The sequence below is a fragment of the Gambusia affinis genome, linkage group LG18 (genome assembly GCF_019740435.1).
Source record: "Gambusia affinis linkage group LG18, SWU_Gaff_1.0, whole genome shotgun sequence".
Taxonomy (NCBI): Eukaryota; Metazoa; Chordata; class Actinopteri; order Cyprinodontiformes; family Poeciliidae; genus Gambusia; species Gambusia affinis.
In genome coordinates this window covers 22,184,411-22,327,396 of record NC_057885.1, presented here as the reverse complement: position 1 = coordinate 22,327,396, position 142,986 = coordinate 22,184,411, and the positions used below count along the sequence as shown (strand labels likewise).

Sequence of the window (142,986 nt, the reverse complement as noted above, 5' to 3'; positions counted from 1 at the left end):
AACTTCTTCCACAGTGTCCACATGAGAAAGGCTTCTCACCTGTATGAATCATGATGTGATCAACTAAGTGAGATTTAGACGCAAAACCTTTTCCACAGGTTGTGCACCTGTGAGGCTTCTCACCTGAGTGAGTTCTTATGTGTCTGTTTAAAGTGCCAATGTGATGGAAACCTTTTCCACAAGCTTCACAAATGAAAGGTTTTTCACCTGTATGAATTCTCATGTGTTCAATTAAGCGACTCTTATGAGCACAACGTTTTCCACAGGTCCCACATGAGAATGGCTTCTCACCTGTGTGAATTCTGATATGACTATTCAAGTTACCTTTCCTCCGGAAACTTTTTCCACAGTTTCCACATGAGAAAGGCTTCTCACCTGTATGAATCGACATGTGATCAACTAACTGAGAATTAGACACAAAACTTTTTTCGCAGGTTGTGCACTTGTAAGGCTTCTCACCTGAGTGAGTTCTTATGTGTCTTTTTAAAATGCCACTGTGATGGAAACTTTTTCCACAACCTGCACATGTGAAAGGTTTTTCACCTGTATGAGTTCTCATATGATCAATTAAACGACTCTTGTGAGGGTAATCTTTTCCACAGGTTGAACATGTGAAAGGTTTCTTGGCCGTGTGAGTTCTCATGTGTATCATGACAGAACTATTTCGAGAAAAGGTTTTAGCACAAATTTTACAACAATATCGATTTTGGTTTGGTTGAGCTTTCTTTTGTGTTTCTTGTTCTGAAGTCTCAGTTGTGCCTTTCTGCTGTTTGTTCACCAACATGTCATCAGTCTCTTGTGTCAGCACAACATGCTCTTCATCCTGACTGATGCAGAGTTGCTTCTCTCCCTCTTTGAACTCTTGATGTTCTGGTTCCTCTTGTTCCTGTTTTTTCTGCAGAGGTTCTGGTTCCTCTTGATCCAAAGTGGATTTTTCCTCCGGGTTGCTGAGCTCATTCAGAACCTCCTCCTCTTCACAGCATTGTGGGAGATATGAAAAAAAAGATAAAACAAAATTTTGAAAATGTGAGTCAAACAATGAGCTCTACACTCTCATTAACAAAAACTAAAATAAAAATATTCTTCAGTGAACATGTGCTCGTTCATTAAAAAAATAAAACCTCTGCCGCAGTTCATCTTTTGAAGCAATATTTTCTTTCCATTTGTGATATCAATTGAAAACGTGTTTTATGGATTCTCCTTAGAGATATTTAGTAAAAAGATGCGCTGTGAACATCTGGGGCTGTCCTTTTCACATTCTGACAGTGAAAAGCTTTTTCACAGCTTGAGCACCTGGTAACCGTGTAGCGTAATCCACCGGATGGTTTGACTTCTTTCCTAATAGGCGATCATTTTTTTGGTAACAAATTCCTCCATTTCTGGACTTTTGTGTACACTTATATGTGCTGTTATTCAATGATACAAAGATTTTTTGAGGGAAAAAAATATCAGAACTTAATAATACATACAAGAACACAGTCTAAGAAAAACATAATCAGATGAATATTTTAAACATTTACTCATTAAACTCTTACCAGTAGTTTCTTGAAGTGGTAGATTAGAGATTAGGGTGTCATGGATCTTAAACTTTGATTTTTATTGGGGTTTTTTTAAAGGTTTTGTTGGCTCTATATTTCTTGACTTTGCGTTGAGAATTTAGATTCTAAACAACCAAAAAATATTTCCCTTGTAACTAAATTGGCCCAGAGTAACTACTCTGGTTCTACATTTCTTAGCCTAGCTAACTTCCATACTGTGTTGTTTTTCTAATGAGAGAGAGCTGATGAGAAGCTGCTGTTAGAAAGAAAATGCATTTCAGACCAGAGGATTTTAGCAGGTCAGTCAGGATCAGAGCTGGATCTGTTTTTCTCCAGTCTTCTGCTTCACAGCTCAGCTTCAAAATGTCTGTGTTTAGCTGTATTGTACAGATGCTACAAGTTAACGACCCAATATGTTCAAAATGTGTTTATTTCAGAATTATTGAGGAATCAGGATTTGGTTTTCTATTACATTGTTGGATAATTTGTCTTTTTCTTTGGCTTTAGCCTGTGTCAACCAGTAGGTCTCAGGAGTCACTGGACTGCTCCCAGTTTGACCAGCAGACTGAACCCTGTCTGTGTCACGTGTTAGCAGTATAAATAAATCTGTATTTTAATATATTTTAATGTAATAAACATGTATTTTTTTATGCATTTTTATGTTGATGAATACACTCCTGTGTGTGTCTTCATCAATGTCAATATAAAAATATTGATCAGAATCAGCTGTATCACATAAAAACATTGTGCTCTTTAAACAATTTAATAATCACATCAAAAAGTTGGACATGTTGTTCTTAGTGCTTTCTTTAATTTAACTCGACCTTTCTTTAATTCCCAAATCTAATTGGAGAGTGTGACAGAATATGTCAATGACTGGCATTAACTTAAAATACCTTGTCCAACGACACTTTAAAAAGTTCGGTCCATTTAATTATATTAGCATCCTGGCGCATTCAGTTTGGCGTATCAAAGCAACGTAGACGCTCAACAAGGCGTCTACTATTCATGTCTATGGTCTCATCTGTATCGGTAAAACGTGAAGGTGTTTCGTACCTATTCGGTGTAAGTTGGTCTTCGGTATCCTGCTGAAGTCCATCAGTCCGCGCTGATCCTCCATCTCTTCCTCCATCTTGACATTGATTTCTTTCAACTCTGTGAATGTTTCTTCAGTTACCAGCTCTTTCATAAACTCTCTCCGAGGCTGAAATTAAGACATTTTTATTTAAAAACAGTCAAACCTTTAGCTAAAACTCAAACCCGTCATCAGACAACCGTCTAACAAAAGAAAAGCTAAGGCTATCTATCGCCTGTGCTCTTTTGTGTGTTTCATTGAAGAAACCGGAAATAATTTTTAGTTCCGCTTTGAATTTTATGCTGTGCTTCTCCTCTTTTAATATGCTGTTTTGTTAAAAAGAAATGACAAATTTTATTGATGTTTATTGTTGGTGGAAATTTAGAAAAATTCTTTTTTTTTTATTATATGTGTAATCTTGGGTTGTGACTTTATTGTATGGTGGTAAAACATAACTCTTGCATACTGCTTGCTTGAAAACTCAGGACCAAGTATATGAAGGGAGGGAGTGTTTAGTTGGAATAGATCAGTTTGGGAAAACACTGATGATGTTCTTGCAATAACTGGATTTTTGGTAATTTAACTTTCCAATTCTCCATTGCCATGTCTTTCCCTATTAGTATTCCTAACACCTTTATTGTATCTTTTTCTATCAAGCCCCAATTTTCTCTTATTTCCCTCCAATTGATATATAATATCTCACTCTTTTGCTTATTAACTTTAATTCCTGAAGCCATTGTAAATTTCTCGCTTATCTTTAAACTCTCATATATAGAAGCTTTATCTGTTAGCAAAAGTGCTTTTTCTAAGTCAATTCCTAAAATAGCCATCAAAAGTTGCCTTTCCTGACTATATAGGTAACTGTCTCTAACCAAGGCCAGACTGTCTGTTATTCTCCATCCTTTCACTCTGCAAGTTTATTCCTTCCCTATTATAGTATTAATCACCGTCTGTAGTTGAAAAAATAAAACTTTAGCTATTATTTTTACATCTACACCTAGTAATGTCAACGGCCTCCAATTTTTCAGATCCGTTTTTTCCCCATTTTTATATAACAATGAGATCATACCTTGAGTCATTGAGTTTGGCCATTTTTCTTCACTTAGTGCTTCTTTGTAGACTTGTAGTAAGGGGGCTTTTAAGGATTTCAACAATGTTGATTAAAATTCTTTTGGTAGCCCATCTAGTCCTGGGGTTTTATTATTTTTCATAGCTTATCAAGGCTTCTGTAATGTCATTAATTGTTATTTCTTGATCTAGTCTACTTCTGTAAAATGCAGCAAGGCATGACTTCCCCTACCTGGAACAATGAATATGATATTTAGCTAGTGACAATAAGGGATTTATGAGAAACTTTGAATTGTTAAGCAAGACTTTAGTGAGACATCTTCCCATAACAACATCTATTGAGGTTCTTTGTTGTTGTGGATAAAGTCACACCGATTCTACCAAAAAGCATCAATAAAGGGACAGCGCCAAAACAAGTGGACAACAGTTTGAGGATATGAATCACAAAACGTACAATTTACATCAAATTCTTTCTTGAATGTGGAGTTCTCATTAAAAGATTAGTGCAAACATCTGCGATAGCTTTTCATTTTAAACGGGTTTGATATTCTGATGAAGTGATATTTTTGTGTTTTTGTCGTGTAAATTGTTCCAATGCTATGCTGAGCACAACTTCTCAACTTCCACTTCAGTCTCATCACATAAAGAAATGAGTGATAAGAAATGATAATATTTCACATTAACACAGCCTGCTCTAGTTCTCGGTTTGTAAACATCACTGTAGAAGTTTTAGACACGTAGCGCCGACAGCTACCGACTTAACTATTTATCCGTTGTACAGTAGGAAATGACGCGGCAGCACAGGTGGTCAGAACAACGGATCATGTTCGATCCTTTCACCTGCACACGGTGTGAACAATGATTGATTCTTGTTGAACTTCTGTCTTTTTTTCTGGGTTCTTCTTTCCTCTCAAAATAGCCGAGGATTCTTCTGCAAAGCTGCTGGACGACTTGTTTGGCAACACTAAAGCAAGTTTGAAAATAATACTTTAAAAAGACTTTGGTGAAGAAAAATAAAACTCTTTTCCGGAACATCTGAACCCAACATGTTTAACTTTTACAGAGACAAAAACATCTGGCTCGTGTCTCGCCTAAGTTCAGACAAAAGCCTTCAGTAGCAGCTCTGCAAAAGCCCAACAGTTTTTCACGTGGCTCTCGTCCACCTCATGCTGCAGACTGCAGTCTTACAGGTGGTGGCTGGTGGCCATCTTGGTGTGCGCCAGCACAGTGTTGGATCGTGAGGTTCTGCTGAGGATTCCTTCAAGCCCGATCTGAAAAATTCAAACCGACAACAAAAATCAACTCTGGTTGTAACAACCTGGGTTGTTATTCTGCTGTGAACTCAATTAATTTGTTTGTTATTGACTTTTGCTCAATTAAATTTCTTACGTACACATTGCAAATTGTATTTTTACACATCAAAGTACAGGAGGTTGTTTGAAATGATTAGTTGTAGGCCTACTTATGTTTTGAGTCTTAAATTTATGATTATGTTTGTTCTTTGTTAAATTATGGCTCATATTGTGTTTTCTCTTATTTGTATAAATATAGAACTCAGTCTGTTAAATGTTGATTGAAAAATGAATATTGACTTTATTAAAATTCATGCAATGTTAAGGAGGAAGCGACGGCCTCTGTGGACTAAGGCTGTTTATATATATGAAGGTTTTCTGATTTACTATTTGTTTCAAACAAATAGTTTTCATTTGGTTTTATTCCAGTTTTCTATTAAACAGAAAAAAGAGAAAAAGACCATCTTTATGATACTTTATTATCTAAAAAGATTCAATCATTTTTTTATCTGAAATTCAATTCATATAATCAATACATTTTTTAAGCAGAAAAATCATTAAAACCATGTCAAAGAAATTCCTCCACTTCTCCAAATCATTAAAACAAAAGTACAAAGGATAAATACATTATAAAGGTTTAAAACTTTAGAAGCCTAAATCTTAAAACATTCAAAGTCATTGTTTCTCTAAGAGAAAAAACTCCCTTAGTCTCATTAAATAAAATGGAAATAAAAAAGTGCCAGAATAAAATGTGTCGGTTCCAATTACACCACTTCCAAACATTAAGTTACATTGTGCCACCAAACCCGTGTCAGTTCTCATGTGAACATTTCCAATGAGTGAAACTTTTTTTACAGCACCTATAAAAGAAAGGCTTCTAACCCATGTGAATCTTCATGTGATGACTAAAACTGGATCTACACACAAAACAATTTCCTCGCTTTTCACTAAGGGTGCACCGATTGCAAATGTGCAGACATGACGTGGTGGGCCGGTCTAATAGTCAAACCTCTCAACGGAGGAGAACAGGAAAAAAGCTCAGGTCAATAAAATTGGAGGATCAGATCGGCTTCACATGCTTGTATCTGCTGATCACCAACGTCCCAAAATTAAGGATATCAACACAAATTAATTGGCTGGCTGATAAATCAATGCCCAGCTACTTCTCACATGTGTGAATTGTGATGAAAAGTTAAAAGGTATTTTTGAGTGAAACATTTCCCACAGGTCCCACATGAGAAAGACTTCTCTCTTGTGTGAAATCTCATGTGAGCATTTAAACTTTTTTTATGTGTGAAACTTTTCCCACAGGTTCCACATGAGAATGGCTTCTCACCTGTGTGAGTTCTCATGTGAGCAGTTAAACTTTTTTTAAGAGTGAAACTTTTTCCACAGGTCCCACATGAGAATGGCTTCTCACCTGTGTGAATTCTGATGTGACGAACCAAGTCAGGTTTCCACCGGAACCTTTTTCCACAGATCTTGCATGAGAAAGGCTTCTCAGCAGTGTGAGTTCTCATGTGAATATTTACATTTTTTTTATAAGTGAAATTTTTTCCACAGGTTCCACATGAGAAAGGTTTTTCACCTGTGTGAGTTCTCATGTGAGCAGTTAAACTTTTTTTAAGAGTGAAACTTTTTCCACAGGTCCCACATGAGAATGGCTTCTCACCTGTGTGAATTCTGATGTGATTTAACCAAGTCAGGTTTCCACCGAACCTTTTTCCACAGATCTTGCATGAGAAAGGCTTCTCAGCAGTGTGAGTTCTCATGTGAATATTTACATTTTTTTATAAGTGAAATTTTTTCCACAGGTTCCACATGAGAAAGGTTTTTCACCTGTGTGAGTTCTCATGTGAGCAGTTAAACTTTTTTTAAGAGTGAAACTTTTTCCACAGGTCCCACATGAGAATGGCTTCTCACCTGTGTGAATTCTGATGTGACGAACCAAGTCAGGTTTCCACCGGAACCTTTTTCCACAGATCTTGCATGAGAAAGGCTTCTCAGCAGTGTGAGTTCTCATGTGAATATTTACATTTTTTTTATAAGTGAAATTTTTTCCACAGGTTCCACATGAGAAAGGTTTTTCACCTGTGTGAGTTCTCATGTGAGCAGGTAAACTTTTTTTAAGAGTGAAACTTTTTCCACAGGTCCCACATGAGAATGGCTTCTCACCTGTGTGAATTCTGATGTGACGAACCAAGTCAGGTTTCCTCCGGAAACTTTTTCCACAGTTTCCACATGAGAAAGGCTTCTCACCTGTATGAATCGTCATGTGATCAACTAACTCAGATTTAGACACAAAACTTTTTCCACAGGTTGTGCACTTGTAAGGCTTCTCACCTGAGTGAGTTCTCATGTGTCTGTTCAAATTGCCACTGTGATGGAAACTTTTTCCACAAGCTGCACATGCGAAAGCTTTTTCACTTGTATGAATTCTCATGTGTTCAATTAAACGACTCTTGTGAGCACAACGTTTTCCACAGGTCCCACATGAGAATGGCTTCTCACCTGTGTGAATTCTGATGTGACGAACCAAGTCAGGTTTCCTCCGGAAACTTTTTCCACAGTTTCCACATGAGAATGGCTTCTCACCTGTGTGAACTCTGATGTGACTAACCAAGTCAGATTTCCTCCGGAAACTTTTTCCACAGTTTCCACATGAGAATGGCTTCTCACCTGTGTGAACTCTGATGTGACTAACCAAGTCAGGTTTCCTCCGGAAACGTTTTCCACAAGTTGTACATGTGAAAGGTTTTTCACCTGTATGAGTTCTCATATGATCAATTAAACGACTCTTGTGAGGGTAATCTTTTCCACAGGTTGAACATGTGAAAGGTTTCTTGGCCGTGTGAGCTCTCACGTGTATCATGAAAGAATTTTTTCGGGAAAAGGCTTTATCACAAATTTTACAAGAATATAGATTTTGGTTCGGTTGAGCTTTCTTTTGTGTTTCTTGTTCTGAAGTCTCAGTTGTGCCTTTCTGCTGTTTGTTCACCAAAATGTCATCAGTCTCCTGTTTCAGCACAACATGCTCTTCATCCTGACTGATGCAGAGTTGCTTCTCTTCCTCTTTGAACTCTTGATGTTCCTGTTCCTCTTGTTCCTGTTTTATCTGCAGAGGTTCTGGTTCCTGTTGTATCTGCAGAGGTTCTGGTTCCTCTTGTTCCCGTTTTATCTGCAGAGGTTCTGGTTCCTGTTGTTCCTGTTTTATCTGCAGAGGTTCTGGTTCCTGTTGTTCCTGTTGTATCTGCAGAGGTTCTGGTTCCTCTTGTTCCCGTTCTATCTGCAGAGGTTCTGGTTCCTGTTGTATCTGCAGAGGTTCTGGTTCCTCTTGTTCCCGTTTTATCTGCAGAGGTTCTGGTTCCTGTTGTTCCTGTTTTATCTGCAGAGGTTCTGGTACCTGTTGTTCCTGTTGTATCTGCAGAGGTTCTGGTTCCTCTTGTTCCCGTTCTATCTGCAGAGGTTCTGGTTCCTCTTGTTCCTGTTTTATCTGCAGAGGTTTTGGTTCCTCTTGTCCCTGTTTTATCTGCAGAGGTTCTGGTTCCTCTTGTCCCTGTTTTATCTGCAGAGATTCTGGTTCCTGTTGATCCTGTTTTATCTGCAGAGGTTCTGGTTCCTCTTGATCCCGTTTTATCTGCAGAGGTTCTGGTTCCTCTTGTCCCTGTTTCATTTTCAGAGGTTCTGGTTCCTGTTGTTCCTGTTTTATCTGCAGAGGTTCTGGTTCCTGTTCTTCCTGTTTTATCTGCAGAGGTTCTGGTTCCTCTTGTTCCTGTTTTATCTGCAGAGGTTCCGGTTCCTCTTGATCCAAAGTGGATTCTTCCTGCGGGTTGCTGAGCTCATTCAGAACCTCCTCCTCTTCACAGCATTGTGGGAGATCTGAACTAAAAGACAAAACAAAATTTTGAAAATGTGAGTCAAACAATGAGCTCTACACTCTGATTAACAAAAACTAAAATAAAAATATTCTTCAGTGAACATGTGCGCGTTCATTAAAATGTGCTGTTATTCAATGATACAAAGATTTTTTGAGGGAAAAAAATTACAGAACTTAATAATACATACAAGAACACAGTCTAATAAAAACATAATCAGATGAATATTTTAAACATTTACTCATTAAACTCGTACCAGTAGTTTCTTGAACTGGTAGATTAGAGATTATGCTGTCATGGATCTTAAACTTTGATTTTTATTGTTTTTTTTTAAAGGTTTTGTTGGCTCTATATTTCTTGACTTTGCGTTGAGAATTTAGCTTCCAAACAACCAAAAAACACTGTTGGATAATTTGTCTTTTATCTTTGGCTTTAGCCTGTGTCAACCAGTAGGTCTCAGGAGTCACTGGACTGCTCCCAGTTTGACCAGCAGACTGAACCCTGTCTGTGTCACGTGTTAGCAGTATAATTAAATCTGTATTTTAATGTAAACTTTTGTTTCCATTAACTTTTTATGCATTTTTATGTTGATGAATACACTCCTGTGTGTGTCTTCATCAATGTCAATATAAAAATATTGATCAGAATCAGCTGTATCACATAAAAACATTGTGCTCTTTAAACAATTTAACAATCACATCAAAAAGTTGGACATGTTGTCCTTAGTGCTTTCTTTAATTTAACTCGACCTTTCTTTAATTCCCAAATCTAATTGGAGAGTGTGACAGAATATGTCAATGACTGGCATTAACTTAAAATGCCTTGTCCAACGACGCTTTAAAAAGTTCGCTCCATTTAATTATATTAGCATCGTGGCGCATTCAGTTTGGCGTATCAAAGCAACGTAGACGCTCAACAAGGCGTCTACTATTCATGTCTATGGTCTCATCTGTATCGGTAAAACGTGAAGGTGTTTCGTACCTATTCGGTGTAAGTTGATCTTCGGTATCCGGCTGAAGTCCATCAGTCCGCGCTGATCCTCCATCTCTTCCTCCATCTTGACATTGATTTCTTTCAACTCTGTGAATGTTTCTTCAGTTACCAGCTCTTTCATAAACTCTCTCCGAGGCTAAAATGAAGACATTTTTATTTAAAACCCGTCATCAGACAACCGTCTAACAAAAGAAAAGCTAAGGCTATCTATCGCCTGTGCTCTTTTGTGTGTTTCATTGAAGAAACCGGAAATGATTTTTAGTTCCGCTTTGAATTTTATGCTGTGCTTCTCCTCTTTTAATATGCTATTTTGTTAAAAAGAAATAACAAATTTTATTGATGTTTATTGTTGGTGGAAATTTTGAAAATTGTTTTTTTTTTTTTTTAGTTATATGTGTAATCTTGGGTTGTGACTCTTATTGTATGGTGGTAAAACATAACTCTTGCATACTGTTTGCTTAAAAACTGAGGACCAAGTATATGTAGGGAGGGATTGTTTAGTTAGAATAGATCAGTTTGGAAAAACACTGATGATGTTCTTGCAATAATTAATAAAGTGGTGCCTGAGTGAAAATCACTTATGTCTACTTGGTAAATAAGAGTGACAGCTCATTAGAGTAAACTCTTTCTTATTCATTTCATTTTTTCCATTATTATTCATTTATTTCAGTTCCTCAGTTCATCCGAGTGAAACGCAGTATATAAAATAATTACATACAGACTAATGTTTTCAATCTTTTTTCAGTTAATCATGAAGTTTAATGCTTTTTATTACATTCACTAAAGGTTTTTATAAAATGTTTACATTAAACTTCTAGTGTTTTATAAAAATATTTTATATCAGAAATGTGGCCTGACACAGAAGCACCTTCATGCTGCCTCCTACTGTCAAGAACCTGATACTACACATTGTTTCAACTAAAACAGGTGTAGAAATTTGTGACTGCTATTTTTTCTACAATCTGTGCTTCTGAATTATTTTCAATGGATTTCAAACATATGCTTGAGTATGTTTAAACAGTCATCTTCAATAAGATGGATTATTGAGTTTATTTCAGTAGCTCAGTCGGTTCAGTGAGTGAAACGTGATTAGAATATTATACCAACAAATAAAAACATTATATTTCAGAAATGTGGGTTTGAAGTCAGTTATCCAAAAGGCTCTTATAATCTTACAAAATAAACTCATAGGAAAGTATAATTCATTTAATGTCAGTCTTCTTAGACAGTGTTTAAAGTTATTATATTGGCACATTGGGTTGGAGTTTATAGGTTCTGATTTAGTTTTAAAACTAAATGGTATACGACCTCAGGTATTTTAGAGGAACATACAGTTCTGTTACAAGACATCCTTTTTAGTAAATTATATTCAAAATGTTCAAGTTAAATACATTACTCTAACCAGTGGTTCCCAATTCCAGTCCTCGGGGCCCCCCTGCCTGCATGTTTTAGGTGTTTCCCTTCTGCCACACACCTGGATTGAATCTTTGGGTGATTAACAGGCTCCTGCAGTACTTGGTGGCTGCAGAAGATGTCATGCAATCATTTGAATCAGCTGTTCTGGTATAGAGGCACATCTAAAACATGCAGTGGAATTGGGAACCACTGCTCTAAACCAGGGGTGGGCAATCCTGGTCCTCGAGGGCCGGTGTCCTGCAACTCTTAGATGTCTCCCTGGTCCAACACACCTGATTCCAATAGCTGAATCACCTCCCAAGTTCTCCAGAGTCCTGCTAATGACCTCATTATTTGACTCAGGTGTGTTGAAGTAGAGATACATCTAAAAGTTGCAGGACACCGGCCCTTGAGGACCAGGAGTGGCCTCATACTGTTTAACTTTAAAAATGAATCAGAACATACAAACTACAACATAATAGCCGACAAAATAACTGTATGTGTTTTGTTCTAATTAAACAAAATATATTCATACTCAATAAACTAAAATATGAAAGAAAATGTGGTACTGACATTAAAATTAAGAGTATCTTTGGTTACTGACTTCAAGTAGGCATTAAGCATTGTTCTCTTTAAGCCTACATTTATAAAGTAATTTTTTAAAATTAATTTATCTATCTAATCTTAAAGGTCACGTTTTCATAAGATGTAACCAGAAATTAATCAAAATAAACAGCAATACAAGGTTTTAAAACATCAGTCTATGAGTCATTATTCAAAGTACTGTGTTGTAATACGGTGAATTGAGAAAATAAAATAAATGAACATTTCAATAATATTTTACTTTACTAAGTAATACTGCAAATTAAAAGAGTTGGTTTAAAGCGGAACGTATGAATCGTTCATAGTTTCTTCAGTACAGCCACACTGACACACGCGGAAGATAACAATAGAGCACACGGGCTAGCTTAGCTTTCCTTTTGTTACACGGCTGTTTGAAGACGAGTTTGAGGTTTAGCTAAATATCTGAGTGTTCACAGTGAAAATGTCTTCAGTTCAGCCTCAGAGAGAGTTTATCAACGAGCAGGTAACTCCTGCTGAAGAAACATTCACAGAGTTGAAAGAAATCAACGTGAAGATCGAGGAAGAGATGGAGGATCAGCGCAGACTGATGGATTTTACTCGGACACCGAAGATCATCTTACACCGAATAGGTACGAAACACCTTCACGTTTTACTGATGATATTTCGAAACAGGTTAAAGACAACAAGAGACAAGATAGGATTTTTTGGATGGCGACGTTGTACTCAAAATGAAACAGGAATAACAAATCTGTTTCAGCTGGAAATATTTTTAGATAGATTTTTATTACAGACTCAGAGTCCAGATTACATACAAAGAGAAAACAAAGACAATAAAAGAATAAAAAGTACAAAAAATAAACAATACAAACACATGACTTCTAGCCTTACAAAAGGCAATCATACCAATGTCTCCAGAGTACAGATGAGTACTTTATTGCACTATATTTAACATTTGCCAACAGTAGTATAATTTTATTATTAGACTCATTTAAGCGACAAATAAATCTATACATAAGTTTTCTCAAGACAGCCATCAAAGTGCTGACTCGGGCAGATACAAACAGTTCACTGGCACTGGACCATCTGGGTTTATTTAACAAAGTCTAAGTGCATCATTGTAAGCCACCTTCAATTTTTGAAGACTGGCTTTTTTTTAAATTGCACCACAAATGTGCAGTATACAGTGATGTACAATATGATCTAAACAAGTTCAGCTTCACTTCATCCGAACAGAATCCAAATTTACGGACAAGAATATTTGCCTGAGCGTATAACATTCGAACCTGACGGTAAATGTCCTCATCATCAGACAGACAATCTGTCAACATATGACCAAGATATTTCACTTCAGTTGAGACTTTCAATAAAGACCCAGACAGTTTGAAATTTGGAAATAGTCTATTTTTGTCCTCCTTAGTGCGACAGATCAAGATGGTGCTTTTTGAAGGATTGAACTTAACATCATGTAACTCACCATATGCTGAGCAGACATTAAGCAGCTCCTGAAGACCAGCTGAACTTGGGCTAAAAACCACTAGGTCATCAGCATACATTAAATGATTAATAATAGTATCACCAACCATGCAGCTGGTTCTACACAGGTTTAGCTGCTTGGAAAGATCATTCATATAAAAGTTAAACAAAATAGGAGATAAAATGCTTCCTTGTCTGACTCCATTGCTGACATGAAAGGATGCAGAGATACAGTTGTCCCATTTCACTTGCATAGTTTGATTAGCATACCAGTAGGACAGACATCTTACTATATACTTAGGTACACCAACTTGGCACAATTTTAAAAATAGTTTTCTATGATTAACACGATCAAAAGCCTTAGTGGCGTCTAAAAAACACAGAAAAACTGTAGAATTTTGCTGTTATAATTTTTCAGTAATTCTTTTAGTATATATATACACATATCAGTGCCATGTTTGGGCTTGAACCCAAATTGATTTTCAGTAGACATTACTATCTTTGCAAATTTTGGCAGAAGAATAAGTTAAAAGACTTTAGACAGTGTATTAGCTAGGGCTATAGGTCTGTAATTATCAGAGCTGCCAATTTTACCAGCTTTGTTTTTAATCATATGAAGTAAAAGAACCTTCATCAAGGATTCAGGAATAAAACCATGCATAATAAAACCAGTGAAACACAAGGCAAGCAGAGGGACAACCCTTGAACTGGCAAATTTGAGATGTTCAGCTGATATAAGATCCATTCCTATAGATTTATTTACAGACAGTTCTTTAATTGCTTGATAGACCTTGTGCGCTAACTTTGTCAACCTGGAAGGGTTCACTCTGTACACAGGTGAATAACTTGCTGTAGTGGTGTTGCCAAAAATCTACAATCATATTCACCCCAGAAACACCATCAATAGTGTAAGGGTTTATCATTCTAATATATTGAATAATTAGAATGATAAACCCTGACCTTTACTATTTGCAATTCATTATATAAAATCAAAATGCAGTTTATGTTTCGTGACTCTCTCATCTCTTCCTCACCAGCTTAAGAAAGTACTGAAGGTTGTGTTTAAAACGATTAATTGTATTTATGTTTTGAGTTTAATATTAAATTCATGATTATAGAACATTCTGTTACGCAATAAATAGAGGAACTCAAGTGACTCAAGTGAACTCATTTTTGTGTCTCAGAGCAACACATCTTCTTCGTGTGGAGTTGATCAGATTGTCTATGGTCCTGGACACGCCCATCCAGAACAACCCAAAGATGCTCTATTGGGCACATGTTTCCATTTGGTCTGATAATGGACATTGAGCCATGTAGCTACCGCTCTGGTGGACATCCCTGCATCCAACATGCCAATGGCGGGCTCTAGCATAACTTGCGACATCTGAGGAATTATGATTTGTGATAAAGTTTGACATTTTTGGGTGGCCTTTTATTGTCCCGAGTCCAAGGATTGTCCAGTTGTTGCTCATTTTGTCTGAACACCCTCTGGACATGAACTGGGTAATAAACAACTCACTGAATAATGTTCACTGACAGCAAGTTAGATTTAATATTATACACAAATCAAGACAAATATAACAATATGTACAATAAAATGGCAGCAAATGCTGATTTACAGTTGTTAACACCACATGGCAACAATATTTGACATGAGGTGTTAATATTTTTGTTCAGATTTAAAATAGATAACGGAAATAAATAAACAACAGACTTTTTTTATACTGATAACTGATAGATTTCTCATTCCAAGTCCCAGTAATAACTGATAACACATCTGATAATAAGAACGGCTTGTGTAACATTAGCACTTGAAATTGATGTAATCCGACTGGCAAAAATACAAAGCTACATGCAAATTTTAAGTACTATAATTAACTTATCCAAGTTTTTGTTCTGTTGTAGTTTATGGCTTTACATTTCATTCTGTTGTCTAAACATCTAGGTTGTACTTGTGTCGTTTAAAAGCTTTTGTTTTTCTTTTATTTTGTTCAGATCTGTGTAAAAAGGAGGAGGTTCTCACTGAGCCGAGCAACCAGGAGGAAAACTCCAATTTAGATCAAGAGGAACCAGAACTTCTGCAGATAAAACAGGAACAAGAGGAACCAGAACCTCTGCAGATAAAACAGGAACAAGAGGAACCAGAACCTCTGCAGATAAAACAGGAACAAGAGGAACCAGAACCTCTGCAGATAAAACAGGAACAAGAGGAACCAGAACATCAAGAGTTCAAAGAGGAAGAGAAGCAACTCTGCATCAGTCAGGATGAATACATAAACAAAACAGGAGACTGATGACATTTTGGTGAATCCTCTTAATGTGGAAAGAATCCACAATGAAACAGAACCACAGAGGAACCAACTCATCTCTCATGACACTGCTGAGAATGAGAACCAGGATGAGGAAGGAAACATTTCTGAAGACCCAGGAAAAAAGAGAAACGAAGAACAGAAACACAACAAAAGACACCAGAAAGGTAAAACTGATTATTCAAACCCAAAAATTATATTCTTGTAAAGTTTGTGATAAAACCTTCTCTCTAAACGGTGGCTTGACCTCACACAAGAAGTCTTTCACATTTTCAACCTGTGGAAAAAGTTTCAGTCAAAAGAATAGTTTAATTTATGACATAAAGATTCACACAGGTGAAAAGGCTTTCTCTTGTGAAACCCTGCTTTCCTTAAATCAGCTACATAACATCATGACATAGAAGTGGTTAACCAGTCAGACCATCATCAATGAACAGGAGGCGTGTTTCATAGTAGACTGCAGTCACTACACTGTGGAACCATGACAATGCATTTATATCCATCCAGTTATCACTAAAAATTATTTATTGAATTATCTCTTGTATCTTGCCACATGTGCTGAACTGTCAGCTCCTCTTATTGTGCATCTGTACTCAATGCATATCAATCAATCAAAGCAATTAAATTTATATTTAATAATTGTCTTGACTGGCTGCTAAGTTTCCATTTTAATAATGTAATGACATATTTAATAAATTGTGTATTAAATAAACTGTTTAAATAATTATATCATTGTCCCTTTTCACCTTTCATATTTAATTTTCCAAATTGTCCAAAATTCATGGCAAATATTTTCAATAGGATTATTTTGCCATTATTTTCTGCATGTTAACAACAATCACTCCACTGTTACCAATTCTGCTGCGAATCGCAGGAAAGTAAAGTCTGAGATTTATTCATGCTTTTGAAAGTTTGTGTTGAGTGTGTGAGTGGAGCAATGTCTGACAATATCAATGGTTGAGATTAAAAATTACTTTGCATTTTTACTTTAGGGATTTTATGTCACTCTTTGATGTGATTATATATCCTGTAGCTACATAGAGGAAGAAAACTTTGTTTGTCAGGAAGCCACTAAGTTAAGCTATCACCATCTTGTTTTCTCACCTTGAGGTCAATAATATCATATTTTGACTCACATCTAGTTCCATTCTGGTCAGAAGAACCTCATTGGTTGAGTTAATGTTCATTCTTGTAAGATTGTAATTTTAGAATAACCCAAGAAAATCTTGATTTGATGCATCAAGGGATTAAACTGAAGGATTTCTTATTTATTGACATTTATAGGCATTTGTTTTGTCTATTTCCCAGATCTCGCACAATGTTCTGTGTTTAAAGAGGAGGAGGTTCTCAATGACACAGAACCACAGAAGAACCAACTCATCTCTCGTGACTCTCCAGAAACTGAGAACCAGGATCAGGAAGGAAGCAATTCTGAAAACCCAGGAAAAAAGAGAAAGGAAAAACAGAAACAAAAAGAGAGATATGAGAAAACCAAAGAGCAGAAAGGAAGAACCGACACTGAAAAACAAAAAACACACAAGAGAGCTCACGCAGGGCAAAAATTATATTCTTATAAACATTGTGATGAAACCTTTCCTCAAAACAGTGACTTGATGACACGCATAATAACTCACACAGGAGTAAAGCCTTTCACTTGTTCAACCTGTGGGAAAAGTTACAGACAAAAGGCTGGTTTAATTTATCACATGAGAAATCACACAGGTGAGAAGCCTTTCTCTTGTGGAAATTGTGGAAAAAGTTTCTCTCAAAAAGGCAATTTAAATGTTCATATGCGAGTTCACACAGGTGAGAAGCCTTTCTCCTGTGGGACCTGTGGAAAGAGTTACAGTGAAAGAGGGACTTTAACTAAGCACATGAGAATTCACACAGGTGAGAAGCCTTTCTCCTGTGGGACCTGTGGAAAAGGTTTCTCTAAAAAAGATCATTTAAATGTTCACACGACAATTCACACAGGTCAGAAGCCTTTCTCCTGTGGGACCTGTGGAAAAAGTTTCTCTCAAAAAGTTCATTTAAATGTTCACGTGAGAATTCACACAGGTGAGAAGCCTTTCTCCTGTGGGACCTGTGGAAAGAGTTACAGTGAAAGAGGGATTTTAACTAAGCACATGAGAATTCACACAGGTGAGAAACCTTTCTCTTGTGAAACCTGTGGAAAAGGTTTTTCTAAAAAAAGTCATTTACTTGATCACATGAGAATTCACACAGGTGAGAAGCCTTTCTTCTGTGGAACCTGTGGAAAGAGTTACAGTGAAAGAGGGACTTTAACTAAGCACATGAGAATTCACACAGGTGAGAAACCTTTCCTATGTGGGACCTGTGGAAAGAGTTACAGTAATAGAATTATTTTAACTCGTCACATGAAGACTCACTCTGACTAGAAGCCCTAGGAACAAAACACCTCAGATCCGTTTTGGCATCAGATCCAGTTGAAAATCTTTACAAATGGAAGCAGTGAAATGTTCTTTTTTTCCATAAATAAAATCTCAAATATAATTTTGATCTGGTCAGATTTTGATTTAGAGCTAACCATAGAGAGGTTTTTATTTTTCCAAATTTTTGTCATTTTTATATTTTATAAGAAGCAAAGTATATTATTAAAAATGTATGTTAAAATATATAGTTGTATGTTGAGCAGAATATGCTTTTCAATAACTGTTGATTTGAATAAATATTGATGGTTTATTCAGTGATTGTCATCGTCATGAACTGTTGCCAAATTTTTAAATGTCAGCTTTAAGTAAAGCATCTAAAGATCCTTGCAATAACAGTAAAACCTGAGTTTTTACACAAATTGAATTTGTTCATTTCTTCAATATCAAAATTTAAGACAATTTTTAAAAAAGGTCACATTCAGTAAATCTTTACAACATGTAGTGGCACTCTGCGTCCCAAAAGTTCGTTGTACCACCTTTGCAGTTTGTCTAACAACCAATATTTGAATCACTCGACTGAAACCAAGTCTTCTTTTATGATGTTTACTTAAAGAACTCAAAAAAGTACACTTACAGAAAAAAATGAAAGGCTTGGTACAGATCGGTCAAAAAATTGTGTTGCTTCCACCGTATCCAACAGCAATCTGAACTCAAACGTGCATACGGGCAATATTAATGTTACGCATTACGTAGTGGAAACCAAAATTACTTTTCACAATAAAAGCATCCTTTTATATTAACTAAGTTATACATTCTAGAAAATATACTCATCACGAATTTCTTAAAAGTAAATTAAGCATATTTATACAATTTTAATCTAAATTATTATTCTATATGAATTCCCCATTAACTGGCTCTTACACAACATTAAAAGTATTTTTTATTAATTAGTCAAACTCCTGTTTGTGTGGAAACAGGAGTAATTATTCACAGTGAGTGATTACCTCACTGAAATAAATGAACCCTTTCTTCATGTTCTAAAATATTTATTATAAAACTGTATGCTGAGAGGAGGCTCAAAGTGGAGGATTTTGCTTTAAAGATTGTCTGGGGATGTAGTTTTTAATAGTGTTTTTAGTTTTCTAAGGGGAACTGGTATTATGGGAAGATTATAGTGGATTAATGTCTGATCCATACTCCAGTCTGGAAGGTGGCGGTAATGCGCCTACAGGTTGTTTGCCAACAGCCATAAGAAAACAAGAAAAAGATGGCTCAAAGCGGAACATTCAAAGGGGAACTAAAAATCGTTTACAGTTTCTTCAGTGCATCCAAAGTGAAACACGCCGAAAGCTACGGAGTGCACGAGGTAGCGTTAGCTCCTCTTAGAAGGTCGTTTGAAAACAGGTTTAGTGTTTTCGATAAATATTTGAGTGTTTTCAGTGAAAATGTCTTCAGTTCAGCCTTAGAGAGAGTTTATCAACGAGCAGGTAACTCCTGCTGAAGAAACATTCACAAAGCCGAAAGAAATCAACGTTAAGATCGAGGAAGAGATGGAGGATCAGCGCAGACTGATGGATTTTACTCGGATACCGAAGATCATTTTACACCGGATAGGTACGAAACACCTTCACGTTTTACTGATTAGTTGGGTTTCAAACAGTTTTTAGACAGATAAATAATCGCTGTGTCCGGAAACCTATTTGAAGGATCCACTCAAATTGTAAATATTAAGTAAAACTATAAAATTCGTGAAGAAATTTAACCGGGCCTGCCAAAGTGTGCCCGTCAGTTTGGACCCAGCGTTCTGATGCTAACGATTAGCATCAATGCTAAGCTAAGCTAAATTGTAGCCAGTAGCCTATGGAGAGTCAGAAGCATGTTGACTAACATGGAATTGCACCATCCAGTTTGTTAAAATTAGTGTATAATCTAAAATGAGCCAAAATACTAATGTAAACCTAAATGCTGTCAGTAGCATGTGGGGTATCATTAGAATGTTGTCTTACATTGACTTCCTACATTCAGAGTCCTAAACAAGGCTAATAAGTAAGAAAAATAGCAAAACGTTTATTTTAGGGAAAAGGCTAATGCTTGTGCAGCAAGGCAGCGCCCTGACCTCAGAGGAAAAGATAATGCAGGCTAATATTATTGCACTATCTCTGTGTCGCCCTGCGACAGAAACATCCACAGAGTTGAAAGAAATCAACGTTAAGATCGAGGAAGAGATGGAGGATCAGCGCAGACTGCTGGATTTTACTCGGATACCGAAGATCATTTTACACCGGATAGGTACGAAACACCTTCATGTTTTACTGATTAGTTGGGTTACAAAGAGTTTTTAGACAGATAAATAATCGTTGTGTTCGGAAACCTATTTAAGGAATCCACTCAAATTGTAAATATTAAGTAGAACTATAAAATTCATGAAGAAATTTAACCGGGCCTGTCAAAGTGTGCCCGTCAGTTTGGACCCAGCGTTCTGATGCTAACGATTAGCATCAATGCTAAGCTTAGCTAAATTGTAGCCAGTAACCTGTGGAGAGTCACAAGCATGTTGACTAACATGGAGTTGCACCATTCAGTTTGTTGAAATTAGTGTATAATCTAAAATGAGCCAAAATGCTAATGTAAACCTAAATGCTGTCAGTAGCATGTGGGGTATCATTAGAATGTTGTCTTACATTGACTTCCTACATTCAGAGTCCTAAACAAGGCTAATAAGTGAGAAAAATAGCCAAACGCTTATTTTAGGGAAAAGGCTCATGCTTGTGCAGCAAGGCAGCGCCCTGACCTCAGAGGAAAAGATGATGCAGGCTAATTTCATCACACTATCTCTGTGTTGCCCTGCGACAGACTGGCGACCTGTCCAGGGTGACCCCGTGCACCAGCACCTCCCAACCGCACTAGGGACAAGGTGTCCCGCTTCACGGCAGATGCTGCGCCGATCCGCCTGTCGATCTCCTGCTCCCTTCTTCCCTCACTTGTGAACAAGATCTTGAGATACTTGAACTCCTCCACTTGGGGCAGGACGGGTCTGCGGTTCTTCTCCTGATCCATTCTGTCTGATATCAAACCCGCTGGCTGTCACTGAATAACACAGACACATTTATTTTAATGCCCCTATTAAACTTCACTGTGATTGTTCAGTCTGTATCTTCCCACTACCGTCTGTGTTTTTGCCAGAGGTTTTATTTCTAGTATCGGGTAGACATTTTAAAAAGACGCTGGTTGATTGCAGCTCACTGCGGCTGCGCAGTGTCCTTCTCTAGGTAACCATGACAACAGCATCAGCTCGTTGGGTCCTATTTAGGTCCCGCAAGGACAATTTAGCTGACCCTAACATTTCCCGTGTTTTGTTTTGGTCATTATTATTACACTTATTGTTGAGATGTGTGTGATCGGTGTGTCTGTCAGACATTTATAGCAATACGGAATAAATCGCGTCCCGTATTGGACAACAACAACCAGCTGTCATTGTAGCCTAGCTTAAGCTAACATGAATATTTACAACTCTCTTGTTGATACATTGACATTACTTACCTTCTGTCTTTCAACCACTTTGAAAAGCTTTTCTTCGTCTCTCCAACATCTTTATCCCTCCCCCTCTTCCATTTTCTGTTTTGTGCCCTGGAGTTTTTTTCCGCGCCCCATCTTTAGCTTTCTGTTGTCGAGGCGTTACTACAAATTTAAAAGAAAAAGACGCACCATAGCGCGTTCCCGAAGGGATGCTGCCCAAGCTTCCTGTATGGGAGGGGAGAGCGGCTGAGAGGAGTGGAGGGGCATCTAATCAGTGCTGTTCCTCTGTTATCATTTCATACACAAACAGTTGTTAAGTACATAAAATGCTGACAAGGAAAGAATTCCCCGCATTGTTTTGGCGCCCCCTCTAGTGCAGCGCCCCTTATATGTTGCGGACAGTGCATACCCACTTTTTGCGCCACTGATTCTTTGTTGCTGTTTAAATAAAATCATATGGTAATGACAGTATACACTTGTCTGATACATATAGCCGTCAGTTCGTGCCAAGCGTATGATGATCTTACAGAATATCAGCAGAGAGGACCAATCACACAGCTGTCGCCTCTGCATTGCCTCCAGCGCTGCTGCTGTTTTATCTCTGAAGTTTATCTCGGCACAAATTGCGCGCTCCTCCTTTCACTCAAACTGGACACAAGCTAACCTGTTTTTATATTTACATCAACCCCCTATGAGGAATTAAGATTCTTTAGAACTCTAAATTAGGGCTGAAATGATTCCTCTAATGGTTCCAGTATCTCGATTATTAAAATTCCTTGAGGAAGATTTACCTGCCTAAAAGCTTCATTAGTTTATGTTTTATTATTTAGCGCACCGTGTTTCGGCCGGGACATTATGTGCTTTGCGCGGAGCTCTGACTTTCACCTCTGAGTTGTTGACGAAAGCTAAGTGTTAGCGGCACAACGTCCAATTTTCAAGTTCAACCTGTGGGTATTTTATTGATTGATGATAACACTCGGGTTTTCATCGTTTTTGGAGGACCAATAAGCATCCTTAAAATGACTGGCGATTCCTGGTGTACAGCAGCCTTTCTCCTCCTGTAGCTTCTGGTTCACAGCGAACGGCGGGAAGAGGCTGCAGGAGTATTTATACAGGTGAGCAGATTGACTGAACACGGCGGGCGGCTGATGGTTACAGTGTAAATGTAGCTTTACGGACGAACTGCACAATAAATTTCTGGGGCAAGGTGAGAATTCATCTATTAAACTCACTGAAGATGAATACATAAACCAAAAGCTGGAGCATAGACATTTGTCTATAGGTGTATTTGTGAGCCTGAATCGTTATTATTAAACTGAATATAATTTCAGATCTTTGTATAACTTTTCTTCAGGTTAACTTAGAAAGTGAGATATTATTGTTACATGTTAGTTTTCTAAACTACAAAGAAGAAACTGTTAGGGACGCTCAAATATGAAAAATTGGATTGATGTTGATATCTGATAGTAACAGTGATGTTATGCCAGATTTACCAATATTTCATTTTATAATTTTTTTTATCCGATTACTCGATTAATCATAAGAATAATCAATACATTACTCAATTACTAAAATATTTGTTTACAACAAACCTACTATCCATCCAGTTATTACTAAAAACAATTTATTGACTTATCTCTTGCATCTATATGCTGAACTGACGACTCATCTTATTGTGCATCTGTACTCAATGCATGTAAGCTATTCTAACAGAATAATGGCCCAAATTAAGTTAAAGAAGGTCAGTGTTAGCCCTGCCCAAAGCCCCTCCCTCCACTTTGATTGGGGAATTATTTTATGGTGACACTGCAGGAACATGAACCAGGCGATAATAATAATGATCACAACAATTAAGTGGATATTTAATAATTGTCTTGACTGGCTGCTAAGTTTCCATTTTAATAATGTAATGACATATTTAATAAATAGTATATTAAATAAACTCTTTAAATAATTATATCAAATGTCCCTTTACCTCTTTCACATTTAATCTTCCAAATTGTCCAACATTCATGTCAAATATTTTCAATAGGATCATTTTTCCATTATTTTCTGCATGTTAACAACAATCACTCCACTGTTACCAATTCTGCTGCGAATCGCAGGAAAGTAAAGGCTGAGATTTATTCATGCTTTTGAAAGTTTGTGTTGAGTGTGTGAGTGGAGCAATGTCTGACAATATCAATGGTTGAGATTAAAAATTACTTTGCATTTTTACTTTAGGGATTTTATGTCACTCTAACATATATCCTGTTAAAGAGTGTTAAAGAGTATATATGACATATATCCTGTAGCTACATAGAGGAAGAAAACTGTTTGTCAGGAAGCCACTAAGTGAAGCTATAGCCATCTTGTTTTCTCAGCTGGAAGTCAATAATATCATATTTTGACTCGCATCTAGTTCCATTCTGGTCAGAAGAACCTTATTGATTGAGTTAATGTTCATTCTTGTAAGATTGTAATTTTATAATAATCCAAGAAAATCTTGTTTTGATGCATCAAGGGATTAAACTGATTTGTTATTTATTGACATTTAAATGCATTTGTTTTGTCTATTTCCCAGATCTCGCACAATGTTCTGTGTTTGAAGAGGAGGAGGTTCTCAATGAAACAGAACCACAGAAGAACCAACTCATTTCTCGTGGCTCTGCAGAAACTGAGAACCAGGATCAGGAAGGAAGCAATTCTGAAGACCCAGGAAAAAAGAGAGATGAGGAACAGAAACAAATAGAGAGATATGAGAAAACCAAAGAGCAGAATGGAAGAACTGACACTGAAAAACAAAAAAAGCACAAGAAAGTTCACCGAGGAAAAAAATTACATTCTTGTAAAATTTGTGATAAAACATTTTCTCAAAACAGTAACTTGATGAAACACATGATAACTCACACAGGAGTAAAACCTTTCACTTGTTCAACCTGTGGGAAAAGTTACAGACAAAAACATGTTTTAATTTATCACATGAGAATTCACACAAGTGAAAAACTGGCCATGTGTGTGAACTGTGGAAAAGGTTTTTATAACACCAAGAATTTAAAGAGACACATGAGAATTCACACAGGTGAGAAGCCTTTCTCTTGTGTGACCTGTGGAAAAAGTTTCACTCGAAAAGGCGCTTTAAATGTTCATATAAAAATTCACACAGTTGAGAAGCCTTTCTCCTGTGGGGCCTGTGGAAAAAGTTTCACTCGAAAAGACACTTTAAATGTTCATATGAAAAATCACACAGGTGAGAAGCCTTTCTCTTGTGTGACCTGTGGAAAAAGTTTCACTCGAAAAGACACTTTAAATGTTCATATAAAAATTCACACTGGTGAGAGGCCTTTCTCTTGTGTAACCTGTGGGAAAAGTTACAGAACACAATATACTTTAATTTGTCACATGAGACTTCACACAGGTGAGAAGCCTTTCTCTTGTGGGACCTGTGGAAAGAGTTATAGTGAAAGACAGACTTTAACTCAGCACGTGAGAATTCACACAGGTGAGAAGCCTTTTTCTTGTGGGACCTGTGGGAAAAGTTACAGACGACGACATGTTTTAATTTGTCACATGAGAATTCACACAGGTGAGAAGCCTTTCTCTTGTGGGACCTGTGGAAAGAGTTATAGTGAAAGACGGACTTTAACTCAGCACGTGAGAATTCACACAGGTGAGAAACCTTTCTCTTGTGGGACCTGTGGGAAAAGTTACAGACAACGACATGTTTTAATTTGTCACATGAGAATTCACACGGGTGAGAAGCCTTTCTCTTGTGGAACCTGTGGAAAGAGTTACAGTGAAAGAGGGACTTTAACTAAGCACATGAGAATTCACACAGGTGAGAAACCTTTCCTATGTGGGACCTGTGGAAAGAGTTACAGTAATAGAATTATTTTAACTCGTCACATGAAGACTCACTCTGACTAGAAGCCCTAGGAACAAAACACCTCAGATCCGTTTTGGCATCAGATCCAGTTGAAAATCTTTACAAATGGAAGCAGTGAAATGTTCTTTTTTTCCATAAATAAAATCTCAAATATAATTTTGATCTGGTCAGATTTTGATTTAGAGCTAACCATAGAGAGGTTTTTATTTTTCCAAATTTTTGTCATTTTTATATTTTATAAGAAGCAAAGTATATTATTAAAAATGTATGTTAAAATATATAGTTGTATGTTGAGCAGAATATGCTTTTCAATAACTGTTGATTTGAATAAATATTGATGGTTTATTCAGTGATTGTCATCGTCATGAACTGTTGCCAAATTTTTAAATGTCAGCTTTAAGTAAAGCATCTAAAGATCCTTGCAATAACAGTAAAACCTGAGTTTTTACACAAATTGAATTTGTTCATTTCTTCAATATCAAAATTTAAGACAATTTTTAAAAAAGGTCACATTCAGTAAATCTTTACAACATGTAGTGGCACTCTGCGTCCCAAAAGTTCGTTGTACCACCTTTGCAGTTTGTCTAACAACCAATATTTGAATCACTCGACTGAAACCAAGTCTTCTTTTATGATGTTTACTTAAAGAACTCAAAAAAGTACACTTACAGAAAAAAATGAAAGGCTTGGTACAGCTCGGTCAAAAAATTGTGTTGCTTCCACCGTATCCAACAGCAATCTGAACTCAAATGTGCATACGGGCAATATTAATGTTACGCATTACGTAGTGGAAGCCAAAATTACTTTTCACAATAAAAGCATCCTTTTATATTAACTAAGTTATACATTCTAGAAAATATACTCATCACGAATTTCTTAAAAGTAAATTAAGCATATTTATACAATTTTAATCTAAATTATTATTCTATATGAATTCCCCATTAACTGGCTCTTACACAACATTAAAAGTATTTTTTATTAATTAGTCAAACTCCTGTTTGTGTGGAAACAGGAGTAATTATTCACAGTGAGTGATTACCTCACTGAAATAAATGAACCCTTTCTTCATGTTCTAAAATATTTATTATAAAACTGTATGCTGAGAGAAGGCTCAAAGTGGAGGATTTTGCTTTAAAGATTGTCTGGGGATGTAGTTTTTAATAGTGTTTTTAGTTTTCTAAGGAGAACTGGTATTATGGGAAGATTATAGTGGATTAATGTCTGATCCATACTCCAGTCTGGAAGGTGGCGGTAATGCGCCTACAGGTTGTTTGCCAACAGCCATAAAAAACAAGAAGAAGATGGCTCAAAGCGGAACATTCAATGGGGAACTAAAAATCGTTTACAGTTTCTTCAGTGCATCCAAAGTGAAACACGCCTAAAGCTACGGAGTGCACGAGGTAGCGTTAGCTCCTCTTAGAAGGTCGTTTGAAAACAGGTTTAGTGTTTTCAATAAATATTTGAGTGTTTTCAGTGAAAATGTCTTCAGTTCAGCCTTAGAGAGAGTTTATCAACGAGCAGGTAACTCCTGCTGAAGAAACATTCACAGAGTTGAAAGAAATCAACGTTAAGATCGAGGAAGAGATGGAGGATCAGCGCAGACTGATGGATTTTACTCGGATACCGAAGATCATTTTACACCGGATAGGTACGAAACACCTTCACGTTTTACTGATTAGTTGGGTTACAAAAAGTTTTTAGACAGATAAATAATCGCTGTGTCCGGAAACCTATTTGAAGGATCCACTCAAATTGTAAATATTAAGTAAAACTATAAAATTCGTGAAGAAATTTAACCGGGCCTGCCAAAGTGTGCCCGTCAGTTTGGACCCAGCGTTCTGATGCTAACGATTAGCATCAATGCTAAGCTAAGCTAAATTGTAGCCAGTAGCCTATGCAGAGTCAGAAGCATGTTGACCAACATGGAGTTGCACCTTCCAGTTTGTTAAAATTAGTGTATAATCTAAAATGAGCCAAAATGCTAATGTAAACCTAAATGCTGTCAGTAGCATGTGGGGTATCATTAGAATGTTGTCTTACATTGACTTCCTACATTCAGAGTCCTAAACAAGGCTAATAAGTAAGAAAAATAGCAAAACGTTTATTTTAGGGAAAAGGCTAATGCTTGTGCAGCAAGGCAGCGCCCTGACCTCAGAGGAAAAGATAATGCAGGCTAATATTATTGCACTATCTCTGTGTCGCCCTGCGACAGAAACATCCACAGAGTTGAAAGAAATCAACGTTAAGATCGAGGAAGAGATGGAGGATCAGCGCAGACTGCTGGATTTTACTCGGATACCGAAGATCATTTTACACCGGATAGGTACGAAACACCTTCATGTTTTACTGATTAGTTGGGTTACAAAGAGTTTTTAGACAGATAAATAATCGTTGTGTTCGGAAACCTATTTAAGGAATCCACTCAAATTGTAAATATTAAGTAGAACTATAAAATTCATGAAGAAATTTAACCGGGCCTGTCAAAGTGTGCCCGTCAGTTTGGACCCAGCGTTCTGATGCTAACGATTAGCATCAATGCTAAGCTTAGCTAAATTGTAGCCAGTAACCTGTGGAGAGTCACAAGCATGTTGACTAACATGGAGTTGCACCATTCAGTTTGTTGAAATTAGTGTATAATCTAAAATGAGCCAAAATGCTAATGTAAACCTAAATGCTGTCAGTAGCATGTGGGGTATCATTAGAATGTTGTCTTACATTGACTTCCTACATTCAGAGTCCTAAACAAGGCTAATAAGTGAGAAAAATAGCCAAACGTTTATTTTAGGGAAAAGGCTCCTGCTTGTGCAGCAAGGCAGCGCCCTGACCTCAGAGGAAAAGATGATGCAGGCTAATATCATCACACTATCTCTGCCCTCGACAGACTGGCGACCTGTCCAGGGTGACCCCGTGCACCAGCACCTCCCAACCGCACTAGGGACAAGGTGTCCCGCTTCACGGCAGATGCTGCGCCGATCCGCCTGTCGATTTCCTGCTCCCTTCTTCCCTCACTTGTGAACAAGATCTTGAGATACTTGAACTCCTCCACTTGGGGCAGGACGGGTCTGCGGTTCTTCTCCTGATCCATTCTGTCTGATATCAAACCCGCTGGCTGTCACTGAATAACACAGACACATTTATTTTAATGCCCCTATTAAACTTCACTGTGATTGTTCTGTCTGTATCTTCCCACTACCGTCTGTGTTTTTGCCAGAGGTTTTATTTCTAGTATCGGGTAGACATTTTAAAAAGACACTGGTTGATTGCAGCTCACTGCGGCTGCGCAGTGTCCTTCTCTAGGTAACCATGACAACAGCATCAGCTCGTTGGGTCCTATTTAGGTCCCGCAAGGACAATTTAGCTGACCCTAACATTTCCCGTGTTTTGTTTTGGTCATTATTATTACACTTATTGTTGAGATGTGTGTGTGATCGGTGTGTCTATCAGACATTTATAGCAATACGGAATAAATCGCGTCCCGTATTGGACAACAACAACCAGCTGTCATTGTAGCCTAGCTTAAGCTAACATGAATATTTACAACTCTCTTGTTGATACATTGACATTACTTACCTTCTGTCTTTCAACCACTTTGAAAAGATTTTCTTCGTCTCTCCAACATCTTTATTCTTCCCCCTCTTCCATTTTCTGTTTTGTGCCCTGGAGTTTTTTTCCGCGCCCCATCTTTAGCTTTCTGTTGTCGAGGCGTTACTACAAATTTAAAAGAAAAAGACGCACCATAGCGCGTTCTCGAAGGGATGCTGCCCAAGCTACCTGTATGGGAGGGGAGAGCGGCTGAGAGGAGTGGAGGGGCGTCTAATCAGTGCTGTTCCTCTGTTATCATTTCATACACAAAATGCTGACAAGGAAAGAATTCCCCGCATTGTTTTGGCGCCCCCTCTAGTGCAGCGCCCCTATACGTTGCAGACAGTGCATACCCACTTTTTGCGCCACTGATTCTTTGTTGCTGTTTAAATAAAATCATATGGTAATGACAGTATACACTTGTCTGATACATATAGCCGTCAGTTCGTGCCAAGCGTATGATGATCTTACAGAATATCAGCAGAGAGGACCAATCACACAGCTGTCGCCTCCGCATTGCCTCCAGCGCTGCTGCTGTTTTATCTCTGAAGTTTATCTCAGCACAAATTGTGCGCTCCTCCTTTCACTCAAACTGGACACAAGCTAACCTGTTTTTATATTTACATCAACCCCCTGTGAGGAATTAAGATTCTTTGGAGAACTCTAAATTAGGGCTGAAATGATTCCTCTAATGCAGGGGTGTCAAAGTCAAATGGACGGAGGGCCAAATAAAAAATTTAGCTACAAGCCGAGGGCCGGACTGATCGAATGTTCATTGAAATTTTTTTAAATGACGCATATAGTCTAGTGCAGCGGACCGGCCCAAGCCTTCGTAAATTTCCTGCGGACGAGGCGTCGCGTTGTGAGGATCGGCGGGGGGCATCTCGCATTTTGTCAGACGGGGTGCCGGCTTGCTGCGGGCCGGTTCTAATAATAAATCAAGATCATCCCAGGGGCCGTAGAAAATCTTCTCGCGGGCCGGATGTGGCCCGCGGGCCTTGACTCTGACATATGTGCTCTAATGGTTCCAGTATCTCGATTATTAAAATTCCTTGAGGAAGATTTACCTGCCTAAAAGCTTCATTAGTTTATGTTTTATTATTTAGCGCACCGTGTTTCGGCCGGGACATTATGTGCTTTGCGCGGAGCTCTGACTTTCACCTCTGAGTTGTTGACGAAAGCTAAGTGTTAGCGGCTGGCGTCCAATTTTCAAGTTCAACCTGTGGGTATTTTATTGATTGATGATAACACTCGGGTTTTCATCGTTTTTGGAGGACCAATAAGCATCCTTAAAATGACTGGCGATTCCTGGTGTACAGCAGCCTTTCTCCTCCTGTAGCTTCTGGTTCACAGCGAACGGCGGGAAGAGGCTGCAGGAGTATTTATACAGGTGAGCAGATTGACTGAACACGGCGGGCGGCTGATGGTTACAGTGTAAATGTAGCTTTATGGACGAACTGCACAACAAATTTCTGGGGCAAGGTGAGAATTCATCTATTAAACTCACTGAAGATGAATACATAAACCAAAAGCTGGAGCATAGACATTTGTCTATAGGTGTATTTGTGAGCCTGAATCGTTATTATTAAACTGAATATAATTTCAGATCTTTGTATAACTTTTCTTCAGGTTAACTTAGAAAGTGAGATATTATTGTTACATGTTAGTTTTCTAAACTACAAAGAAGAAACTGTTAGGGACGCTCAAATATGAAAAATTGGATTGATGTTGATATCTGATAGTAACAGTGATGTTATGCCAGATTTACCAATATTTCATTTTATAATTTTTTTTATCCGATTACTCGATTAATCATAAGAATAATCAATACATTACTCAATTACTAAAATATTTGTTTACAACAAACCTACTATCCATCCAGTTATTACTAAAAACAATTTATTGACTTATCTCTTGCATCTATATGCTGAACTGACGACTCATCTTATTGTGCATCTGTACTCAATGCATGTAAGCTATTCTAACAGAATAATGGCCCAAATTAAGTTAAAGAAGGTCAGTGTTAGCCCTGCCCAAAGCCCCTCCCTCCACTTTGATTGGGGAATTATTTTATGGTGACACTGCAGGAACATGAACCAGGCGATAATAATAATGATCACAACAATTAAGTGGATATTTAATAATTGTCTTGACTGGCTGCTAAGTTTCCATTTTAATAATGTAATGACATATTTAATAAATAGTATATTAAATAAACTCTTTAAATAATTATATCAAATGTCCCTTTACCTCTTTCACATTTAATCTTCCAAATTGTCCAACATTCATGTCAAATATTTTCAATAGGATCATTTTTCCATTATTTTCTGCATGTTAACAACAATCACTCCACTGTTACCAATTCTGCTGCGAATCGCAGGAAAGTAAAGGCTGAGATTTATTCATGCTTTTGAAAGTTTGTGTTGAGTGTGTGAGTGGAGCAATGTCTGACAATATCAATGGTTGAGATTAAAAATTACTTTGCATTTTTACTTTAGGGATTTTATGTCACTCTAACATATATCCTGTTAAAGAGTGTTAAAGAGTATATATGACATATATCCTGTAGCTACATAGAGGAAGAAAACTGTTTGTCAGGAAGCCACTAAGTGAAGCTATAGCCATCTTGTTTTCTCAGCTGGAAGTCAATAATATCATATTTTGACTCGCATCTAGTTCCATTCTGGTCAGAAGAACCTTATTGATTGAGTTAATGTTCATTCTTGTAAGATTGTAATTTTATAATAATCCAAGAAAATCTTGTTTTGATGCATCAAGGGATTAAACTGATTTGTTATTTATTGACATTTAAATGCATTTGTTTTGTCTATTTCCCAGATCTCGCACAATGTTCTGTGTTTGAAGAGGAGGAGGTTCTCAATGAAACAGAACCACAGAAGAACCAACTCATTTCTCGTGGCTCTGCAGAAACTGAGAACCAGGATCAGGAAGGAAGCAATTCTGAAGACCCAGGAAAAAAGAGAGATGAGGAACAGAAACAAATAGAGAGATATGAGAAAACCAAAGAGCAGAATGGAAGAACTGACACTGAAAAACAAAAAAAGCACAAGAAAGTTCACCGAGGAAAAAAATTACATTCTTGTAAAATTTGTGATAAAACATTTTCTCAAAACAGTAACTTGATGAAACACATGATAACTCACACAGGAGTAAAACCTTTCACTTGTTCAACCTGTGGGAAAAGTTACAGACAAAAACATGTTTTAATTTATCACATGAGAATTCACACAAGTGAAAAACTGGCCATGTGTGTGAACTGTGGAAAAGGTTTTTATAACACCAAGAATTTAAAGAGACACATGAGAATTCACACAGGTGAGAAGCCTTTCTCGTGTGGGACCTGTGGAAAAAGTTTCTCTAACAAGCATAATTTAAATGTTCATATGAAAAATCACACAGGTGAGAAGCCTTTCTCTTGTGTGACCTGTGGAAAAAGTTTCACTCGAAAAGACACTTTAAATGTTCATATAAAAATTCACACTGGTGAGAGGCCTTTCTCTTGTGGGTCCTGTGGAAAAGTTTCACTCAGAACACAAGACACTTTAAATGTTCATATGAAAAATCACACAGGTGAGAAGCCTTTCTCTTGTGGGACCTGTGGAAAGAGTTATAGTGAAAGACAGATATACTTTAATTTGTCACATGAGAATTCACACAGGTGAGAAGCCTTTTTCTTGTGGGACCTGTGGGAAAAGTTACAGACGACGACATGTTTTAATTTGTCACATGAGAATTCACACAGGTGAGAAGCCTTTCTCTTGTGGGACCTGTGGGAAAAGTTACAGACAACGACATGTTTTAATTTGTCACATGAGAATTCACACGGGTGAGAAGCCTTTCTCTTGTGGAACCTGTGGAAAGAGTTACAGTGAAAGAGGGACTTTAACTAAGCACATGAGAATTCACACAGGTGAGAAACCTTTCCTATGTGGGACCTGTGGAAAGAGTTACAGTAATAGAATTATTTTAACTCGTCACATGAAGACTCACTCTGACTAGAAGCCCTAGGAACAAAACACCTCAGATCCGTTTTGGCATCAGATCCAGTTGAAAATCTTTACAAATGGAAGCAGTGAAATGTTCTTTTTTTCCATAAATAAAATCTCAAATATAATTTTGATCTGGTCAGATTTTGATTTAGAGCTAACCATAGAGAGGTTTTTATTTTTCCAAATTTTTGTCATTTTTATATTTTATAAGAAGCAAAGTATATTATTAAAAATGTATGTTAAAATATATAGTTGTATGTTGAGCAGAATATGCTTTTCAATAACTGTTGATTTGAATAAATATTGATGGTTTATTCAGTGATTGTCATCGTCATGAACTGTTGCCAAATTTTTAAATGTCAGCTTTAAGTAAAGCATCTAAAGATCCTTGCAATAACAGTAAAACCTGAGTTTTTACACAAATTGAATTTGTTCATTTCTTCAATATCAAAATTTAAGACAATTTTTAAAAAAGGTCACATTCAGTAAATCTTTACAACATGTAGTGGCACTCTGCGTCCCAAAAGTTCGTTGTACCACCTTTGCAGTTTGTCTAACAACCAATATTTGAATCACTCGACTGAAACCAAGTCTTCTTTTATGATGTTTACTTAAAGAACTCAAAAAAGTACACTTACAGAAAAAAATGAAAGGCTTGGTACAGCTCGGTCAAAAAATTGTGTTGCTTCCACCGTATCCAACAGCAATCTGAACTCAAATGTGCATACGGGCAATATTAATGTTACGCATTACGTAGTGGAAGCCAAAATTACTTTTCACAATAAAAGCATCCTTTTATATTAACTAAGTTATACATTCTAGAAAATATACTCATCACGAATTTCTTAAAAGTAAATTAAGCATATTTATACAATTTTAATCTAAATTATTATTCTATATGAATTCCCCATTAACTGGCTCTTACACAACATTAAAAGTATTTTTTATTAATTAGTCAAACTCCTGTTTGTGTGGAAACAGGAGTAATTATTCACAGTGAGTGATTACCTCACTGAAATAAATGAACCCTTTCTTCATGTTCTAAAATATTTATTATAAAACTGTATGCTGAGAGAAGGCTCAAAGTGGAGGATTTTGCTTTAAAGATTGTCTGGGGATGTAGTTTTTAATAGTGTTTTTAGTTTTCTAAGGAGAACTGGTATTATGGGAAGATTATAGTGGATTAATGTCTGATCCATACTCCAGTCTGGAAGGTGGCGGTAATGCGCCTACAGGTTGTTTGCCAACAGCCATAAAAAACAAGAAGAAGATGGCTCAAAGCGGAACATTCAATGGGGAACTAAAAATCGTTTACAGTTTCTTCAGTGCATCCAAAGTGAAACACGCCTAAAGCTACGGAGTGCACGAGGTAGCGTTAGCTCCTCTTAGAAGGTCGTTTGAAAACAGGTTTAGTGTTTTCAATAAATATTTGAGTGTTTTCAGTGAAAATGTCTTCAGTTCAGCCTTAGAGAGAGTTTATCAACGAGCAGGTAACTCCTGCTGAAGAAACATTCACAGAGTTGAAAGAAATCAACGTTAAGATCGAGGAAGAGATGGAGGATCAGCGCAGACTGATGGATTTTACTCGGATACCGAAGATCATTTTACACCGGATAGGTACGAAACACCTTCACGTTTTACTGATTAGTTGGGTTACAAAAAGTTTTTAGACAGATAAATAATCGCTGTGTCCGGAAACCTATTTGAAGGATCCACTCAAATTGTAAATATTAAGTAAAACTATAAAATTCGTGAAGAAATTTAACCGGGCCTGCCAAAGTGTGCCCGTCAGTTTGGACCCAGCGTTCTGATGCTAACGATTAGCATCAATGCTAAGCTAAGCTAAATTGTAGCCAGTAGCCTATGCAGAGTCAGAAGCATGTTGACCAACATGGAGTTGCACCTTCCAGTTTGTTAAAATTAGTGTATAATCTAAAATGAGCCAAAATGCTAATGTAAACCTAAATGCTGTCAGTAGCATGTGGGGTATCATTAGAATGTTGTCTTACATTGACTTCCTACATTCAGAGTCCTAAACAAGGCTAATAAGTAAGAAAAATAGCAAAACGTTTATTTTAGGGAAAAGGCTAATGCTTGTGCAGCAAGGCAGCGCCCTGACCTCAGAGGAAAAGATAATGCAGGCTAATATTATTGCACTATCTCTGTGTCGCCCTGCGACAGAAACATCCACAGAGTTGAAAGAAATCAACGTTAAGATCGAGGAAGAGATGGAGGATCAGCGCAGACTGCTGGATTTTACTCGGATACCGAAGATCATTTTACACCGGATAGGTACGAAACACCTTCATGTTTTACTGATTAGTTGGGTTACAAAGAGTTTTTAGACAGATAAATAATCGTTGTGTTCGGAAACCTATTTAAGGAATCCACTCAAATTGTAAATATTAAGTAGAACTATAAAATTCATGAAGAAATTTAACCGGGCCTGTCAAAGTGTGCCCGTCAGTTTGGACCCAGCGTTCTGATGCTAACGATTAGCATCAATGCTAAGCTTAGCTAAATTGTAGCCAGTAACCTGTGGAGAGTCACAAGCATGTTGACTAACATGGAGTTGCACCATTCAGTTTGTTGAAATTAGTGTATAATCTAAAATGAGCCAAAATGCTAATGTAAACCTAAATGCTGTCAGTAGCATGTGGGGTATCATTAGAATGTTGTCTTACATTGACTTCCTACATTCAGAGTCCTAAACAAGGCTAATAAGTGAGAAAAATAGCCAAACGTTTATTTTAGGGAAAAGGTTCATGCTTGTGCAGCAAGGCAGCGCCCTGACCTCAGAGGAAAAGATGATGCAGGCTAATATCATCACACTATCTCTGCGTCGCCCTGCGACAGACTGGCGACCTGTCCAGGGTGACCCCGTGCACCAGCACCTCCCAACCGCACTAGGGACAAGGTGTCCCGCTTCACGGCAGATGCTGCGCCGATCCGCCTGTCGATTTCCTGCTCCCTTCTTCCCTCACTTGTGAACAAGATCTTGAGATACTTGAACTCCTCCACTTGGGGCAGGACGGGTCTGCGGTTCTTCTCCTGATCCATTCTGTCTGATATCAAACCCGCTGGCTGTCACTGAATAACACAGACACATTTATTTTAATGCCCCTATTAAACTTCACTGTGATTGTTCTGTCTGTATCTTCCCACTACCGTCTGTGTTTTTGCCAGAGGTTTTATTTCTAGTATCGGGTAGACATTTTAAAAAGACACTGGTTGATTGCAGCTCACTGCGGCTGCGCAGTGTCCTTCTCTAGGTAACCATGACAACAGCATCAGCTCGTTGGGTCCTATTTAGGTCCCGCAAGGACAATTTAGCTGACCCTAACATTTCCCGTGTTTTGTTTTGGTCATTATTATTACACTTATTGTTGAGATGTGTGTGTGATCGGTGTGTCTATCAGACATTTATAGCAATACGGAATAAATCGCGTCCCGTATTGGACAACAACAACCAGCTGTCATTGTAGCCTAGCTTAAGCTAACATGAATATTTACAACTCTCTTGTTGATACATTGACATTACTTACCTTCTGTCTTTCAACCACTTTGAAAAGATTTTCTTCGTCTCTCCAACATCTTTATTCTTCCCCCTCTTCCATTTTCTGTTTTGTGCCCTGGAGTTTTTTTCCGCGCCCCATCTTTAGCTTTCTGTTGTCGAGGCGTTACTACAAATTTAAAAGAAAAAGACGCACCATAGCGCGTTCTCGAAGGGATGCTGCCCAAGCTACCTGTATGGGAGGGGAGAGCGGCTGAGAGGAGTGGAGGGGCGTCTAATCAGTGCTGTTCCTCTGTTATCATTTCATACACAAAATGCTGACAAGGAAAGAATTCCCCGCATTGTTTTGGCGCCCCCTCTAGTGCAGCGCCCCTATACGTTGCAGACAGTGCATACCCACTTTTTGCGCCACTGATTCTTTGTTGCTGTTTAAATAAAATCATATGGTAATGACAGTATACACTTGTCTGATACATATAGCCGTCAGTTCGTGCCAAGCGTATGATGATCTTACAGAATATCAGCAGAGAGGACCAATCACACAGCTGTCGCCTCCGCATTGCCTCCAGCGCTGCTGCTGTTTTATCTCTGAAGTTTATCTCAGCACAAATTGTGCGCTCCTCCTTTCACTCAAACTGGACACAAGCTAACCTGTTTTTATATTTACATCAACCCCCTGTGAGGAATTAAGATTCTTTGGAGAACTCTAAATTAGGGCTGAAATGATTCCTCTAATGCCCCCTGCATTAGAGGAATCATTTCAGCTACAGATCTTTATTTTTTATGCCATGAGACAGATATGGTCTAAATCAGGGGTGTCAAAGTCAAATGGACGGAGGGCCAAATAAAAAATTTAGCTACAAGCCGAGGGCCGGACTGATCGAATGTTCATTGAAATTTTTTTAAATGACGCATATAGTCTAGTGCAGCGGACCGGCCCAAGCCTTCGTAAATTTCCTGCGGACCGGGGGGGCGTGCGCGTTGTGAGGATCGAGCGGGGAGGGGGGGGGGGGGGGGCATCTCGCATTTTGTCAGACGGGGTGCCGGCTTGCTGCGGGCCGGTTCTAATAATAAATCAAGATCATCCCAGGGGCCGTAGAAAATCTTCTCGCGGGCCGGATGTGGCCCGCGGGCCTTGACTCTGACATATGTGCTCTAATGGTTCCAGTATCTCGATTATTAAAATTCCTTGAGGAAGATTTACCTGCCTAAAAGCTTCATTAGTTTATGTTTTATTATTTAGCGCACCGTGTTTCGGCCGGGACATTATGTGCTTTGCGCGGAGCTCTGACTTTCACCTCTGAGTTGTTGACGAAAGCTAAGTGTTAGCGGCACAACGTCCAATTTTCAAGTTCAACCTGTGGGTATTTTATTGATTGATGATAACACTCGGGTTTTCATCGTTTTTGGAGGACCAATAAGCATCCTTAAAATGACTGGCGATTCCTGGTGTACAGCAGCCTTTCTCCTCCTGTAGCTTCTGGTTCACAGCGAACGGCGGGAAGAGGCTGCAGGAGTATTTATACAGGTGAGCAGATTGACTGAACACGGCGGTCGGCTGATGGTTACAGTGTAAATGTAGCTTTACGGACGAACTGCACAACAAATTTCTGGGGCAAGGTGAGAATTCATCTATTAAACTCACTGAAGATGAATACATAAACCAAAAGCTGGAGCATAGACATTTGTCTATAGGTGTATTTGTGAGCCTGAATCGTTATTATTAAACTGAATATAATTTCAGATCTTTGTATAACTTTTCTTCAGGTTAACTTAGAAAGTGAGATATTATTGTTACATGTTAGTTTTCTAAACTACAAAGAAGAAACTGTTAGGGACGCTCAAATATGAAAAATTGGATTGATGTTGATATCTGATAGTAACAGTGATGTTATGCCAGATTTACCAATATTTCATTTTATAATTTTTTTTATCCGATTACTTGATTAATCATAAGAATAATCAATACATTACTCAATTACTAAAATATTTGTTTACAACAAACCTACTATCCATCCAGTTATTACTAAAAACAATTTATTGATATGCTGAACTGACGACTCATCTTATTGTGCATCTGTACTCAATGCATGTAAGCTATTCTAACAGAATAATGGCCCAAATTAAGTTAAAGAAGGTCAGTGTTAGCCCTGCCCAAAGCCCCTCCCTCCACTTTGATTGGGGAATTATTTTATGGTGACACTGCAGGAACATGAACCAGGCGATAATAATAATGATCACAACAATTAAGTGGATATTTAATAATTGTCTTGACTGGCTGCTAAGTTTCCATTTTAATAATGTAATGACATATTTAATAAATAGTATATTAAATAAACTCTTTAAATAATTATATCAAATGTCCCTTTACCTCTTTCACATTTAATCTTCCAAATTGTCCAACATTCATGTCAAATATTTTCAATAGGATCATTTTTCCATTATTTTCTGCATGTTAACAACAATCACTCCACTGTTACCAATTCTGCTGCGAATCGCAGGAAAGTAAAGGCTGAGATTTATTCATGCTTTTGAAAGTTTGTGTTGAGTGTGTGAGTGGAGCAATGTCTGACAATATCAATGGTTGAGATTAAAAATTACTTTGCATTTTTACTTTAGGGATTTTATGTCACTCTAACATATATCCTGTTAAAGAGTGTTAAAGAGTATATATGACATATATCCTGTAGCTACATAGAGGAAGAAAACTTTGTTTGTCAGGAAGCCACTAAGTGAAGCTATAGCCATCTTGTTTTCTCACCTGGAAGTCAATAATATCATATTTTGACTCGCATCTAGTTCCATTCTGGTCAGAAGAACCTTATTGATTGAGTTAATGTTCATTCTTGTAAGATAGTAATTTTATAATAATCCAAGAAAATCTTGTTTTGATGCATCAAGGGATTAAACTGAAGGATTTGTTATTTATTGACATTTAAAGGCATTTGTTTTGTCTATTTCCCAGATCTCGCACAATGTTCTGTGTTTGAAGAGGAGGAGGTTCTCAATGAAACAGAACCACAGAAGAACCAACTCATCTCTCGTGGCTCTGCAGAAACTGAGAACCAGGATAAGGAAGGAAGCAATTCTGAAGACCCAGGAAAAAAGAGAGATGAGGAACAGAAACAAATAGAGAGATATGTGAAAACCAAAGAGCAGAAAGGAAGAACTGACACTGAAAAACAAAAAAAACACAAGAAAGTTCACAGAGGAAAAAAATTACATTCTTGTAAAATTTGTGATAAAGGCTTTTCTCAAAACAGTAACATGATGAGACACATGATAACTCACACAGGAGTAAAACCTTTCACTTGTTCAACCTGTGGGAAAAGTTACAGACAAAAACATGTTTTAATTTATCACATGAGAATTCACACAAGTGAAAAACTGGCCATGTGTGTGAACTGTGGAAAAGGTTTTTATAACACCAAGAATTTAAAGAGACACATGAGAATTCACACAGGTGAGAAGCCTTTCTCTTGTGGGACCTGTGGAAAAAGTTTCTCTAACAAGCATAATTTAAATGTTCACATGACAATTCACACAGGTGAGAAGCCTTTCTCCTGTGGGACTTGTGGAAAAAGTTTCACTCGAAAATACACTTTAAATGTTCACATGACAATTCACACAGGTGAGAAGCCTTTCTCCTGTGGGTCCTGTGGAAAGAGTTTCACTCGAAAAGACACTTTAAATGTTCATATGAAAAATCACACAGGTGAGAGGCCTTTCTCTTGTGTGACCTGTGGGAAAAGTTATAGAACACAATATACTTTAATTTGTCACATGAGAATTCACACAGGTGAGAAGCCTTTCTCTTGTGTAACCTGTGGGAAAAGTTACAGAGAAAAAATTGCTTTAATTTGTCACATGAGAATTCACACAGGTGAGAAGCCTTTCTCTTGTGTAACCTGTGGGAAAAGTTACAGAGAAAAAATTGCTTTAATTTGTCACATGAGAATTCACACAGGTGAGAAGCCTTTCTCTTGTGTAACCTGTGGGAAAAGTTACAGAGAAAAAATTGTTTTAATTCGTCACATGAGAATTCACACAGGTGAGAAGCCTTTCTCTTGTGGGACCTGTGGCAAGAGTTATAGTGAAAGACGGACTTTAACTCAGCACGTGAGAATTCACACAGGTGAGAAGCCTTTCTCTTGTGGAACCTGTGGAAAGAGTTACAGTAAAAGATGGACTTTAACTCGGCACGTGAGAATTCACACAGGTGAGAAACCTTTCTCTTGTGGAACCTGTGGAAAGAGTTACATTGAAAGAGGGACTTTAACTAAGCACATGAGAATTCACACAGGTGAAAGGCCTTTCTCTTGTGGGACTTGTGGAGAAAGTTTCAGGATGAAAAGACAATTATTTAAACACATAAAGATTCATATGGGTACGAAACAGTGATGCGCGGTGAGGTTCATAGCTGGTGAGGCACTGCCTTACGATGTTTAAAAATAGACACCATGCATGTTGCAAAAATCTTGCACATGCATACAACGCTGTAGAGCAAAAAGACAATTCTTTTACCTGTCATCCATAGCTGCGTTAACCAGATGAAACTTAGAAATGTAGTATTATGGGTTGTTATGTTGCTGTATGGTGTTTTAAGATCTTGTTCAATGTGTCCCTTTTTACTTTGAGCCCCTGTCCCTCCAAAGGTCTCTGCACGACCCTGTTCATATGTAAGGTGTTTATATGCAGTCAGCATCTATGCACCACAAATTTGGAACAAACTTCCAGAAAACTGTAAAACAGCTGAAACACTGACTTCCTTTAAATCTCGACTAAAAACCCACCTGTTTAGAGTTGTATTTGAAATGTAACCAATTGCAAATTTATTGATGGAAATTGACTTAATGTTGTGTTTTGATTGTTGATTCTATGTTGCATGACTTTGTGCTTTTGTGTTTATGATGTAAAGAACTTTGAAATGCCTTACTGCTGAAATGTGCTATACAAATAAAATTTGATCGATCAGATGTATTATTTTTACACCCTAGCTTGGTTGTCCCCAGAGTGCTAAAGTTGTTAGCAGGGATGCATCTGAGGACTCTTGAGGACTGGACTTAAGCAGCCCTGCTCTACATTATCAAAAATATATATTTTTTTGTTCCTTTGGGAGGCTTCACAGTGTTTTCTTCTGTTATTTTATATTTCTAACATTTTCTTTGTATGTTTTTAAATGAGTGATTAACAACATCTCTTTGCCCCTTTTCATGTATGATGATACAAGCAAGATACTCACTTTAATTGTCTTTGTGTCTTTAATTAAAGTTATCAGTTTTCTTACATCTTGTCTCTTCAGTGACCTTTCATGTTTTCACTTCTTTCTATTGAAACTAGAAATCTTTGTGTTCTTCTAAAATATATGTATTCATTCAGTGTTTAACTTTAAAACTGAATCACAGCCTACAAAACTACAACCTGATATAACATTAGACTGTTTTACAAACTAAAAAGATCATACTCAAAAAATGTCATTAGATGTTCCAAAATGGTTCTTTTGTAAGATTAAATACCTTTTGATAACTGACTCCAAGCTCACATTTCTTGAGTAATTTTTTCCATTAGAATGATGTAATATTCTAAAAATAAATGCTCTTCTTCAATTAGCTGCAGAAAATCCTCAGAATTAACAGAAATAAAAGGCTTGGAAACATCCGTGTGTTTGTGTAATTACTTTAATACTGTGTTTCACTCACTGAAACATTAACCTTATATTAATATTGTAAAATATTTAAAATAATTGTACGTTGAGAAGAGGCTCAAAGCGGAAAATTCAAAACGGAACTAAAAATCGTTTACAGTTTAAGTCCAGTTTCAGGTAGTTTGAAGACAGGTTTGGTGTTTTCGGTAAATATTTCCCTGTTTTCAGTAAAAATGTCTTCAGAGAGAGTTCATCAACGAGCAGGTAACTCCTGCTGAAGAAACATTCACAGAGTTGAAAGAAATCAACATTAAGATCGAGGAAGAGATGGAGGATCAGCGCAGACTGATGGATTTTACTCGGACACCGAAGATCATCTTACACCGGATAGGTACGAGGCAGAAATATAAAGTTAACTGTAAATTTCATATTCTAAAATAAACACAAAATAAAACAACAAATTTGATAAGAAACATTTCTCCAAATATTTTTTTTCTAAATAAAACTATCGAAATCGATACTTAGTAATGTTTACGGGGTGAAGCCAAATATTGAAATGCACTGAGTAAAAAGACAAAGTCTTGTAGCCTAGATAGATTTCTGAAAATTATTTATATTTGCTAAATGCTAGAAAACTTAGTCTGCGACAGACTGCCGACTAGTCCAGTGTGACCCCGCGCATCAGCACCTCCACCCCCACTAGGGACAAGATGTATGGATCGAAAACTAGGCGAGAACGTTTCAATAAAATTCAGTCATGTTTATTTGCATAGCATATTTCAGCAACAAGAAAGTTCAAAGTGCTTTATATCAGCTCTGCTGTCGTAGGGACAGATACAGGAAATCCTTCCTGCCACATGCCATCTCACTGTACAATAAAAGATAAATCATTGTTCTGCACTAATCAGCCCAATTTTGCACAACTGCACTGTGGCACACTTACTGTACATATACTACATATACATATCTGCATTTTTTAATCTCTGTAAGGACTGCTCTTAAGTTGCATTTTATATTTTACAGCACTTTACAATTTTACAATTTGTAGCATTTTATATTTTATATTTATTTTATTTTATCTACAACTAGTTGTTACTGTCTTGTCTTTATGCTGCAACTGCGAAGTAATTTCCCTCCTGGGATGAATAAAGTACTTCTATTCTCTGACTGACATATAAAAGCTTTTGTTTTTATCTTTTTGTCCAGTTCTGTTTAAAGAGGAGGAAGTTCTCAATGAGCCCAGCAACCAGGTGGAAAACTCCACTTTATATCCAGAGGAACCAGAACTTCTGCAGATGAAACAGCAGTAAAAGGAACCAGAACATCAAGAGTTCAAAGAGGAAGAGAAGCAACTCTGCATCAGTCAGGATGAAGAGCAGCTTGTGCTGAAACAGGAGACTGATGACATTTTGGAGAATCCTCTTAATGTGGAAAGAATCCACAATGAAACAGAACCACAGAGGAACCAACTCATCTCTCATGGCTCTGCTGAGGATGAGAACCAGGATCAGGAAGGAAGCAATTCTGAAGACCCAGGAAAAAAGAGAGATGAAAAACAGAAACAAAAGAAGAAATGTCAGAAAACCAAACAGCAGAAAAGCAAAACTGACAGTTCAAAACAAAATAAGTACAAGAAAGTTCACCACATCAAAAGTTATATTGTTGTAAAATTTGCGCTAAAACATTTTCTCGAAAGAATTCTTTGCCTAGACACATGAAAATTCACATGGGAGAGAAATGTTTCCAATGTCCAGTCTGTGGAAAACGTTTCCGTTACATGACTAGTTTCATTTATCACTTGAGAATTCACACAGGTGAAAAAACGTTCACATGTTCAATCTGTGGAAAACATTACAGTTTAAAGGGAGCTTTAAAGAATCACATGAGGATTCATGTGGGTGAGAAGCCTTTTTCATGTACGGCCTGTAAAACAAATTTTACCAGTAACAGCTGTTTAGCTATTCACATGAGGTTTCACACGGATGAGAAGCGTTATTCATGTGAGACTTGTGGAAAACATTTTGGTTACAAATGTGATTTAAATCTTCACATGAGGATTCACAAAAATGAGAAGTCTTTTTCTTGTGTGACTTGGGGAAAAACTTTCCCTCAGAGAAGCAGTTTCACTGTTCATATGAGAAATCACATGATGGCATAATTTAAGTAACTTGCTGTTTGGAAGTGGAGTAATTATAGCTTGATGACGTTTTAAAAATGTAGCAGCTTTGTTAAAAAAAGCATTCCAAATAAGAAGTCATCTTATTCTGGTAGTTTTACCTTTCCATTTTAATGTTTATTTTTAAGTGAGATTGTCTCCGTATTAATTATTTCTTAATTGAAAAGTGAATTTAAATGCTTTTAGAGTTATTGTATGTTTGTTGTACTCAAAGTTTGTTTTAGTTAAAAGACTTTAATTTGTGAAACATGTCTTTGTTTTTGTTTGAGATGTTTGACTTTGTAGAGTATTAGAAAATTTCATGATGATGTAGATTAAATTTCAGATAAAAAGTGACAAAAACCTGTCTCACTTGTCTTATTTTGGGCGAGCACACGTTCAGGAACGGCAAAAAACCATTCCTAAACACAGAAATAACTCAAAGCTTAGCACAAGGTTCATGACCAATATTTATATTAAAATCATGGACTTAATGTCTATAAATATATTTCTGACTTGTCAGTGCCCAGTTGATTGGAAGTGCAAGGATTTGACTGCTACAACTACGACTAAACAGGTGAAATTAGTCAGTCATAGCTAGCAAGCCTCTATCTCTTAAACATTTAAATCAAGTGACTGGCTTTATTTAACTTAAAGAAAAAATAATTCCATTCATCCATCTCTCCAGGACAAGTTTACTAATCATCATCGTGGCAAACATAATTAAATCAAATTACAGACTGTCATGATTACGTCACAGTGCTGCCACCTTGTGACAGAAACATGTTCATGCAGCTCAGCAGATATAAACAAGCTACAGGTTTTTGTTTCTGTCACCATCTCAGTGATTTAATTTCATGATTCGCTAGAAAATGTTTTGTTCAGATTATTAAATAGGATCAAACGTTTAAATGACTGAAGGAAGTCAGTCAGTCAGATGTGACAAATTCATCTTAATTAACAGAAATAAAAGGTTTTAAATAATCAGTCTTTGAGTTATTATTATATGTACTGTGTTTTGCTCGGGTGAGTTGAGTAACTAAAATAAATATATTTCAACAATATTTTAATGTACTGAATATTAATGTATGTTAAAAGAGGTGAGTCAAAGCGGAACTTATAAATCGTTCACAATTTCTTCAGTACAACCACAGCGAAACACGGGGAAGATAAAAACAGAGCACACGGGATACCCTTAATTACAAAAAATTATTAACTTAAATTACAGATTTTCATGATTACGTCACAGTGCTGCCATCTTGTGACAGAAACATGTTCCTGCAGCTCAGCGGAGATAAATAAGCTGCAGGTTGTGTTTCCGTTTCCATCTCACTGATTTTAGTTCAAGATGTTCAGTCAGGAAATGTTTTGTTTCAGATTATTAAATAGGATCAAATGTTTCAATGACTGAATGAAGTCAGACAGTAGAGGTTGGTTGTAGTGTGTGCGAAATTCACCATAATTAACAGAAATAAAAGGTTTGGAACCTCAGTCTATGAGTAATTATTGTACGTACCTTGTCTTAAAAGAACAATTCAACAATATTTAATTTACTGAATATAACTATGTTAAAAGTGGTTACTCAAAGCGGAACTTATAAATCATTCACAGTTTCTTCAGTACAGCCACAGTGAAACACGGGGAAGATAAAAACAGAGCACACGGGCTAGCCTTAGCGTTTGTTTTGTTTTCTGAGGACGGGTTTGAGGTTTAGCTAAATATTTGAGTGTTTGCGGTAAAAATGTCTTCCGTTCAGCTTCAGAGAGCGTTTATCAACGAGCAGGTAACTCCTGCTGAAGAAACATTCACAGAGTTGAAAGAAATCAACGTTAAGATCGAGGAAGAGATGGAGGATCAGCGCAGACTGATGGATTTCAGCCGGATACCGAAGATCATCTTACACCGGATAGGTACGAGGCAGAAATATAAAGTTATGTGTAAATTTCAAATACTAGAATGCACACAAAATTTAACTACTAATATAATTGCAAAACAACAAATTTGACTATCGAAGCTGAAGTTGGTTTCCGATTCCAGCTTCCCATTCGGAAAATGTCTACAGGGCGATTCCACCTAATCTTTCACTACCTTTCTAATCTTTAATCTATTCTATAAAAAAAAAAACAACTACAACACCTAGACACTTCAACATGGACTGGATTATTCTGCTCTAACAGTATAATATTTACAACCATCTTTGTGACTTAGGAAAACTTTTTCTCATTTGTGAAACCTTTATGTGATTTGTGAGTCTTCACTGAAGTCCAGATTACTATGCACACTTGTTCCATGCAGTTTTTATTTCAAATTCAATTGTAATTCAAAAACCCTTTATTAATACCAATGGGAAATTAAGTGTTGGTGTAACTCATTAATTCTTCAAAGAGTTATTGTAGATGGTGTTGGAAGGAAAGATCTTCTGCAGCAGTCTGTTAAGTGAAGTTTCACAAATCCCAAACATAGTTTTAAATATTTTGCTATTAGAGCAAAATAATCCAGTCCAAATTTGAAGTGTCTATGTGTTCTTTTTCTAGAATAGATTAAAGATGAGGAAGGTAGTGAAAAATTGGGTGAAATTGCCCTTTAGCTATTTCCAGAACCGGAAATCAATTTCAGCTTCATATTTGACTAGAAGAAACATTTCTCAAATAATTTTTTTCCCCAAAAATTATTTTTGTTTGCTAAATACTAGAAAGCTTCTTATTGCCAGACAGTTACTTAATCATTTGTTAATCTGCAAGTTTCAATAGTTGAGATCACAAAGCACTTTTCAGAATTATAAGTTTTTAATTTTATGTTAATCCAAGAAAATCTTGTTTAAATGCATCAATGGATTAAATTGAAGGGTTTGACCTCTAACTGACATTTTCAAAGCTTTTGTTTTTTTCTTTTTGTCCAGGTCTGTGTAGAGAAGAGGAGGTTCTCAATGAGCCCAGCAACCAGGTGGAAAACTCCACGTTAGCTCAAGAGAAACCAGAACCTCTGCAGATAAAACCAGAACCTCTGCAGATAAAACAAGAACAAGAAGAACCAGAACCTCTGCAGATAAAACCAGAACCTCTGCAGATAAAACAAGAACAACAAGAACCAGAACCTCTGCAGATAAAACAAGAACAAGAAGAACCAGAACCTCTGCAGATAAAACAAGAACAAGAAGAACCAGAACCTCTGCAGATAAAACAAGAACCAGAAGAACCAGAACCTCTGCAGATAGAACAAGAAGAACCGGAACCTCAGCAGATAAAACAAGAACAAGAAGAACCAGAACATCAAGAGTTCAAAGAGGAAGAGAAGCAACTCTGCATCAGTCAGGATGAAGAGCATCTTGTGCTGAAACAGGAGACAGATCATGTTTTCATGAGTCCTTATGATATGAAAAGAATTCACAATGAAACAGAACCACAGATGAACCAACTCATCTCTCATGGCTCTGCTGAGGATGAGAACCAGGATCAGGAAAGAAGCAATTTTGAAGATCCAGGAAAAAAGAGAAAGGAAGAACAGAAACAAAATGAGAGATGCCAGAAAACCAAACAGCAGAAAAGTACAACCGGCAGTCCAAACCAAAAATTATATTCTTGTAAAATTTGCCATAAAATCTTTCCTCGAAAGAATTCCTTGCCTAGACACATGAGAATTCACACGGGAGAGAAACCTTTCACATGTCCAACCTGTGGAAAAAGTTACAGATACAAGAAAAATTTAATTTACCACTTAAAAATTTACAGAGGTGAAAAACCATTCACATGTTCAATCTGTGGAAAGCAATACCATTTAAAGGACAGTTTAAAGAACCACATGAGGTTTCACACGGGTGAGAAGCTTTTGTGTGTGATCTGTGGAAAGACTTTCCCTCTAAAAGGTAATCTTTCTGCACACTTTAAAGTTCACAAAGGTCAGAAGTCTTTTTCTTGTGTGACTTGTGGAAAAACTTTTCGGTTTCAATCTCATTTACTTCGTCATATCAGAAGTCACACAGGTGAGAAGCCTTTCTCTTGTGTGACTTGTGGAAAAAGTTTCACTCGGAGAAACAATTTAACTATTCATGTCAGAGAGCACATGATGGCATAATTTGAGCCTTAAGTATAAATTTTCTCAGTAACTTGCTGTTTGGAAGTGGAGTATTTATACCTGGATGACATTTAGAAAATGTATCAGCTTTGTTAAAAAAGCATTTCAAATAAGAAATCATCTTATTCTGGTTGTTTTACCTTTCCATTAACATGTTTCTTTTTAAGTGAGATTGTTTCCAAATTAATTTTTTCTTAATTGAAAAATGAGTTTGAATGCTTTAAGAGTTATTGTACATTGTATTTTGTTTTACTTCGATGATTTTGGTTAGTGGATACATGTTAGCTCTTACTGAATGAAATGTATGCGCTAGTAGGCCACAAAGAAATTGTCCGTTGGGAAAAAATATGTTTGTCTAAATTTTAATCCGAATAACATATATATATATTTTTAATTTTCTGTTTGAGATTCAGGACAAAAATAAATATTTCTGTTGATTTGAAGGCACTGATGCAGACATGAGGTTTATTCAACCATAGTCAACTCTGAGAATTGTCTTGTTGTGTAAACGTGCATTATCTCTGTCCTTGTGAAAAGTTACTCTGCATAGTAAAGTTTTGTTTAAGTATTTTTATTTTCATTCAGTAGCAGATTTCAGACTGGGTTTTGTTGGTTCACAATTCTATTTGTCTATTTCATTTTTCCTTGATGAGCTAAACATTGTGTAATTATATATATATTTATATATAAAAAATTTTTAATGTAGTGAGTTTATAAAAATATTTGGTGAAATAGCTCCTCAAACAGTGAGCATTGAAGTAGTTACAATGATGTAAGGTATTGAGAGATGCTTTGTTCATCTCAGCTCTGGTTGTTTTGTCAAATGTATTGCAGTTTTGAGCCAAAAGGATCTCCAGGTTCAAAGCTTTCAAACTCAGTGTAGGTCAAACACTTTGGTCCACTGGAGTCTGCAGGAATCAGTGGAAACTCGTCATCACTCCAACCTCTGGTGCAGTTTGCAGCTACAGGTTATATCAGATGAGCAGCAGATCTGAAATTAAAGGTGCATTCCCAAACCTCATCAGTCCAAGGCCAAACAGACGGCATGAAGAGATGACAGCTGCAAACATTGGCAGCCATTCACCATTTATATGAAATAAGTGTTTTATTTATTCCTCCAGTTTCTATGGTGACCATTAAATACTTTCCTCTGGTTCAGATTTCACTCCAGTAAAAGTCCAATCATATCCAAAATGGCGTCTCACAACTTTATCTGGTGCTCCATCAGATAAAGATACTTGAAGATTAACATTGACACTGAAACGGATGGACTTTGTCCTCAACACTGCTGAGCTTCATTGGCATTCCTGCGCCCTCTGGTGGTGAAAAGTCACCATAAAAATATTAGTCTCCAAATAGCAACAGATTAGCTAACTGTTTTAGTGGAATAAGAGAAAAGAAGTCTTTAATATTGAGAATTAAAGAAAAGAGAAAAGAATTTTACTGTGTTTTTATATTTTGTAGTTTCTGATTTTATTGCTGCATTGAAATATTTTAATCTTAAAATAATACATTAGTAAAAGAAAATTGTATTTCTTTACTTCTGGATTGATTAAAGACAAGCTTTATTTAACTTTAAGTGACAAAAAAACCATTCCATTCATCCATTTATCTAGGACAGGTTTTATAGTCATCATTAAGAAATAATAAAAAAAATATTAACTTAAATTACAGATTTTTATGATTACGTCACAGTGCTGCCATCTTGTGACAGAAACATGTTCCTGCAGCTCAAACATTCAAGATGTTTAGTCATAAAATGTTTTGTTTCAGATTATTAAATAGGATCAAATGTTTCAGTGACTGAATGAAGTCAGACAGTAGAGGTTGGTTGTAGTGTGTGCGAAATTCACCATAATTAACAGAAATAAAAGGTTTGGAACCTCAGTCTATGAGTAATTATTGTACGTACCTTGTCTTAAAAGAACATTTCAACAATATTTTAATTTGCTGAATATAACTCTATGTTAAAAGAGGTGAGTCAAAACGGAACTTATAAATCATTCACAGTTTCTTCAGTACAGCCACAGTGAAACACGGGGAAGATAAAAACAGAGCACACGGGCTAGCCTTAGTGTTTGTTTTGTTTTGTTTTCTGAGGACGGGTTTGAGGTGTAGCTAAACATTTGAGTGTTTGCGGTAAATATTTCTTCAGTTCAGCCTCAGAGAGAGTTTATCAACGAGCAGGTAACTCCTGCTGAAGAAACATTCACAGCGTTGAAAGAAATCAACGTTAATAAGATCGAGGAAGAGATGGAGGATCAGCGCAGACTGATGGATTTCAGGCGGACACCCCGGATGGTCTCGGACGGAATAGGTACAAAACACCGTCATGTTTTACTGATTAGAGCTAGAAACAGGTTAAAAATAGCCAGGGAGAAGATAGGAAAAGAGATTATTTTCTTATTTTGTTATTTTTTTGTTGCTTACATAAATAATTGTAATTTTCTTCCTTAAAAAAAACCAACAAAATTTTCATTTAACTTTATATTTTGGTCCGTCTGATTATGTACTTTTTAAACATCAAATGATTGTTAATTTGAGCAGTTATTCTGTACCTGAGTAAACCTTTCATCAAATACCTTTTTACTCTTATTTAAGTAGAAATATGTCGAAGTAGTGCTGCTATTACCTGAGTACAATTTTTGTGTATTCTTTTCACCTTCGATAATAAATTTTAAATCTGTAGCTTCTTTAGCTGGTTAAAGTTTTGTTGAAAATGATTAGTTTTATGTTTAATCTTATATTTATCATTGTTTAGGTTTTTCCCGTATTTTCCTGTATATTTTATGTTCTCTGTATAAATATATAACAAATTTAAGTGTTTACTCATACATTAATGTTGAGTATGTTAAAACTCATGCAATTTTAACCAGACGATGGACCTCTGTGAACTAAAAAGAGGAGAAAAAAAACAGCTTCCAACACCAAGTTGCTGATCTGTAAACCTCCAGAATCAATAAAAACTCCTGCATGGGAGTCGAATATGGAGTCATTTTGGTGAAAGCTATTTGTGCCCTGTCACTGAGAAGTTGAAGTTTAGGAGTTTTGTAATTGTAGATTTTCTTTCAGTTATCCATAAATGTGAAACAGCAGTTACACACTTCTTCAAATTCTTAAGACACAAATTGTAGTCTTTGAATCAAACTTTTGAAAAAAATTATAGTTTTGTCCCAAATAATCCAAAACAAATGGTGCAAAACATATTTGCATATTTAAATAACTTGTGAATATGTCTTTAAAACTCACTATATAGAAATATTTAGTCTGCTGTAGTACAAAAACTAGACATGTAAAAGCTTTTGTTTTTTGTCCAGATCTGTGTAAAAAGGAGGAAGTTCTCAAAGAGCCCAGCATCCAGGAGGAAAACTCCACTTTAAATCAAGAGGAACCAGAACCTCTGAAAATAAAACATGAACAAAAGGAACCTGAACCTCTGCAGATTAAAGAGGAGCAAGAGGAACCAGAACATCAACAGTTCAAAAAGGAAGAGAAGCAACTCTGCATCAGTCAGGATGAAGAGCATCTTGTGCTGAAACAGGAGACTGATGACATTTTGGTGAATCCTCTTAATGTACAAAGAATCCACAATGAAACAGAACCACAGAGGAACCAACTCATCTCTCATGACTCTGCTGAGCATGAGAACCAGAATCAGAAAGGAAGCAATTCTGAAGACCCAGGAAAAAAGAGAGATCAAAAACAGAAACAAAAGGAGAGATGTCAGAAAACCAAAACTTGCAGTTCAAAACAAAAAACACACAAGAAACCTCACCCAGAACAAAAATTATATTCTTGTAAAATTTGCGATAAAACCTTTTCTCTAAAAAATTCTGTGACTCAACACATGAAAATTCACACTGGTGAGAAACCTTTCACATGTCCAACCTGTGGAAAAAGTTACAGTTACAAGAGTGGTTTACTGTATCACTTGAGGACTCACACAGGTGAAAAACCGTTCACATGTTCAATCTGTGGAAAACATTACCATTTAAAGGAGATTTTGAAGAATCACATGAGGATTCACACGGATGAGAAGCCTTTTTCATGTCCGAGTTGTAGAAAAGAATTCAGTCAAAAAAGCACTTTAACTCGTCACATGAGGTCTCACACAGGTGAGAAGCGTTATTCATGTGAGACTTGTGGAAAACATTTTGGTTACAAATGTTATTTAAATATTCACATGAGGATTCACACGTTGAGAAACCTTTTTCATGTCCAAGTTGTAGAAAAAAATACAGGCAAAAAGCCACTTTAACTCGTCACATGAGAACTCACAGGTGAGAAGCGTTATTCACGTGAGACTTGTGGAAAACATTTTACTTGCAAAAGTTATTTAAATATTCATATGAGGATTCATACGGGTAAGAAGCCTTTTTCATGTGTAATCTGTGGAAAAGGTTTCTGTCAAAAATCTAATCTTTCTGCCTTCTTCTCCAGGTCTTTTCATAAAGAGCCTCTGGAGTTTTCAGTCCTGAATCTGGACTGATGGTTCTGAGTCCTGAGCCGTCCTTCCGTCAGACTGTCTCTGACGTACCGAACCCGTCCTAGAACCGGTCCGTCCTGAGGTTCTGGAAGAACAACAACAACAAGACAGAAAAAAAATCACTGGACTTCTCAAAAGTATAGTTTCTCCAGCAGTTATGCTTCAAAATGATCTGTCTGTCTGTCCGTCACCAAATGCTCTCTTATTGGCTAAAGTAGGAATTTTATGTTATTTTTCTATTTTTGTGTTTGTAAATTAACTAAGTGAAGAAAAAATAAATGTTTCTTGTTTTATTTTTATTACTTTATTGCTGCTTGTTGTAGTTCCTGTTACCATGGTGATGGTCGCTTTTATTTTTAACCTGGCCAAGTTAAAATTAAAAAAAGTTGACAAAATCATGTAAACGCATCGGCGTAGTTTGTTACTAGAAAGAAGAGAAAATTACTTCATATAAATAGTTTTCAACCCCTCAGCTGTAACTGTTTCTTATGTTTATGATGCATTCAGGCTCTGTTGTTCTAAATGGTTAATGTCAGTAATTTTCCAAAAAATGGATCAGTTTACACCATTTAACTCAGATCGACAGAGTGATTGAGGAACTTTTTAACTGGTTCACCTGTGATTCGGTGAGTTTTTCCTTCCTGTGTGACGGTGTAGGACACAACGCTGTCCACTGACTCTGCAGAAATAAACAATTCATTGTTACACAGCCGCTGGATTTGAAATGGATTAAACAATAAATGTGGGTCGAAGCTCAGATTCCATTTGCTGAGCCAAATCTAAATTAAGTCATTAAGTTGGCAAAAAGAAAGTCATTGAAGTTCATCTTTTATTATTAAACTCTTAGTCTAATCGACTGAAGATGCATAAGAAATGTTTCATTATAATTAAGAGCAAATCTTTCAGATTTAAGTTTGCAGCTCAGTTTATAATTAGTTATTGTTGATATTTTCAGCAGTTCCTCATGCAGAATTTAACACCTTGTTACCAGTTATCTGTTTTAAAAATGAGTCTTTATATATTTCAGGAAATAAAATCCAACCTTCAACAGGAAACAATCATCTCTGTGAAACCATCTTCTAATAACTTTAATAATTATTATAGCTTATGGAGCTTTTTATTCTCGTTTCATGCACGTTCAATCAAAAAGCAGCAGGATGTGAAATTTCTGTTTATTAGAAAAGACACTGACCGTTGTGGTTCCTCCAGACGCAGAGCAACAACATCATAATCAACGGAAAACAGCCGACCACAGCAGGAAGCAGCATGTGGGCGAGGGCAGCAGTAAACGTCTGAGGTCTGCGTCCTTTAAGACAAAAACGTGAAATTCTTGTTTATTAGAAAGACACTGATCTTTGTGGTTTCTCCAGATTCAGAGCAACAACATCATAATCAACGGAAAACAGCCGACCACAGCAGGAAGCAGCATGTGGGCGAGGGCAGCAGTAAACGTCTGAGGTCTGAAAGCATAGCAGGTTAACTGGCCTAAATATGAACAACATGGACAGAGTTGGGAAGCAACTAGTTACAGTTAGTCAGTTACATTTGCCTGAATAACTTTGTTTTTGAAAAAACGTAGTTTTAGGAGTATTTTAACTGTAGCAGTTCGATATAAACTGGTAGCAGGTTGTAAGCTCAATAAAAACCATAACTGCTCTGAACTTCAGAAACGATCGCAACTCCTGAAGAAAGATGTTCAAATTTAACCAGAATTAAATAAATTTTATGGTTCTCATTAAACTGGGGATTAATAATTAGGTAATTCAGTTTCTAATCAGTTCATTTAAACACAGACTCTGAAGAGTCGTCAAAACAACTCAAATACAGAAATGAATTTGTTCCGTGTTTATTTCAGATGGTTTGGATTCACATCATTCTAATCCAATAAATGTAAGTAAGAAATATTACAAAACAAGGTAATGTTGGGTTTATTCTTTTTAAAATGAACGGGCAGCTCTATGAAAATGTAAAAGTGTAATAATTAATATTTTTGTCTCTTGCATAAATATGATGAATAAAACATGAAGTGGAGCTTTAAGCTGCAGTCAGACTCATAAGTAATGCCTGTTCCTGTTTTTTGGTTTGTTTTCAAAGCACTTTGAAATGTCATGTTGATGAAATATGCTGTACAAATAAACTTGTTTATTGATTTATTGATAGATTGATAACAGAGACGTCGTGTTGAGATTTCCTCACCTCTCACTGCCACCCAGGTTTCTGCTGATTCTCCGACTTCAGAGGCGTTACATTTGTAAAATCCTTCATCAGATTTAGAAACGCTCCGGATGGTGAACCGTCCCGTAGAGCTGCTCCCGACCAGAACCCCGTTTCTATAGAAACCAGTTAGACTGGAGGATAATGGTGGCCTGAATCTGCAGTGAAGAGTCAGATTTTCTCCTTCACTAACTGGATGTTCAGGACTGTCCAGGATCAGAGGTCCATCTGAGAAACAAAACGTTGAATATTTAACGAGAAAACAAACCTTTTATGAACATGTTTTACTCATTTTACATGTGAGCCTGTGATGTTTGAGCTGACTCTATCAGATTTAATCTCAGTGTCAATAAACAATAAACCAATCAATAAATACTTTTTAAAAATTAATTAATTGCAAATAATAGCTGAGTTATATTTTCACTTTACATGAAACATGCAGGAGAACAGCTACATAGTTAATCTGTGTATTATAGATTTGATAATCTCTAGTATGACAGAGTTTCAGAAAAGAAATACAATAAAATTTATTCTGCTAATTTTATGACTTTATTCTCAAAATAGGAATTCATTCTCATATTATTAGAATTTTATTCTCGTGTTATTTTGACTTTTTTCTCGTAATCTTCACTTTGTTCTCTTATTAATTCAACTTTATAATTTATTCTAATATGACTTCATTCTGGTAATATTCTGACTTTATTTTTCATAATATGTTATAACTTTATTCTCCTAATTTTATTTTTTATTATTTTCTTAGTATGGTCCTAAAACTCCATCATCCTGTAGACCTGCGTTGCCTTCATGTAACATTTCTAGATATTTGTTGCTCTGATTCATGAGGAGAAACAGAAACAGTCGTCAAGCTGAGAAGATCAAACCTCTGATGTCTGATTTTAATATTTCTGTAATCTGAGACTAAAGAGAAGTTTGAGAGACTAAACCTCAAATGTTTGACTTCATCAGGTTTTAATCTACATCCTGTTTGGTGTTTGTAAGACTTTTCTGTCTGCCAGACCACAAACAGGTCGTCTCTCCTCACACTGAGTCAGTCTGAGTTTCATCTCACCTGTTACTCTGATGTAAACGGCGTCGCTGCGTTCTCCTGCTGCAGATTCACACCAGTAAACTCCTGAGTCAGTTTCATACAGCTCAGATGAAATGCATTCAGTTTTATCAATTTGAGTTAAATACTGAGGACAGAATTCATTTATTTGTTTTGATGTATTTCTTCGGACTCTGAACTCAGACGAGTTTCCCTCACAGCTCAGAGTCAAAGATTCATACAGGAAGAACTGGGATCTGCTGGGAAAGAGTCTCAGACAAACTGCAAAGAGGAGAAAATGTTCTTAAGAATCTGTTCATGATTGATTTAAATCAGAAAACAAAACATTAATCTCATTTAAATTATAATTATTATTTAAAACAGAATCACATTTACTTGAATTTTCTCAGCAGTGTTTCTGTTGAACAACTAAAGACGAGTTGATGCAGCTGGGATCCGTTTCTGTTGCTCATCATAAATAATTGATCCGACCTGATAAATCTATAGCGATCAATGCTAACACCAAAGCAGGAAATGATCTGATCTGGAGGAGCAGTAAAACTTTTCCCCACAATATGGTAATTATTGGTTTTCATGAAAAACATTCTTGTTTCTGTTGTATTTTAGTTACGGTTAGGTTAGACCTTGACTTGAGAGAAATGTTTTACTAAAGTTTCTTCTAGATGAGAAAGAAAAATAAATAAATCTAAACCTGAAAAGTGAGTAAGAATCAATAAAACACAAGATGGTTCAGAAATAAACCATCTTATTATTTTAAAGAGTCTTAAAATAAATTGTAGCTGATTTTTGCTCACCAACGACGGCACAAAGAGCTGTTACCTCCATCCTGAGCTGCTGTACTGACAGAAAGGTGGTTTGTTCATCTCAGCTCTGGTTTTGTGTCAAACGTACCGCAGCTTCCTGCCAGAATGATCTCCAGGTTCAAAGTCATAAAACTCAAAGGAGGTCAAACAGTTTGGTCCACTGGAGTCTGCAGGAATCAGTGGAAACTCGTCATCACTCCAACCTCTGGTGCAGTTTTGCAGCTACAGGTTAAATCAGATGAGCAGCAGATCTGAAATTAAAGGTGCATTCCCAAAACTTCATCAGTCCAAGGCCAACCAGACGGCATGAAGAGATGACAGCTGCAAACAAATTCACCATTTATATCAATTAAGTGTTTTATTTCTTCCTCCAGTTTCCATGGTGACCATTAAATACTTTCCTCTGGTTCAGATTTCACTGCAGTAAAAGTCCATAAAGATCCAAAATGGCATCTCTCAACTTTATCTGATGCTCCATGATGAGGGTTAGTTCATTCGTTCATTCACATCGATACAGAAACTGATGGACTTTGTCCTCAACACGCTGAGCTCCATTGAACCGGCATTATATGGGTTACTGGCGTTACTGCGCCCTCTGGTGGAGAATAGTAAACACAGCAACATAATCAGAATTTGTTTCTAAATAATAGAGACTTATCAGCGAATTGTGTTTTGATGAAAAATAAAAAAAAAGACAGTTTTGATTTTGAAATTGAGAAATTCTGATATTTTTAATTTATAAATGACTTGGTTTCTTCTTTTTGTTGCTGGATATTAATGTTTTTGTTTTTTAAGATGTTGAAGCTTCGTTGGATCAGAACCAACACTTTTCCTACCCTGAATGTCTCCTGATGATCGCTGGAGGCAGAGAGGGAAGAGACCAGAGCACAGAAACATTTTTGCTTTCAGTTTTGTGGTTTTTCATGTTTTAGTTTGTGGCAAGCTGTGGTTTTGCATAATGCAACAGAAGACAAAGGGCGAGTCTAAGCACATATTTCTTCAGGCACAGTTCCCAGGTGTGAGAGTGAATGTGTTGTGACTGATCTTGTATCATATTAACATTCAGAAAAAAAATCCCAAAGTTTTTCAGGAGGAAGTTTTCGACTCACTCAAAATAAAAAGCACTCTTGGAGAGTTTTCTAGTTTCAAAATGTAACATTTTCTTTACTTATAAAAATAACAGAAATATTCTCTGAATTGACTTCATACAAAATTTAAAATATAAACATTAATTTTGTTTTGAAAACTGTTTCACTCCTTCATCAAACAATCAGATCAACCGCAGCAGCTTGTTAATCCCAGCAGAAGGCTGACAGACAAGGAGGAGGGTCTAGTCAAAGTAAATAAATAATAGATCAACCGACAGCATAACTTTGGATCAAAACAAGAAACGACAGAAACAAGCTGACAGGTCTGAGTGATGAAACAACAGAAAGTCAGGATTCATCAGAGCTTCTTTATTTTGGTAAAGAACAAAAACATGCAGCTGATATGAAGTATTATTTATTGTCCAGAGAAAAACTCTGGTCCAGATCAGAAATGGCAGATATTGGTCCAGCCAACAGAAATGTTTTATTTTAAAGGATTTAACTCTGATTTTAAATCTTCTGATGGCTCCAGTTTATAATCTGAAGCTTTTATTTAGGAGTTTTCATCAAAATGAAGATCAAATGGTTTCAGTTGAGGTTCTATAAATAGAAATGATTTATATAAACCCAAGACTATACTGGTTAAAATGACAAAGCAGAACCAGGACAAATGTCAGAACTAACATTGAAATGTGTCACCATGTCATAATATGTTTTAGGAATCAGTTTCCCTCATATAGATCAGAGATAAAACTGTTTGTTTGTGGTTTCTCATGGTTTTTAACTGAACATTGTTCCATGTTTTTCCCTTATTAAAATATCATATAAAAGCTTTTTATGATTATTTTGGAAAACTTCTTCAATCAGAGACCATTTATTCCCATAATCATCACAAACTCTGAACTCCGCAGACTCTTTACTGAATGAAACATTTTGAAAATTGATGAAAAGTTTTTATTATTTTAATACCACGTTGTAAAAATAATTTTAACAAATATTATAAAAATCACTTATTTGTTGGAGAAATCTGATATCAGAGAACATGGATGTCAGTACTATAAATGTTCTGCTGATTTTCCTGCTGTGACATCATCAAATATGAACAAATGAAAAGTCGACCATCAGGTGAATTTGAACAGCAGGAGGAGAAAACGTCTCTAACAAGAGAGAAACCACTGAGGATTTCAGTTGAACCAAATAATGTTACTGCTGGTAAACACCTAAAGCCTGCAGGCAGAAACATTTGAGTCAAACATTGAAAGGGTGAAACAGTTAAACTGAATCGTAGTTTCAGAACCAGGAGCAGAAGTTGCACAGAAGGAAATATATACAATTATTTCATGTCATAACAAACCTTTAATAGAGTCTGTAATGTTCAAACATGTTATTTTCCTAAAGCTTGTTTATAAAAAGAAACTGAAGGTTGAAATAAGATCAGTGTTTTTCACCAGCAGAGAGAAAGAATAGAACTGGTTTCTCTGATGGGTGAAGATCATGGTGGAAATTATGATGAGAAAGTTTATAGTATCTTAATTTATTTTATCTATTTAATTACCCTTTGGGACCAATAAAGTATTTTTGAATTTATATTTGAATCTTTTTTTAATCTGAATCTCATTGAGGTGATTTTGTCGACTGCAAAGATAATTCAGTTCAAAACTTTAATAAAACATAAAAAACAACAACAGGCCTTTTAACCAGTTAGCTATAAAAACACAAACTCTTGGTTTTTCCAAGAGGATCTCAGGCTGAAATGTTGGTGACAATCAGTTTATGATTTTTATCAACAGGTTCTCCTTCCTGCTCATGTGGATCAAAAATGTTTCAGAAAAGAGCAGATTGAGTTATTATGAGATAAACTGAAAGAACAATTTTCACTGATCCTAAAATCACTTCTAGATTAATGAACCACAACAACATGCAGGTTCTGACAGACAGCAGTAAAAAAAGCTTGTTCTGTCCTGTCAAGAAAACCTGAGATCATCCCTCTTTCCCATGCTGGAGATTTAAGTTTAACAGTAAAAATAAATAAAGTTACCTTTAAAATGAATCACTCTAGTGACATCTAGACATCATGTTTTTGTGGAGTTTTTGAAAAACAGGTTCCAGCTACACAGAGATTATTATTTTTGGTGAATTGTTATTACATGGGACTCAAAGTTGATCTATTCCACTAACTCTAAAGGAGCAGAAGAGTTATAATAATATATAATAATTATTATTATAATATTATTATTATAACTATAATAATAACTATTATTATTATTGGATTAAATCATCTAGACTCCAGTCCAGATTCAGTTCAGGTTCTTATTGTCAGAGTTCAGTCTGGTTGTCACCTTACAGACCTTAATATCTGATTGATTTAAGGTCAGTTCTGTTTATATTAAAGCTCTCGTCAAGTTTCATCTTGACAGCATAAAAAAGTTACAATTATAGTTGAAGCTTTTTAGAAACCATTTTCTTTTCCTCTCCATCTCGACTGTTTTTAGGTTTAAAGATAAACAAAAGATAACAAAAAAAAAAGCTAATTTAATTATTTTTAGCTTTAAACAGATCAAATAAAATAAAAGCTACAATCTTTGTTTTCTATTCAGTTCAGTATGTTGATGGATCTGTTCTGAATTTTAAATGCAAACATTAAACAAACTGATTATTTTGAAATCTTTATAAAAGGATTTCTAATTTCATACATGAAGCATTGAATAAAATCTGAATGTTTAAATGAAACATTTGGCTTTAGACAATCAAAGTATCAAAGAGAAACATTACGGTAGTCTGGAATAAACACAATAACATCTTTATTTTAGTTTGTAGTTTCTGTTATTTATCTGAACATTCAGAACAGAACAAGAGATCTGAACTGCTACGCTGGTATCACTAGTAAGGAAGACAAACAGCAAAGACAACTTTGAAAGGACCCAACAGGAAACAAGAGACACAGGTGGAGTTAAATGTACAGGGAAGGTAATCAGAGGAAACAGGACACAGCTGGGATCAATCAAGGGTAGACTGGACAACACAGGAACTAAAACAAAAAACACAAAATTTCATATTCTCATATCCTCCTGTTTTGGTAGATAAACCACAAAACCTCGACTGAGAGGAAAAACCCTCAGTTTTATGATGCCTCTGAATCATCAGAGGCATCATAAAAGATCCTGTTTGACTTTAGCTCCAGTTTTCATTTACAGCAGATTTACAACAATTTCCAGTTTCTGCAGCAGGAATGAAAATGCAGAACAAACATGGAGAGTTTCTAAAAGAAGCTTAGTAAGTTAATACTAAATTAATATCTGACAATATCATTCACCAGCAGCAGCAGCTTGTTACACAACCAACATTTATTCCTAAACATTTATTTCTCTATTATCAGAAGGTTCAGTTAAACAAGTAATAACAATTCACCAAAATTAATCATTTGATCCAGCCGGCTAAAAACCAGCTCTTAGTTTAGTTTGGTCCAATTCTTCTGCTTGACTTGGATTGGACAGTTAGTTTAACCTTTCTTGACATTCTTGTCCTCAGAACTGATAACATTTTGGTTTTGAAAATACGACTAACTCCATTGTGGAGGGAGTGTGGGAAGCAGTATGGATGAATGAAAAAAAAAACAGAGATAGTTACACTAAAGTGTTTCACTGTAAAGATGGTTTATAGTTTGTTTTATTGCAACCTGAAGTCTGAAATAAACTTCAGTGGAGTTTGAAAACAAAATATATGTTCAGGTTTATGTCTGGTTGAACGATGTGAGTCCACTTGATTTCATTTTCTCTTTTGGGGGCATTTTATTGTAATCCATAGAGGAGCCAAGAAAATCTTTGGGAACAACTGCTGTAACCTGAGTAGCTCAACCTGGAGGAAAAATAACAGGAGGCAGAAGGTTTGTTTTTTTTCCTCTGAGCAATAAAGAAGTTTTAGGTTTAGACAAGACTCTGTTCACAGCCAACATGAACAGTCTTGTCTCACCTTGGGGCACAAACTTTCCAGTTAACTTCACTTCTGATGGGGGAGGTTTTTGTTTTTGTTTCGGCTTTAAACAAAAAACTGTTGTTGCTACTGATCTGATCCAAATAATGAACTCATTACTCTCATCAGGCGTTTTCCCCCAGGCTTTGAAAACAGCAGTAATCAAACCACAGATAAAAAAGAACAATCTAGACAAATCACTACTGCAGAATTAATTTGCTGACTCATCAGCAAAGTTATTGAAAAAGTTTTGTGTAAACAGTTAAATAGCTTCCTAACGATAACCAACCGCTTTGACTCCTTCCAATCTGGTTTCCGGTCTCACCACAGCACAGAAACTGGCCTAGTCAAAGTGTTCAATGACATCCATATCAATACGGACTGTGGAAGAACCACAGTGCTGGTTCTGTTGGACCTCGGTGCAGCTTTTGACACTGTTGACCATGAAATATTACTGAATCAACTGGAGAGTTGGGTCGGACTCTCCGGTCCAGTGCTTAACTGGTTTGAATCTTACATAAAGAACAGGGATTTGTTTGTTTCAACTGGAAACTTCTCATCAAAGAGGTCAAAGGTCACATGTGGGGTACCCCAAGGTTCAATCCTAGGACCCCTCTTATTCAATATCTATATGCTCCCACTAACTCAGGTTATAACAGGAAATAATATTAGCTACCATAACTATGCAGATGACACACAGCTCTACATTATAATGTCACCAGGTGACCTTTGACCCCATCCAATCACTGAACAGATGCTTAGGACAGATAAAGGTGTGGATGTGCCAAAACTTCCTCCAGCTGAACAGAAACAGAACTGAAGTTATTATTTTTGGACCTAAAGAGGAACGATGTAGAGTTATAGATCTAGAGTTATAAATCAAGAGTTATCGATCTAGAGTTATAGATCTAGAGTCAGTGAACAGCTTCAGTTATTACAACTACAAACCAGCGATCAGGCCTGACACCTGGGAGTAGTGATTGACTCTGACCTGAACCTTCAGAGCCACATAAAGACAGTCACAAAGACAGCCTTCTATCACTTGAAGAACATTTCCAGGATTAAAGGACTAATGTCTCAGCCAGATCTAGAGAAACTCATCCATGCGTTTATCTTCAGTCGTATTGATTATTGTAACGGCGTCTTCACAGGCCTCTCCAACAAATCAATCAAACAGCTGCAGCTGATCCAGAATGCTGCTGCTCGTGTTCTCACTAAAACCAGGAAGATAGAGCACATAACACCAGTTTTAAAGTCCCTCCACTGGCTCCCTGTAGCTCAAAAAATAGACTTTAAAATACTGTTGTTAGTTTATAAATCACTGAATGGTTTAGCACCACAATACATTAAAGATTTGCTGCTGTTGTATCAACCTTCCAGAACTCTCAGGTTCTGGTTCTGGTTCTGCTCTGCATCCCCAGAACCAGAACCAAACGAGGAGAGGCGGCATTCAGCATCTATGCACCACAAATCTGGAACAAACTTCCAGAAAACTGTAAAACAGCTGAAACACTGACTTCCTTTAAATCTCAACTAAAAACCCACTTGTTTAGAGTTGTATTTGAAACGTAATCAATTATAAATTTATTGACGGAATCTGACTTGATATTGTGTTTTTATTGTTGATTCTATGTTACATTGTGTTTCTGTGTTTGATTTGATGTAAAGCACTTTGAAATGCCTTGCTGCTGAAATGTGCTATACAAATAAAGTTTGATTGATTGATAGAATTAAGTCACATTGTCAGTGTGAAAGAGTAACAGAACATTTCTCTATTTAAAAATAAAATAGAGGATCAGATGAATGTGTTATTGATTGATGTATCAGGATTTACATGGACGTCTGTAATTCTCTTTAATATGTGTTCATTTTACTCAGTTTTATTTCATCTTATTAAATATTATCTATAATTGGCTACATCATCATTAAAATTTTATGTTTTATTTCCATCAGTTAAATTGACTAATGGAAGATTTTTCATTTTTATTTCAGTCTTTTGTGTTTCACTGCATGAAGTTTTCATGCATTAATAATCCATCAGCTTTTATTCTCCCTTATTTCAATTATTTCTGTTTGTTATTAATTTGAATCTTCTAAACCTGTTGGCACCATTAACTGGTTATTTTTCACATTATTAGACTGAAGAGTTATTTCTGTTTATTTTCTGACATCTGAGCTTTAATCATGTTCACCTTCAGTGGTTCATATTAAAGTTCAGAGATTAATTAATGTGGAAAATTTAGTGGCTGAAAATGTGTTTAGAAATGTGTAAAAATAATGAATTGTGGAAAAACATCGATAAAGATAAAAAATTGTTCCAGGAATTGGATTTAATATGAAAAGCTGGAACGTTGTGTGTGAAAGACGAGGCTGTTTATAAACCAGAGAGACAAGAAGAAACAAGTACAGGAATGTAGCCTGAAGGGTTTGAGCAGAAAATGAAAATATCTTATTAGATCTCTGAATTTATTCTGCCTTTACTGTGACACCACTGACTGGGTGGAACATATAAAACCCACTGGGTTTTATATGTTCCACCCAGAAACTCCCCAGTGAAAAGCAAAGAGCACAACTGGAAATATCTTCACACTCCACAGGTTTCATCCAGCAGGTTACAGGTCAGTTTGTCTCTTCTAGTTTATTGTTGGTCAGTTTTTATTCTGACTCTTTTAAGATGAACTCTGTTAAAATATTTAAGACTTGATAATCATTAGTGTTGTTGACAAACTAGATATTACTAGATACTAGAGATGTAATAAAATAATAAATTGACTTTCTGGTTTCTGACAGACGTTTAGAGAATCTGTTTCAAAACCACAGACAATAATAGAAACAAAGATTTTATATCATTTATTGAGACGATCTGCTGAAGAATATGGTGGAGATTTTAAATGAAAAACTGAACTTTGACCCAAAAACATGATAGTTAAAGAAGGAATCAGGTTAAATAAGTTCCTCATGCAGTGAGAAATTATTTATTGTTGAGCTGGAAAAAAGGTTTTAGGTTCATAGAATGACTGCAGATTTAAAACATGTAGATGAAAATGAAATCTCTGAATCATAATGTCATTTATTTTGAACAAGACTAATTTAATGGACTTAATCCTTTCCATTTTGTTAATGTTCTGTTTTTGAACGTGTTGAACTGGTTTCCACCTCAGGGCCACCGTAGTAATGGTTCGAATTATAAAATAAATTATTTGGTTTAGGAAGAAAAGAAACCAAACTTTATGACGAAGAACAGATTTGTTTGAACTTGTTCTGTTTGACATATTAGATTGTAATAATAATAATAATAACTTTGAGCCGTTTATTGATTTGCTTCAAATTCATGTTTTAAATAATTTCTGGACTAAAACCAGAAACAATGATCTGTTATTCTGTTACTCAGATTAATTTATTCTATTTAAAATATTGTTTTGGAGGGACCAAATGTGACAACAGTGGTAGGAGTTTGTTATTACAGAACATATTTTTATATTAATAACAACGCTATAAACTCTGTAGAGGTTTTGACTAAACAGATTAAATAAAGCAAAATTTCTCGCCATGTGTTGATTTTCGTAATAAAGGACCTATTTTACGTGACTATGTTCCTTTGTTTTTTTATAAAATTTTGATGCAAAGGTCATTTCAGCTTTTTATTATTAAATATTTGCTATAAATGCGTATTTTCTTCTCTATGAATCATGTTTGCGGAAAAACGTCCGTTTCCGTGTAACAGAGATCATTACAGAAAAAATCAGTTAACAAATATGTTTAGTTTCAGTTTTATAATAATTAACAACTTCCTGTCAGTTTTTAAACTAAAACTAAACTTTAAGCTAAACTAATTAAGCATCTGCAGATCTGATCAGTCTAAGTGAAACATTTTATAATCCTCCATTTTGTGTTTCATCTGGACGGCATAAACTTTTACCTGAAGCTTCATTGGAAAATCGTCCATCAGCGTCTGAAACTCTTTTATACATGAAGCCCCTGGAGAGGAGACAGAAAGGGAGATCCCGTCTCTCACGTCATCAATGAAGAGAGTTAGTAAATGAACTTCATGTAAACCGTTAATCAGTTACTCTGCTAACCCTACTGGCTCTCAGAGGAGGAATACATCAACAAGACAAAAAGAATGACCAGCAAATGTTTTAGAGGAGAGAGATGATTTGTGCTGTGATTGACAAAATCCTGTAATAGATTGATTTTTATATTTTTATGCCATGAGACAGGTATGGTCTAAATGAAGTCAGACTGAGTTGTTATGAATCCAGTTGTTCCTTGTATTGTTAGTGATGATGTTCCTGATGTTCTGCTGCCTCTCCTCCTCTTCCTCTCTCAGGATGAAGATGATCTCCAGCATCCTGCTGCTCCTCATCCTCAGCTCATGTCTCTGTGGTCAGTCTCCATCTTGTCTTTGTGACAGAAAGCTCTCTAGATGGAGCTGAAAGACTCCCATGTTCCAGTTCTCAGTGTGTCTGCTCCTCTCTTTCCCTCTCTGTCTCCTCAGCAGCAACATTTGTAGTGAATGTGACACAGAGCAGCTATCAGGCAGAGGAGAACCACAGCATCACTCTGGAGTGGACCTTCACCACCAAGACTCAGGGATCCTACAGGGAACTGTTCATTTATTGCAGCGTGGTGGCTCATAAAGAATTGATCTTCTATCAGGTCCATAATGGTGTTGAGATTCCAGATTCTCAGGATAAACAGTTTTCAGGACGAGTCCAGAGTGACAAAGACGTCCTCAGAGAAGGACGAATCAGACTCCATGTGTCCAGACTGAGGACTGAAGACTCTGGTCAGTATCTGTGTGTAGTGAAAACTGAAGACGGTTCCGACAAGGAAAAATGTCAACTCAACGGTGAGTTATTTGGTCAGTTTTTTCTTTTTACTTTTAACTTTTTATGTCTTTGTTGAGCATAAATATAAACTGTTTATTAGTGAAATGGTTTAGCCTCTTTATTAAAGCTCATGTTTGATCACATCTCTAAGCACTAGAGTTCAGTAGGTCGACCTCAACATAGAGTGGTGATTCTAGACCAAATTCACCTGGGAAATCAGCTGATCTAATAGATGAAAACTGTGATTCTATCACAAAACTGCTGAAGCCAAAAGTGCAACATCTTCATTTTATTTCATTATTATAGTGAAACTGTGAAGGTAAAAACTTAAATTGGTTGAAGGGATAAATTAGTTACAGTTTCTGTGGCAGCATATTTCATCATAAGAACCATATTTAGTATCTCTTCAATACTTGGTCCAGTTCCAGGTCTATAGGGCCACTGGCCCCTTTAGATTCATCCCTGAGTTCGGCCATGTAAAGGACTGGACTGATGTAAGAATACATTTCCATTGGCTGATGAAAGTAAAGGGTTAAGTGGATTTTCTGCTGAGAGCAAAACATGCAGCACTTCTATGTGCATCTGTAAGCAAATAAAACTCTCAGCCAAACAACCAACCAGAGTCAGGAGAAGGCTCTTAGTGCTGACAATCACCACCTTGTATGTGCTGCTCACACCTTTTTCCTTGCTCTTGGCTGCAGCTCCTCCTCCACAGTGAAGCGCTGTGAGTGCATAAATGTTATAAATGTAAATGAAGGACGACTCCCACAGCTTCTCAGGGCCGTGATCACCACGGTCCGAGTCTCTGGACTCTCACTGGGTTTGGTTCTGGCAGCAATGGTCCACTTTAGTTTATGTGGGTGTTTTTCCTAAAGCAGTGATCAAGAAAGCAGTCATTCATACACAGAGGTGTGTTTTGTTCAGGGCTGGTTCAAGGTGAAACGGGGCCCTGAGCTCAATATGAATTATGGGCCCCTCTGTGGTTAAGAACGTCACCATCACTGTCTGGGAGAGGAAGCCGAGTTTAATTGGCTTAAAGAAATCATTGATAATTGGTGACTATTTGGTGAGATGCACAAAAAAAGCTCAAACACAAAGACTATAGCATAAAACTCAGAATCAAATGTAGCTGTGATTAAACAAAGAGTATTTATGCACATTTACAAAGTAAATTGAAATTTTAAACAGTGTAAAATATTTTTTTTTTTCATTGTAAATAGTTAAACCAAATTTAATAGTATTCCCATTCAAACTCCCAAAACAAACAAACACATTTTAATATTCCCAAACAAATGCTAAAATTGTAAATTTGTGGTTTTTACTAAAATTGAAGCATTTAGAGGGTTTGGATGTTCTCGGTCCATTACTTTGGGCCGGTTCTGGTTAGAGGACCCAGAAATTGTAGTCCAGTCCAGAACTACATTTTTGTGCGGAGTTCCTCAAGGGTCCGTACTGAGACCAGTTTTATTTAATTTGTATATAAACAACATAATCAAAGTGTCTAATGTATTAAATTTGTGTTATTTGCTGACGACACAAATATTCTAGACTCTGGTGAAAACTTACAACTTCTTTCTGTAGAAATCAGTAAATTAAAAAATGGTTTGACAAAAACAAATTATCACTAAATTTGGACAAGACTAAAATCCTGGTTTTTGGAAACAAAAATACTCAAATTCAAGTTCATATAGACGGTGTAACTCCATAAAGGGTTTATGTTAATAAGTTTCTCAGTGTAATAATACATGACAAAATCAGTTGGAAACTTTATATTAAACATTTACAGAATTAACTAAGCAGGAGAAAATCAATCCTGACTAAAACTAGACAAGTTCTGAATAACAGATCACTTCATATTCTATATAATGTATATCAATTTTACCATATTTAACATATTGTTCAGAGGGGTGGGGAATTATTGCAAAAGCTCTTTACATCCACTAAATATCCTACAGAAACGAGCCGTTAGAATCATCCATAATGTTGGTTATTATGAGCACATGTAACGGGTGGCATCAATAAATCTCTGGAAGTCACTCAGTCAGGCCTCAACTAGATATATATTTTTTTATTCTGGGAAAGAAGAGAAAACAAATCAACCACCTCTTCTACTCCCTCTCCCTGCACTCCAGCCCTAAATGTGAAAATAAAAACAATGTTCAACCGAGCTGTGCTGGACTAGCAACGGTTGTTCGCGCTAAAATAAAGAAAAAGGAAATTATAATAATACTGTTGATAAAAAACCCACAACGAGGGTCAAAACTGTAAAATAATAGACTAACAAACAATAATAAACAACATATGTTAGAGACTTCTACATAAACAACTTCCATACAGAAAAACAAACGCTGCGAAAGGGCGACCCCCGCAGGCAAAAACAACAAACAGGAAACAAAAATAACTGAATAAGATAAAATTTACAAATTCTTAATATAAAATGAATAAGAAAAAATAATTGAACAAAAAACACATTTGTAACTCTGTTACACACACAAACCCATTAGTATTAAAATCTATAATAAGCTGGTGGAATTTAAAATTACTCAAATCATGTTTAAGGCATCTAATAAAGTTGTGCCTGAGCTCATAGAGAGCATGTTTTCTGAAAGAGAAGGGGGATATTACTGGGAAACTCAAACTTAAAGATTCGTAGAAAGAGCTTTTATTTTCAATTCATGTGCTAAAGTTATGGAACAAGTTAAATGAGGAGTTAAAACAAAGTCAAAATTTATTACTTTATTAGTGTTTAGATTAATCCAGACTGATCATCCTGGAGCTCTGAGCAAAACTTAAAGAAGGAGCCGTGCAGTACCGGTACCAGCTGCAGTCGAGCCGCCAGCTTTATGGACAGAAACCATCACTGTTATATAAATGTAAACTTATAAATATGATTTCTCTATTTGGAATAAACGTCCACATTCCCACTCAATGGACCATGTTGCCATGGTTACTGGTTCACATGGTGGCAGACTTCCTGGTATTTATACTAATTTAAATGTATTTATGGATGTTAACAGGCGACCAGCAGCTGCTCTCTATTTCCCCCAGATTGTGATTTATAAAGGAAAAGTGATCACGGCTTTATGCATCCAGATTTTTTGTTTGTTTTATTGTGAAAACTGAGCTCTGATTTATTCATGAGGCCCCAGATCTGTTGTTCCAGTCCAGGTCAGAGTTCAGTGTCTCTCCTTGGTCTCTGCTGCTGCTGTGGAAGTGGACCGCTTCACTTTGACCTCTGACCTTTCTGCTCTCTATACTCTGTCCTGTAGTTCATAAAATCATCTCAGCTGTTCCTGGACAGAAGGTCTCTCTGCCATGCCAACTCCCCAACAACAAACCTGCTGTGGATGTGGAGTGGACCCGATCAGACCTGGAACCAGAAGAAAATGTCCTCCTGTTCAGAGGTGATCAGCCTGATCCAGAGAACCAGCATCCATCTTTTAGGAAGCGGGTGGAGCTGCAGGACAGACGGATGAAGGACGGAGACGTGTCTTTGCTTCTGAGCAACGTGATGCCCAGCGACTCGGGAAAATACGAGTGTCGAGTTTTTAAGAGAGAATCATCTGGTAGGAAGACAATCAATTTCAACTCTGAATACATCAGGACTGTCTTCCTGGATGTGGCGCCTCCTACAGGTGAGTTTTCATGGTTTCTATATTCCTGTGAAAGAAGGAAGCTGCATAAAGTGTTTTAATGTTCAGATCAGTGAATCTTCTTAAAGGTGAAAATGTCTTTAGAGTCTCTGTGGGGGCTGTGGCTAATCTAAGGGGGAATATCCCTTTAAGGCCAGATGTGGTTCTGGTTCTGCAGTCAACCTGTCAGACCAGATGTTTGTGTTTTCTAAAGCTGCTGCAGAAAGCAGCTGGTCTGAGAGCAGCAGATGAAGAGAAATGGATTCTGACCTTCAGCTCTGATTCTGTTTTACAGAAAACAAGGTGGGAAGAGAAGAAGATGGAAGCAGAAACAAAGATGTTGGATTGATTATTGGACTGATTATTGGAGCCATTCTGATCGCTGCACTGATTATTGGTTTGATTATTTGTTATGTTATTAAAAATAGAAAAAGAGAAGAAGCAGATGATAAATAGATCACCAAACTCACAGTGAGAGTTGAGAACCGTTCTGATCCTCATGTTGATCATCATTTGGAGGATCAACATCCTCCAAATGATGGAGGATGTTGATGGAGCTCAACATCCTCCATCATTTTTTTATTTTTTATTTATTTATGATTTTCAAGAATAAACAGGCAAATTAGAGGACAAAACAACAAGGATAAAAATAAAAAAACAAATAAAAAAAACAAAACAAAACAAAAAAACTAACCAGAGTCATCAAAACAAAAGTTCACAGAACAGAACAATCAAAACACTGTCAGCTAACAAAGGGTCTGATAAGAGGATAAAATAAATGTACATCAGATTGTAGAATGTTATCGAGCATGAGACAGAAACCAAGCAAGTAAGAGACATTTCTGAGGACATTGAATCAAACAGCCCACCATGGAATATGGAATAACAAGAAAAGATGAAAACAAGTTATAAACACAATAAACATGACGAAATGGTAAATGAGTAAAATAAATTATTAGAAAAAACAGGTCCAGATGTAAACGACAATTATTTTAGCCTATTATTTTTTATGTATCTATTGAAAGGACAACATCCTCCATCATTTGAATGTGACTTTGTTCTAACAACTTGATTGCAATGATTGCAGCAGCTCCTCTGCAGGACATCAGGTTCTTCAGAGGAGTTTTAATCATTGAATCATTCATGTGGCTGCAGAGAAACTGATTATATTGTTATATAAATATATTAATGCTTATATATTGTTTCCTTTTTTTATCTGTTCTGTTTCACAAAGTCTCTCCACAGGTTGATGTTCACATTGTTTCAATGTTGTTCTTATTTTTATTCATATCTGCCCTTAAATCACGTCTAATCAGAAATAAACACATTTCATTAAAGGAAACATTTCTAAATGTGTGTTTTCACATCAGAACTGAATAAAGACAGAAAGGAGGAGAAATACTAACTTTCACTGCTGAGCAGCTCTTAGTCAGAGCTTAGAGCGCCACCATGTGGACAAAACCACACATTGCAGCTGATCTCTGCTGAGGTTTCAGCAGCTGAGGTTGCAGCTGATCTCATGCCACCTGATCATGCCTGACTCCATGTGTCCAGACTGAGGACTGAAGACTCTGGTCTGTATCTGTGTGACTTGAAAACTGAAGATGGATTCAACTCTGGAAGATGTCGACTCAACGTTACTGGTGAGGAGAAATATTTTACTCAGATAAAATCATGAGACCTGAGTTGTTGAATTTCTTCTTTTACATGAATCCTCCTGGATCTCAGTTTTTATGAAATATTAATAAATATTTTTGATTTCTCTCCCAGCAGTTGCTGATCAGATCCAAACTCAGAGACCAACTTGGACTCCAGAACCAGAGAGACGAGGAAGGAACATCATCTTCATCACTGTGGGACTGACAGCAGCTGTAATGGTTCTAATAATAATAATAATAATAATAATAATAATAATAATAATAATAATAATAATAATAATAATAATAATAATAATAATAATAATAATAATAATAATAATAACAATATCAATTATTTGGTTTAGAATGAAAAGAAACAATAATTTTGAATCAAGTGTAGATAAAAAAAAACAACAACAACACATATAATGTGGTTGTTTGCTATAATTTTGTTTAAAACTAATTTTTCCACCACAGAAACATCAGATTTGTTTCCATCTATTCTGATTAACATGTTAGATTCTCATGATGAAATTGAGTCATTTATAGTTATTGTTTTAGAAATTTTAAATAATTTCTAAAGGTTTCTGGAGTCAGTCAGAAGTATTGATTAATTATTGATCATATATTGGTTCATTGATCATCAATCATTTTGTGGTTGTTCAAACCATCACTGTGACAAAAGTGATAAATTTGTTATGTTTACATTCTTGTTTTTTAAACACTGTTTTATTGTTGAATTATGCAGATATTAAATGTGTTATTTTCACAAATATATTTAATAAATACTTTTATAAATATGTTGTGAAACAAAACATCTAAAAATGTTGTTATAAAAGCACATTTTTTCCTATTTTTAGGTGAAATCAAAGGATTAACTTTAAAGCTATTATTTCTATACATTAAATTTATTTTTGAATTTAATAAACAACATTGTGACATAAATGTTTTTATGCTTTTCTTTAACATAAATCTTTACTGTCAGTGTTAGTTTGTCGTTTCTTTGTTGAAACATTATAAATATGAATGTTGCCATTTTATTACAAAGTTGTTAAATATTCAACAGGTTAAAGGTTTTTTCTTTAAACTTAACATTTCAACTCAAAGTGTCACATAATTTTATATTTTGATCAAATGTATTTTTGTGAATCAGTGAATGGTTGTTGTTTTATTTCATGTAATATGTGAGACTGTGTTGCTGTGAACTGCTGAACTGAATTTATCTTTTGGGATAAATTAAATATTGTGATGAACAGAAGCTGAACTTTTATAACTAATGTGATTTAAAGAAGATTAATTTAGTACAAGAAAATAAGAAACTGTATGAGTTATTGTTCTGCTGAAAACTGAAAAAAGTATTAATTGTATTTTATCTAAAAATAAAATGTATCAAAAGTAGAAAATCTGATAAAGACTGAGTTCTCTCATTATTCTAGTTTAAACTAATTAAACAGTTTTTCATCACATGATGATAAAGATGTTTTTTTATTTTGATGCTGCCTTACCTTACTGTCTTAGATAATGTAATGTAATTTTACTTATTTAGCACATTTTCAACAACAAGGCAATTCAAAATGCTTTACATGAATTAGAAGGAAATAAAACAAAACAACAAAACAACAAACTAAAGGAGAAAGCAGAAGAATAAAAATAATGTAACAATCCATCCATTTTCTGTTCCCCCTTGGGGTCAGGAGGGTTGCTGGTTCCTCTTTTTTATTTTCATGTGTAGCGGTAAGAAGCTCAATGCTTGAGATGTGCTTCAATTACCAGCCAGCAGGGGGCGCTGTGAGGATAAAAATAGAGGCTCCTTCACGTTCCTCTTCCTGCTCTGACATGATGATACTTCAGTGTGAGTGCTGGTTGTTTGGTCAACAGTATATTTAATATATTTTTTAATTTATCCAGATAAACCCCGCTGAGATCTAGATCTGATTTTCAAGAGGGATCTGGGCAGAAGTAAAACTAATTAATACATATGCACAAGATTTAAACAAATACAAAACAATTTAAAAGCGATGCACAGGTTAACTAAGATCAGTAAGTTTTGTTTCTCCTGCATAAGATCTCAGATGGATGTTTGTTTATTTCATTTGTGAATTTAGAAACTTTATGGAGTTTCCTGCTTGTTCTGGGTTGTGGTAGTAATTTCACCTCCTCAGGTGATAATAGCAATATAGAAGGAGTATATATTGTTTATTCTATTTAAATAGTTCAGTAGTACAGAAACCCTGATGTGTTTGTACAATAGAAATCACTGGCAGCTGCTGCTGCTGTTGGTCCAGAAGTTTCTTTCTGGTCAAGTTGAGAGAATCAGAAGATCTGGATTGAAACTCCTTCCTCCTTAACAGTCTGAACTCACAACATCATCAAGGATCTTTTCCTGAGTTGTTCTCTTCTCTTTGTCTCTACAAAACATTTTGAATCCTAAAAGTCAGAAACTGTAATTATATTATCATTGCCTGTTGATTATTAAAAGACAACAAGTCCCATCAGGTCCCAGTTGGTGTTTGGGTGAATATTATCATCCAGAACCTTCAAAGAAATGAAAACTTTCTCTGCTTAGTTGTGATGTGAAGATTGAATCCTGTGATATTTAAACCAGCTGGTTTTAGTGACAGCAGATCAACAACAACATGAAACCAAACTGAGATCCTGACAGAGGAGAGACTGAAGGAGGAAACGACAGAAACAGACCATGAACAGACAGACGGACGGATCTGTTCTCCTGTGATCTAAAGTCCAACAGTGTGATAGAATCAGGTTCTGTTCTGCTTCCTCCTGACGACCCAGAGACTCTGATCTCTACCAGAACCACATTCAGAACCAGAGTCCGTTTGACAGGAAAAGAGTTTCAGTAACATTTCCAGAACATCTGGACCTCAGAGTCTCTGACAGACTTTGTCCCAGAATCTGGATGGATTCATTTTAACATTTAAACTCTGTTGGTTCATTTCAGTTTAAATAAATCCTCCCAGTTCCACCAGTTCAGTCTCTCTGTCTGAAACTGGGACGTCCTGAATGTGAAGAAAATAAATGTTTCACTTCCTGAAAGGATCTGGACAGTTTTCATCCTAGAAATGCTGCAGACAGAACTACAGGTTCTGAGTTTTAGGATCTAAATAAAAGCCTTGATGTTGTTGTGAATTCAGACTGTTTATAATAAATGTTGTGAAGATGATGATTATTTTATGATTTTATATCAATTGAATGTATTTTCTGAGCTCTGCGCTGAATTTATTCAGAGAAACTCTCCAGATCTCAGTTTTTTATTGTTAAATTGTAGAAAATGAACCAGAGGCATGCTGGGAAATTTAGTGAAATATCTGAACTGATCTTGGGCTGCAGTGATTGGAAAAAGAGAGAAGTGATGAACAGACACATTTCCACTTCCCATTTGATTATTAGTAGTCAGGTTAAGCTGTTCTAGGAAAGCTCTTTATGCTGCATAAACTTTGTTTACTCACATTTTGACACTGGGTAAAATCCACCCTGTGGTGAAAACATCAGATGAAATGTTTTGTCTCCCAAACCTCATGATAAATGTTTCATCTGTAGTTTGGAGATTCACAAGCCTTTAATATAAAATCAAAAGTTAGATTAAATTGTTTCTTATTTATTTTTTTTTACTTTCAGCATAAAATAGAAATACCAAAGTATTAACTGGTTATAATGTCAGAGAGAGAAATTCATCACATATATGGATGATTTAACTCTGGTTGTTACTGATAATAGATCTATAGATCTATAGATCCACTAACTGTGTGAACAATCTACTTTTTATGATAATCAACATAAAAGTGAATTATTTAATTTAATTAGAGAAATTAGAGAAAACTGTATTTTTCTGTTACAAACAGATGAAATAAATGTTTTTGGTCACCAAACATGAAAACATGGAGGATCTGAATGAACTGATTCAGTTCAATGAATCAGAAAAACTTTAATTTCTCTGAGAATCAACAGATCAACTGATCTCTGTTAGAGGAAGAAAACTGTTAAATGAAACAACAACTAGAGCAAACATCTGGTTTATAGCAGCAGATCTACTGGTTCTAGATCTATAAACCTCTGGAATAGATTTTATTGAACTGAAGTGAATCAAACTGATTCTAATCAGAATCCAGATTCAGTTTTCAATAATCAGAGGATTTCTAAAAATGAGATAAAACTCAGGTTTAACATTGAAAAGTGAAAAACTGATCAACAAAACATGTTAAGAAACAGGAACAAGGTCATGGTGAAGGGATGGAACTTAAAACCGCAGACCAGACCACAACGTGTATCAGGAAGTGACGTAGTGTAGAAAATCTCTCAGTCAGGTTGCAGACTGCTGTTGCTTCTCATTCCAACATGAATCACACAACAAGAAAACGGCTCTACAAACTCTGAGAAACAGTGAAAACAATCCAACCAGAAAAGTAAGTTTATATTAGTTTGGTTGTTTAGACTTCAGTTCAGTCAATAGTTATATTGATATTTTTGTAAATTTGCCTGTTAACTAAGACAATAACATAAGTAATAAATGTTAATGTATCTGAGATCAGGTCAATAAATCAGTGGAATCAAAATGATTTTAATCTAAAACAAATTATTTTCATTCCTGTTTCATTATTGAATTGTAAAATGTTCAAGTGCTGGAACAATTAATAAAAAATATATTTATATTTAGTCTAATTCCATTGATTTAATCCAGAGATCTCTGAATTATGAAGATGTTTGGATTTAAAGTCTCAACAGATCAAATAAATCTGTTTTATTTGATCAAATGTGATTTTTAAATCTGTTTGAGGTTCTTCTGTTTAAAGAAAGTTTCAGAAAAACAAATCTATGTCTGGTTGTTGAAAACTAAAGATCTAAACATCTTTTCTTTCTAAATTAAACTAAAGTCAAACTTGGTGTTTGTTCTTTACGCAGATTAAATACATTTTCTTTCTTAATCCAGATGATTATTCTACTGTTGTGTTAGAAAAAACTAATCTTAGTCCATCAACAGTTTAATGTGAAAGTCGTGTCATTCTGTCAGAATAAAAACCTTAAACCTGTTTTTCCTCCACAGGATTCAAATTTCAGTCACATCTTAAAGGTAAATCAGCTGATTTTCTGTCTCCTTTAGCTTTTAAAAGTATAAACACTAAGAGTTCACACAAATATGATCAATACTTTATCTCAGTAAAGTTTGAATTATGAATTTAAACAGGTTGTTATAAATTGTCAGAAATGCAGGTTAAATGTAAATACTGGGGAGGAGCTGTAGTTCTTCTAGTTCTCCAACAGGTGGAGACATTTCTCTGCTTCACTTTGTTTTTCTTTTTCTCATCAGCAGGAAATGTTGGTGACAAACAGCTGATATCCTGACTGAATTAATTCAGTAAATTAGAGATTAAACAGACAAGTTACCAGAACAGTTTGATGCAGAATATTTATTCTCATGTGAAACTCAGTGAGAGTTTATTTGATTTAACATGTGGGATTATTTTAGATTGCAAGAAGGAAATCCATAAATCACTGCTGTGAGTCCAGTTGTTCCTTGTATTGTTAGTGATGATGTTCCTGATGTTCTGCTCCCTCTCCTCCTCTTCCTCTCTCAGGATGAAGATGATCTCCAGCATCCTGCTGCTCCTCATCCTCAGCTCATGTCTCTGTGGTCAGTCTCCATCTTGTCTTTGTGACAGAAAGCTCTCTAGATGGAGCTGAAAGACTCCCATGTTCCAGTTCTCAGTGTGTCTGCTCCTCTCTTTCCCTCTCTGTCTCCTCAGCAGCAACATTTGTAGTGAATGTGACACAGAGCAGCTATCAGGCAGAGGAGAACCACAGCATCACTCTGGAGTGGACCTTCACCACCAAGACTCAGGGATCCTGGAGGAAACTATTCATCCTCTGTGAAGTGATCACTGGTCATGGAGTCTTTGTTCTCTATCAGGTCCATGAAGGTGTTGAGATTCCAGAGTCTCAGGATGAACAGTTTTCAGGACGAGTCCAGATTGACAAAGACGTCCTCAGAGAAGGACGAATCAGACTCCATGTGTCCAGACTGAGAACTGAAGACTCTGGTCTGTATCTGTGTGACGTGAAAACTGAAGATGGATTCAACTCTGGAAGATGTCGACTCAACGTTACTGGTGAGTTCAGTCAGAAAAGATTTATTTAAAATTTTGTGAAGTTTCTTATAGAAATATTAATAGAAACTTTCTGTGTATTTTGATGGAAATTTTAAATTTCAGCTGAATTAAATGGATGTCTCTGGTTTGTTCCCAGCAAGGAGGGAAGAAACTGAAGCAGAGAGAAAACCTGATACTCCAACCACTGAGAGTAGAAGAAGAACTGCACTGATAAAGACAGCAGCAGCTCTGGCGATGATGATTCTCTGTTGTTGTTTAGTGAAAAGTTGTCTGACAGAGAAATAAGATTCTCATTTGATTAAAATCACCGAGGCAAAAGAGACTTCACACATTTTATCAGTAGAAACAATTTGATCAAAAGAGACAATATGAGAGGAATGTAGATCTATAGAGTCAACATAGAAAACTTTCCTTTTTCTGGTTAATTATCTTCACTAAGTAAATATAAAAACTGAATTGCTATTTAAATATGTGTGAGAGACACCAAATTTATTAGTTTATTTATTTATTGTACTGTTCATATGTATTATAGTTCACAGGTACCCCACCCAATTTGTTTTGTTTCTTATAATAAGTTCATTCATTTTTTGTTGTAGCTTGATAACTTAGTAACTGATATTTCCTTTATGTCATTGAATGCAACTGTTTTTTTGATGCGTGGAACGCAGTGCTCGGTTTTCCGTTCTTCTGGGGAGCGTCAGGCACCGAGTTTGTTGAGCTGTTATTTTTATATAAAGGTAAATAAAACCTTTTTTAATTTGCAAAGACAACTCCGAATGTCACCTGTGCCTGAGCCGAGCAACATATGCCTTAATACAGATAATTTAATGCAATATTATTGTTTATATTTAAAGGTCAATGTTTCAGGCTTTATAAAACCAGTTCGTTTATAAACCCTCCAGGCTTTAGATTCATTTCAGGAATGAAAACTTTGATCTCACATCGTTATTTAAGATGTTTGATCACTTCATGACATCACAGCCGCTCTGATGTTTTTCTGTACCAAAGTCCAAAATACTGCTGGTCCTTTTGGTTCCTGAGACTATTTCCTTTATTTGAATGTAGGAAATCCATGCACCTGTTTTTATATCAAGTTATGGTTTTAAAATTCTCTCAGTAACAACATCTGGACTGAAAACACTGATAGAAAGATCTAATAAGAAAACATAAAACTTTGTTTGTTAAAAGTCTGTTTTTGTTAAAGCAATGAAAACATTATATTCCTACGTAAAGTTTAATTAATCTGTCATGTAAGTTTTAAAGGTCCTCTAAGTTCTAATGTAGCTGTTAAAACTTTCCTCTGAAAGTTGCTGCCAGTTTTCTCTGTTTATTTGTTCACTTTATTGTTTAAATTCTTAAGTTAATAGTGATTTAAAAAATGTCAATATATTGTAAATAAGACTTTAATAGAAATGTTTAGTTCTGAATTTTTCTGATTTTGATTTTTTTAAATTATCAAAATTAACGTTTCCACATATTAATTTGTCTTACTCAGAGTTTTAAGTTAATCATTTTCTCAGTAGGACCTGTCCAGGTGACCCCGCCTCTCTCCCGAAACGTTCACTGGAGATCGGTACCAGAATGAACAAGCAGATCTTGAGCTTCTCAGCTGCAATGTGTGGTTTTGTCCACATGGTGGCGCTCTAAGCTCTGAATAAAAGCTGCTCAGCAGTGAAAGTTAGTATTTCTCCTCCTTTCTGTCTTTATTCAGTTCTGATGTGAAAACAGATTTAGAAATGTTTCCTTTAATGAAATGTTTTTATTTCTGATTATTAAATATTGATCTGATCAGTTGATCAGCAGCTTCATCCTGATGCTTCACTCTGTGATCTTCACTCCAGTTTACATGAAACAGAATCAGGAAACAACAAAAAATAATTTAGTAACATTTGTTGATTTAATTTATTCTTATTTATTAATTGAATATCTTTTATCAGATTCTATGTTTCTACTTCCTGTTTATTTATTTAACTATAAAGATAAAAATCTGACAGAGAAAAGTTTGAAAAACACTGAAAACAAAGAAACGAGGAAAGTTTAATATTTTATTAGCTCAGCAACAAAATATCAAGAAACATAAATTAAATTATTGAATTTTAAATGTTTTTAAATGATCAGTTTTTCAATAATCCAATTAGGACTGAAGACACAAAATAGAACTGAGATTTAACAGAAATAATTTCTCACTAAACCTGAATAAAACAAAGTTTATAATGTTTGGAAGGAATAATGTTCAATTTAATGTGGAACTCATAATTAAAAATAAACATTTTGAAAGAGGGAATGAAATAAAATCTGCTGGAAACTTTATATAAACTGTCAGATCAAATCTGATCATTTTTACTGCAGTTCATGAAGAATAAGTTTATATTTTAATCTGAAATTTCTGCAGATTCTATATTCTCAATGTCTTTACTTTATTCTACTGTGTTTAGGTCTGGGAATAAAAGTTATAAAAATAATCAGCAGCTGATAATCACACTTTAGAAAAAGCAATAAAGATAATTAATACAGTAAGATTAAAAACACACTTTTTTTCAATCAAATCAATCAAACTTTATTTGTATAGCACATTTCAGCAGTAAGGCATTTCAAGGTGCTTTACATCAAATCAAACACAGAAACACAATGTAACATAGAATCTGCAGACCAGAACCAGAACCAGAACCAGAACCTGAGAGGTTCTGGAAGGTTGATACAACAGCAGCAGATCTTTAATGTATTGTGGTGCTAAACCATTCAGTGATTTATAAACTCACTAAGATTTTTGCTGCTATTTACGGTATTCTTAAATATTTAAGCCACGCCTCCTCCTTTTTTATGTTTTCTATTCTCACTTTAGAAATTGTAGTTAGGAGCCGCAGATTCAATTAGTACAATCAGTTCATTATTGTCATTCAACAATATTTCTGTCAGAAACATAACATTGATATTATGCTCAGTGATGAAATCATTGATTAATAGAGCTTTAGCACAGAGAGAGTTTTTTTACATAATTATGTACATTAAATTCCCACTGGAAATAAACCCAACAGATAAAATTCACACATGCAAAAATATTCAATAATAATTATCAGAAACAGAAGGAAGACGTGATTTAAGGGCAGATATGAATAAAAATAAGAACAACATTGAAACAATGTGAACATCAATAACAATATACAAGCATTAATATATTTATATAACAATATAATCAGTTTCCCTGCAGCCACATGAATGATTGAATGATTAAAACTCCTCTGAAGAACCTGATGGCCTGCAGAGGAGCTGCTGCAATCATTGCAATCAAGTTGTTAGAACAAAGTCACATTCAAATGATGGAGGATGTTGAGCTCTGAGGATGAAGGTTGTGGATCTCTGAACCAGAACGGTTCTTAACTCTCCTGTTAGGTTCGTTTCTGGGGTCCAGCAATAATGTTGGTGGGTCAATTTGACCCGGGGAATGTTTAATCATCTAATAGTGTCAGAAACCAAAAGATTCCTCCAAAACATTTTTGTATCTGATTATTAACTCCAATACTAACCATTTCAATCAATACTTGTGCAATGATGTTTTATTATTTCTCGATAATTAAGGATCAATAACGACAACCTACTCATTTACTTATTTGGAAATAAAAAACGGAATTTATATTTTTCATGTCCATTAAAAAAAAACCTAGAAACAAAAAACAATAATTTCCTTGAAATTGATCTTTAGTCAATTTATTTATATTACACTTATATATTTTTTTTCAATGGGTGCATTAAAGTGTCATTATTAACAAAATAATGCAAAGCTGACACTTTAAAGCAACTTTATATTAAAAGTGTGATTATTTCCCTAATGACTCTTCATGACAGTCAGACATTCATGAAGAATCTTCAGGTTTTATTTCATCTTTATGACAGAATCATGTCAGTCTTATGCACATCGTGGCAAATTAAGGGTTAAAGCCATTTTTTAAATCTGAGGATAAAGCAAATACAATAATCCTGATGTTTAATATCATGATCAGATTTTCACTGTTATTTTCTACAGTCTCAAAAGAAATAAATGAATTTGACAATCTTTCATCTTCTCTGTTTTTTGTTCAGGATAGAAACAGTCAAATATTTATCTGATGTGAGTTTTTCCTGTCAGTTTAGTAGAAAGATTGTTATGTTTGTATTTATGATGATGAATGTTGGAAAGCATCAACATCTCAGATGTTTTTTCAACACTTTCATTCAAAGTAAATAAATAAACTTAAAAGTTTTACTTTAAAAATTGACGACTGTCATAAAATGCAGGAATAAGGTCAATAATTTGGGTCAGTGGTTCAATCCTTTGATCATCTCTGAACTTAAATGTTTTTAGGAGAATTTAAATAAAATACATAAATATTTGGTTATTTATGTAACAAGAGCATTAAAAATAAGATTCACTGACAGAAATTAAATTAAAAACCTTTTTTAGACACAAACTGGGGATCAAGTCTGTCAACTTTTACATGTATAAAAAAATACTTTCAAAGAAAAATCTGTTTTTAAAAACTGAGTAAGAAACTCTAAACTACAGAAACATTTATGGACATAAAATGTTATTTTTTAACTTACATGATTCTTCATCCTTATTTTAATCTAAAAACAAAATTATTAAATCTTTGATCTAATATGAAGGACTTGCTTTTGGGTTTAAGTCATATAGTATTTTATTCATTATTCATATTTCTAAACATGTAACAGTTTTCATACCAACAAATGGTTGAAGAGATTTCAGATCAGGATGAATAATTCAGACACTTTGGTTTTGTTGTTCCTGTAAAAGATCTTTTTCATCTTCATCTCCTTGGTTACCGTTTCCTCTCCGATCTATGAAACACAAAACAAAATGTTTTCAATAAAATCTTCTTCTGATTGTTTGAAATCCAAAAGTAACATTATTATTAAGATGGCTTGAATAAAAACAGAATTATATCATTTCTAGTTTTTCACAAGAAAATTATCATCAATTAGCAAACAAATAAATTAAAAGCAGTAAAGTTTTGACTTTTTGTGAAATAATTTCTTTCATTTGTTTCCAGATGCTTGTTGACAAAAATAAGAGAATCCAGAAATTGAATCATATTAAAATAAAAATGTAAACAGTCAAATTAAATTGAATATGTAATTTATATTCAGATGATTCTTGTCAGATTAAATGAATCTTTTGAATTTAACTTTCACAAAGTAGAAGAAACGTCTTTCATTAAGATCTAGTTTCTTTTTTTAATTGGTCAGATGTAATTATAATCTTAAACATGTTTTAATTAACTATAAACTTCTCTGTTGAAGAAACACAACAAAGAGAAAATCTGAGTTATGAGTTTACAATTTTTAATAGTTTTATTTCTATTGTTGGGTTTTGTTTTCTTGATTCTTGGCTGTTTTTCTTTAGTTTTTTCCAGATCTTCTGGTCTAAACCTTCATTTCACTGTTCAGGTCAGTGGGGAAGCTGGTGAACTGGGATTAAACCAGTAAGGTCACCAGTTCATTGCTGCTACATCAAATGATCTGGTCAGTCAGATTCAGTCACCAACAAGAAGTTCAGTTTCCTGGTTTGATGTTCAGCTGTGATGTTCAGTGACTACAGTCCTTAGTTTAGTTTATCAATGAGCAGGAAAATAAAAAATAAAGAATTAACATAAATTATTATTCTGTAATTGTTCTGTTTCCATACCTCAATAATTTCTCCTTTGAGGAAAGTTTTTCCTCCACCATGGAAAAACTGAACACAACAGAAAGTAAACAGTGAATATTTATCTTAACACAAAATATAAATAAGTGACAATATTTAATTCTTAACAGTTTTTGTCTGTTAAAATGTTTCATCAACCTGGGCAGCAGAAAGGCTACAATAAACAACAAAGACCTAAAAGAGAATAAAGTTACTCATAATGGTTTCTAGTTTTATTATTTTATTTTCAGACAAACACAAACAGATATTAATAAATATGTGAAAACTGCAGAACTTTTCTTCATGTTTATCAAGACAGATCCATGTTTCTGTTTTATTTCTCTTCAGCTTCACATCAGTTTTTGCAAAATATTAAAATCTATATTTTCTATCAATTTAAATATGCATTTATGGAGATTATTAGTCATTAATTCACCAAAATCCTGCAAGATTAACAAAGACAAAGACTGACTTACTTTGTTCAGCACTGGGGCGACGGTATTTGATGGTGATGATGAGGATGAGTGTTTCAAAAACAACAACAACAACACCAACAACAATAACTCTACGATGAGGTTCTGTGACAAAAAAGAAAAACAAGTTTTTAAAAATCCACTTTTGAATATTTTGAATTTAATTTTACATATTTTTGTTTATTAATGAGATCAAAGTTGTGAACCAACAGTCACCTCATCATTCAGGGGTCAACATTTACTGTAACACACACACACACACACACACACACACACACACACACACACACACACACACACACACACACACACACACACACACACACACACACACACACACACACACAAATGGACCCAGAACCTTTTTATTTTTACTGTCTGACTCTAAATTGTATGAAACCAAACATTTTTTTAGTTTAGTTAGAAGGAACAAAAGCTAAACTTTTGTTTGTTAAATGCCAGTTTATTTCTTTTCTTAAATTTAGAAGCTTTCATATCAATGTGTCTAGATGATGTCATAGTTGTGAATAATCTTAAAGATTGATTCACATCCTCTTATTTCAAAGTAGGTTCAGTTGTGGATGTGAGATAAAAGTTGAAAAAAACTTCCTGAAAGGGAGGAAGATTAAAAACTGGATTTCCACCAGTTTGGTTCTTTCTTTGGTTCTTTTGTTCCAGATTTCTGAAGATGGGATGTTGATTTATTCAAATAATATTAATCAAGTTTTCACACCATAGAAATGCCCTCATGTGTTCAGTTTTAGTCCTTTTATTTGTTATTTACTCCAACAATTGTACAAGGAAATGTGATTAACCTGATAATTAAATCAAATCAAGACATTTATTGGTTCTTATTGTCTGAGAAGGTAAAGATAGAAACATTGATGGACTGAAGTTATTTAAAGTATTTCCAGTCAACCTGACCTCTCAAAGTGCTGCACACTGCAGACACATTCACCCATTCACTCTCTCACACACACACACACACACACACACACACACACCCCTACATGCAGATCAAAAGGTATTGAGGAGTTATCTGCCTTGCCCAGCTGCACATCAACATGACAATAGGAAAAGCTGGAAGACGAATATTCAACCCAACGAGCCTCAATGGCTTCAGGTAACAAAGAAAATCTAAAACTAAGTCAGAGTCCCAGTAACCACTGGTTATCTAGTTAAACATATTTACCTCCAGGAACATTCAAGTTGTCTTGGGCTCCATTTTTATCTGTTGAGGAATTACATTAAGTGTTATAGACATCAATATATTTATCTGGTTTGTCTTAAATTATCTTAATTTAAATAACTCACCAAGTTTTAGAGTAACGTTCCCCTTCCTGACTTTACTTTGCAGGTTGGGAACAAAGCAAGTATAATTCCCTTCATCCTCTTTGGTCACTTTGATCAATTTGAGGGAAATGTTGCCTTTTTTAAACTCATCATGGAACATAAAGGTTCTGTCCTGGTACTTTGGGTCTGAAGTTTCATCATCTTCAGCTCCTCTGTGATACACAAGTATTATTTGATCCTTGAATCTCCATTCAATTGTAAGTCTGTTCACGTCAAATGGAGGCTCCAGATGACATGGCAGAATAACGTCGTCTCCCACCTTTGCATGTATCAGGTTCTGACCAACGTCCTTCACTGGACCTGGAAGAATAAACAAAGATTTAAAAAATCAACACTAATATTCCTGGTGATGTCCTGTTTGTTGTTCAGCCAACATTCATATTTATTCTCTTGTAGGATCTTTATGTAACTGGGTTTATATTGTTAGTTATATATTTCCACAAAATGTTTTCTTTAATTTATTTGTTCTCTTATATTTGTCTATCCTTGTGTTCCTCTGTGTCTGCTATAAGGGGTTTGGTCCTCCAGCTCCGCCCTTCTTTCTTCTTCTTTTGTTAGGGGCCTCCAGGACCATTATAAATACTCAGTTATTAATTTCCTCTTCCCTTTTGTTACTTGTTCCACTGGGGAGAGGCAAGTTTTATAATCCGTTGTAATCCTTTCATTTATATTGTTCGAATGTTTATTTTTCCGCCTGTATTACTGATGGATATTTTCAATTGAGTTGCTATTACACCTTTATAACATCTGATGCATGTTAATACTAATATTTTGTATAGATCGGGCTGGCGAACTGGAGCACATGCTATGTGCTAATGCTAATGTCTCCCGATTGACAGGATAAATAAACGTGCCTTAACATTTTTAACATTTTTTGTGGTTTGTCTGATCACCACATAACACACAACGCAGAAATCCACCAGTCACATTTACAATTGTGAAAAAAAATGTAGCTATCCCATTAATAGAGGTTTTTCAAAATAAATGTTTTTTTTATTTGTTTATAAATGTATATCTACTCATTTTTTATTTACTTCTGTAAAATTACTCATGTTTAACTCAAGAAAAATAACAAAAATACTGGAGGAAAAAGTTAGGACACCCTACTCATTAACAGTCTTAACCTCTTTAGTTGATACGATGTTATTATATCGGAAAACTCACCAAACTTGGCAGATTTATCTAACAAGGATTCTTGTTATTTGTTGATGAATGTATTTTATTCAGTTATTCAAACTTTTCAGTTGGTTTAAATCCTTTTATCATCTTAGAGCTATAATTTAACAATCACTTTGTGTATACGCTGCTCAAACCCTTACAGCTGGTTCACCACCTGACATGAACACTCAGCTAGTTAGCATGACTATCGATGATGGTGGATAAACAGTTTCTGTAACAATAAGGATCACACCAACCCACTACTGATGGGTGATTCTGTCACGACGTCCCACAGACACTTGATGGGTTCCAGTTTCACCAGTGGACTATAGGAGCTGCATCCCCAGCATTCATAGCTTAATGTGGTTTAAGTGTCTGAATAACTGGATTCCTATCAATCCATAAAACAGGCAGAAGACAAATGCTGTTGACTTTAATTAACAATTAATCAAGGTTTATGTTTGGCCTCATTTTTCCATTTGGTGGAAAAATGTTGCCACCAAAAATTTATATATTCCACCAAAAATGGGTAAAATTTTGGGGGGACAAAATGCCTTGAAATGTAGTTTTACTCTACCATGCTATTTACTTTTTAAGTAAAATATCTTGCTACTCTACCTTTTAATTAACTTCACTAAATGAAAAACAAACATGTTTTAACCAGAAATGCAACAGACAGACCAAAAGGCCTTAAACCTGCATTTGTATAAAAGGTTTTTCTGTCTTTAAAATACTCAATACTTAATATATACATTTGAACAAGGCCTCATATTCTTGTCTCTCTGATTTCATACTTTAAAATATTAAAATCAGGTGAACAGCAACTTGGTACTTTAGTCGCCTTGTTATAAAATACTGTTTTACTTTTACTTAATTAAAGTTTAATACATTTCTTGGACAGTTACTTTTTACTTCTACTTGATTAAAGATTAGTGAGATGCACAAACACAAAGACTATAACATAAAACTCATAGCATCAAATGTAGCAGTAATACAACAATAAAAAGAATTTTATGCACTTTTACAAAGTAAACTTGCTATTTCCTTTAAATCTTAATTTGAAATGTTAAGATTTCGGTGTTGTACCACACAAATTTTAACATGCTCAAAAAGGAGAAGGAAGAAGTAAGAAACTTATGAACTCCTATCCCAAAAACTTATACAATACTTTCAGATGGACCCTCATTAATAAATATATTAAAAAGATAAACAGGTTAATTAATTTTCCATTGAATTTGGGTTTAGATATGTTTAAATACATACATACAAACATCCATAGCAACACATTCATATGTGTCAGCCTCTTAACTCTCACTCATATTTCTACATCTTGTGAAAATTACCTACTTATTTCCTTTTAAATTGTTTTAAATATTGACTTTAACTCCTCATTTAACTTGTTCCATAACTTTACCCCATGAATTGAAATAAAAAAGCTCTTTATACGAATCTTTAACTTTGAGTTTTCCAGTAAAATCCCCTTATCTTTCAGAAAACATGAAGTTCAGGCAGAACTTTATTAGATGCCTTAAACATAATTTGAGTAATTTTAAATTCCACCAGCTCTTCAAATTTAATAATTCTAGATTTTAATACGAACGGGTTTGTGCTCATAATAACCAACATTATGGATGATTCTAACGGCTCGTTTCTGTAGGATATTTAGTGGATGTAAAGAGCTTTTGCAATAATTCCCCACCCCTCTGAACAATATGTTAAATATGGTAAAATTTATATACTTTATATAGAATATGAAGTGATCTGTTATTGAGAACATGTCTAGTTTTAGTCAGGATTGATTTGTTTAGTTTTGCTTAGTTTATTTTGTAAATGTTTAATATAAAGTTTCCAACTGATTTTGTCATGTATTATTACACTGAGAAACTTATTAACATAAACCCTTTATGGAGTTACACCGTCTATATGAACTTGAATTTGAGTATTTTTGTTTCCAAAAACCAGGATTTTAGTCTTGTCCAAATTTAGTGATAATTTATTTTTGTCAAACCATTTTTTAATTTACTGATTTCTACGGAAAGAAGTTGTAAGTTTTCATCAGTCTAGAATATTTGTGTCGTCAGCAAATAACACAAATTTAATACATTAGACTCTTTGATTATGTTGTTTATATACAAATTAAATAAAACTGGTCTCAGTACTGACCCTTGAGGTACTCCACACAAAAATGTAGTTCTGGACTGGACTACAATTTCTGGGTCCTCTAACCAGAACCGGCCCAAAGTAATGGACCGAGAACATCCAAACCCTCTAAATGCTTCAGTTTTAGTAAAAACCATAAATTTACAATTTTAGCATTTGTTTGGGAATATTAAAATTTGTTTGTTTGTTTTAGGAGTTTGAATGGGAATGCTATTAAATTTGGTTTAACTATTTCACAATGAAAAAAATATATATTTTACACTGTTTAACATTTCAATTTACTTTGTAAAAGTGCATAAATACTCTTTGTTTAATCACAGCTACATTTGATTCTATGAGTTTTATGCTATAGTCTTTGTGTTTGAGCTCTTTTTGTGCATCTCAATAAATAGTCCCAATCAGTGACGTGCGGTGAGGTTCATAGCTGGTGAGGCACTGACGTCATCAGAATCAGATTTGCAAATAGATGCATAGATTGACAGCAGTTTACAGGTTATGTTTCACTTCTGCATCCTTACACATACAAACTGTAGCTCACAAAACACACATTTCCTTAAAAAACAAAACAAAAAATCACTATCTCTATTATAATCTATCGCTGCACTTGACTTGCTTCCCGAATCGTTTAGCCTAGCTCGCTGTCACTTACTCGGCAGTTGAGGAGTGAACAAGACGAACGTCTGGGATCTTGAGCGCCCCCTGCCATGAGGCAAGAGAACTGCCTGCCTCACCTCGAACCTGTTCTCTGCCGTTTATAATCGCTCATTACACGAAACACGTTACACAAACACAGTTGGTGACAAAAAGCACTGTACATTATATACATAAGCTAAATTATTGGAAATAAGTTCATATATTAAATTTGTTTAAACCATTTTATTGACGTCGTACAGCAACATGCTCTCTCCGCTTAGCAGCCAGCGCAGAGCCAGGGGTTGCGCAATCCAAGGTGAGGCAGAGCTCGCTGCTGCCTCACCGGCATCGCTTCCAAGCATTTGAATGGGAAAATAAGAAAATTCAGCGATTTTGAACAAATAAAAATAGAAATTGGTGAAGCTACATGAAAAATAAATATTTTTTAGTACAAACAACCGGATGAATATGACAATTTAAATTACTTTATGATTATATATTTTCTTTCTTTCCATGATGGCAGGTGAGGCACTGCCTCACCTGCCTCCCCTGACCGCACGTCACTGGTCCCAATAGTCTTTTATGATCACTGCTTTAGGAAAAACACCCACATAAACTAAAGTGGACCATTGCTGCCAGAACCAAACCCAGTGAGAGTCCAGAGACTCGGACCGTGGTGATCACGGCCCTGAGAAGCTGTGGGAGTCGTCCTTCATTTACATTTATAACATTTATGCACTCACAGCGCTTCACTGTGGAGGAGGAGCTGCAGCCAAGAGCAAGGAAAAAGGTGTGAGCAGCACATACAAGGTGGTGATTGTCAGCACTAAGAGCCTTCTCCTGACTCTGGTTGGTTGTTTGGCTGAGAGTTTTATTTGCTTACAGATGCACATAGAAGTGCTGCATGTTTTGCTCTCAGCAGAAAATCCACTTAACCCTTTACTTTCATCAGCCAATGGAAATGTTTTCTTACATCAGTCCAGTCCTTTACATGGCCGAACTCAGGGATGAATCTAAAGGGGCCAGTGGCCCTATAGACCTGGAACTGGACCAAGTATTGAAGAGATACTAAATATGGTTCTTATGATGATATATGCTGGCACAGAAACTGTAACTAATTTATCCCTTCAACCAATTTAAGTTTTTACCTTCACAGTTTCAGTTTAATAATGAAATAAAATGAAGATGTTGCACTTTTGGCTTCAGCTGTTTTGTGATAGAATCACAGTTTTCATCTATTAGATCAGCTGATTTCCCAGGTGAATTTGGTCTAGAATCACCACTCTATGTTGAGGTCGACCTACTGAACTCTAGTGCTTAGAGATGTGATCAAACATGAGCTTTAATAAAGAGGCTAAAGCATTTCACTAATAAACAGTTTATATTTACGCTCAACAAAGACATAAAAAGTTAAAAGAAAGTAAAAAAAAACTGACCAAATAACTCACCAGTAACGTTGAGTCGACATTCTGCAGAGTTGAATCCATCTTCAGTTTTCACGTCACACAGATACAGACCAGAGTCTTCAGTCCTCAGTCTGGACACATGGAGTCTGATTCGTCCTTCTCTGAGGACGTCTTTGTCACTCTGGACTCGTCCTGAAAACTGTTCATCCTGAGATTCTGGAAGCTCAACTCCATTACGATGAACATATATAACCCGTGACTTTACTAATGTTCTGAATTCACAGATGATGAACAGTTCCCTGTAGGTTCCCTGAGTCTTGGTGGGGAAGGTCCACTCCAGAGTGATGCTGTGGTTCTCCTCTGCCTGATAGCTGCTCTGTGTCACATTCACTACAAATGTTGCTGCTGAGGAGACAGAGAGGGAAAGAGAGGAGCAGACACACTGAGAACTGGAACATGGGAGTCTTTCAGCTCCATCTAGAGAGCTTTCTGTCACAAAGACAAGATGGAGACTGACCACAGAGACATGAGCTGAGGATGAGGAGCAGCAGGATGCTGGAGATCATCTTCATCCTGAGAGAGGAAGAGGAGGAGAGGCAGCAGAACATCAGTACAAGGAATAACTGGACTTATGGTGTAGAACAGGAGTTTCAAACTCCAGTCCTGTGTCCTGCAACTTTTAGATGTGTCTCTGCTGCACCTGAATAGAATAATCAGGTCATTAAGGTTCTGGAGAACTGATCTACACAAGGTGAAGGTAATGAAGCCATTTCATTCCAGTGTTGTGTTCCTGTGGCACATCTAAAACCTGCAGGACAGCAGCCCTTGAGGACTGGAGTTTGACAGCTGTGGTGTTGAATGAAAGTTGTTTAGAAAGAGATCGTTGCTGCCACCTTGTGGCTATAAGCTCATACAGCAACTCTTAGTCAACAGGACATGTTTTCATTCTCTGCAGCTGCTGAACCTTTTAATATAAAACTTTTTCTGAGTGAAATCTGTTTGTTATAATAATGAAGAAAAAAAACATCAGTGAGTTTTACTTTTTTTACTGTTAAATAATGAAGAGCGTATTAAGTCAATGACAATATACAAGTATAGCATTGCTTGTCAGTTTCACTATAAGATACATTTTATATAGATTCATCACATAGATTTGTTTTCTGTAAACCTTCTTGTAACGTTGATTATAATTTAAAGTCAACTAGAAAATTGCAGAAAATCACTTGATGCTAAACAGAGATAACAGATTTCTGAGAAATCTGTTAATTTCAAAATAGTTTCACTTTGGAGACTCAGGGGCCTTGATATAAGAATTAAATACAAACTTTCCTTTCATCTGAAACAAAAACTTCTCCTCAGTCCAGGTAAAATGCTTGTAACTAGGATTCATTTGAGTGAATCCAACACTTGTGAAGGAGTGAACTGAGTCTGCTCTGAATCAGCCTCTGGTTTCTCCTTCCTCCTTTTGAAACTCCTTGAAAATTGTCAGTGGGCTTTATGACAAGGCTGCAGTTATCCCTGTTGCAACGTAATTTAGCACAGCTTTTCCTTCCACTCAACTTTTGATAAAACTCTGAACAACCAGCTTCTTACACAATAACTTTTCTTTCTTCCTTGCATGGGGACAATTGTTCAATATAAGTAAACATCTCATTATGGAGAGTCAACATGTTTTTTGTTCAATCAGGAGTCTTCTACCGTATTTTCCGCACTATCAGGCGCACCTAAAAACCTTCAATTTTCTCAAAACCTTATAATCCAGGGCGCCTTATAATGTACCAATATTGAGCCACAAGATGTCTCACAACTACAGTAAGCAGCCGCCGACTTCATTTTACCCCGTAGAAGAAGAACTTCAGCCGCTAGATATTGGTGTCTATCCAGCCGTTAGCAGTCAAGCTAACTGCTAACTGCGTGTGAAGTTAGCTAGACTGCTAACTGCGTGGAAACAGTGGATGACAGAAGCCGAACACGCGTTCACCAAGATGGGGAGACAGCGCTGGACGACATACGCCACTATCTGCCAGTGGATCGTAAATGCCTGGGTTGATATGTCATTCTCAGCTGTGGTCCGAGCTTTCAGGAAGGCAGGAATTGTTGTTGCTGCTGCTGGACAACAGCAGCAATACTGACTCGATTAATGACGACTTTGACGAGACGCAGCCGGGCATGTTGGACGCCGTATTCGCCCAGCTGTTTAATTTGGACACTGAAGAAGAATTCGAGGGATTCGTGGACGAGGAATAAATTAATAAGTGAGCTTTACATGTTTATTTTGTGTGTTTACAGCTGAACAAGGTTGGTCATATTGTGAATATGGACACTATATTGTGACTCCACTAACATTTGACTTACCACAACAGTATCAGACTGTTTTTTACGTGTTTATAGAATCGAGGAAAAGTTCCCCTCCACTATGTGATATAATTGTTGCACTACGTGTTACCACGTCACTAACTTTACCTCGAGGGAAATAATAAAACAGCTGTTTATTCATTTTGGGAGTGAACGGAGTTGTCAGAACGCTGATTTGTAATCTATTAATAAAGTTTGACTGACCTATCAGACTGTTTTGTTGACATTCCCTTTAGCAGCTCCATTTAATGGATGCATAACCCAGCCTCTACTGTAGCTTCGATGTGCCTTATAATGCGGTGCGCCTTATATATGAAAAAAAAGTTTTAAAATAGGCCATTTATTGAAGGTGCGACTTATAATGCGGGAAAAACGGTAAATAGTCTCAGACTGAGAAACCATTTAGAGATAATTCACTGATTGGTGTTACACCATAATTTTCTAATATTTTACAATATATTCTACAATATTAAAATTTCCAGAGACACTGGAGGTTGGGTTTATTATCTGTAAACCAGAATAAATGTTATAAAAGCTAAAGGCTTAGAATATTTGACTGCATGAATCTATATAATGTATGTTAGCTTCACTTTCTGGAATTAGAGACAAAAACTATTTAACACAATAAAAAAAATTGTGTGCTCTTATTTATTTCTACAACGTAATAAATAGAAAATATGAACACAGTTGTTGCTGAGAAAACATTGATTTAGTTATTATTTAAGTTACATTAACTTAAGTTATTTTAGTAAAGTTATTGTTAGAGATATGCTGACCTAGGAAGCATACAAATTTAGGATTTAATTATTGTGTTTTACATTTATTCACAAGAAATATGAACTTAAGTAAAATGTTTTATCCTACTATCTAACTTAGACAATGAACCAACATAAAATATAATAAACTTACTTGGTCAGTTTTCCTCCTGTATCTGTGTCAACACTTTGTTTCCTCAAATGGAGGAAACAAAGTGACTTTAGTTGCTCATCTTCACAGTCCAGTTTCTCCTCCACATCCTCAGCACAGCTTCTGCACTCGACTTTCTAACAGAACAGAAAATGTGAGTTAGTATGGCAAGCTGTATTAACATAAATTCGGTTTGCAGATATCTCAAATTGTCTTATGACTAGACGTTTTAGCAATTTAAGATATCTCTAATTATATTTTGAGTAGTTTGATACAGTTGTTGCTGAGAAAACATTCATTTAATCTCTCAACACACATTTATCCCCACTCAATGAATTATCGCTGTGTTGAATGGGTATGTTCAATTATTTTGGAGCCTGACATTTTAGATCTAGTAAAACTGTTGGGAGGAAACAAATTGTAATTTGAGCTTTGGGTGGAGTCAAGTCTTTAACCCCACCCCCAGGAGGTTAGAGGGTTTGCCTTCCTGTTTCTGAACCTTCCTCTTTCTTCAGGAAGATTTGAGCTTTTGTTCGCAGAAATAGTTTTGTTATAAATTACATCTGGATAAACAAATGAAACATTTTCTGACTGTGAAATATGAAACACATTTCGTCATTGCAGACTCATTGATCAAAGCAGCTTTTCTATAACAGTTTCTGTTTCACTTTACTGCTTTAAAAGCTGTAGAAAGCAAAAGGATTTATCTTTACATTTTTACCTTATTGTTAAATGTAAAGACAATAATTACAATAGCTGCCATAATGTTCTTCATAATAAACACACAAAATGACTGACTTATTATTTCTTTCTTCTGTTGAACCACAAGCTTGTCTGAGGTTAAGTGGAAAAAAGTTGGATAAACGCGTTTAATACTGACAGTAGAAACACAAAACATTCAGCTACCAGAGCGGTTCAAACAGGAAAACAACTTACAGAGTTTAAAGATATTATAGAGATACACTGACCTAGAAAGCATTTAGATTTAGGATCCTAATATCTGACTGAGATTCGCTGCAGCTCCGCTCACGATCAGCCAGCTGGAAGAAACAGTAGTGAACTGAACTCACAGGAGGAGACTTTATATACGTTCCTGTTCAGAAGCGTTTCTTCCTGCAGACACGCCTCTGTCCGAGGCAGGCACTCTTCTGGCTCTCACAGAAGCGTTGTCAGAGGCACAGGCGTGTCTGCGTAGGAAGCAAATGCGTGCAGGTGGATTCACAGCTGATCAGGTGAGCATCATAATGTTTACAGTTAATATATTATGTTGTAAAATAAAATTATAGATTTCCAGCAGTGCAAAAAAACCAAAAGAAACCAAAAAGCAAAAAAAAAAAAAAAAAAGAAAAGAAAAGAAAAACCTAGAGTGTTTGACAATAGACCAGATATTTTAGTTGTTCCTGATGTTCTGCTGCCTCCTCTCCTCTTCCTCTCTCAGGATGAAGATGTCTCATTAGTTTAGCTCAGTAAAATTATTCATATTAGATTTAATAAAAGAGATAAATCTTTAGGATTAAATCTTTTGGTTTATTTTTCTTGGAGTTTCGACCGACTGGATATTTGCTGAGAATCTCACAAACACAAATGCAGCTCAGCAGATTTCCTTATAGAGGAACGATTCTCTTCACAGCTTCAGTTTTATTTTCTTTGTGGTTCATTTGCAATGTTGTTATTTAAAATATGTATTATTGTCACATTTTATTTGAAAAGTGTGAAATATATGTGAAAAACTTAATGAATTCTAGAAAAAAATCCAACAAACTATTTCATGATTTCACTTTCTGCTGTTTTCTCCTCTTGAATTATAACAGAATAATTTAATACATCCTTGTTTTTCTTGTTTTCCAGTTATTATAAAGAACAACTGGACTCCTGGACTTGATGTTGATCCTGATGTTTGCTGCCTCTCCTCCTCTTCCTCTCTCAGGATGAAGATGATCTCCAGCATCCTGCTGCTCTGTTTCTGTTCGGATCTGTTCTCATGTCATCTAAAGTCCAACAGTCTGATAGAATCAGGTTCTGTTCTGCTTCCTCCTGACGACCCAGAGACTCTGATCTCTACCAGAACCACATTCAGAACCAGAGTCCGTTTGACAGGAAAAGAGTTTCAGTAACATTTCCAGAACATCTGGACCTCAGAGTCTCTGACAGACTTTGTCCCAGAATCTGGATGGATTCATTTTAACATTTAAACTCTGTTGGTTCATTTCAGTTTAAATAAATCCTCCCAGTTCCACCAGTTCAGTCTCTCTGTCTGAAACTGGGACGTCCTGAATGTGAAGAAAATAAATGTTTCACTTCCTGAAAGGATCTGGACAGTTTTCATCCTAGAAATACTGCAGACAGAACTACAGGTTCTGAGTTTTAGGATCTAAATAAAAGCCTTGATGTTGTTGTGAATTCAGACTGTTTATAATAAATGATGTGAAGATGATGATTATTTTATGATTTTATATCAACTGAATGTGTTTTCTGAGCTCTGCACTGAATTTATTCAGAGAAACTCTCCAGATCTCAGTTTTTTATTGTTAAATTGTAGAAAATGAACCAGAGGCATGCTGGGAAATTTAGTGAAATATCTGAACTGATCTTGGGTTGCAGTGATTGGAAAAGAGAAGTGATGAACAGACACATTTACACTTCTCCTTTGATTCCTAGTCAGGTCAAGCTGAGTTGAGTCAGCTCTTTATGTTGTATAAACTTTGTTTACTCACATTTTGACACTGGGTAAAAACCACCCTGTGGTGAAAACATCAGATGAAATGTTTCGTCTCCCAAACCTCATGATAAATGTTTCATCTATTGGTTGAAGATTCAAAAGCCTTTAATATAAAATCAAAAGTTAGATAAAATAGTTTCTTATTTATTTTTTTACTTTCAGCATAAAATAGAAATACCAAAGTATTAACTGGTTATAATGTCAGAGAGAGAAATTCATCACATATATGGATGATTTAACTCTGGTTGTCACTGATAATAGATCTATAGATCTATAGATCCACTAACTGTGTGAACAATCTATTTTTTATGATAATCAACATAGAAGTGAATTATTTAATTTAATTGGAGAAATGAGAGAAAACTGTATTTTTCTGTTACAAACAGATGAAATAAATATTTTTGGTCACCAAACATGAAAACATGGAGGATCTGAATGAACTGATTCAGTTCAATGAATCAGAAAAACTTTAATTTCTCTGAGAATCAACAGATCAACTGATCTCTGTTAGAGGAAGAAAACTGTTAAATGAAACAACTAGAGCAAACATCTGGTTTATAGCAGCAGATCTACTGATTCTAGATCTATAAACCTCTGGAATAGATTTTATTGAACTGAAGTGAATCAAACTGATTCTAATCAGAATCCAGATTCAGTTTTCAATAATCAGAAAATTTCTAAAAATGAGATAAAACTCAGGTTTAACCTTTAAATGTTAAAAACTAATCAACAAAACATGTTAAGAAATAGGAACAAAGTCATGGTGAAGGGATGGCACTTAAAACCGCAGACCACAAGAACATGTTTCTGTTTTTTATCCATGGAAGTGAGAAACAACATCAGGAAGTGAAACTGTTCTGAAATCGGTTGTGTGATAACTTATGTTCCTCGTATTCATTCCTTCTCATTCCAACATGAATCACACAACAAGAAAACGGCTCTACAAACTCTGAGAAACAGTGAAAACAATCCAACCAGAAAAGTAAGTTTATATTAGTTTGGTTGTTCAGACTTCAGTTCAGTCAATAGTTATATTGATATTTTTGTAAATTTGCCTGTTAACTAAGACAATAACATAAGTAATAAATGTTAATGTATCTGAGATCAGGTCAATAAATCAGTGGAATCAAAATGATTTTAATCTAAAACAAATTATTTTCATTCCTGTTTTATTCTTGAATTGTAAAATGTTCAAGTGCTGGACCAATTAATAAAATATAAATTAATATTTAGTCTAATTTCATTGATTTAATCCAGAGATCTCTGAATTATGAAGAAGTTTGGATTTAAAGTCTCAACAGATCAGATAAATCAGTTTTATTTGATCAAATGTGAATTTTTAATCTGTTTGAGGTTCTTCTGTTTAAAGAAAGTTTCAGAAAAACTAATCTGATAGATTTTTATGTTAATTACAAATGTAAATACTTTGGACTGTAAGGTATTATGTCTGCTTTTAAGTGATGTTAGCAGCAGAAAGCGTGCCAAGTTGGGGAGCAGATGGCCTGGAGATAAGAATTGACACCTAGCAGGAAAGTACATCAAAGGCTAAGGGTCAAAGTTTTATGACCTAGAACAGGGGTCTCAAACTCCAGTCCTCGAGGGCCGCAGTCCTGCAACTTTTAGATGTGCCTCTGCTGCACCACAGCTGAATAGCATAATTAAGGCTCTGGAGAACTGATCTACACAAAGTGGAGGTAATTAAGCCATTTCATTCCAGTGTTTTGTACCTGTGGCACATCTAAAAACTGCAGGACTGCGACCCTCAAGGCCTGGAGTTTGAGAACCCTGACCTAGAGGGACACGAGGACTGAAGTTTGCGAATCACAGGGGGTCAGGAGATGACCCAGAGAATCTCGGGAACAGGAAATACAGGACGACACCATTGTTTAAGAAGATACTTGTGACTGACTGTGTTGACAGCTGTATTTTCTGTTTGCCTTCTATGCAAATGATTTGTAACTTAAACCACACCTCACTGTAATAAATATGCAATTTCAAAGGAGCACTTTAGATCTGGTCTGGAGACAGAGATAAGGAGACGTTCCTGGGCAGAGTTCTCAGTTCAATTGTAAAATATTTAACCGTCTCCCTGTGTTCTTATTTTTGTCCAGCAAAAATGTTGGGTAGTGGACCCAACAAAATCTATGTCTGGTTGTTGAAAACTAAAGATCTAAACAACTTTTCTTTCTAAATTAACCTAAAGTCAAACTTGGTGTTTGTTCTTTATGTAGATTAAATACATTTTCTTTCTTAATCCAGATGATTATTCTAATGTTGTGTTAGAAAAAACTAATCTTAATCCATCAACAGTTTAATGTGAAAGTCGTGTCATTCTGTCAGAATAAAAGCCTTAAACCTGTTTTTCCTCCACAGGATTCAAATTTCAGTCACATCTTAAAGGTAAATCAGCTGATTTTCTGTCTCCTTTAGCTTTTAAAAGTATAAACACTAAGAGTTCACACAAATATGATCAATACTTTATCTCAGTAAAGTTTGAATTATGAATTTAAACAGGTTGTTATAAATTGTCAGAAATGCAGGTTAAATGTAAATACTGGGGAGGAGCTGTAGTTCTTCTAGTTCTCCAGCAGGTGGAGACATTTCTCTGCTTCACTTCGTTTTTCTTTTTCTCATCAGCAGGAAATGTTGGTGACAAACAGCTGATATCCTGAATGAACTAATTCAGTAAATTAGAGATTAAACAGACGAATTACCAGAACAGTTTGATGCAGATTATTTATTCTCATGTGAAACTCAGTGAGAGTTTATTTGATTTAACATGTGGGATTATTTTAGATTGCTAGAAGGAAATTCATAATTCACTGCTGTGAGTCCAGTTGTTCCTTGTATTAATGTTCTGCTGCCTCTCCTCCTCTTCCTCTCTCAGGATGAAGATGATCTCCAGCATCCTGCTGCTCCTCATCCTCAGCTCATGTCTCTGTGGTCAGTCTCCATCTTGTCTTTGTGACAGAAAGCTCTCTAGATGGAGCTGAAAGACTCCCATGTTCCAGTTCTCAGTGTGTCTGCTCCTCTCTTTCCCTCTCTGTCTCCTCAGCAGCAACATTTGTAGTGAATGTGACACAGAGCAGCTATCAGGCAGAGGAGAACCACAGCATCACTCTGGAGTGGACCTTCACCACCAAGACTCAGGGATCCTGGAGGGAACTGTTCATCTACTGTGAAGTGATCACTGGTCATGGAGTCTTTGTTCTCTATGAGGTCCATGAAGGTGTTGAGCTTCCAGAATCTCATGATGAACAGTTTTCAGGACGAGTCCAGAGTGACAAAGACGTCCTCAGAGAAGGACGAATCAGACTCCATGTGTCCAGACTGAGGACTGAAGACTCTGGTCTGTATCTGTGTGATATGAAAACTGAACATGGATTCAACTCTGGAAGATGTCGACTCAACGTTACTGGTGAGTTCAGTCAGAAAAGATTTATTTAAAATTTTGTTAAGTTTCTTATAGAAATATTAATAGAAACTTTCTGTGTATTTTGATGGAAATTTTAAATTTCAGCTGAATTAAATGGATGTCTCTGGTTTGTTCCCAGCAAGGAGGGAAGGAACTGAAGCAAAGAGAAAACCTGATACTCCGACCACTGAGAGTAGAAGAAGAACTGCACTGATAAAGACAGCAGCAGCTCTGGCGATGATGATTCTCTGTTGTTGTTTAGTGAAAAGTTGTCTGACAGAGAAATAAGATTCTCATTTGATTAAAATCACCGAGGCAAAAGAGACTTCACACATTTTATCAGTAGAAACAATTTGATCAAAAGAGACAATATGAGAGGAATATAGATCTATAGAGTCAACATAGAAAACTTTCCTTTTTCTGGTTAATTATCTTCACTAAGTGATTGTAAAAACTGAATTGCTATTTAAATATGTGTGAGAGACACCAAATTTATTAGTTTATTTATTTATTGTACTGTTCATATGTATTATAGTTCACAGGTACCCCACCCAATTTGTTTTGTTTCTTATAATAAGTTCATTAATTTTTTGTTGTAGCTTGATAACTTAGTAACTGATATTTCCTTTATGTCATTGAATGCGACTGTTTTTTTGATGCGTGGAACGCAGTGCTCGGTTTTCCGTTCTTCTGGGGAGCGTCAGGCACCGAGTGTGTTGAGCTGTTATTTTTATATAAAGGTAAATAAAACCTTTTTTAATTTGCAAAGACAACTCCGAATGTCACCTATGCCTGAGCCGAGCAACACATGCCTTAATACAGATAATTTAATGTAATATTATTGTTTATATTTAAAGGTCAATGTTTCAGGCTTTATAAAACCAGTTCGTTTATAAACCCTCTTAGATTAATTTCAGGAATGAAAACTTTGATCTCACATCGTTATTTAAGATGTTTGATCACTTCATGACATCACAGCCGCTCTGATGTTTTTCTGTACCAAAGTCCAAATCGCTGCTGGTCCTTTTGGTTCCTGAGACTAATTCCTTTATTTGAATAAATACATGCATCTGTTTTTATATCAGAGTTATGGTTTTAAAATTCTCTCAGTAACAACATCTGGACTGAAAACAACAATAGAAAGATCTAATAAGAAAACATAAAACTTTGTTTGTTAAAAGTCTGTTTTTGTTAAAGCAATGAAAACATTATATTCCTACGTAAAGTTTAATTAATCTGTCATGTAAGTTTTAAAGGTCCTCTAAGTTCTAATGTAGCTGTTAAAACTTTCCTCTGAAAGTTGCTGCCAGTTTTCTCTGTTTATTTGTTCACTTTATTGTTTAAATTCTTAAGTTAATAGTGATTTAAAAAATGTCAATACATTGTAAATAAGACTTTAATAGAAATGTTTAGTTCTGAATTTTTCTGATTTTGATTTTTTAAATTATCAAAATTAACGTTTTCACATATTAATTTGACTTACTCAGAGTTTCAAGTTACTGATTTTCTCAGTAGGACCTGTCCAGGTGACCCCGCCTCTCTCCAGAAACGTTCACTGGAGATCGGTACCAGAATGAACAAGCAGATCTTGAGCTTCTCAGCTGCAATGTGTGGTTTTGTCCACATGGTGGCGCTCTAAGCTCTGACTAAAAGCTGCTCAGCAGTGAAAGTTAGTATTTCTCCTCCTTTCTGTCTTTATTCAGTTCTGATGTGAAAACACAGATTTAGAAATGTTTCCTTTAATGAAATGTGTTTATTTCTGATTATTAAATATTGATCTGATCAGTTGATCAGCAGCTTCATCCTGATGCTTCACTCTGTGATCTTCACTTCAGTTTACATGAAACAGAATCAGGAAACAACATAAAATAATTTAGTAACATTTGTTGATTTAATTTATTCTTATTTATTAATTGAATATCTTTTATCAGATTCTATGTTTCTACTTCCTGTTTATTTATTTAACTATAAAGATAAAAATAAAACAGAGAAAAGTTTGAAAAACACTGAAAACAAAGAAACGAGGAAAGTTTAATATTTTTTATTAGCTCAGCAACAAAATATCAACAAACATGAATAAATTATTGAAGTTTAAATATTTTTAAATGATCAGTTTTTCAACAATCCAATTAGGACTGAAGACACAAAATAGAACTGAGATTTAACAGAAATAAATTCTCACTAAACCTGAATAAAACAAAGTTTATAATGTTTGGAAGGAATAATGTTCAATTTAATGTGGAACTCATAATTAAAAATAAACATTTTGAAAGAGTGAATGAAATAAAATCTGCTGGAAACTTTATATAAACTGTCAGATCAAATCTGATCATTTTTACTGCAGTTCATGAAGAATAAGTTTATATTTTAATCTGAAATTCCTGCAGATTCTATATTCTCAATGTCTTTACTTTATTCTACTGTGTTTAGGTCTGGAAAAAAAAGTTATAAAAATAATCTGCAGCTGATAATCACACTTTAAAAAAACAATAAGGATAATTAATACATTAAGATTAAAAACAAATTTTTTACAATCAATCAATCAAATTTAATTTGTGTAGCACATTTCAGCAGCAAGGCATTTCACAGTGCTTTACATCAAATCAAACACAAAAACACAATGCAACATAGAATCTCCAGAGTAGAACCAGAACCAGAACCAGAACCTGAGAGGTTCTGGAAGGTTGATACAACAGCAGCAGATCTTTAATGTATTGTATTGTATTTACGGTATTCTTAAAAATTGAAGCCACGCCTCTTCCTTTTTTATGTTTTCTATTCTCACTTTAGAAATTGTAGTTAGGAGGCGCAGATTCAATTAGTACGATCAGTTCATTATTGTCATTCAACAATATTTCTGTCAGAAACATAACATCGATATTATGCTCAGTGATGAAATCATTGATTAATAGAGCTTTAGCACAGAGAGTTTTTTTTACATAATTATGTACATTAAAATTTCCATTGGAAATAAACCCAACAGATAAAATTCACACATGCAAAAATATTCAATAATAATTATCAGAAACAGAAGGAAGGCGTGATTTAAGGGCAGATATGAATAAAAATACGAACAACATTGAAACAATGTGAACATCAACCTGTGGAGAGACTTTATGAAACAGAACGGATAAAAAAAGGAAACAATATACAAGCATTAATATATTTATATATTTATATAACAATATAATCAGTTTCTCTGCAGCCACATGAATGATTGAATGATTAAAACTCCTCTGAAGAACCTGATGTCCTGCAGAGGAGCTGCTGCAATCATTGCAATCAAGTTGTTAGAACAAAGTCACATTCAAATGATGGAGGATGTTGAGCTCTGAGGATGAAGGTTGTGGATCTCTGAACCAGAACGGTTCTTAACTCTCCTGTTATGTTGGTTTCTGGGGTCCAGCAATAATGTTGGTGGGTCAATTTGACCCGGGGAATATTTAATCATCTAATAGTGTCAGAAACCAAAAGATTCCTCCAAATCATTTTTGTATCTGATTATTAACTCCAATACTAACAATTTCAATCAATACTTGTGCAATGATGTTTTATTATTTCTCGATAATTAAGGATCAATAATGACAACCTACTTATTTACTTATTTGGAAATAAAAAATTGAATTTACATTTTTTATGTCCACTGAAAAAAACCTAGAAACAAAAAACAATAATTTCCTTGAAATTGATCTTTGGTAACTTTTATCATCTTCAGCTTTGCTGCGATGCACATGTATTTCTCCATTCGATTGTAAATCTGTTCATGTCAAATGGAGGCTCCAGATGACATGGCAGAATAACGTCGTCTCCCACCTTTGCATGTATCAGGTTCTGACCAACCAGCTTCACTTCTGGAAGAATAAACAAAGATTTAAAAAATCAACACTAATATTCCTGGTGATGTCCTGTTTGTTGTTCAGCCAACATTCATATTTATTCTCTTGTAGGATCTTTATAATTATGAAAAAATGTAGCTATACCATGAATAGAGGTTTTTCCAAAATAAATGTTTTTTTATTTGTTAATAAATGTATATCTACTCATTTTTTTATTTACCTCTGTAAAATTACTCATGTTTAACTCAAGAAAAATAACAAAAATCCTACTGGAAAAAAGTTAGGACACCCTACCCATTAACAGTCTTAACCTCTTTAGTTGATACGATGTCACTATATCGGAAAACTCACCAAACTTGGTAGATTTATGAAGCCTTTGGGAAATTTACGTATTTTAAGATTGTCACAAAAATCACAACAGAAATGGAGCGAAAGCGCCACCTAATGTCGCTGCTTTCAATATGTTCAAAAAAGTTTCACTTGGGCAAGAGGTCAGGTGATTTCCAATAACTTTTTCAATCAATATTTGTGCAATGATGTTTTATTATTTCTCAGAAATTAAGGATCGATGACGACAACTTACTTATTTACTCATTTGGAAATGAAAAATTTTATTTACAATTTTTATGTCCACTGAAAAAAACCTAGAAACAAAAAATTTCCTTGAAATTGATCTTTAGTCAATTTTTTTATATTACACTTATATATTTATTTTTTCAATGGGTGCATTAAAGTGTCATTATTAACAAAATAATGTAAAGCTGACACTTTTAAAGCAACTTTATATTAAAAGTGTGATTATTTCCCTAATGACTCTTCATGACAGTCAGACATTCATGAAGAATCCTTCAGGTTTTATTTAATCTTTATGACAGAATCATGTCAGTCTTATGCACATCGTGGAAAATTAAGGGTTAAAGTCATTTTTTAAATCTGAGGATAAAGCAAATAAAATAATCCTGATGTTTAATATCATGATCAGATTTTCACTGTTATTTTCTACAGTCTCAAAAGAAATAAATGAATTTGACAATCTTTCATCTTCTCTGTTTTTTGTTCAGGATAGAAACAGTCAAATATTTATCTGATGTGAGTTTTTCCTGTCGGTTTAGTAGAAAGATTGTTATGTTTGTATTTATGATGATGAATGTTGGAAAGCATCAACATCTCAGATGTTTTTTCAACACTTTCATTCAAAGTAAATAAATAAATTTCAAAGTTTTACTTTAAAAATTGACGACTGTCATAAAATGCAGGAATAAGGTCAATAATTTGGGTCAGTGGTTCAATCCTTTGATCATCTCTAAACTTAAATGTTTTTAGGAGAATTTAAATAAAATACATAAATATTTGGTTATTTATGTAACAAGAGCATTAAAAATAAGATTCACTGACAGAAATTAAATTAAAAACCTTTTTTAGACACAAACTGGGGATCAAGTCTGTCAACTTTTACATGTATTAAAAAATACTTTTAAAGAAAAATCAGTTTTTAAAAACTGAGTAAGAAACTCTAAACTACAGAAACATTTATGGACATAAAACGTTCTTTTTTAACTTACATGATTCTTCATCCTTTTTTTAATCTAAAAACAAAATTATTAAATCTTTGATCTAATATGAAGGACTTGCTTTTGGGTTTAAGGCATCCAGTATTTTAATTATTACTCACAGTTATGTACGTATAAAAGTCAAATCAAAACGTGGTTGAAGAGACGTCAGGAGGAATGATTCAGACACTTTGGTTTTGTTGTTCCTGTAAAAGATCTTTCTTCATCTCCATCTCCTTGGTTACCGTTTTCTCTCCGATCTATGAAACACAAAACAAATTATTTTCAATAAAATCTTCTTCTGATTGTTTGAAATCCAAAAGTAACATTATTATTAAGATGGCTTGAATAAAAACAGAATTATGTTTTTCTTAAACTGTAATTTTCACAAGAAAATTATCATCAATCAGCAAAAAATAAAATAAAGTAAAGCAGTAAAGTTTTGACTTTATCTGAAATTATTTCTTCTATTTGTTTCCAGATGCTTGTTGACAAAATAAGAGAATCCAGAAACTGAATCATATTAAAATAAAAATGTAAACAGTCAAATTAAATTGAATATGTAATTTATATTCAGATGATTCTTGTCAGATTAAATGAATCTTTTGAATTTAACTTTCACAAAGTAGAAGAAACGTCTTTCATTAAGATCTAGTTTCTTTTTTTAATTGGTCAGAAGTAATTATAATCTTAAACATGTTTTAATTAACTATAAACTTCTCTGTTGAAGAAACACAACAAAGAGAAAATCTGAGTTTTGTGTTTACAATTTTTAATAATTTTATTTCTAACATTTTATGAATGAATGTTGTTGGGTTTTGTTTTCTTGATTCTTGGCTGTTTTTCTTTAGTTTTTTCCAGATCCTCTGGTCTAAACCTTCATTTCACTGTTCAGGTCAGTGGGGAAGCTGGTGAACTGGGATTAAACCAGTAAGGTCACCAGTTCATTGCTGCTACATCAAATGATCTGGTCAGTCAGATTCAGTCACCAACAAGAAGTTCAGTTTCCTGGTTTGATGTTCAGCTGTGATGTTCAGTGACTACAGTCCTTAGTTTAGTTTATCAATGAGCAGGAAAATAAAAAAATAAAAAATTAACATAAATTATTATTCTGTAATTGTTCTGTTTCCATACCTCCATCATTTCTCATTTGTCCATATCGAGATTTGTTGCTCCAGCAAGAAAAAACTGTAACCAACAGAAAGTAAACAGTGAATATTTATCTTAACACAAAATATAAATCAAGTGACAATATTTAATTCTCTAACAGTTTTTTTCTGTTAAAATGTTTCTTCAACCTGGGCAGCAGAAAGGCTACAATAAACAACAAAGACCTAAAAGAGAATAAAGTTACTCATAATGGTTTCTAGTTTTATTATTTTATTTTCAGACAAACACCAACAAATATTAATAAATATGTGAAAACTGCAGAACTTTTCTTCTTCATGTTTATCAAGACAGATCCATGTTTCTGTTTTATTTCTCTTCAGCTTCACATCAGTTTTTGAAAACTATTAAAAACTATATTTTCTATCAATTTAAATATGCATTTATGGAGATTATTAGTTATTAATTCACCAAAATCCTGCAAGACTTACAAAGACAAAGACTGACTTACTTGGTTTACCTCTGCGGCGAAGAACAACACAGATTATGATTAAGATGAGGATGATGAAGATGAGTGATACAACAACAACACCAACAACAATAACAATAATAACTCCAGCATCATCTCCTGTGACAAAAAAGAAAAACAAGTTTTTAAAATTCCACTTTTGAATATTTTGAATTCAACTTTGCATATTTTTGTTTTATTAATGAGATCAAAGTTGTGAACCAACAGTCACCTCATCATTCAGGGGTCAACATTTACTGTAACACACACACACACACACACACACACACGCACACACAGATGGACCCAGAACCTTTTTATTTTTACTGTCTGACTCTAAATTGTATGAAACGTTTTTTTAGTTTAGTTAGAAGGAACAAAAGCTAAACTTTTGTTTGTTAAATGCCAGTTTATTACTTTTCTTAAATTTAGAAGCTTTCATATCAATGTGTCTAGATGATGTCATAGTTGTGAATAATCTTAAAGATTGATTCACATCCTCTTATTTCAAAGTTGGTTCAGTTGTGGATGTGAGACAAAAGTTGAAAAAACTTCCTGAAAGGGAGGAAGATTAAAAACTGGATTTCCACCAGTTTGGTTCTTTCTTTGGTTCTTTTGTTCCAGATTTCTGAAGATGGGATGTTGATTTATTCAAATAATATTAATCAAGTTTTCACACCATAGAAATGCTTTAATGTGTTCAGGAAGGAAAACAGTTTTAGTCATTTTATTTGTTATTTACTCAAACAATTGTACAAGGAAATGTGATTAACCTGATAATTAAATTAAATCAATCAGTCTATTGAAAAACAAAACATTTTACCATTCTACTAATTTATCCACATTTAAGTAAAATACTAATTTAATCAAGACATTTATTGGTTCTTATTGTCTGAGAAGATAAAGATAGAAACATTGATGGACTGAAGTTATTTAAAGTATTTCCAGTCAACCTGACCTCTCAAAGTGCTGCACACTGCAGACACATTCACCCATTCACTCTCTCACACACACACACACACACACACACACACACACCCCTACATGCAGATCAAAAGGTATTGAGGAGTTATCTGCCTTGCCCAGCTGCACATCAACATGTGACAATAGGAAAAGCTGGAAGACGAATATTCAACCCAACGAGCCTCAATGGCTTCAGGTAACAAAGAAAATCTAAAACTAAGTCAGAGTCCCAGTAACCACTGGTTATCTAGTTAAACATATTTACCTCCAGGAACATTCAAGTTGTCTTGGGCTCCATTTTCATCTGTTGAGGAATTACATTAAGTGTTATAAACATCAATATATTTATCTGGTTTGTCTTAAATTATCTTAATTTAAATAACTCACCAAGTTTTAGAGTAACGTTCACCTTCCTGACTTTACTTTGCAGGTTGGGAACAAAGCAAGTATAAATCCCTTCATCCTCTTTGGTCACTTTGATCAATTTGAGGGAAATGTTGCCATTTTTAAACTCATCATGGAACATAAAGATTCTGTCCTGGTACTTTGGGTCTGGAGTTTCATCATCTTCAGCTCCACTGTGATACACAAGTATTATTTGATCCTTGAATCTCCATTCGATTATAAGTCTGTTCACGTCAAATGGAGGCTCCAGATGACATGGCAGAATAACGTCGTCTCCCACCTTTGCATGTATCAGGTTCTGACCAACGTCCTTCACTTCTGGAAGAATAAACAAAGATTTAAAAAATCAACACTAATATTCCTGGTGATGTCCTGTTTGTTGTTCAGCCAACATTCATATTTATTCTCTTGTAGGATCTTTATGTAACTGGATTTATATTGTTAGTTATATATTTCCACAAAATGTTTTCTTTAATTTATTTGTTCTCTTATATTTGTCTATCCTTGTGTTCCTCTGTGTCTGCTATAAGGGGTTTGGTCCTCCAGCTCCGCCCTTCTTTCTTCTTCTTTTGTTCAGGGTCCTCCAGGACCATTAATACTCAGTTATTAATTTCCTCTTCCCTTTTGTTACTTGTTCCACTGGAGAGAGGCAAGTTTTATAATCCGTTGTAATCCTTTCATTTATATTGTTCAAATGTTTATTTTTCCGCCTGTATTACTGATGGATATTTTCAGTTGAGTTGCTATTACACCTTTATAACATCTGATGCATGTTAATACTGTTATTTTGTATAGATCGGGCTGGCAAACTGGAGCACATGCTATGTGCTAATGCTAATGTCTCCCAATTGACAGGATAAATAAACATTTTTAATATTTTTGTGGTTTGTCTGATCACCACATAACACACAACGCAGAAATCCACCAGTCACATTTACAATTGTGAAAAAATGTAGCTATCCAATTAATAGAGGTTTTTCAAAATAAATGTTTTTTTTATTTGTTTATAAATGTATATCTACTCATTTTTTTATTTACTTCTGTAAAATTACTCATGTTTAACTCATGAAAAATAACAAAAATACTGGAGGAAAAAGTTAGGACACCCTACTCATTAACAGTCTTAACCTCTTTAGTTGATACGATGTTATTATATCGGAAAACTCACCAAACTTGGCAGATTTATCTAACAAGGATTCTTGTTATTTGTTGATGAATGTATTTTATTCAGTTATTCAAACTTTTCAGTTGGTTTAAATCCTTTTATCATCTTAGAGCTATAATTTAACAATCACTTTGTGTATATGCTGCTCAAACCCTTACAGCTGGTTCACCACCTGACATGAACACTCAGCTAGTTAGCATGACTATCGATGATGGTGGATAAACAGTTTCTGTAACAATAAGGATCACACCAACCCACTACTGATGGGTGATTCTGTCACGACGTCCCACAGACACTTGATGGATTCCAGTTTCACCAGTGGACTATAGGAGCTGCATCCCCAGCATTCATAGCTTAATGTGGTTTAAGTGTCTGAATAACTGGATTCCTATCAATCCATAAAACAGGCAGAAGACAAATGCTGTTGACTTTAATTAACAATAAATCAAGGTTTATGTTTGGCCTCAATTTTTCCATTTGGTGGAAAAATTTTACCACCAAAAATGCATCAAATTGTTTGGGGACAAAAGACCTTTAGATGTAGTTTTACTCCACCATGCTATTTACTTTTAATTAAGTAAAATATCTTGCTACTCTACCTTTTAATTAACTTCACTAAATGAAAAACAAACATGTTTTAACCAGAAATACAACAGACAGACCAAAAGGCCTTAAACCTGCATTTGTATAAAAGGTTTTTCTGTCTTTAAAATACTCAATACTTAATATATACATTTGAACAAGGCCTCATATTCTTGTCTCTCTGATTTCATACTTTAAAAATATTAAAATCAGGTGAACAGTAACTTGGTACTTTAGTCGCCTTGTTATAAAATACTGTTTTACTTTTACTTAATTAAAGTTTAATACATTTCTTGGACAGTTACTTTTTACTTCTACTTGAGTAAAGATTAGTGAGATGCACAAACACAAAGACTATAACATAAAACTCATAGCATCAAATGTAGCAGTAATACAACAATAAAGAGTATTTTATGCACTTTTACAAAGTAAACTTGCTATTTCCTTTAAATCTTAATTTGAAATGTTAAGATTTCGGTGTTGTACCACACAAATTTTAACATGCTCAAAAAGGAGAAGGAAGAAGTAAGAAACTTATGAACTCCTATCCCAAAAACGTCTACAATACTTTCAGATGGACCCTCATTAACAAATATATTGAAAAGATAAACAGGTTAATTCATTTTCCATTTAATTTGGATTTAGATATGTGTAACAGGTGGCACCATTAGGTGTCGCTCTTTCTATAGCTTGAGCCTCCATAAAAGGGAAGCTAGAAGGATGGTGGCAAAATATCAATTTCCTGTGTGTCAGACCAGCTGTGTCATCTCACCAAATAGTCACCAATTATCAATGATTTCTTTAAGCCAATTAAACTCGGCTTCCTCTCCCAGATAGTGATGGTGACGTTCTTAACCACAGAGGGGCCCATAACTCATATTGAGCTCAGGGCCCCGTTTCATCTTGGACCAGCCCTGAACAAAACACACCTCTGTGTATGAATGACTGCTTTCTTGATCACTGCTTTAGGAAAAACACCCACATAAACTAAAGTGGATCATTGCTGCCAGAACCAAACCCAGTGAGAGTCCAGAGACTCGGACCGTGGTGATCACGGCCCTGAGAAGCTGTGGGAGTCGTCCTTCATTTACATTTATAACATTTATACACTCACAGCGCTTCACTGTGGAGGAGGAGCTGCAGCCAAGAGCAAGGAAAAAGGTGTGAGCAGCACATACAAGGTGGTGATTGTCAGCACTAAGAGCCTTCTCCTGACTCTGGTTGGTTGTTTGGCTGAGAGTTTTATTTGCTTACAGATGCACATAGAAGTGCTGCATGTTTTGCTCTCAGCAGAAAATCCACTTAACCCTTTACTTTCATCAGCCAATGGAAATGTATTCTTACATCAGTCCAGTCCTTTACATGGCCGAACTCAGGGATGAATCTAAAGGGGCCAGTGGCCCTATAGACCTGGAACTGGACCAAGTATTGAAGAGATACTAAATATGGTTCTTATGATGAAATATGCTGCCACAGAAACTGTAACTAATTTATCCCTTCAACCAATTTAAGTTTTTACCTTCACAGTTTCACTTTAATAATGAAATAAAATGAAGATGTTGCACTTTTGGCTTCAGCAGTTTTGTGATAGAATCACAGTTTTCATCTATTAGATCAGCTGATTTCCCAGGTGAATTTGTTCTAGAATCACCACTCTATGTTGAGGTCGACCTACTGAACTCTAGTGCTTAGAGATGTGATCAAACATGAGCTTTAATAAAGAGGCTAAAGCATTTCACTAATAAACAGTTTATATTTACGCTCAACAAAGACATAAAACGTTAAAAGTAAAAAGAAAAAAACTCTGACCAAATAACTCACCAAAGACTTTGAGTTGACATTCTGCATTGTCAGAACCGTCTTCAGTTTTCACGTCACACAGATACAGACCAGAGTCTTCAGTCCGCAGTCTGGACACATGGAGTCTGATTCGTCCTTCTCTGAGGACGTCTTTGTCAATCTGGACTCGTCCTGAAAACTGTTCATCCTGAGATTCTGGAAACTCAACACCTTCATGGACCTGATAGAGAACTGATTCTTTATGAGGACTCAACATGCTGCAGTAGATGAACAGTTCCCTGTAGGATCCCTGAGTCTTGGTGGTGAAGGTCCACTCCAGAGTGATGCTGTGGTTCTCCTCTGCCTGATAGCTGCTCTGTTTCACATTCACTACAAATGTTGCTGCTGAGGAGACAGAGAGGGAAAGAGAGGAGCAGACACACTGAGAACTGGAACATGGGAGTCTTTCAGCTCCATCTAGAGAGCTTTCTGTCACAAAGACAAGATGGAGACTGACCACAGAGACATGAGCTGAGGATGAGGAGCAGCAGGATGCTGGAGATCATCTTCATCCTGAGAGAGGAAGAGGAGGAGAGGCAGCAGAACATCAATACAAGGAACAACTGGACCTATGGTGTAGAACAGGAGTGTCAAACTCCAGTTTCTCAAGGGCTTGTGTCCTGCAACTTTTAGATGTGCCTCTGCTGCACCTGAATAAATAGGTAATTAAGGTTCTGAGAACTGATCTACACAAGGAGGAGGTAATGAAGCCATTTCATTCCAGTGTTTTTTATCTGTGGCACATCTAAAACCTGCAGGACAGCGACTGGAGGGCTGAACTTTGACACCTGTGGTGTAGAAAGAGATCACTGGAGGTTGGATTTATTATCTGTAAACCATAATAAATGTTGGAAAAACTAAAGGCTTGGAATATTTGACTGTGTGAATCTATATAATGTATGTTAGTTTTACTTTCTGGAATTAGAGAAAAACTATTTAACACAATAAAAAAATTTTTGCTCTCATTTATTTCTATAATGTAATCAATAGAAAATATGAACACAGTTGTTAGTCTTTTGTTTTTGTTTGTATTACATGTTCATCCGCTATGGGCACTGTTGTGCTAGGAATATATGTTTATGCATTTGTACTCTTCTTCAGTTGGAGTCGTCTGTTCGTGTGTTGTACTTGGCGGAATAAATGGGTGCAAAGAAACAAGTTATGTTTTACTGACTAACATTGGTAGCAGAGGATGGTTAGTAACTACAGAGTTCCGCTGACGTTTGAAGAACGAAAGCCTTACGAAAGCTGGAAGAATGAAGTCAACATTTGGACGAGAGTTACAGATTTGGAGAAGAAAAAGCAAGCGCTTGCTGTCGCCCTGGCACTGTCTGGAAGAGCGCGGGACACGGCGATGGAAATTCAGGTAGCCGATCTCAATAAAGACACTGGAATGACCACATTGTTCGCGAAACTAGATGGCTTGTTCCTAAAAGAAGAAAAGGACAGGATCTATGAGGCGTACTCGGATTTTGACAGAATTGTAAAAGAAGTTAACATGTCGATGGTAGACTATATTATTGTCTTTGAGCAGCGTTACTCGCACATAAAAAAATACAACATGCAGTTTTGGCTCTTAAGCTTTTGGACACCGCGTGTTTGGACATAACGGACAGACAGTTGGCTTTAACGGCATGCTCAGATGTAACATTTGCTTCTATGAAGTCCACTTTGAAGAGAATATTTGGCGAGAAAAGAGGTGCAGCAGCAGAAGGCATTAGCCAGGAGTCCGTGTTTGCAACGGCGGCAAAAAGGCAAGTACTGGCGGCAAAGTCCCCATCATAAAACTCCGCAGCCCGGTACAAACCCGCTGAATAAGTACGGACGACGGTCAAAATGTGCAGTGTGCCAAAGTACTTTTCACTGGGTTAAAAACTGTCCGCACAAAGCTGATAGTGTTAAAATTGTTGAAGATGCAAAAGACGTGGAAGAGTGCAATTTAACTCTGTACACCAAAGAATCACCAACAGATGCAGAAATATTTATGACAGAATGTTTTGGCTCAGCAATAATAGACACTGCTTGCACTAGGACAGTTTGTGGACAAGAGTGGTTGGACAACTACAGTACTGTACTGCAAAAGAAAAGTGTGAAGATTATGAAAGAGACAGAAACACAAAGTCACAGGCCCTTCAAGTTTGGAGATGGAAAAATCGTCTACTCCATTAAAAAGGTAAAGATACCTGCTAAAATTGGCAACACAAAGTGTAATATAGAAACTGAAGTAGTACTTGCTAACATCCCGCTGCTTTTGAGTAAAGCCTCGTTAAAAAGGGCAGGGACTGTTTTGGACATGGAAACAGACAGTGCAGTGATGTTCAACCAGCCTATCAAACTGGACTTTACTAGTTCAGGTCACTACTGTGTGAACATTGTGGACAGTGAAAATAGACATTTTATTCACTCTGATAAACTATTAGAAGCTACTGAGGAAGAAATACTGACTGCAACAGACAAGATGAACAAAAGTGAAAAGATGAAAGTTCTGGAGAAACTTCATAAACAGTTTGGACATGCCTCTGCTGATAAAATACAGAGACTTTTGACTAATTCTGGCAATAAGGACACAGACTGTGACAACCTGCTGAAAAATGTCGTGAACCAGTGTGAAGTGTGTCAAAAATATTGTAAGACCAAACCAAAACCTGCTGTCGGCTTACCATTGGCATCTACATACAATGAAACAGTTGCTGTGGATCTGCATGAACTTGAACCTGGGGTTTGGTACCTACATATTATTGACCAGTTCAGCCGTTTCAGTGCTGGCAGTGTCTTAACCACCAAGAGGTCTTCTGAAATAGTCAAACGTTTTATCCATGATTGGATCAGTGTGCATGGTCCACCACAAAAGTTGTTCAGTGATAATGGTGGTGAGTTTAATAACGAGGAAGTGAGAGACATGGCCGAGAACTTTAATATTGAAGTTAAGACAACACCTGCTTACAGTCTGTGGAGCAATGAACTGTTGGAGCGGCATAATCAAACTTTGACGGAGATCCTACTGAAAGTCAGAGCAAGTACTGGATGTGACTGGAGCACTGCCATGGATTGGGCCCTGATGGCTAAGAACTCCATGCAAAGTGTCCATGGATACAACCCACATCAGCTGATGTTTGGGCAGAATCCCAACCTGCCCTCTGTATTAATAGACAAAGCTCCAGCTCTAGAGGGCACCACCAGGAGCAAATGGGTTGCCAAGCACATTTCAGCCTTGCATGCTGCAAGAAAAGCTTTTACAGAAGCAGAATGTTCAGAAAGGATACGCAGAGCACTAAAGAAACAGCTGCAGCCCATAGACGAGCGATATGAAACTGGAGACAAAGTCTTTTACAAAAGAGTGGATTGTCCAGAATGGAAAGGACCAGGAGTGGTGATTGGTCAAGATGGTGCAGTCGTTTTTGTTAGACACGGAGGCACCTGTGTCAGAGTGCATCAACTCAGATTGAGAAAAGTAACCCATGAGAATGAAGCACCTGAGATTACCTGCAATAAGGAGAACATTCAAGGACACCATACAGTGGACATCATTGAAGAGAATGCAGGAGGAGACACTATGGCAGTAAATCCTGAGAATTATCCTTTGCCTGATCCTGGAAATGCAGAGGCCAAGAGACAGCACAATGGGAACACCATCATAAAGACAGGTCAAATTGTGACATTCAGAAATGCAGAGGGTGTCTCACAAAAAGCCAAAGTGTTGGGGCGTGCTGGCAAAGCAACTGGGAAATACAAGGACTGGTTTAACTTGGAGCTGCTAGAGCCTGCAGAAGTGGCTGGCAACAGTGAATCAGCTGATCTGTCACAGTGGGAAGATCTTCACGTCCAGGCAGATGCTGAGGATATTTTTGTGACGAGGATGTTTTTGTGAGTAAAGACATGTCGTTTGATGAAGCAAAGGAAAATGAAATAAAAAGCTGGAAACAGAACCAAGTGTTTGAAGAAACTGAGGACAAAGGACAAAAGTCTATCTCCACTCGTTGGGTGTTCACTATGAAAGAGACTGAAAATGGAATAATACCAAAAGCAAGACTTGTTGCACGAGGATTTGAGGAGCTACAAATTTCTGACCTACAAAACGACTCTCCAACCTGTGCCTCAGAGTCACTGAGACTCTTGGTGGCAGTTATATGTCAGAAGAAATGGGAACTTCACTGTATGGACATTAAATCTGCATTTTTACAAGGAATGCAGCTGTCTAGAGACATTTTCATCAAACCTCCCCCAGAGGCTAATAGAACAGGTGTGCGTTGGAAACTTAGAAAATGTGTGTATGGTTTAGCTGATGCTTCACTGTATTGGTATAACAGGGTAAAAACCATCATGATGGAAGCAGGAGGCATTATGTCTAAGGTTGACCCTGCAGTTTTCTATTGGCTGGATGAGCACAAAAATGTAACTGGTGTTCTTGCTTGTCATGTTGATGATTTTATATGGGGTGGATCACACATGTTTTCAGAGTCAGTCATACCTCACCTGAGGTCAAAGTTTAATGGCGGTCGTGAAGCACAGAATAGCTTTTCCTATGTGGGGGTAGATCTTGTTACTGAAGGTAAGAAGGTACAAATACACCAAGAAACATACATTCAGCACCTGCAGTCCATACACCTCTCACCCTCACGGGCAGCAGAGTCGGCTTCACCTCTCACTGAAAAGGAGACAGAGCACCTCAGATCTAAGATGGGCCAACTTCTGTGGGTGGCGAGACAGAGCAGGCCTGATGTTATGTTTGATGCTAGTAATTTAGCATCTCGTCTCAAGCATGCTATAGTACAGACCATTAATGAAGCAAACAGAGTTGTGTGTAAGCTCAAGGCCAAATCAGTTGAATTGAATTTTCAACACCTTGGGGAAGACAGTAACTTAAGGATGGTTATATTCACTGATGCATCTTTTGGAAATCTTTCAGATGGGGGTACTCAAGGTGGGCACTTCATTGTTTTGATGGGTGACAATGGGCGGTTCTCTCCCATTTCATGGCAGTCAAAGAGAATTAAGAGAATTGTCAGGAGCACACTGGCTGGTGAAACACTTGCTATGTCTGAGGGGATTGATGCCATTTTTCTTTCCACACTCTTTTCGGAACTCAGTGCTGGTAGTACTGCGTGTCCTCCACCTATAATCTGTGTGACTGATAATTTCTCTCTTGTAGATGCACTTAAGTCTACTAAGTTTGTTGCAGAGAAAAGGTTACGCTTGGAAATCAGTTCAATTAAAGAGCTGATTCAAACTAAGAAAGTTCAAGTGTTGTGGTCTCAAACAAAAGACCAACTTGCAGACTGTTTAACAAAGAAGGGAGCATCCACAACTTCAATCCTTAAGGCTCTTCATGAAGGACTTTGGATTCTTCAATAAATTCATTTACAAGATGTTTCACATTCCATCGTGTTGACACTGTTCTAACAAAATCCTTAAGGGATGTGCTTTGTCATGAATCTTAAAATATACATATATATATATTTTTTTCTTTTAAGAAAAGCGGGAGATTGTTAGTCTTTTGTTTTTGTTTGTATTACATGTTCATCCGCTAGGGGCACTGTTGTGCTAGGAAAATATGTTTATGCATTTGTACTTCAGTTGGAGTTGTCTGTTAGTGTGTTGTACTTGGCGGAATAAATGGGTGCAAAGAAACAAGTTATGTTTTACTGACTAACAGTTGTTGCTGAGAAAACATTCATTTAATCTCTCAACACACATTTATCCCCACTCAATGAATTATCTCTGTGTTGAATGGGTATGTTCAATTATTTTGGAGCCTGACATTTTAGATCTAGTAAAACTGTTGGGAGGAAACAAATTGTAATTTGAGCTTTGGGTGGAGTCACGTCTTTAACCCCACCCCCAGGAGGTTAGAGGGTTTTGCCTTCCTGTTTCTGAACCTTCCTCTTTCTTCAGTGTTGAACGTTTATATTTACAGAAATAGTTTTGTTATAAATTACATCTGGATAAACAAATGAAACATTTTCTGACTGTGAAATATGAAACACATTTTGTCATTGCAGACTCATTGATCAAAGCAGCTTTTCTATAACAGTTTCTATTTCAACTTCCTGCTTTAAACGCTGTAGAAAGCAAAAGGATTTATCTTTACATTTTCACATTATTGTTAAATGTAAAGACAGTAACTACAATAGCTGTCATAATGTTCTTCATAATAAACACACAAAATGACTGATTTATTATTTCTTTCTTCTGTTGAACCGCCACAAGCTTGTCTGAGGTTAAGTGGAAAAAAAAACGCGTTTAATACTGACAGTAGAAACATAAAACATTCAGCTACCAGAGCTGTTCAAACAGGAAAACAACTTACAGAGTTTAAAGATATTATAGAGATACACTGACCTAGAAAGCATTTAGATTTAGGACTTAATTATTGTGTTTTACATTTATTCACAAGAAACATGCACTTAAGTAAAATGTTTGATCCTACTATCTAAATTAGACAATGAACCAACATAAAATATAATAAACTTACTCGGTTAAATTTCCTCCTTTATCTGTATCAACACTTCGTTGCTTCAAATGGAGGAAACAGCATTCAGCTGGAGCCTGTTCAGGACGGCTCCGGGTTGACGACGGACGGACTTTTTACCCTCCTGTCTCTTCTCTCTCTTTCTACTGCCGGATACGGAGTAGAAAGAACACCCCGCTATGGCAAGTAGTTTTTGGGATCAATTACCTTTTCATTCTTCAAGGAGTCGTGCCAGGCCTCACTAAGGACTAAGCAGTAGCGGAAATAAGGATTTTTCAGAAATGGTTGCAGACGCTTCGAAGTGACTGTTGTTGAAGTATGTCAAGTATGGCAAGCCGTTTTATCATAAATTCGGTTTCGTCTGACTATCCGTTATTACATTCTAGAAATCTAAAATTGCATTTTGACTAGACAAAACTACAATTTGACTATCCGGAATGGTAATTTAAGATATCTGTATTTACATTCTGACTAGGAAGAATAATAATAATTAAATCTGAAAGGTTACCTACTCATGTCAATTCCGAGTTTTATTTGTAGTAATTGTATCTTTAGAACAATGCATTTGATCAAATGTTCTTGATGTTTGTCACTCCTCAAACATAGTGACATGTACTTAAATCAATAAAGCATTTGCAGTTTCTGCACAACAGGCCTGGTATTTCTCCTTCAGATCTGAAATATGATTGACTGCAAGATTAAATGACTGAGGTTGGTGCCGACTGAGCCTGGTTTGGGTTGGTTCTACAACTACACTAGGAACCTCTTCAGCATCAGTGGTTGGTAGTGGCCAAAGGCCATGCTGTTGCAGAGTCTCTGATGCGCTGGAATTTCCACCAAACACGTTGTTAGTTGCTGTGCTGTTTGCCAACATCCGTTCAGTCCAGATTTGTGTTGGTGTTTTATTGTTTTCTGTATGTAAGGATTGATGGTTCCACGCCTTTCTGAATTCTTCCAGTCGGCTTTGAATCTCAGGAAGAAAAACCATGTGAAGAGAAAGTTTGTGCACAACATTGCTGGGATCCAAGAGGGCTGAATCTTTAAGATTATAAAATGTGCTATAAAATGGTTCCAGATGCTCAATTCTCTGATTATGAATGGATTCCCCAGTTAGATGCCTCCGACGTTCATCACCAATAGCCACTTGCACATTCTCTCCACCATGGTCTGACCTCACTCTAGAAGGTAAACCATAGAGGCCTGTTGCCTTGAGAAAATGAAGTAGCACTGTTGAGGTGTGATTGTCTGTGCTGCAGTTCAAGTAAGTAACTAAGCGAGAACATCCATTGATGCCACCATGGACCACAAAGCCCCACCTTGGGCCAAAAGAAAGTCGATCTGCTCTTTTATAATATGAATAACTGGTCTACCTCAACCACCTAAAAGAGAATCATATTCAAATGCCTTAGCATAATGTTTACTTTATACATCTGTTTTTATCTGTCTATATCTGTCTATCCTCTGCAGGTGTCCCTGTATCTCCTAAAGGTGACACTATGCATTTCACACAATGTATAAATGTATTTTGATATACATAATTTCCTGTTACAAATGCATGAATACAAAGTTTTAAACTTTTATAGACGCTGGAAAGGAACTTAAAGTGTGAATCAGACATGAACCGGGGTTCGCTTTTATTTTCAGAGGAGCTAAAGGATGGGTGTAGTGCCGTGTATGTCAAAATCAAGAGCTGGCTGGCTTTACTATAATTTCCGAAGAGGCAGATAGCTTTACAACAGTATAAAAACTACATTTGGTTATTACTTGAACTGGCCCGAGCTGGGGAATATTAATATCAATACAATAAAATCGCGCTCTCCGCATATCCAATTCTGAAGAGCTCTTTCTATATTGTGATATTTTCTTACAATTTTGTCCAAAACTGCCAGCGCCATTGAATTTGTTCAGGCAACTTAGAACAGCTCAGTACAGCCAAAGAGGGGTTTACACAATTCAGATATCTAAAATTGTAATTCTGATTAGTCATAATTTCGTTCGAGATATCTTAAATTATAATTACGGATGTGTGACCCTTCCAATGACGAATCTGGTGACGTCATTTGAGATATCTTGAAAGGAATTTTTACTAGTCAAAATGTAATTGAAGATATCTTGAATTATTATTCTTCCTAGTCAGAATGTAAATACAGATATCTTAAATTACCATTCCGGATAGTCAAAATGTAGTTTTGTCTAGTCAAAATGCAATTTTAGATTTCTAGAATGTAATTACGGATAGTCAGACGAAACCGAATTTATGTTAAACGGCTTGCCATATATTCCCCGCCCTCTGAGAGAGTTACCTGCGTTCAGCGCTTCTCACGCTGTGAAGATGAGCAACTAAAGGGCCGTTTCCTCCATTTGAGGAAACAAAGTGTTGACAGATGCAGGAAGAAAACTAACCAAGTAAGTTCATTATATTTTATGTTGGTTTATTGTCTAATTTAGATAGTAGGATAAAACATTTTACTTAAGTACATGTTCCTTTGGAAAAAATGTAAAACACAATAATTAAGTCCTATATCTGCATGCTTAATAACTTAATTAAAATAATTTAAGTTAACCAACTTAAATAATTTAAGTTAAATTAAATTAAATAATAATAACTAAATGAATGTATTCTCAGCAACAACTGTGTTCACATTTTCTATTATTAAATTGTAGAAATAAATAAGAACACAAAAAATTTTTTAATTGTGTTAAATAGTTTTTGTCTCTAATTCCAGAAAGTGAAGCTAACAAGCATTATATAGATTCACACAGTCAAATATTCTAAGCCTTTATTTTTTACATTTATTCTGGTTTAGGGGCTGCACAGTGGCGCAGTTGGTAGAGCTGCAGCAAGAAGGTCCTGGGTTCGATTCCCGGCCCGGGGTCTTTCTGCATGGAGTTTGCATGTTCTCCCTGTGCATGGTGGGTTCTCTCCGGGTTCTCCGGCTTCCTCCCACAGTCCAAAAACATGACTGTCTCTGTGTTGCCCTGAGACAGACTGGCGACCTGTCCAGGGTGACCCCGCCTCTCGCCCGGAACGTTAGCTGGAGAGGAACCAGCAACCCTCCTGACCACACTGAGGGACAAGGGTGAACAGAAAATGGATGGATGGATTATTCTGGTTTACAGATAATTACGGAGCCCCCTAGGGGACATGGAGATTTTTTTTCTTTTCGTTCCCTTGCAAAACTGTACCGATCAGTTATGCGGCATAATTGAATACTGTAAGTCTTTCTTACGGTGGCCGCCATATTTTCTGATTTAATATAAGGTTATGTAAGGTTTTTCCATGAATGTTAATATCTTGTTGTGAAATATCTGAAGTTTTATATCTTTCTTTAGGATACAAATGGACCACAAACCTATGATATAAACGGAAACCTTCCATAAGTAGGAAAGAAATATAAATACTGTCCATCCAAACTATATTTCTGAGTTATTATCGCGGCGTAATAAGTCATCTGACATTGTGTCGCTGTTGTGTTGGTTGCCTGAATGGTTTAAAGAGCTGCTTTTATGTTCAGTTCCATCTCAACCTTAACAGACATAAATATGCAGTAAATAAATCGATTTTCAATCAGTTTTTTGCACATCCAGCAAGACGATCCTGATGGGGTCAGAGGTCAAAGTGCGTCTCTTCCTGTCGGTTGCTTCTGTCTGTGAAACTTGACACTCGTATTTTCCCGAGTCGTTGGTCGTCACGTTGCTCAGAAGCAAAGACACGTCTCCGTCCTTCATCCGTCTGTCCTGCAGCTCCACCCGCTTCCTAAAAGATGGATGCTGGATCTCTGGATCAGGCTGATCATCTCTGAACAGGAGGACATTTTCTGGTTCCAGGTCCGGTCTGGTCCACTTCACAACCACAGCAGGTTTGTTGTTGGGGAGTCGGCATGGCAGAGAGACGTTCTGTCCAGGAACAGCTGAGATTTTTACTACAGGACAGAGAAAACAGAGCAGAAAGGTCAGAGGTCAAAGTGAAGCGGTCCACTTCCACAGCAGCAGCAGAGACCAAGGAGAGACACTGAACTCTGACCTGGACTGGAACAACAGATCTGAGGCCTCATGAATAAAACAGAGCTCAGTTTTCACAATAAAACGTACAAAAAATCTGGATGCATAAAGCCGTGATCACTTTTCCTTTATAAATCACAATCTGGGGGAAATAGAGAGCAGCTGCTGGTCGCCTGTTAACATCCATAAATACATTTAAATTAGTATAAATACCAGGAAGTCTGCCACCACGTGAACCGGTAACCATGGAAACCTCCTTGTTTGTAGCAGTATAAGTATTTATAATAATAATAATATAGTTTATTTAAAAGGAGCTTTCAGGGCTCATAATTTAGCCTCACAAAAACACTAATAAACCATTATCAATATTTCCCAGCAGATCAATATGATCTCTGATCAATCGATCCCTCTGAATCCTTCCACTCTGATTTTCTCCACCAGAACCAAAGATCCACATTTAGCGGGTGCTAACAATCACTTAGTGTATACGCTGCTCAAACCCTCTTACTTTCTCTCTGCTTTGTTACAGCTGGTTCACCACAGAGACATGAGCTGAGGATGAGGAGCAGCAGGATGCTGGAGATCATCTTCATCCTGAGAGAGGAAGAGGAGGAGAGGCAGCAGAACATCAGGATCAACATCAAGTCCAGGAGTCCAGTTGTTCCTTATAATAACTGGAATCCTGGTTAGGAAAAGAAAAACAGGGCTGTATTATATTATTCTGTTATAATTCAAGAGGAGAAAACACCAGAAAGTAAAATCAGAAAATTGTTTGTTGGTTTTTTTTCTAGAATTCATTAAGTTTTTCACATATATTTCACACTTTTCTAATAAAATGTGACAGTAATATATATTTTAAATAACAACATTGCAAATGAACCACAAAGAAAATAAAGCTGAAGCTGTGAAGAGAATCATTCCTCTATAAGGAAATCTGCTGAGCTGCATTTGTGTTTGTGAGATTCTCAGCAAATATCCAGTCGGTCGAAATTCCAAGAAAAATAAACCAAAAGGTTTAATCCTAAGGATTTATCTCTTTTATTAAATCTAATATGAATCATTTTACTGAGCTAAACTAATGAGACATCTTCATCCTGAGAGAGGAAGAGGAGAGGAGGCAGCAGAACATCAGGAACAACTAAAATATCTGGTCTTTTGTCAGACAGTTTAGTTTTTTTAGTTGTTTTTTTTTCTTTTTTTTTTTTTTTTGCTTTTTGGTTTCTTTTGGTTTTTCTGTACTGCTGGAAATCTATAATTTTATTTTACAACATAATATATTAACTGTAAACATTATTATGCTCACCTGATCAGCTGTGAATCCACCTGCACTGAGATCCGCTGCAGCTCCGCTCACGATCAGCCGGCTGGCAGAAACAGTAGTGAACTGAACTGACGGTCCTGTTTTGCATTCACAAGTCAACACAGATCAGTTATTCTGTGTGATGTTTGCCGATTGGCTCACGAACCAATAGGCGTTTCTACACAGAATACCATCCAATAGTCAATCTTTACACAGAATCATTTGCATTCTCAAGTTTACACAGAACGAACATTCTGTGTAAGGACCATCTATTGGGTCCAATAGGAGTGTGAGGCCAACGCCACCTGCTCATGTAAAACTCGTACCTGTCTGTCTGACTGACTGCAGCAGCAGCAGCAGCAGCCATGTTCTTTAGTAACTTCAACAACAACAACAGTTCGCCTTCTTCTCAGTAACCCGGACATTTAGTTCCCTGTTTTGTTCAGTCAGTGTTTAGCAGACGGTTCGTCCACAGCCGATCAGGTGAGCAGCATAAACCTGTTTTATTTAATTGTTGGTCATTTATTGACACAATCTGCTACATTACAGGACAGAAACTTTAAGGACCAGGAGTTGGAATAACAAGCTAGTAAATAAACACAGGAACGTCGTCAGATAAGTTAAATGCGTTCAGATCATCATCGTCATTGTAGTGGCGACTGTTTGTCAAACCAAACATCCCATAATAGTTAAATCCATTGGACCAAGGAGCCGGAGCTCCGCGGACGGAGGACCCAACAGCGGCGGCCTGGCTCTCCGGGTGAGGCAGGAGGGAAGGAGCTTCAGGGCGGGGATCCTCTCTGAGAACCAGCGCTGTTCGGAAGAACCGGACGGATCCGAACTTTGGAAGGAGTCAACCCGGTCCTGCTCAACTTTTAACCTACAGAGATTTTGTCTTAATATCCTTGTTCTTATATTCTTTTAATTTAATTTAATTTAATTTAATTTAATTTAATTTAATTTAATTTAATTTAATAATTGTACTTATTAAAATAAAAGTTACAATTGTCTGTATAACTGTACAATACCATGTTTTAAAAAAATGTCCCAAGTAATAATAAAATATTTCGAAAGAAAAAAAAATTAAATCCTTGCGCCATTACTGCACTGGGCTGATGTTTCGTACGCAGGCAAAAGAAGTCCAGTTTCCAAAACGTGAAGGTTGTTTTTTATAGTTTATTTTTCCATTTACTGTAAAAGCAAATATTTCCTGCTTCTTCTTCTGCTCTGGTGAAAATAAAATAAAAATCCACAGGCCCAACCCAGTGTCTGCGTGTCTGGAGAAAATATGAGTGAGTGAATTCAACAAATTATTACAAATATCTGCGTGTCTTCTTTTGACACGCAGACACGCAGACACGCTTCTGCCTCTAACAGAAACTCTACTAGAGACCTGTAACAGAGGCAGACACCATCAGACACGCATTTGCTTCCTACGCAGACACACCTGTGCCTCTGACAAAGCTTCTGTGAAAGCCAGAAGCGTGCCGTGCCTGCCTCTGTCTCCTCTAACAGAGGTTCTGAGGCAAACACACCTCTGACTCCACGGACGGAGGCTTTGTATCCGACAGACTCTCTGTTAGACACAGAGGCAGACACGCCTCCGATGCAGAGGCACGCCTCTGTTAGAGGCACGCCTCTGTTAGAGGCACGCCTCTGTTAGAGGCACGCCTCTGTTAGAGGCACGCCTCTGTTAGAGGCACGCCTCTGTTAGAGGCACGCCTCTGTTAGAGGCACGCCTCTGTTAGAGGCACGCCTCTGTTAGAGGCAGGCCTCTGTTAGAGGCACGCCTCTGTTAGAGGCACGCCTCTGTTAGAGGCACGCCTCTGTTAGAGGCACGCCTCTGTTAGAGGCACGCCTCTGTTAGAGGCACGCCTCTGTTAGAGGCAGGCCTCTGTTAGAGGCAGGCCTCTGTTAGAGGCAGGCCTCTGTTAGAGGCAGGCCTCTGTTAGAGGCAGGCCTCTGTTAGACTGTTAGACACAGAGCCTCCGTCCGTGGAGGGTTGAGGTGTGTTTCTCTCAGAGGTTCTGTAGAAGCCGGGCATCGAACCCAGGCAGCAAGGCAACAGTACTACCAACTGCACCACCGTGCAGCCCTCTGCTTTTTGTCCCTCCAGATCTAAATCACTAAAAATTAGAAAATAGTTTTGATCAACTTTACTGAGAAAATATGAAAACATAAAACTATGACAGACGAAACATCAGCCCAGTGCAGTAATGGAGCAAGGATTAAATTTTTTTTTTCTTTCCAAATATTTTATTATTACTTGGGACATTTTTTAAAACATGGCATTGTACAGTTATACAGACAATTGTAACTTTTCTTTTAATAAGTACAATTATTAAATTAAATTAAATTAAATTAAATTAAAAGAATATAAGAACAAGGATATTAAAACAAAATCTCTGTATGTTAAAAGTTGAGCAGGACCGGGTTGACTCCTTCCAAAGTTCGGATCCGTCCGGTTCTTCCGAACAGCGCTGGTTCTCAGAGAGGATCCCCGCCCTGAAGCTCCTTCCCTCCTGCCTCACCCGGAGAGCCAGGCCGCCGCTGCTGGGTCCTCCGTCCACGAAGCTCCGGCTCCTTGGTCCAATAGATTTAACTATTATGGGATGTTTGGTTTGACAAACAGTCGCCACTACAATGACGATGATGATCTGAACGCATTTAACTTATCTGACGACGTTCCTGTGTTTATTTACTAGCTTGTTATTCCAACTCCTGGTCCTTAAAGTTTCTGTCCTGTAATGTAGCAGATTGTGTCAATAAATGACCAACAATTAAATAAAACAGGTTTATGCTGCTCACCTGATCAGCTGTGGACGAACCGTCTGCTAAACACTGACTGAACAAAACAGAGAACTAAATGTCCGGGTTACTAAGAAGAAGGCGAACTGTTGTTGTTGAAGTTACTAAAGAACATGGCTGCTGCTGCTGCTGCTGCAGTCAGTCAGTCAGACAGGTACGAGTTTTACATGAGCAGGTGGCGTTGGCCTCACACTCCTATTGGACCCAATAGATGGTCCTTACACAGAATGTTCGTTCTGTGTAAACTTGAGAATGCAAATGATTCTGTGTAAAGATTGACTATTGGATGGTATTAGAAACGCCTATTGGTTTGTGAGCCAATAGGCAAAGTCGACACAGAATAACTAATCTGTGTCGACTTGGTTTGACCCTATATAAAGTCTCCTCCTGTCAGTTCAGTTCACTACTGTTTCTGTCAGCCGGCTGATCGTGAGCGGAGCTGCAGCGGATCTCAGTGCAGGTGGATTCACAGCTGATCAGGTGAGCATCATAATGTTTACAGTTAATATATTATGTTGTAAAATCAAAGTATAGATTTCCAGCAGTACAGAAAAACCAATAGAAACCAAAAAGCAAAAAAAAAAAAAAAAAAAGAAAAAAAGAAAAGAAAAACCTATAGGGTGTCTGAGAAAAGACCAGATATTTTAGTTGTTCCTAATGTTCTGCTGCCTCCTCTCCTCTTCCTCTCTCAGGATGAAGATGTCTCATTAGTTTAGCTCAGTAAAATGATTCATATTAGATTTAATAAAAGAGATAAATCTTTAGGATTAAATCTTTTGGTTTATTTTTCTTGGAGTTTCGACCGACTGGATATTTGCTGAGAATCTCACAAACACAAATGCAGCTCAGCAGATTTCCTTATAGAGGAACGATTCTCATCACAGCTTCAGTTTTATTTTCTTTGTGGTTCATTTGCAATGTTGTTATTTAAAATATATTTTATTGTCACATTTTATTAGAAAAGTGTGAAATATATGTGAAAAACTTAGTGAATTCTAGAAAAAAAACCCAACAAACTATTTCCTGATTTTACTTTCTGGTGTTTTCTCCTCTTGAATTATAACAGAATAATTTAATACATCCTTGTTTTTCTTGTTTTCCAGTTATTATAAGAAACAACTGGACTCCTGGACTTGCTGATCCTGATGTTCTGCTGCCTCTCCTCCTCTTCCTCTCTCAGGATGAAGATGATCTCCAGCATCCTGCTGCTCCTCATCCTCAGCTCATGTCTCTGTGGTCAGTCTCCATCTTGTCTTTGTGACAGAAAGCTCTCTAGATGGAGCTGAAAGACTCCCATGTTCCAGTTCTCAGTGTGTCTGCTCCTCTCTTTCCCTCTCTGTCTCCTCAGCAGCAACATTTGTAGTGAATGTGACACAGAGCAGCTATCAGGCAGAGGAGAACCACAGCATCACTCTGGAGTGGACCTTCACCACCAAGACTCAGGGATCCTGGAGGGAACTGTTCATTTATTGCAGCTTACTGGCTCCTCATAAAGAACTAGTTCTCTATCAGGTCCATAATGGAGTTGAGTTTCCAGAGTCTCAGCATGAACAGTTTTCAGGACGAGTCCAGAGTGACAAAGACGTCCTCAGAGAAGGACGAATCAGACTCCATGTGTCCAGACTGAGGACTGAAGACTCTGGTCAGTATCTGTGTGACGTGAAAACTGAAGATGGTTCTGACAATGCAGAATGTCGACTCAACGTCTTTGGTGAGTTATTTGGTCAGAGTTTTTTCTTTTTACTTTTAACTTTTTATGTCTTTGTTGAGCATAAATATAAACTGTTTATTAGTGAAATGCTTTAGCCTCTTTATTAAAGCTCATGTTTGATCACATCTCTAAGCACTAGAGTTCAGTAGGTCGACCTCAATATAGAGTGGTGATTCTAGACCAAATTCACCTGGGAAATCAGCTGATCTAATAGATGAAAACTGCGATTCTATCACAAAACTGCTGAAGCCAAAAGTTCAACATCTTCATTTTATTTCATTATTAAAGTGAAACTGTGAAGTAAAAACTTAAATTGGTTGAAGGGATAAATTAGTTACAGTTTCTGTGGCAGCACTTTAGTTTATGTGGGTTTATGCATCCAGATTTTTTGTTTGTTTTATTGTGAAAACTGAGCTCTGTTTTATTCATGAGGCCCCAGATCTGTTGTTCCAGTCCAGGTCAGAGTTCAGTGTCTCTCCTTGGTCTCTGGACAGCTGCTGCTGTGGAAGTGGACCGCTTCACTTTGACCTCTGACCTTTCTGCTCTCAATACTCTGTCCTGTAGTTCATAGAATCATCTCAGCTGTTCCTGGACAGAACGTCTCTCTGCCATGCCGACTCCCCAACAACAAATCTGCTGTGGTTGTGCAGTGGACCCGATCAGACCTGGAACCAGAATATGTCTTCCTGTTCAGAGATGAACAGCCTGATCCAGAGATCCAGCATCCATCTTTTAGGAAGCGGGTGGAGCTGCAGGACAGACGGATGAAGGACGGAGACGTGTCTTTGCTTCTGAGCAACGTGACGACCAACGACTCGGGAAAATACGAGTGTCGAGTTTTCCAGAGAGAATCAACCAGGAGGAAGAGACACACTTTGACCTCTGACCCCATCGGGATCGTCTTCCTGGATGTAGCGCCTCCTACAGGTGAGTTTTCATGGTTTCTATATTCCAGTGAAAGAAGGAAGCTGCATAAAGTGTTTTAATGTTCAGATCAGTGAATCTTCTTAAAGGTGAAAATGTCTTTAGAGTCTCTGTGGGGGCTGTGGCTAATCTAAGGGGGAATATCCCTTTAAGGCCAGATGTGGTTCTGGTTCTGCAGTCAACCTGTCAGACCAGATGTTTGTGTTTTCTAAAGCTGCTGCAGAAAGCAGCTGGTCTGAGAGCAGCAGATGAAGAGAAATGGATTCTGACCTTCAGCTCTGATTCTGTTTTACAGAAAATGAGGAGGAAAAAAAAGAAGATGGAAGCAGAAACAAACATGTTGGATTGATTATTGGAGTCGTTCTGATCGCTGCACTGATTATTGGTTTGATTATTTGTTCTTTGATTAAAAATAGAAAAACAGAAGAAGCAGAAGATGAACAGATCACCAAACTCACAGTGAGTGTTAAGAACCGTTCTGGTTCAGAGATCCACAACCTTCATCCTCAGAGCTCAACATCCTCCATCATTTGAATGTGACTTTGTTCTAACAACTTGATTGCAATGATTGCAGCAGCTCCTCTGCAGGCCATCAGGTTCTTCAGAGGAGTTTTAATCATTCAATCATCTGCAGGACTTTGGACTCTGAGGACCAGGGTTGGGATCTCTGCTCCAGTTGACTCAAGATTAGTTTCTTCAACTGTTACAATCAATATTTTGATGCAGTGAAAGTGAATTTTGGTATTTTGAACAAATCAATTTAAAGAAGCAGGAACACATTTATTAAACATGTATGCACAAAAAACAGTTTTGCAATTTAAGAATCAATAATTTTATCTACAGAATTTGTTCATAAACACAGTGAGAAGAAATTTACACTGTTTTTATTCTTCAATATAAAACATGTAAATATGATCTAAAAATAATATATCCCATTTATTATATTTTATTTATTTCCTCCATTACTATTTAAAGATATTTATATATTTTCATAACTTTGATTATATTGCTATATAAATATATTAATGCTTGTAATTTTTTTCCTTTTTTTATCTGTTCTGTTTCATAAAGTCTCTCCACAGGTTGATGTTCACATTGTTTCAATGTTGTTCTTATTTTTATTCATATTTGCCCTTAAATCACATCTTCCTTCTGTTTCTGTAAATTATTATTGAATATTTTTGCATGTGTGAATGTTATCTGTTGGGTTTATTTCCAGTGGGAATTTAATGTACATTATTTTGTAAAAAGTGTATTTTTAATCTTAATGTATTAATCACCTTTATTGCTTTTTTTAAATGTGATTATCAGATGCAGATAATTTTTATAACTTTTATTCCCAGACCTAAACACAGTAGAATAAAGTAAAGACATTGATGAATATAGAATCTGCAGGAATTTCAGATTAAAATATAAACTTATTCTTCATGAACTGCAGTAAAAATGATCAGATTTGATCTGACAGTTTATATAAAGTTTCCAGCAGATTTTATTTCATTCACTCTTTCAAAATGTTTATTTTTAATTATGAGTTCCACATTAAATTGAACATTATTCCTTCCAAACATTATAAACTTTGTTTTATTCAGGTTTAGTGAGAAATTATTTCTGTTAAATCTCAGTTCTATTTTGTGTCTTCAGTCCTAATTGGATTGTTGAAAAACTGATCATTTAAAAACATTTAAACTTCAATAAATTAATTTATGTTTCTTGATATTTTGTTGCTGAACTAATAAAATATTAAACTTTCCTTGTTTCTTTGTTTTCAGTGTTTTTCAAACTTTTCTCTGTTTTATTTTTATCTTTATATTTAAATAAATAAACAGGAAGTAGAAACATAGAATCTGATAAAAGATATTCAATTAATAAATAAATTAAATCAACAAATGTTACTAAATTATTTTATGTTGTTTCCTGATTCTGTTTCATGTGAACTGAAGTGAAGATCACAGAGTGAAGCATCAGGATGAAGCTGCTGATCAACTGATCAGATCAATATTTAATAATCAGAAATAAACACATTTCATTAAAGGAAACATTTCTAAATCTGTGTTTTCACATCAGAACTGAATAAAGACAGAAAGGAGGAGAAATACTAACTTTCACTGCTGAGCAGCTTTTATTCAGAGCTTAGAGCGCCACCATGTGGACAAAACCACACATTGTAGCTGATCTCTGCTGAGGTTTCATCATTTTACTTCCTGGTTGGATCTTTACAGATTTGACTGATTTTGGTGAATATTATTATTATTATTCAGAGTTTTATAGATTAAAACTCTGTTATTCAGAACATCTGGGTCCAGATGTTCTGGTTCCATCAGAGTTCCTGATCAAAGCTCCAGTTTAACCAGCTGATCTGAACCAGTTGATCTGGAGCTAAATGTTGATCATCTGATGGTTTAATGAGACGCTGCAGATAAAATAAATATAATAAAATAATAAAATTTATTTTATTAAACATGGAATTAGAGTCCTGACAACATCTTTCTATAAAACTGATTTATTTACATTTTTACAGCAGAAACAGAAAATAAATCAGATAAAATGATCACAGTAACAAAACCTCTCAGCTGTTCAGCTTTAATAACTGGATGGTTCTGATCCACAGAACCTTCTGGATCTGAAAACTGAGAAAACGACTCACTGGCAGCTTTTCAGTGAGATTCATGTTGATTCATTTGAAATGTCTGAATCAAAGCACTGAGAAAAATACATCAATAAATTTGATTCAACAAAACTTTTTAAAGTTTATCCAAAACAACAGATGGAAAAATTCTGTTCCTTTTTTCACAAAGATTCATTCATTCACTAAATTAAAATATTCTACATATTGTAAAACGGGGTCCACGGATGGATTGTAAAGGTGCAGGACAGTAACCACTCCAGGAGGGAATAATGTTAATCCTTCTTTAATGAAGATAACCGAACAGGAGTACAGCTGTGCGGTTTATGTGCTCTAACTCCGATGCAGACGAACTTTACGTGTCCACACCAGAGTAAGCGAGCATCCAACAACAACAAAAAACCGTCCCACCCCAAACACCTTCCCCTGGAACACACACCCACTGCATGCAGAGTTCCGTTAACAAGATAAATGCACAGTAACGCACCTAAACTCAGATCGACCTAGCAACCATGGGAAATAGTGCTGGCATAAGCCGAAACATACAAGTACTACAATATGAAAACATTTATAAAAATCAGTTGTTTAAAAAAATAACAGTTATAAACGTTTCACCAGCTGGTTTTCACTTAAATTATAAACTTGTGTAAAAATGTCCATTAATCTGGACTGAACTGGACAAAGTCATTAGAACTGAACCAAATGACTCCTGGAACAAAATCCTCTGGACCGATGAGACCAAAGTCCAGAAGTTTGATCTCAATAAACAGAGAAAACATGGAGGCGCCATGTTGGAGCAGCTCAGCTACGTCAGCTCTGATTGGTTCTTGTTCTGGTTTCCCTCTGGTTCCTTCCACTACAAGGATTTTTGCTCTTACACTTTTTACTTTCAGACAGTTGTAGTGATACGTAACCATGGCAACAATGTATTGTTTTACTACTTAAAAGTGGTAAAATGACCTTTACTTGTATAGTTCTGTTCAAAGATAATCCAACAGAAATTTAAATTAAATATTTGTTGCTTTTTATCAGCAGCTTCCTGAAATGTTTTGGGTTTTCTGGGTTCTGATTCTGATCAGATCAGCCTGGTTTCTGGTTTCATTTAGTTCAGTCATTTTCTACTTTATGTTCATTCATTACTTGTGTTTAGTAGTTCATTATCAGTTAGGTTAATTAATTTTCTGCTCTCTCTACAGAGGAGAAGCAAAAGCTGATGAGGTGGATTAGCAGAGCCTGATGATGTCATCCATGTTTCAGTGAACTATTTTCTCTGCTGTCTGATATTTGACCTGTCTGCTTGTCATGCAGCCACGATTTGGTCAAACAGCAACAGTCTTCAGTCAGAGGCTTCTTCAGATTCAGTCCGACACAGACTGCTACTGCAGCTCCTTCCTGCCCACAGGATCATGATCCATAGCAACACTTTGAACGGAGAGTCAGGAAACGTTTGACCATCAGAGCTGCTGCTGTTGCTGTCAGTCCCAGAAAAACATGGAGGCCGATCCTTCCTCGACCTTCTGGTTCTGGACCCAAGGTCGTTCTCTGGGTTGGAGAAACATCAGCAGCAGCTGGAAAGAGAGAAAAATGATTTGAATATTACAGAAACCTTTAGAAGAATAAAGTCAAATGGGAAACAATTAAACATGAAACCATATAATCAATACAGAAACATTTGGTTCTGTTTTAACCTGGATAAACCGGGTCGGTTCTGTTCACAAAGAAACATGAAGACTTTTCATTTTTCTACGACTCTCTGGATGAAACCAATTAGGACTTTTACCTCATTCTGAGTTTCTAAAACTAAATCAGAGGAAAAAATAATCTAAGAAAATTAAAACCAAGAGAAACAGGAAGAAATAATTTCACAGAAAAACACAAAAGTTTAAATATTTATTTCTTTATATCAGAAAAACTTTGCTGCATTTTTTCAGTTTCATTTCACTTTTACAGCATTTAGACTTTATAAAGTTCAGATGTTGAAACATGAACTCACCAGTAACGTTGAGTCGACATCTTCCAGAGTTGGATCCATCTTCAGTTTTCACGTCACACAGATACAGACCAGAGTCTTCAGTCCTCAGTCTGGACACATGGAGTCTGATTCGTCCTTCTCTGAGGACGTCTTTGTCACTCTGGACTCGTCCTGAAAACTGTTCATCCTGAGATTCTGGAATCTCAACACCTTCATAGACGTGATACAGAACCAATCCTCTAGGGGGATCTAGAAATTCACAGAGGATAAACATGGAGGACAGAGAGGAGTCGGGTCTGGTGGTGAAGGTCCACTCCAGAGTGATGCTGTGGTTCTCCTCTGCCTGATAGCTGCTCTGTGTCACATTCACTACAAATGTTGCTGCTGAGGAGACAGAGAGGGAAAGAGAGGAGCAGACACACTGAGAACTGGAACATGGGAGTCTTTCAGCTCCATCTAGAGAGCTTTCTGTCACAAAGACAAGATGGAGACTGACCACAGAGACATGAGCTGAGGATGAGGAGCAGCAGGATGCTGGAGATCATCTTCATCCTGAGAGAGGAAGAGGAGGAGAGGCAGCAGAACATCAGGAACATCATCACTAACAATACAAGGAACAACTGGACTTATGGTGAAAAAAACCCCATCAGTGAGTTTTACTATTTTTTTACTGTTAAATAATGAAGAGCGTATTAAGTCAATGACAATATACAAGTATAGCATTGCTGGTCAGTTTCACTATAAGATACATTTTATATAGATTCATCACACAGACTTGTTTTCTGTAAACCTTCATGTAACGTTGATTATAATTTACAGTCAATTAGAAAATTGCAGAAAATCACTTGATGCTAAACAGAGATATCAGATTTCTGAGAAATCTATTAATTTCAAAATAGTTTCACTCTGGAGACTCAGGAGCCTTGGTATAAGAATTAATTACAAATTTTCCTTTGATCTGAAACAAAAACTTCTCCTCAGTCCAGGTAAAATGCTTGTAATTAGGATTCATCTGAGTGAATCCAACACTTGTGAAGGAGTGAACTGAGTCTGCTCTGAATCAGCCTCTGGTTTCTCCTTCCTCCTTTTGAAACTCCTTGAAAATTGTCAGTGGGCTTTTTGACAAGGCTGCTGTTATCCCTGTTGCAACGTAATTTAGCACAGCTTTTCCTTCCACTCAACTTTTGATAAAACTCTAAACAACCAGCTTCTCACACAATAACTTTTCTTTCTTCCTTGCATGGGGACAATTGTTCAATATAAGTAAACATCTCATTATGGAGAGTCAACATGTTTTCTGTTCAATCAGGAGTCTTCTAAATAGTTTCAGACTGAGAAACCATTTAGAGATAATTCACTGATTGGTGTTACAAAATTTTTTTTAAAATTGTGCTCTCATTTATTTCTAAAATGTCATAAATAGAAAATATGAACAAAGTTGTTGCTGAGAAAACATTCATTTAGTTATTATTTAAGTTAAGTTAGAACAAGTTAACTTAGTTAAGTTATAATTAGAGATATACTGACCTGGGAATCATACAGATTTAGGATTTAATTATTGTGTTTTACATTTATTCACAAGAAACATGTACTTAAGTAAAATGTTTTATCCTACTACGTAAATTAGACAATTACGGAGCCCTCCGGGGACATGGGGAAAAAATTTTCTTTTGTGTTCCCTGGCAAAACTGTACTGATCAGTTATGTGGCATAATTAAATACTGTAAGTGTTTCTCACGGTGGCCGCCGTATTTTCTGCTTTAATATAAGGTTATGTGAGGTTTTTCCATGAATGTTAATATCTTATTGTGAAATATTTGAAGTTTTATATCTTTTTCTTTAGGATACAAAGACAACAAAAACCTATGATATAAACAAAAACTTTCCGTAAATAGCAAAGAAATAAAAATACATCCAAACTATTTGGATTATATCTGAGTTATTATCATGGGTAATAAGTTATCTGACAGTTTTAATTGCGTCTCTGTTGTTCTTATTGTCTGAATGGTTTAAAGCACTGCTTTCAGTGCCGTTCCATCTCAGCCTTTACAGACATAAACCTGCAGTGAATAAATCGATTTTTAATCAATTTTTTGCACTAAACAGTTAATAATAATAAACATATTTTATTATTATAAAACTAATGGTGGTAGAGGGCCACACTGGGTTAACTTGGGGAAACCTATCTGTTCATGTATCAATCAACTGCAAACCATTTTAAATATTGTGAAGAGAACATTAAAAACGTTTGTTAGGATTGTGTAGGAAAAATGTTGATATCTTTTATAGTATTTTGTAGTCAATATTATTTCACCATTTAATTAATGTGGGTTGCCAGTTTGGATTGTCAGAATTGAATAAACATTTGAAATGAATGGAAAATAGGAAATTCTTTGCAGATTTGAGAAGCAGTCTTATAGTTGAAGTTTTGCATTCTCTGCATCCAACATTGCCGAGTTCTTTCTACGTTGTGGCATTTACTGACAATTTTGTGCAGGAAATTGTTTGGACAACACAAAGAGGCTTCTGCGCATTTCTTAATTCAGATATCTAAAATTGTAATTTTGACTAGTCATAATTAAGTTCGATAGCCTATATCTTAAATTGTTATTATGGATGTGTCCCGTCAAATGACAGATCCAGTGTCGTAATTTGAGATATCTTGAAAGGAATTTTGACTCGTCAAAATGTAATTGAATAATTATTGTAACTTGAATTATTATTTTTACTAGTCAGAATGTAAATACAGATGTCTTAAATTACCATTCTGGATATCGGTAATCAGAATGTAGTTTTGTCTACTCAAAATGCATTTTTAGATATCTATAGAATGTAATTACGGATAGTCAGACGAAACCAAATCTATGTTAAAACGGTTTGCCATAGCGAAAGCGAGCAAAAAGAGTTGGGATCGGAATGCTGTGGGTTGTGCAAACTTTCCTGCTATACACAAACTTTGATTTGATTCGTGGTGGGGCTGGACTGACACTTGCGGCTTTCTCTGTTTGATAGCTGGAAAGCGTTTGTAGGTTAAAGTTAAAGTGACGGAGGTGTAATTTGGAGTTAATTGTAGGCATTGATGTCAGTAATGCGTTACCTCAGACCACTTTTTCAGTAACGAGCAGTGATGGCATAGTTACTTTGAAAAAGTAACTTTAATCGGACTACTGATTACTCCTTGAAAAAGTAACTTAGTTATATTACTGACTACTTGATTTGGAAAGTTACTAAGTTACATTAAAAGTAGCTTTTTAGTTACTTTCAGCAGCTGCTAACAACAACGCTCCACCTCCTGTAAAAATCACATTGACATTTTGTTATTTAATCGTATTTCCTCGACGTGTCTTGTCGAGTGACCGACGTCTCAATGCGACAGAAATGTAAACAATGGAGGGAGATTTTGTTGGTGGAAAAACTGGAACTATTTTGAGTTTCTGTCGCCAAGTCCGATTATTATAAGCGGCTTTGGACTTCATCTTTTAAAAGTCGCTTGCAAATTTAATGAGTGGCGGGTTGCGCCTTTTTGGGCTCGTTTTTGAACGTGAAGTTGCTCATTTGGGCTTGGAAATAAGCAGAGACTCAATAAATCCAAGAATTTGTCCGTCATTAACGTAGTTTTACTCAGTCTCTCCCTGTCCATCATTTCCCGGATGATCCGTCTCGCTGTGTCTTTGTTAATGTCAAGTTAATATATTACCTCTGAATGACGTCGAGCTTCGCGTTGCGCTCCAGAAAACTGCAAACATCGAGACCAATATGAACAGCGCAATAAACGTGAAAACAGCCACGAATAAACGTGTCCGTAGTTGGCAATAATTATAATGGCAACTTAACGCCACTATAATTATTAATATTAAGATAAGTGTCACAAATCTGTGCAGCCATCTGAGCTGTGGAGCTGCAGGAGGAGCTCTGTGCGCTGTGACACCAAACGCAGGGCCGTAACACAGAATCTGGAGGCTGGGGGGAAAGAGGGGGGGGCTTTAAAATCCTTCTTAGAGTTCTCCAGACAACAGTGGACCACACAAATTACTCACGTTTTTTATTTTTTGTACAATCTCCTCTTCAGTTCAACCTTATCAGTGGAGACACATTGTTGATGTTACCATTATAAAATAGCTTACAATTAAGAATTGGCAAAGCTCAATGTGATTTTCACAATAGGTGGAGCGTTGTTGTTAGCAGCTGCTGAAAGTAACTAAAAAAGTTACTTTTAGTCACTTTCCGAATCAAGTAGTCAGTAATGTAACTAAGTTACTTTTTCAAGGAGTAATCAGTAGTCCGATTAAAGTTATTTTTCAAAGTAACTATGCCATCACTGATAGTAGGTTACTTTAAACAAGGAAGTGCGATGGATGAATGTGAAGAATTAGATGAGTCGGATGATTGTAGTATGAATAATGGTTATTGTAAGTGTGAAAAAGGCTGCCTGGCAGTCTGCCATGTTGAGCCCTTTAAGGGGCGGAGCTTAGAGCACCGGTGAGCAGCATGCAGAGGAAGAAGGGGAGAGAAAAGAAAAAAAAGGAGCTGCAGAGTTTTTACCGTTCGCAGTTTGTGTATTTAATCTTGCTGTTTGCAGTTTGTTGTCACCTTCTCTCGATGTGTGTGCGTGAAATGTGAGTAAGTAATGTCGGGAGGGTTGGTGACATTGTTTTTTCAATAGACTATTTCAGTTTACCCTTAATTGATAGCATGCTTCGTACACGTGTGCGCTTAAGAGCTACAAAATGTGGTTTTCTTTCTTGTGCAGTGTATTTATCTAGAAACGAAATGTTTGTAATTATTAATATTGCAGTTGTTTAGCATGGGTAATACTTGCTCAGTCATTTGTTGGGAGTTATTCGGACACTGATGTTGTATTATTGTCTGTCTTTCTAGAAAAACGGCAAGTACAAGTTGAACTTTGTGGAGGGCGACTGCGTTTTTTTGAGTTCTGACCGGACTCACCACAGTAATCTGAACTTTCCACCAGCAATTAAAATCCCTAAGTTTTAGTAAGAAAATTGCATAAACAGAAGACTGGGAAATGGTGAACCAAGAAAATAAGAAAAGGAAAGGATTGGAATCTGATGAAGAAAAAAAGAGAGGAAAATAAAAGAAATGAAATTAAACTTATTCTTAGATTCCAGAACCCATGTGCTTTGAATCCTTTAAAAATAAGTGAGACAATATACAAAATAGCAGGTGAGGTGAAAACAGTCAAAAATATTAAGAGATGGTAATCTATTGGTGTTATGCAGAGATAGAGATCAGGTGCAAGGACTGATGAGATGCAAGACATTATTGGGAAAAACAATCAATCCACAAAAATGGCAGGACAAAGAAAAAGTAATGGGAGTAATATCTGGATTATCAACTGATCTGACAGAGGAAGAGAGTAAAGATAATGTAAAAGGAGCTCTGGTGATTAAAGTGAAACGATTGTTTGTTACAAGAGAAGGAGTTAAAAGTCCTGGTAAGTCAGTTATGTTGGACTTGGAAGAGGATACCTGAAAATGTGATGATTGGGTATGTTAGTTATACAGCAAGGATATACATTCCTCCACCATCAAGATGCTATAAATGTCAAAGGTTTGGACATATTGCTGCTGCTTGCAGAGAAAAGACCAGATGTGCCAAGTGTGGAGTGGAGCATGAGAATGGAAAATGTTCTGAAGGAACTAAGTTAAAGTGTTGTAATTGTGGTGGGGAACATAATGCTGCATTTAAAGGACGTGAAGCTCATAAAACAGCGGTGTAGGTACAAAATGTGCACAAGAAAAAAGTTACCTATGCAAATGCAGTTAAAAAGGTAAGTAACTTAAATGTTAATGCTAAAAGTATTTCTGTGCCCCAAACTCCATATGAAACAGCAGAGCAAATGTAGAGTCAGAGAACATCAGGAAATACAATGATGGTGGAGAAAATTTAAAGATGCTTTTATATATATAAGCATCATTAAATTATATATATGTATATAATTTACAATTTCGACCACATCAATCAGGATGTGCTCTGGTTACCAAAGTGATGAAGAGTGAAATGTGATGCCATCTGTCCTTCAGCAGCTTCAGGAAACTTCAGGTTCTGTTGAACGGAGATATAGAGGAAAACTTTGACCATCAGAGCTGCTGCTGTCAGTCCCAGAGAAACATGGAGGCCGAACTTTCCTCGACCCTCTGCTTCTGGATCCAAGAGAGACGTCAGCAGCAGCTGGACAGACAGAACAATGAATGAGATTTATGGAAATATTAAATGTTTCACTGAGAATGAGAAAATGTTCTTGATTTGCTGTCAGATAAACTGTTTGGGTTTAGTTTGTTTTAATATGTTTAATATGTTCTGCAGGGTTTTTTGAATAAAAAAACCCTGCAGAACAATAAAGTTTAACGACATTATTAAAAACAAACATTAAACCATATAAACATCACAGACATTTGGTTCTGGATGAACCAGGTTGGTTCTGCCCACAAACCCACAGAAACTTTCCATCTTTCTCCAACTCTCTGGATGAAACCAGAAACTCAGTTTTTACCTGAATCTGAAGAAACTCAGACTGAGGTATAAGCAACATCAGAAACAACATCAGCAGCTTTAATATAATTATTGAATGATTCAGCAGCATTTACAGATAAGGTGAAGAACATTTCAATCTGGATAGACTCACACAGAGAAAGAGAAGCAGTTAGAGGATTTAATGATCCGGAATTTTTCTTTGGCGCTCGAACCCGGCGGAAGACTTGTGAGCTGAGGATCACCAGGCAGGTGATCGGTCCAGGTTTAGCTCAGGGTAGTCTTCCCCCCGGTCCGAATACTGGTGGTGGAACGGAGCCTTGAACGAAGGAGCAGAGAGGGAGCTATGAAGATGTCCCTGGGATGATGGTGGAGATGGGGAGGAGGTGGGTCAAGTGCGGCTGACGAGCGAGAAGATCCGGGGAGGCTTGTCCTTTGAAGGGATCCGTGAACGACGATTGGCTGAAGCGGTGCAGCGCACCTGTCCCGATTGGCTGCAGCGGGGGCGTGGTGAGTGTCTGATGTGGGACGGCTGTGTTTTGTCTCCCAGCTTGAATTTTCGCCTAGGCTTCATTTCTGGTGGTTTTCTCTGAACTTCATCTCGGCTTCTTTGAGCTCAGAAACATCTGGCTTTGAAATATCAGAACAAATAAACATCAGCAATGTGATGAAGAACATCAGGACAGATGTTTGATCGGCTGGTTCATAACATTTCAGCTCCGTTTCAACAGAAAGTTGTATGTTGTATGTGAAACAATAAATTAGAGCTCTAATTTACCATTTCCATAAAAAATTATAAATGGTTTGTAGTTGTATGGCTCTTTATCAAGTCCAGTTGACTAAAAATTGCTTCACACTGCATTCAGTCTCTCACACACACACACACACCCACACACACACATTCACACACATTGATAGTGACCAATACTAGATAACAGCCACAGCTGCCCTGGAGCAATCTGGCAGAGACAAGGTTTAGAGCAAGGGTTTCAAACTCCAGTCCTCGAGGGCCGCAGTCCTGCAACCTTTAGATGTGCCTCTGCTGCACCACCTGAATAGAATAATTAGGTCATTAAGGCTTTGGAGAACTGATCTACAGAAGGAGGAGGTAATGAACCCATTTCATTCCAGTGTTTTGTACCTGTGGCACATCTAAAAACTGCAGGACAGCGACCCTTGAGGACTGGAGTTTGAGACCCCTGGTTTAGAGTCTTGTCCAAGGATATTCTGAAAGAGGCAGATTGAACCAGCAACATACTAACTTCAGAACAAAATCCTACCACTGTTGTCACCTTTGGTCCCTCCAAAACAATATTTTAAACACATAAAGTGAAACGGAATAAATTAATCTGAGTAACAGAATAACAGATCATTGTTTCTGGTTTTAGTCCAGAAATGGTTTGGAAATTATTTAAAACATGAATCTGAAGCAAATCAATAAACGACTCAAAGTTATTATTATTATTACAATCTAATATGTCAAACAGAACAAGTTCAAACAAATCTGTTCTTTGTCAAAAAGTTTTCTCCTTTTCTTCCTAAACCAAATAATTTATATTATAATCAGAGCCATTACTACGGTGGCCCTGAGGGGCAAACCAGTTCAACACATTCAAAAACAGAACATTAACAAAATGGAAAGGGTATGTCAGAAATCTGAGAAATCTGATTGGACAATAGGCATGAATACGTTTACACTGAGTCCTACTGACATCGCCGCCATCTTGAAAGCGGCTGTGCAGAAAACGTGCTGGGTGGACGAGTTTCAACAGTTTTAAAGTACAAAATGGACCAACTGCCTTTACCTTTCACAGATATAATAAGTAGAAATAGATTGTGTTGAACTTTCCTGCATTAAGCCTTTTATTGTTTAATATAAAAATTTTAACAAGTTCTAGTTTGTCAACAACACTAAAGATTATTAAGTCTTAAATATTTTAACAGAGTTCATCTTAAAAGAGTCAGAATAAAAACTGACCAACAATAAACTAGAAGAGACAGACTGACCTGTAACCTGCTGGATGAAACATGTGGAGTGTGAAGATATTTCCTGTTGTGCTCTTGGGTTTTAACTGGGGGAGTTTCTGGCCGGCATGCGTGTCTCCACCCCCATTCAGACTGAATTCCTGTACTTGTTTCTTCTTGTCTCTCTGGTTAATAAAACAGCCTCGTCTTTCACACACAATGTTCCAGCATTTCATATTAAATCCAATTCCTTGGACTATTTTTTATCTTTATTGATGTTTTTCCACAATTCATTATTTTAACACAAT

At 36.2% G+C, this 142,986-nt stretch overlaps 10 protein-coding genes across 26 annotated transcripts in view; 6 read left to right on the top strand and 4 right to left on the bottom strand.

Moving 5' to 3' along the window:
* LOC122820706 (zinc finger protein 850-like) overlaps nt 1-10,099 on the bottom strand; it is a 10,693-nt gene extending 594 nt beyond the window's left edge. The window contains 5 exon segments of the mRNA XM_044098276.1: nt 1-972; nt 2,595-2,742; nt 6,554-6,762; nt 6,765-8,852; nt 9,830-10,099. The exon segment at nt 1-972 is cut by the window's left edge and continues 594 nt beyond it. Of these exon segments, the coding sequence (XP_043954211.1) occupies nt 1-972; nt 2,595-2,742; nt 6,554-6,762; nt 6,765-8,852; nt 9,830-9,962 (3,550 nt within the window). The 5' untranslated portion in view covers nt 9,963-10,099.
* A 2,054-nt stretch (nt 10,100-12,153) lies between these two features.
* On the top strand, nt 12,154-33,354 carry LOC122820968 (gastrula zinc finger protein XlCGF57.1-like). Of its 5 annotated transcripts, none has more exons than XM_044098733.1 (4): nt 12,154-12,362; nt 20,198-20,285; nt 24,076-25,229; nt 32,623-33,354. In XM_044098733.1, exons 1-4 carry the CDS (start codon nt 12,282-12,284, stop codon nt 32,977-32,979), a joined length of 1,680 nt encoding a protein of 559 aa, XP_043954668.1. In that variant the 5' UTR covers nt 12,154-12,281; the 3' UTR covers nt 32,980-33,354. The 5 variants fall into 5 exon arrangements, with proteins under 5 accessions (XP_043954668.1, XP_043954666.1, XP_043954671.1 ...); XM_044098731.1 differs by lacking the exon at nt 12,154-12,362 and adding an exon at nt 19,274-19,610 and having other exon boundaries at nt 20,175-20,285; XM_044098736.1 differs by lacking the exon at nt 12,154-12,362 and adding an exon at nt 19,325-19,610 and having other exon boundaries at nt 20,175-20,285; nt 24,076-25,161; nt 32,723-33,354.
* LOC122821045 (gastrula zinc finger protein XlCGF8.2DB-like) lies at nt 15,584-18,377 on the top strand. The gene is made up of 2 exons (XM_044098880.1): nt 15,584-15,770; nt 16,912-18,377. The coding sequence occupies exon 2, from the start codon at nt 17,217-17,219 to the stop codon at nt 18,000-18,002; it is 786 nt and encodes a 261-aa protein (XP_043954815.1). The 5' UTR covers nt 15,584-15,770; nt 16,912-17,216; the 3' UTR covers nt 18,003-18,377.
* Nucleotides 33,355-34,300: 946 nt separating the features above from the next.
* Nucleotides 34,301-42,103, top strand: LOC122820988 (gastrula zinc finger protein XlCGF57.1-like). 3 transcript variants are annotated; one of them, XM_044098764.1, is made up of 4 exons: nt 34,301-34,586; nt 35,151-35,261; nt 39,449-39,946; nt 40,115-42,031. In XM_044098764.1, exons 1-4 carry the CDS (start codon nt 34,523-34,525, stop codon nt 40,882-40,884), a joined length of 1,443 nt encoding a protein of 480 aa, XP_043954699.1. In that variant the 5' UTR covers nt 34,301-34,522; the 3' UTR covers nt 40,885-42,031. The 3 variants fall into 3 exon arrangements, with proteins under 3 accessions (XP_043954699.1, XP_043954697.1, XP_043954698.1); XM_044098762.1 differs by having other exon boundaries at nt 39,449-42,032; XM_044098763.1 differs by lacking the exon at nt 35,151-35,261 and having other exon boundaries at nt 39,449-42,103.
* An 8,276-nt stretch (nt 42,104-50,379) lies between these two features.
* On the top strand, nt 50,380-53,237 carry LOC122821033 (zinc finger and SCAN domain-containing protein 31-like). 2 transcript variants are annotated; one of them, XM_044098861.1, is made up of 4 exons: nt 50,380-50,670; nt 51,671-52,457; nt 52,625-52,633; nt 52,794-53,237. In XM_044098861.1, the coding sequence occupies exons 1-4, from the start codon at nt 50,607-50,609 to the stop codon at nt 52,840-52,842; spliced, it is 909 nt and encodes a 302-aa protein (XP_043954796.1). In that variant the 5' UTR covers nt 50,380-50,606; the 3' UTR covers nt 52,843-53,237. The 2 variants fall into 2 exon arrangements, with proteins under 2 accessions (XP_043954796.1, XP_043954797.1); XM_044098862.1 differs by lacking the exon at nt 52,625-52,633 and having other exon boundaries at nt 51,671-52,468.
* An 11,282-nt stretch (nt 53,238-64,519) lies between these two features.
* Nucleotides 64,520-71,218, top strand: LOC122821028 (programmed cell death 1 ligand 1-like). Of its 4 annotated transcripts, none has more exons than XM_044098856.1 (5): nt 64,520-64,597; nt 66,310-66,365; nt 66,481-66,831; nt 70,081-70,446; nt 70,739-71,218. In XM_044098856.1, the coding sequence occupies exons 2-5, from the start codon at nt 66,311-66,313 to the stop codon at nt 70,897-70,899; spliced, it is 933 nt and encodes a 310-aa protein (XP_043954791.1). In that variant the 5' UTR covers nt 64,520-64,597; nt 66,310; the 3' UTR covers nt 70,900-71,218. The 4 variants fall into 4 exon arrangements, with proteins under 4 accessions (XP_043954791.1, XP_043954790.1, XP_043954789.1 ...); XM_044098855.1 differs by having other exon boundaries at nt 66,478-66,831; XM_044098854.1 differs by lacking the exon at nt 64,520-64,597 and having other exon boundaries at nt 66,242-66,365.
* A 9,036-nt stretch (nt 71,219-80,254) lies between these two features.
* On the bottom strand, nt 80,255-119,119 carry LOC122821030. The gene is made up of 9 exons (XM_044098859.1): nt 119,089-119,119; nt 94,327-94,460; nt 91,580-91,635; nt 91,105-91,467; nt 85,667-86,005; nt 85,545-85,583; nt 84,356-84,457; nt 83,883-83,930; nt 80,255-83,035 (listed from the first exon to the last, which is right to left on the bottom strand). The coding sequence occupies exons 3-8, from the start codon at nt 91,632-91,634 to the stop codon at nt 83,884-83,886; spliced, it is 945 nt and encodes a 314-aa protein (XP_043954794.1). The 5' UTR covers nt 91,635; nt 94,327-94,460; nt 119,089-119,119; the 3' UTR covers nt 80,255-83,035; nt 83,883.
* LOC122821018 lies at nt 105,694-142,770 on the bottom strand. 4 transcript variants are annotated; one of them, XM_044098820.1, is made up of 8 exons: nt 142,721-142,770; nt 134,718-134,773; nt 134,243-134,605; nt 108,809-109,144; nt 108,687-108,725; nt 107,462-107,578; nt 106,978-107,031; nt 105,694-106,103 (listed from the first exon to the last, which is right to left on the bottom strand). In XM_044098820.1, the coding sequence occupies exons 1-8, from the start codon at nt 142,741-142,743 to the stop codon at nt 106,012-106,014; spliced, it is 1,080 nt and encodes a 359-aa protein (XP_043954755.1). In that variant the 5' UTR covers nt 142,744-142,770; the 3' UTR covers nt 105,694-106,011. The 4 variants fall into 4 exon arrangements, with proteins under 4 accessions (XP_043954755.1, XP_043954756.1, XP_043954754.1 ...); XM_044098821.1 differs by lacking the exons at nt 134,243-134,605; nt 134,718-134,773; nt 142,721-142,770 and adding exons at nt 112,395-112,757; nt 112,870-112,925; nt 118,885-119,119; XM_044098819.1 differs by lacking the exons at nt 134,243-134,605; nt 134,718-134,773; nt 142,721-142,770 and adding exons at nt 112,395-112,757; nt 112,870-112,925; nt 113,656-113,756.
* Nucleotides 122,445-124,258, bottom strand: LOC122821079 (programmed cell death 1 ligand 1-like). Of its 2 annotated transcripts, XM_044098953.1 has the most exons (3): nt 124,187-124,258; nt 123,392-123,557; nt 122,445-122,804 (listed from the first exon to the last, which is right to left on the bottom strand). In XM_044098953.1, exons 2-3 carry the CDS (start codon nt 123,522-123,524, stop codon nt 122,446-122,448), a joined length of 492 nt encoding a protein of 163 aa, XP_043954888.1. In that variant the 5' UTR covers nt 123,525-123,557; nt 124,187-124,258; the 3' UTR covers nt 122,445. The 2 variants fall into 2 exon arrangements, with proteins under 2 accessions (XP_043954888.1, XP_043954889.1); XM_044098954.1 differs by lacking the exon at nt 124,187-124,258 and having other exon boundaries at nt 123,392-124,030.
* Nucleotides 128,120-131,005, top strand: LOC122821024. 3 transcript variants are annotated; one of them, XM_044098846.1, is made up of 5 exons: nt 128,120-128,227; nt 128,340-128,702; nt 129,004-129,008; nt 129,278-129,629; nt 129,922-131,005. In XM_044098846.1, the coding sequence occupies exons 1-5, from the start codon at nt 128,137-128,139 to the stop codon at nt 130,158-130,160; spliced, it is 1,050 nt and encodes a 349-aa protein (XP_043954781.1). In that variant the 5' UTR covers nt 128,120-128,136; the 3' UTR covers nt 130,161-131,005. The 3 variants fall into 3 exon arrangements, with proteins under 3 accessions (XP_043954781.1, XP_043954780.1, XP_043954779.1); XM_044098845.1 differs by lacking the exon at nt 129,004-129,008 and having other exon boundaries at nt 128,343-128,702; nt 129,267-129,629; XM_044098844.1 differs by lacking the exon at nt 129,004-129,008 and having other exon boundaries at nt 129,267-129,629.
* Nucleotides 142,771-142,986: the final 216 nt, after the last annotated feature.

Coding starts and splice junctions, on each gene's coding strand:
- LOC122821045 (XM_044098880.1), top strand. CDS start 17,217: ATGACACGCATAATAACTCACACAGGAGTAAAGCCTTTCACTTGTTCA.
- LOC122820968 (XM_044098731.1), top strand. CDS start 19,547: ATGGAGGATCAGCGCAGACTGATGGATTTTACTCGGATACCGAAGATC. Junction 19,611..20,174: donor GATCATTTTACACCGGATAG/GTACGAAACACC, acceptor GCCCTGCGACAG/AAACATCCACAGAGTTGAAA. Junction 20,286..24,075: donor GATCATTTTACACCGGATAG/GTACGAAACACC, acceptor TCTATTTCCCAG/ATCTCGCACAATGTTCTGTG.
- LOC122820988 (XM_044098762.1), top strand. CDS start 34,523: ATGGAGGATCAGCGCAGACTGATGGATTTTACTCGGATACCGAAGATC. Junction 34,587..35,150: donor GATCATTTTACACCGGATAG/GTACGAAACACC, acceptor GCCCTGCGACAG/AAACATCCACAGAGTTGAAA. Junction 35,262..39,448: donor GATCATTTTACACCGGATAG/GTACGAAACACC, acceptor TCTATTTCCCAG/ATCTCGCACAATGTTCTGTG.
- LOC122821033 (XM_044098861.1), top strand. CDS start 50,607: ATGGAGGATCAGCGCAGACTGATGGATTTCAGGCGGACACCCCGGATG. Junction 50,671..51,670: donor GATGGTCTCGGACGGAATAG/GTACAAAACACC, acceptor TTTTTTGTCCAG/ATCTGTGTAAAAAGGAGGAA.
- LOC122821028 (XM_044098853.1), top strand. CDS start 66,263: ATGATGTTCCTGATGTTCTGCTGCCTCTCCTCCTCTTCCTCTCTCAGG. Junction 66,832..70,080: donor GGAAAAATGTCAACTCAACG/GTGAGTTATTTG, acceptor TCTGTCCTGTAG/TTCATAAAATCATCTCAGCT. Junction 70,447..70,738: donor GGATGTGGCGCCTCCTACAG/GTGAGTTTTCAT, acceptor TCTGTTTTACAG/AAAACAAGGTGGGAAGAGAA.
- LOC122821030 (XM_044098859.1), bottom strand. CDS start 91,634: ATGAAGATGATCTCCAGCATCCTGCTGCTCCTCATCCTCAGCTCATGT. Junction 91,468..91,579: donor CCTCAGCTCATGTCTCTGTG/GTCAGTCTCCAT, acceptor CTGTCTCCTCAG/CAGCAACATTTGTAGTGAAT. Junction 84,458..85,544: donor CAACTTGAATGTTCCTGGAG/GTAAATATGTTT, acceptor TTTTTGTCACAG/AACCTCATCGTAGAGTTATT.
- LOC122821018 (XM_044098818.1), bottom strand. CDS start 112,960: ATGTTCTGCTGCCTCTCCTCCTCTTCCTCTCTCAGGATGAAGATGATC. Junction 109,145..112,394: donor ATGTCAACTCAAAGTCTTTG/GTGAGTTATTTG, acceptor TTATTCTTCCAG/AAGTGAAGGACGTTGGTCAG. Junction 107,032..107,461: donor TCGCCGCAGAGGTAAACCAA/GTAAGTCAGTCT, acceptor TGTTGGTTACAG/TTTTTTCTTGCTGGAGCAAC.
- LOC122821079 (XM_044098953.1), bottom strand. CDS start 123,524: ATGTTGATCCTGATGTTCTGCTGCCTCTCCTCCTCTTCCTCTCTCAGG. Junction 122,805..123,391: donor TGTAACAAAGCAGAGAGAAA/GTAAGAGGGTTT, acceptor TCTGTCCTGTAG/TAAAAATCTCAGCTGTTCCT.
- LOC122821024 (XM_044098844.1), top strand. CDS start 128,137: ATGTTCTGCTGCCTCTCCTCCTCTTCCTCTCTCAGGATGAAGATGATC. Junction 128,228..128,339: donor CCTCAGCTCATGTCTCTGTG/GTCAGTCTCCAT, acceptor CTGTCTCCTCAG/CAGCAACATTTGTAGTGAAT. Junction 128,703..129,266: donor ATGTCGACTCAACGTCTTTG/GTGAGTTATTTG, acceptor TCTGTCCTGTAG/TTCATAGAATCATCTCAGCT.